Source organism: Rhipicephalus microplus, chromosome X (assembly GCF_043290135.1).
Source record: "Rhipicephalus microplus isolate Deutch F79 chromosome X, USDA_Rmic, whole genome shotgun sequence".
Classification (NCBI taxonomy): domain Eukaryota; kingdom Metazoa; phylum Arthropoda; class Arachnida; order Ixodida; family Ixodidae; genus Rhipicephalus; species Rhipicephalus microplus.
This window is the reverse complement of record NC_134710.1, coordinates 99,468,712-99,612,890: the sequence shown is the minus strand read 5'-3', so window position 1 is coordinate 99,612,890 and position 144,179 is coordinate 99,468,712. Positions and strand designations below refer to the sequence as shown.

General features: G+C 44.4%; 4 protein-coding genes, 1 long non-coding RNA gene and 1 other non-coding gene across 6 annotated transcripts; 3 read left to right on the top strand and 3 right to left on the bottom strand.

The window, feature by feature from the left end:
- Positions 1-35,727: 35,727 nt before the first annotated feature.
- LOC119176779 (carboxypeptidase B-like) lies at positions 35,728-55,909 on the bottom strand. The gene is made up of 11 exons (XM_075881243.1): positions 55,783-55,909; positions 55,042-55,117; positions 50,653-50,789; positions 49,383-49,491; positions 42,155-42,253; positions 40,379-40,477; positions 39,132-39,242; positions 38,560-38,659; positions 37,931-38,133; positions 37,080-37,164; positions 35,728-36,055 (listed from the first exon to the last, which is right to left on the bottom strand). The coding sequence occupies exons 1-11, from the start codon at positions 55,893-55,895 to the stop codon at positions 35,889-35,891; spliced, it is 1,299 nt and encodes a 432-aa protein (XP_075737358.1). The 5' UTR covers positions 55,896-55,909; the 3' UTR covers positions 35,728-35,888.
- Positions 52,150-56,062, top strand: LOC142776927 (uncharacterized). Its single transcript, XR_012887875.1, has 2 exons — positions 52,150-52,252; positions 55,711-56,062. It is a non-coding gene; the product is annotated as an uncharacterized LOC142776927 (long non-coding RNA).
- Positions 56,063-57,825: 1,763 nt separating this feature from the next.
- On the top strand, positions 57,826-61,332 carry LOC142775677 (uncharacterized). The gene is made up of 3 exons (XM_075877319.1): positions 57,826-58,057; positions 58,257-58,319; positions 60,607-61,332. Exons 2-3 carry the CDS (start codon positions 58,285-58,287, stop codon positions 61,019-61,021), a joined length of 450 nt encoding a protein of 149 aa, XP_075733434.1. The 5' UTR covers positions 57,826-58,057; positions 58,257-58,284; the 3' UTR covers positions 61,022-61,332.
- A 3,041-nt stretch (positions 61,333-64,373) lies between these two features.
- Positions 64,374-64,457, bottom strand: TRNAL-CAG (transfer RNA leucine (anticodon CAG)). The gene has a single exon. It is a non-coding gene; the product is annotated as a tRNA-Leu (tRNA).
- Positions 64,458-77,402: 12,945 nt separating this feature from the next.
- Positions 77,403-78,881, top strand: LOC142775676 (uncharacterized). Its single transcript, XM_075877318.1, has 2 exons — positions 77,403-77,673; positions 78,422-78,881. Exons 1-2 carry the CDS (start codon positions 77,581-77,583, stop codon positions 78,656-78,658), a joined length of 330 nt encoding a protein of 109 aa, XP_075733433.1. The 5' UTR covers positions 77,403-77,580; the 3' UTR covers positions 78,659-78,881.
- Positions 78,882-79,101: 220 nt separating this feature from the next.
- Positions 79,102-81,020, bottom strand: LOC119176309 (ATP synthase F(1) complex subunit alpha, mitochondrial). The gene has a single exon (XM_037427528.2). It carries the CDS (start codon positions 80,913-80,915, stop codon positions 79,254-79,256), a length of 1,662 nt encoding a protein of 553 aa, XP_037283425.1. The 5' UTR covers positions 80,916-81,020; the 3' UTR covers positions 79,102-79,253.
- Between the last annotated feature and the right edge of the window lie 63,159 nt (positions 81,021-144,179).

The following is a 144,179-nucleotide window of genomic DNA, read 5'->3' as shown; positions in this document are numbered from 1 at the left end:
GATCGCATAAAAATTTTGTTTCATAAGTCAAGATCCATAACGCGTAAATGGTGGTCTGTTAATTATCCGAAGTTAAGAAACCGTGTCAAATCGCTTGCAGAAAATTATCAAGACAGCTTCAGGGTGTACAAAATAAGAACAGACGAAGGCGAAGCATATAGGCAACAGTGTCTTAGCTCCATTAGCGTGAAACCAATGTAGGTGCGAAGCATGCAGTGTTTCGAGAAAGATTTATTTGATCAGGCACTTGCGGGTGTCAAGCCTGAAACCGAGCATGTAGGGAAGGGCATTTTCGGTAAACTATAACGCCGTCTAAAGACTGCGTCGGGCTGCAGCTTAGCCTAAGGTTCGTCTTCTTCTTCCACACATGCCCGGTTTCAGTTCTCTCCGGCATTGTGAAGATAGTGTTTCAGATGCAATAAAATAAACAGTTATTTGGTGGGGTGACTGTTGTTTTCTTAATTTTTGGTTGATCAGTCGTGAAGTGGGGTTTTTCAGATGACATAAAATGATCAGCTATTTGTTGGGGTACCTGTTGTTTTAGTCATTTTTGGTGGATCAGTCGCTAGTAGTGGGGATCATTCGTATTCTGCGGGACACACTCGTTCATGACGAACTCTGACTATATGGCCCACCGTTAAGACCCGTGACGCCGAGAAGCCGAGACCCTCATGAGTTTTCTGACCAGCATATATGGAGCAGACATACTGAATGACCACGGCAGAAATTGCAACTTCAGGAGTTCATCGTATTAGACAAGTGCTCGCAGTACTAGGTGTCAACAAACTTCGTGATGTGTTCTTCTGTTCATTTCGACACGCACCACAAAGCTTGCTGTTTATAACAGCTTTTCACGTACAGGTTACCTGAGCGAGAACTTCTTGACTCCTTATATCTCTTATATTTTGAACCTAAAGGGGCAGATGATTTTCAATAATCATACCATTACATGCCGGATATGTCTCATTGCGAAGTATGGCAAAATCATAACTCAAAAACAAAAGTTTCGAGCGTAATTTGTTTATTACAGTACGACGAAACATAAAAACACACGGATATGACAATGATAACCTTCATCACTACATGAGTAATGCTGAACTCATTGATATAGCGACGTCCCGGTATGACTGACACCATGCCTGTAGTCTGAAACAGGTCATTCTTAGTGCACAAAAACCACAAGAGAGTTTGGACGTCATTGAGCTGTGACTCTGGCACTGGCTTGGACAGTGGTGTCAGACCAAAGATGACTATTGATGGCCTGGACGCAACGTGAATGGTTGGTCCGGTCTCCATGAAAGGCTGGTGGGAAGACGGCCTTGGACTCATTATCCGGAAGTTCTTGCTCTTCCTTCTTCCCCATGCTTCGGTCTTTTAACCAATATTGGAAAATCGGCATGCTGAACATCAGGTTGGTCGAAGGCACCGCAGGCATCTTCGAAAACGAGTACTTCGCAAACACATACGCCAGTGTACGTCCACTTGCGTCAAACGACAACTGTACGATGTGGATGCTAGGCTGTAGCGTGCAAAAGTGGAAGCCGAACGATAAGCCACGGCATGAGTACCACTGTCTGCGGCAGCAGCAGGGTAGGTCCGATGTCCCGAAGGCAAGCACAGGGGTAGACAGTTCGTCTTTCCACATGTCCTCGCTGCGATGCTGTCCAAACACAGCGCCGACGAACAAGGTGTGAAAGGTTTGCCTACCGTGAGACGGAGATCCAGGCACCAAGAAACGCCAGCTCTTGCAAACGCAGTCGGCACTCCAACCAGCTCGATGCCACGCGATTGTGACAGAGAAAGAAGACGGAAGTGCGTGATACATTGACACTTCTTTTTCATTTTTAAACAAATTCGCAGTCTTGATTTGTAAAATGAAAAAAAAATCTGCCCGACAGGGCATCTTACTAGTGTCATCGGATGAGTATGTGCGCTTCATGGAATTAAAAATCTTAAAAACCGATTATTATACCACTTTTATTAAGTCAACGCTATATACAAATAGCCACGTGTTGAGCGCGATCACCTCAATGCCCTTCTTCTAAAGCGCGTCAAATGAACCATCGGCCTCGCTATCATCACTCTGAAGCAAAAAATGTCAGTGGCTTAGCTCAGCTATGCCAGGATATACGCAGCGTTAGCAAAGGTTCAGCTGATTATTCTTAGCTTTCCAGATATCATGCTTACAGCTGTTCCAGTGACACACACACGGTATACGTATTGTGTGGCACATATATATTTATTTTGCCGGGCAACTACTTCGGGATCCGATGGGTTAAGCTGCTCTGCTCTACTGCACCGTTGAGCACCATTTGCACTCTTCTTCTTCATGGCTATACCACAGTGGCAAACGCCAGTCAGTGGCGCTATCAAGCGGCTCCAGCGCAGTGTCAGATGGAAACTGCACAGGGAACGTGCGCGCCTCGGCGTCCATATGTCTACCGAGGCTATGACCGCACTCCTCTGGAAAGCGCACACCGGCGGCGGCGAGTGGCGCGTGGCCGCGGTCGAGTGCGAGGGAGGTGCCTTCTCCGGTGCGTGACAACACTAATCGTCTGCGCAGCGCATCAAATTGCGCGCACACCGGCGGCGAGCCACGCGCGGCGGCGGCGGAGTATCATTGCGCATGCGCAGACCAGTGCCACGCGAAATTGGCTCACCGAGGCCAGTGTAGCTAACGCTACATAACTCCTCGAGATTGGCGTACACAACACGCTAGAAGAGGTCGCTTGGACTGAGGAACGAGTGATCGACCACACTCAGAACCACAACGGCAGGCAGCCGCGTTCTGCGTGAGCTCGGCTTCTTCTCCTTGACTGCAGGACAAAAATATTTTTCTTTGCATTCGATTCCATTTCAATTCCAGAGAATGTTCTGTTTGTATAGGGGAGCTGATCAAAAGCTAGAATTTTGATGAGTGCACGTGAAAAAAATATTTCGGAGCCGAGAAACACTACAGATAGGGGCTGTTCCCAATGAGTGGACGAGTGTTACAGCATTCTGTTTGAATCGGGGTAATCGCTAGTGTCTCAAAGCCTTGTATTGGTCCTTTCTGCCCTGTGTGGATTGGACCAAGCGATCGATTCTGACTATCCTCTGTCTCTCTGATTTAGCACTTCTTTGCATACAGCAAACATTTTCTATCTATCTATCTATCTATCTATCTATCTATCTATCTATCTATCTATCTATCTATCTATCTATCTATCTATCTATCTATCTATCTATCTATCTATCTATCTATCTATCTATCTATCTATCTATCTATTTCAGTGGCGTATGCGCACCGAGTTTTGTTTGGACAGCAGAGGACAACAGTTAAGGTCAGTCAAACGGACTGCCCACACATCAGAGAGAAATACATGATCTTTCTGTTTCAACGTGGCAGCGGTCCTCAAAGTGCTAAAGCATGTTCAGAAAGAATCAAAAATATACTTGCATTCATTCATACATCCATATATTTGTCCATCCATCCATCCATTCATACATCCGTTCATTCATACATCCATATATTTGTCCATCCATCCATCCATCCATCCATCCATCCATCCATACATACATACATACATACATACATACATACATACATACATACATACATACATACATACACACACACACATACATACATACATACATACATACATACATACATACATACATACATACATACATACATACATACATACATACATACATACATACATACATACATACATACATACATACATACATACATACATACATACATACATACATACATACATACATACATACATACATACATACACCGGGGCCAGTGTAGCTAACGCTACATAACTCCTCGAGATTGGCGTACACAACACGCTAGAAGAGGCCGCTTGAACTGAGGAACGAGTGATCGACGAGACTCAGAACCACAACGGCGGGCCGCCGCGTTCTGCGTGAGCTCGGCTTCTTCTCCTTGACTGCAGGACAAAAATATTTTCCTTTCCATTCGATTCCATTTAAATTCCAGAGAATGTTCTGTTTGTACAGGGGAGCTGATCAAAAGCTAGAATTTTGATGAGTGCAGGTGTAAAAAATATTTCGGAGCCGAGAAACACTACAGATAGGGGCTGTTCCCAATGAGTGGACGAGTGTTACAGCATTCTTTTTGAATCGGGGTAATCGCTAGTGTCTCAAAGCGTTGTATTGGTCCTTTCTGCCCTGTGTGGATTGGACCAAGCGATCGATTCTGACTATCCTCTGTCTCCCTAATTTAGTATTTGTTTGTTTATGGCAAATACTTTCAGTCTATCTATCTATCTATCTATCTATCTATCTATCTATCTATCTATCTATCTATCTATCTATCTATCTATCTATCTATCTATCTGTCTATCTATCTACCTATCTATCAATCTATTCATCTATATATTTATCTATCTATCCATCTATCTATCTATCTGTCTCAGTGGCGTATGCGCACCAAGTTTCGTTTGGACAGCAAAGGACAATACTTATGGGCAATAAAACGAACTGCCGACGCATCAGAGAGAAATGCATCATCTTTCAGTTCCGGAGTGGCAGCGGTCCTCAACGTGCTTAAGTGCGTTCAGAAAAAACCAACAAAATCCATCCATCCATCCATCCGTCCATCCATCCATCTATTATTCCATGCAACCATGCATCAATGTGGCGATATTATTCGTTTATATAGCTCCGCCGTTATTATTATGACTGTGCGTCTGAGGGCGTCCAACGTAGTAAGTAAATGGCACGCTTTTAAAAACAGGGGTGCCTGAAAACTGGCGTGTAGCGTTACTCGTGCTTGATCGTTAGAAAAGATCGCATAAAAATTTTGTTTCATAAGTCAAGATCCATAACGCCTAAATGGTGGTCTGTTAATTATCCGAAGTTAAGAAACCGTGTCAAATCGCTTGCAGAAAATTATCAAGACACCTTCAGGGTGTACAAAATAAGAACAGATGAAGGCGAAGCATTTAGGCAACAGTGTCTTAGCTCCATTAGCGTGAAACCAATGTAGGCGCGAAGCATGCAGTGTTTCGAGAAAGATTTATATAATCCGGCACTTGCGGGTGTCAAGCCTGAAACCGAGCATGTAGGGAAGGGCATTTTCGGTAAACTATAACGCCGTCTAAAGACTGCGTCGGGCTGCAGCTTAGCCTAAGGTTCGTCTTCTTCTTCCACACATGCCCGGTTTTAGTTCTCTCCGGCATTGTGAAGATAGTGTTTCAGACGCAATAAAATAAACGTTATTTGGTGGGGTGACTGTTGTTTTCTTAATTTTTGGTTGATCAGTCGTGAAGTGGGGTTTTCCAGATGACATAAAATGATCAGCTATTTGTTGGGGAACCTGTTGTTTTAGTCATTTTTGGTGGATCAGTCGCTAGTAGTGGGGTTTATTCGTATTCTGCGGGACAAACTCGTTCATGACGAACTCTGACTATATGGCCCACCGTTAAGACCCGTGACGCCGAGAAGCCGAGACCCTCATGAGTTTACTGACCAGCATATATGGAGCAGACATACTGAATGACAACGGCAGAAATTGCAACTTCAGGAGTTCATCGTATTAGACAAGTGCTCGCAGTACTAGGTGTCAACAAACTTCGTGATGTGTTCTTCTGTTCATTTCGACACGCACCACAAAGCTTGCTGTTTATAACAGCTTTTCACGTACAGGTTACCTGAGCGAGAACTTCTTGACTCCTTATATCTCTCATATTTTGAACCTAAAGGGGCAGATGATTTTCAATAATCATACCTGTACATGCCGGATATGTCTCATTGCGAAGTATAGCAAAAGCATGATAACTCAAAAACAAAAGTTTCGAGCGTAATTTGTTTATTACAGTACGACGAAACATAAAAACACGCGGATATGACACTGATAACCTTCATCACTACATGAGTAATGCTGAACTCATGGATATAGCGACGTCCCGGTATGACTGACACCATGCCTGTTGTCTGAAACAGGTCATCCATAGTACACAAACACCACAAGAGAGTTTGGACGTCATTGAGCTGTGACTCTGGCACTGGCTTGGACAGTGGTGTCAGACCAAAGATGACTATTCATGGCCTGGACGCAACGTGAATGGTTGGTCCGGTCTCCATGAAAGGCTGGTGGGAAGACGGCCTTGGACTCGTTATCCGGAAGTTCTTGCTCTTCCTTCTTGCCCATGCTTCGGTCTTTTAACCAATATTGGAAAATCGGCATGCTGAACATCAGGTTGGTCGAAGGCACCGCAGGCATCTTCGAAAACGAGTACTTCGCAAACACATACGCCAGTGTACGTCCACTTGCGTCAAACGACAACTGTACGATGTGGACGCTAGGCTGTAGCGTGCAAAAGTGGAAGCCGCACGATAAGCCATGGCATGAGTACCACTGTCTGCGGCAGCAGCAGGGTAGGTCCGATGTCCCGAAGGCAAGCACAGGGGTAGACAGTTCGTCTTTCTACATGTCCTCGCTGCGATGCTGTCCAAACACAGCGCCGACGAACAAGGTGTGAAAGGTTTGCCTACCGTGAGACGGAGATCCAGGCACCAAGAAACGCCAGCTCTTGCAAACGCAGTCGGCACTCCAACCAGCTCGATGCCACGCAATTATGTGACAGAGAAAGAAGACGGAAGTGCGTGATATATTGACACTTCTTTTTAATTTTTAACAAATTCGCAGCCTTTATTTGTAAAATGAAAAAAAAAATCTGCCCGACAGGGCATCTTACTAGGGTCATCGGATAAGTATGTGCGCTGCATGGAATTAAAAATCTTAAAAACCGATTATTATACCACTTTTATTAAGTCAACGCTATATACAAATAGCCACGTGTTGAGCGCGATCACCTCAATGCCCTTCTTCTAAAGCGCGTCAAATGAACCATCGGCCTCGCTATCATCACTCCGAAGCAAAAAATGTCAGTGGCTTAGCTCAGCTATGCCAGGATATACGCAGCGTTAGCAAAGGTTCAGCTGATTATTCTTAGCTTTCCAGATATCATGCTTACAGCTGTTCCAGTGACACACACATGGTATACGTATTGCGTGGCACATATATATTTATTTTGCCGGGCAACTACTTCGGGATCCGATGGGTTAAGCTTCTCTGCTCTACTGCACCGTTGAGCACCATTTGCACTCTTCTTCTTCATGGCTATACCACAGTGGCAAACGCCAGTCAGTGGCGCTATCAAGCGGCTCCAGCGCAGTGTCAGATGGAAACTGCACAGGGAACGTGCGCGCCTCGGCGTCCATATGTCTACCGAGGCTATGACCGCACTCCTCTGGAAAGCGCACACCGGCGGCGGCGAGTGGCGCGTGGCCGCGGTCGAGTGCGAGGGAGGTGCCTTCTCCGGTGCGTGACAACACTAATCGTCTGCGCAGCGCATCAAATTGCGCGCACACCGGCGGCGAGCCACGCGCGGCGGCGGCGGAGTATCATTGCGCATGCGCAGACCAGTGCCACGCGAAATTGGCTCACCGAGGCCAGTGTAGCTAACGCTACATAACTCCTCGAGATTGGCGTACACAACACGCTAGAAGAGGTCGCTTGGACTGAGGAACGAGTGATCGACCACACTCAGAACCACAACGGCAGGCAGCCGCGTTCTGCGTGAGCTCGGCTTCTTCTCCTTGACTGCAGGACAAAAATATTTTTCTTTGCATTCGATTCCATTTCAATTCTAGAGAATGTTCTGTTTGTATAGGGGAGCTGATCAAAAGCTAGAATTTTGATGAGTGCACGTGAAAAAAATATTTCGGAGCCGAGAAACACTACAGATAGGGGCTGTTCCCAATGAGTGGACGAGTGTTACAGCATTCTTTTTGAATCGGGGTAATCGCTAGTGTCTCAAAGCCTTGTATTGGTCCTTTCTGCCCTGTGTGGATTGGACCAAGCGATCGATTCTGACTATCCTCTGTCTCTCTGATTTAGCACTTCTTTGCATACGGCAAACATTTTCTATCTATCTATCTATCTATCTATCTATCTATCTATCTATCTATCTATCTATCTATCTATCTATCTATCTATCTATCTATCTATCTATCTATCTATCTATCTATCTATCTATTTCAGTGGCGTATGCGCGCCGAGTTTTGTTTGGACAGCAGAGGACAACAGTTAAGGTCAGTCAAACGGACTGCCCACACATCAGAGAGAAATACATGATCTTTCTGTTTCAACGTGGCAGCGGTCCTCAAAGTGCTAAAGCATGTTCAGAAAGAATCAAAAATATACTTGCATTCATTCATACATCCATATATTTGTCCATCCATCCATCCATCCATACATCCGTTCATTCATACATCCATATATTGGTCCATCCGTCCGCCCATCCATCTATCCATCCATCCATCCATCCATCCATCCATCCATACATACATACATACATACATACATACATACATACATACATACATACATACATACATACATACATACTTACATACATACATACATACATACATACATACATACATACATACATACATACATACATACATACATACATACATACATACATACATACATACATACATACATACATACATACATACATACATACATACATACATACATACGTGCACCGGGGCCAGTGTAGTTAACGCTACAAAACTCCTCGAGATTGGCGTACACAACACGCTAGAAGAGGCCGCTTGAACTGAGGAACGAGTGATCGACGAGACTCAGAACCACAACGGCGGGCCGCCGCGTTCTGCGTGAGCTCGGCTTCTTCTCCTTGACTGCAGGACAAAAATATTTTCCTTTCCATTCGATTCCATTTCAATTCCAGAGAATGTTCTGTTTGTACAGGGGAGCTGATCAAAAGCTAGAGTTTTGATGAGTGCACGTATAAAAACAATTTCGGAGCCGAGAAACACTACATATAGGGGCTGCTCCCAATGAGTGGACGAGTGTTACAGCATTCTTTTTGAATCGGGGTAATCGCTAGTGTCACAAAGCCTTGTTTTGGTCCTTTCTGCCCTGTGTGGATTGGACCAAGCGATCGATTCTTACTATCCTCTGTCTCGCTAATTTAGTATTTGTTTGTTTATGGCAAATACTTTCAGTCTATTTGTCTATCTATCTATCTATCTATCTATCTATCTATCTATCTATCTATCTATCTATCTATCTATCAATCTATTCATCTATATATTTATCTATCTATCCATCTATCTATCTATCTCAGTGGCGTATGCGCCCCAAGTTTCGTTTGGTCAGAAAGGAGAATACTTATGGGCATTAAAACGAACTGCCGACGCATCAGGGAGAAATGCATCATCTTTCTATTCCGGAGTGGCAGCGGTCCTCAACGTACTAAAGTGCGTTCAGAAAAAACCAACAAAATCCATCCATCCATCCATCCGTCCATCCATCCATCTATTATTCCATGCAACCATGCATCAATGTGGCAATATTATTTGTTTAGATAGCTCCGCCGTTATTATTATGACTGTGCGTCTGAGGGCGTCCAACGTAGTAAGTAAATGGCACGTTTTAAAAACAGGGGTGCCTGAAAACTGACGTGTAGCATTACTCGTGCTTGATCGTTACAAAAGATCGCATAAAAATTTTGTTTCATAAGTCAAGATCCATAACGCGTAAATGGTGGTCTGTTAATTATCCGAAGTTAAGAAACCGTGTCAAATCGCTTGCAGAAAATTATCAAGACAGCTTCAGGGTGTACAAAATAAGAACAGACGAAGGCGAAGCATATAGGCAACAGTGTCTTAGCTCCATTAGCGTGAAACCAATGTAGGCGCGAAGCATGCAGTGTTTCGAGAAAGATTTATTTGATCAGGCACTTGCGGGTGTCAAGCCTGAAACCGAGCATGTAGGGAAGGGCATTTTCGGTAAACTATAACGCCGTCTAAAGACTGCGTCGGGCTGCAGCTTAGCCTAAGGTTCGTCTTCTTCTTCCACACATGCCCGGTTTCAGTTCTCTCCGGCATTGTGAAGATAGTGTTTCAGATGCAATAAAATAAACAGTTATTTGGTGGGGTGACTGTTGTTTTCTTAATTTTTGGTTGATCAGTCGTGAAGTGGGGTTTTTCAGATGACATAAAATGATCAGCTATTTGTTGGGGTACCTGTTGTTTTAGTCATTTTTGGTGGATCAGTCGCTAGTAGTGGGGATCATTCGTATTCTGCGGGACACACTCGTTCATGACGAACTCTGACTATATGGCCCACCGTTAAGACCCGTGACGCCGAGAAGCCGAGACCCTCATGAGTTTACTGACCAGCATATATGGAGCAGACATACTGAATGACCACGGCAGAAATTGCAACTTCAGGAGTTCATCGTATTAGACAAGTGCTCGCAGTACTAGGTGTCAACAAACTTCGTGATGTGTTCTTCTGTTCATTTCGACACGCACCACAAAGCTTGCTGTTTATAACAGCTTTTCACGTACAGGTTACCTGAGCGAGAACTTCTTGACTCCTTATATCTCTTATATTTTGAACCTAAAGGGGCAGATGATTTTCAATAATCATACCATTACATGCCGGATATGTCTCATTGCGAAGTATGGCAAAAGCATAACTCAAAAACAAAAGTTTCGAGCGTAATTTGTTTATTACAGTACGACGAAACATAAAAACACACGGATATGACAATGATAACCTTCATCACTACATGAGTAATGCTGAACTCATTGATATAGCGACGTCCCGGTATGACTGACACCATGCCTGTAGTCTGAAACAGGTCATCCATAGTGCACAAAAACCACAAGAGAGTTTGGACGTCATTGAGCTGTGACTCTGGCACTGGCTTGGACAGTGGTGTCAGACCAAAGATGACTATTGATGGCCTGGACGCAACGTGAATGGTTGGTCCGGTCTCCATGAAAGGCTGGTGGGAAGACGGCCTTGGACTCGTTATCCGGAAGTTCTTGCTCTTCCTTCTTCCCCATGCTTCGGTCTTTTAACCAATATTGGAAAATCGGCATGCTGAACATCAGGTTGGTCGAAGGCACCGCAGGCATCTTCGAAAACGAGTACTTCGCAAACACATACGCCAGTGTACGTCCACTTGCGTCAAACGACAACTGTACGATGTGGATGCTAGGCTGTAGCGTGCAAAAGTGGAAGCCGAACGATAAGCCACGGCATGAGTACCACTGTCTGCGGCAGCAGCAGGGTAGGTCCGATGTCCCGAAGGCAAGCACAGGGGTAGACAGTTCGTCTTTCCACATGTCCTCGCTGCGATGCTGTCCAAACACAGCGCCGACGAACAAGGTGTGAAAGGTTTGCCTACCGTGAGACGGAGATCCAGGCACCAAGAAACGCCAGCTCTTGCAAACGCAGTCGGCACTCCAACCAGCTCGATGCCACGCGATTGTGACAGAGAAAGAAGACGGAAGTGCGTGATACATTGACACTTCTTTTTCATTTTTAAACAAATTCGCAGTCTTGATTTGTAAAATGAAAAAAAAATCTGCCCGACAGGGCATCTTACTAGTGTCATCGGATGAGTATGTGCGCTTCATGGAATTAAAAATCTTAAAAACCGATTATTATACCACTTTTATTAAGTCAACGCTATATACAAATAGCCACGTGTTGAGCGCGATCACCTCAATGCCCTTCTTCTAAAGCGCGTCAAATGAACCATCGGGCTCGCTATCATCACTCTGAAGCAAAAAATGTCAGTGGCTTAGCTCAGCTATGCCAGGATATACGCAGCGTTAGCAAAGGTTCAGCTGATTATTCTTAGCTTTCCAGATATCATGCTTACAGCTGTTCCAGTGACACACACACGGTATACGTATTGTGTGGCACATATATATTTATTTTGCCGGGCAACTACTTCGGGATCCGATGGGTTAAGCTTCTCTGCTCTACTGCACCGTTGAGCACCATTTGCACTCTTCTTCTTCATGGCTATACCACAGTGGCAAACGCCAGTCAGTGGCGCTATCAAGCGGCTCCAGCGCAGTGTCAGATGGAAACTGCACAGGGAACGTGCGCGCCTCGGCGTCCATATGTCTACCGAGGCTATGACCGCACTCCTCTGGAAAGCGCACACCGGCGGCGGCGAGTGGCGCGTGGCCGCGGTCGAGTGCGAGGGAGGTGCCTTCTCCGGTGCGTGACAACACTAATCGTCTGCGCAGCGCATCAAATTGCGCGCACACCGGCGGCGAGCCACGTGCGGCGGCGGCGGAGTATCATTGCGCATGCGCAGACCAGGGCCACGCGAAATTGGCTCACCGAGGCCAGTGTAGCTAACGCTACATAACTCCTCGAGATTGGCGTACACAACACGCTAGAAGAGGTCGCTTGGACTGAGGAACGAGTGATCGACCACACTCAGAACCACAACGGCAGGCAGCCGCGTTCTGCGTGAGCTCGGCTTCTTCTCCTTGACTGCAGGACAAAAATATTTTTCTTTGCATTCGATTCCATTTCAATTCCAGAGAATGTTCTGTTTGTATAGGGGAGCTGATCAAAAGCTAGAATTTTGATGAGTGCACGTGAAAAAAATATTTCGGAGCCGAGAAACACTACAGATAGAGGCTGTTCCCAATGAGTGGACGAGTGTTACAGCATTCTTTTTGAATCGGGGTAATCGCTAGTGTCTCAAAGCCTTGTATTGGTCCTTTCTGCCCTGTGTGGATTGGACCAAGCGATCGATTCTGACTATCCTCTGTCTCTCTGATTTAGCACTTCTTTGCATACGGCAAACATTTTCTATCTATCTATCTATCTATCTATCTATCTATCTATCTATCTATCTATCTATCTATCTATCTATCTATCTATCTATCTATCTATCTATCTATTTCAGTGGCGTATGCGCGCCGAGTTTTGTTTGGACAGCAGAGGACAACAGTTAAGGTCAGTCAAACGGACTGCCCACACATCAGAGAGAAATACATGATCTTTCTGTTTCAACGTGGCAGCGGTCCTCAAAGTGCTAAAGCATGTTCAGAAAGAATCAAAAATATACTTGCATTCATTCATACATCCATATATTTGTCCATCCATCCATCCATTCATACATCCGTTCATTCATACATCCATATATTTGTCCATCCGTCCGCCCATCCATCTATCCATCCATCCATCCATCCATCCATCCATCCATCCATCCATCCATCCATACATACATACATACATACATACATACATACATACATACATACATACATACATACATACATACATACATACATACATACATACATACATACATACATACATACATACATACATACATACATACGTACACCGGGGCCAGTGTAGTTAACGCTACAAAACTCCTCGAGATTGGCGTACACAACATGCTAGAAGAGGCCGCTTGAACTGAGGAACGAGTGATCGACGAGACTCAGAACCACAACGGCGGGCCGCCGCGTTCTGCGTGAGCTCGGCTTCTTCTCCTTGACTGCAGGACAAAAATATTTTCCTTTCCATTCGATTCCATTTCAATTCCAGAGAATGTTCTGTTTGTACAGGGGAGCTGATCAAAAGCTAGAGTTTTGATGAGTGCACGTATAAAAACAATTTCGGAGCCGAGAAACACTACATATAGGGGCTGCTCCCAATGAGTGGACGAGTGTTACAGCATTCTTTTTGAATCGGGGTAATCGCTAGTGTCACAAAGCCTTGTTTTGGTCCTTTCTGCCCTGTGTGGATTGGACCAAGCGATCGATTCTTACTATCCTCTGTCTCCCTAATTTAGTATTTGTTTGTTTATGGCAAATACTTTCAGTCTATCTGTCTATCTATCTATCTATCTATCTATCTATCTATCTATCAATCTATTCATCTATATATTTATCTATCTATCCATCTATCTATCTATCTATCTATCTCAGTGGCGTATGCGCCCCAAGTTTCGTTTGGTCAGAAAGGACAATACTTATGGGCATTAAAACGAACTGCCGACGCATCAGAGAGAAATGCATCATCTTTCTATTCCGGAGTGGCAGCGGTCCTCAACGTGCTAAAATGCGTTCAGAAAAAACCAACAAAATCCATCCATCCATCCATCCGTCCTTCCATCCATCTATTATTCCATGCAACCATGCATCAATGTGGCAATATTATTTGTTTAGATAGCTCCGCCGTTATTATTATGACTGTGCGTCTGAGGGCGTCCAACGTAGTAAGTAAATGGCACGTTTTAAAAACAGGGGTGCCTGAAAACTTACGTGTAGCATTACTCGTGCTTGATCGTTACAAAAGATCGCATAAAAATTTTGTTTCATAAGTCAAGATCCATAACGCGTAAATGGTGGTCTGTTAATTATCCGAAGTTAAGAAACCGTGTCAAATCGCTTGCAGAAAATTATCAAGACAGCTTCAGGGTGTACAAAATAAGAACAGACGAAGGCGAAGCATATAGGCAACAGTGTCTTAGCTCCATTAGCGTGAAACCAATGTAGGCGCGAAGCATGCAGTGTTTCGAGAAAGATTTATTTGATCAGGCACTTGCGGGTGTCAAGCCTGAAACCGAGCATGTAGGGAAGGGCATTTTCGGTAAACTATAACGCCGTCTAAAGACTGCGTCGGGCTGCAGCTTAGCCTAAGGTTCGTCTTCTTCTTCCACACATGCCCGGTTTCAGTTCTCTCCGGCATTGTGAAGATAGTGTTTCAGATGCAATAAAATAAACAGTTATTTGGTGGGGTGACTGTTGTTTTCTTAATTTTTGGTTGATCAGTCGTGAAGTGGGGTTTTTCAGATGACATAAAATGATCAGCTATTTGTTGGGGTACCTGTTGTTTTAGTCATTTTTGGTGGATCAGTCGCTAGTAGTGGGGATCATTCGTATTCTGCGGGACACACTCGTTCATGACGAACTCTGACTATATGGCACACCGTTAAGACCCGTGACGCCGAGAAGCCGAGACCCTCATGAGTTTACTGACCAGCATATATGGAGCAGACATACTGAATGACCACGGCAGAAATTGCAACTTCAGGAGTTCATCGTATTAGACAAGTGCTCGCAGTACTAGGTGTCAACAAACTTCGTGATGTGTTCTTCTGTTCATTTCGACACACACCACAAAGCTTGCTGTTTATAACAGCTTTTCACGTACAGGTTACCTGAGCGAGAACTTCTTGACTCCTTATATCTCTTATATTTTGAACCTAAAGGTGCAGATGATTTTCAATAATCATACCTGTACATGCCGGATATGTCTCATTGCGAAGTATGGCAAAAGCATGATAACTCAAAAACAAAAGTTTCGAGCGTAATTTGTTTATTACAGAACGACGAAACATAAAAACACGCGGATATGACAATCATAACATTCATCACTACATGAGTAATGCTGAACTCATTGATATAGCGACGTCCCGCTATGACTGACACCATGCCTGTAGTTTGAAACAGGTCATCCATAGTGCACAAAAACCACAAGAGAGTTTGGACGTCATTGAGCTGTGACTCTGGCGCTGGCTTGGACAGTGGTGTCAGACCAAAGATGACTATTCATGGCCTGGACGCAACGTGAATAGTTGGTCCGGTCTCCATGAAAGGCTGGTGGGAAGACGGCCTTGGACTCGTTATCCGGAAGTTCTTGCTCTTCCTTCTTGCCCATGCTTCGGTCTTTTAACCAATATTTGAAAATCGGCATGTTGAACATCAGGTTGGTCGAAGGCACCGCAGGCATCTTTGAAAACGAGTACTTCACAAACACATACGCCAGTGTACGTCCACTTGCGTCAAACGACAACTGTACGATGTGGATGCTAGGCTGTAGCGTGCAAAAGTGGAATCCGCACGATAAGCCACGGCATGAGTACCACTGTCTGCGGCCGCAGCAGGGTAGGTCCGATGTCCCGAAGGCAAGCACAGGGGTAGACAGTTCGTCTTTCCCCATGTCCTCGCTGCGATGCTGTCCAAACACAGCGCCGACGAACAAGGTGTGAAAAGTTTGCCTACCGTGAGACGGAGATCCAGGCACCAAGAAACGCCAGCTCTTGCAAACGCAGTCGGCACTCCAACCAGCTCGATGCCACGCGATTGTGACAGAGAAAGAAGACGGAAGTGCGTGATACATTGACACTTCTTTTTCATTTTTAAACAAATTCGCAGTCTTGATTTGTAAAATGAAAAAAAAAAATCTGCCCGACATGGCATCTTACTAGTGTCATCGGATGAGTATGTGCGCTTCATGGAATTAAAAATCTTAAAAACCGATTATTATACCACTTTTATTAAGTCAACGCTATATACAAATAGCCACGTGTTGAGCGCGATCACCTCAATGCCCTTCTTCTAAAGCGCGTCAAATGAACCATCGGCCTCGCTATCATCACTCCGAAGCAAAAAATGGCAGTGGCTTAGCTCAGCTATGCCAGGATATACGCAGCGTTAGCAAAGGTTCAGCTGATTATTCTTAGCTTTCCAGATATCATGCTTACAGCTGTTCCAGTGACACACACACGGTATACGTATTGTGTGGCACATATATATTTATTTTGCCGGGCAACTACTTCGGGATCCGATGGGTTAAGCTTCTCTGCTCTACTGCACCGTTGAGCACCATTTGCACTCTTCTTCTTCATGGCTATACCACAGTGGGAAACGCCAGTCAGAGGCGCTATCAAGCGGCTCCAGCGCAGTGTCAGATGGAAACTGCACAGGGAACGTGCGCGCCTCGGCGTCCATATGTCTACCAAGGCTATGACGGCACTCCTCTGGAAAGCGCACACCGGCGGCGGCGAGTGGCGCGTGGCCGCGGCCGAGTGCGAGGGAGGTGCCTTCTCCGGTGCGTGACAGCACTAATCGTCTGTGCAGCGCATCAAATTGCGCGTACACCGGCGGCGAGCCGCGCGCGGCGGCGGCGGAGTATCATTGCGCATGCGCAGACCAGTGCCACGCGAAATTGGCTAACCGAGGCCAGTGTAGCTAACGCTTCATAACTCCTCGAGATTGGCGTACACAACACGCTAGAAGAGGTCGCTTGGACTGAGGAACGAGTGATCGACCAGACTCAGAACCACAACGGCGGGCAGCCGCGTTCTGCGTGAGCTCGGCTTCTTCTCATTGACTGCAGGACAAAATTTTTTTTTCCATTCGATTCCATTTCAATTCCAGAGAATGTTCTGTTTGTATAGGGGAGTTGATCAAAAGCTAGAATTTTGATGAGTGCACGTGTAAAAACAATTTCAGAGCCGAGAAACACTACATATAGGGGCTGTTCCCAATGAGTGGACGAGTGTTACAGCATTCTTTTTGAATCGGGGTAATCGCTAGTGTCACAAAGCCTTGTTTTGGTCCTTTCTGCCCTGTGTGGATTGGACCAAGTGATCGATTCTTGCTATCCTCTGTCTCCCTAATTTAGTATTTCTTTGCGTATGGCAAATACTTTCAGTCTATCTATCTATCTATCTATCTATATATCTATCCATCTATCAATCTATTCATCTATATATTTATCTATCTATCTATCTATCTATCTATCTATCTATCTATCTATCTATCTATCTATCTATCTATCTATCTATCTATCTATCTATCTCAGTGGCGTATGCGCACCAAGTTTCGTTTGGACAGCAAAGGACAATACTTATGGGCATTAAAACGAACTGCCGACGCATCAGAGAGAAATGCATCATCTTTCTGTTCCGGAGTGGCAGCGGTCCTCAACGTGCTAAAGTGCATTCAGAAAAAACCAACAAAATCCATCCATCCATCCATCCGTCCATCCATCCATCTATTATTCCATGCAACCATGCATCAATGTGGCGATATTATTTCTTTAAATAGCTCCGCCGTTATTATTATGACTGTGCGTCTGAGGGCGTCCAACGTAGTAAGTAATTGGCACGCTTTTAAAAACAGGGGTGCCTGAAAACTGACCTGTAGCGTTACTCGTGCTTGATCGTTACAAAAGATCGCATAAAAATTTTGTTTCATATGTCAAGATCCATAACGCCTAAATGGTGGTCTGTTAATTATCCGAAGTTAACAAACCGTGTCAAATCGCTTGCAGAAAATTATCAAGACAGCTTCAAGGTGTACAAAATAAGAACAGACGAAGGCGAAGCATATAGGCAACAGTGTCTTAGCTCCATTAGCGTGAAACCAATGTAGGCGCGAGGCATGCAGTGTTTCGAGAAAAATTTATTTGATCAGGCACTTGCGGGTGTCAAGCCTGAAACCGAGCATGTAGGGAAGGGCATTTTCGGTAAACTATAACGCCGTCTAAAGACTGCATCGGGCTGCAGCTTAGCCTTAGGTTCGTCTTTTTCTTCCACACATGCCCGGTTTCAGTTCTCTCCGGCATTGTGAAGACAGTGTTTCGATGCAATAAAATAAACAGTTATTTGGTGGGGTAACTGTATTTTTCTTAATTTTTGGTTGATCAGTCGTGAAGTGGGGTTTTTCAGATGACATAAAATGATCAGGTATTTGTTGGGGTACCTGTTGTTTTAGTCATTTTTGGTGGATCAGTCGCTAGTAGTGAGTTCATTCGTATTCTGCGGGACAAACTCGTTCATGACGAACTCTGACTATATGGCACACCGTTAAGACCCGTGACGCCGAGAAGCCGAGACCCTCATGAGTTTACTGACTAGCATATATGAAGCAGTCATACTGAATGACCACGGCAGAAATTGCAACTTCAGGAGTTCATCGTATTAGACAAGTGCTCGCAGTACTAGGTGTCAACAAACTTCGTGATGTGTTCTTCTGTTCATTTCGACACGCACCACAAAGCTTGCTGTTTATAACAGCTTTTCACGTACAGGTTATCTGAGCGAGAACTTCTTGACTCCTTATATCTCTTATATTTTGAACCTAAAGGGGCAGATGATTTTCAATAATCATACCTGTACATGCCGGATGTGTCTCATTGCAAAGTATGGCAAAAGCATGATAACTCAAAGACAAAAGTTTCGAGCGTACTTTCTTTATTGCAGTACGACGAAACATAAAAACACGCGGATATGACAATGATAACATTCATCACTACATGAGTAATGCTGAACTCATTGATATAGCACCGTCCCGGTATGACTGACACCATGCCTGTAGTCTGAAACAGGTCATCCATAGTGCACAAAAACCACAAGAGAGTTTGGACGTCATTGAGCTGTGACTCTGGCGCTGGCTTGGACAGTGGTGTCAGACCAAAGATGACTATTGATGGCCTGGAAGCAACGTGAATGGTTGGTCCAGTCTCCATGAAAGGCTGGTGGGAAGACGGCCTTGGACTCGTTATCCGGAAGTTCTTGCTCTTCCTTCTTGCCCATGCTTCGGTCTTTTAACCAATATTTGAAAATCGGCATGTTGAACATCAGGTTGGTCGAAGGCACCGCAGGCATCTTTGAAAACGAGTACTTGGCAAACACATACGCCAGTGTACGTCCACTTGCGTCAAACGACAACTGTACGATGTGGATGCTAGGCTGTAGCGTGCAAAAGTGGAAGCCGCACGATAAGCCACGGCATGAGTACCACTGTCTGCGGCAGCAGCAGGGTAGGTCCGATGTCCCGAAGGCAAGCACAGGGGTAGACAGATCGTCTTTCCACATGTCCTCGCTGCGATGCTGTCCAAACACAGCGCCGACGAACAAGGTGTGAAAGGTTTGCCTACCGTGAGACGGAGATCCAGGCACCAAGAAACGCCAGCTCTTGCAAACGGAGTCGGCACTCCAACCAGCACGATGCCACGCGATTATGTGACAGAGAAAGAAGTCGGAAGTGCGTGATACATTGACACATCTTTTTCATTTTTGAACAAATTCGCAGCCTTTATTTGTAAAAAGAAAAAAAAATCTGCCCGACAGGCCATCTTACTACTGTAATCGGATTAGTATGTGTGCTGCATGGAAATAAAATCTTAAAAACCGATTATTATACCACTTTTATTAAGTCAACGCTATATACAAATTGCCACGTGTTCAGCGCGATCACCTCAATGCCCTTCTTCTAAAGCTCGTCAAATGAACCATCGGCCTCGCTATCATCACTCCGAAGCACAAAATGGCAGTGGCTTAGCTCAGCTATGACAGGATATACGCAGCGTTAGCAAAGGTTCAGCTGATTATTCTTAGCTTTCCAGATATCATGCTTACAGCTGTTCCAGTGACACACACACGGTATACGTATTATGTGGCACATATATATTTATTTTGCCGGGCAACAACTTCGGGATCCGATGGCTTAAGCTTCTCCGCTCTACTGCACCGTTGAGCACCATTTGCACTCTCCTTCTTCATGGCTATACCACAGTGGGAAACGCCAGTCAGAGGCGCTATCAAGCGGCTCCAGCGCAGTGTCAGATGGAAACTGCACAGGGAACGTGCGCGCCTCGGCGTCCATATGTCTACCAAGGCTATGACGGCACTCCTCTGGAAAGCGCACACCGGCGGCGGCGAGTGGCGCGTGGCCGCGGCCGAGTGCGAGGGAGGTGCCTTCTCCGGTGCGTGACAACACTAATCGTCTGCGCAGCGCATGAAATTGCGCGCACACCGGCGGCGGAGTATCATTGCGCATGCGCAGACCAGTGCCACGCGAAATTGGCTCACCGAGGCCAGTGTAGCTAACGCTACATAACTCCTCGAGATTGGCGTACACAACACGCTAGAAGAGGTCGCTTGGACTGAGGAACGAGTGATCGACCAGACTCAGAACCACAACAGCGGGCAGCCGCGTTCTGCGTGAGCTCGGCTTCTTCTCCTTGACTGCAGGACAAAAATAATTTTCTTTCCATTCGATTCCATTTCAATTCCAGAGAATGTTCTGTTAGTATAGGGGAGCTGATCAAAAGCTAGAATTTTGATGAGTGCACGTGTAAAAACAATTTCGGAGCCGAGAAACACTACAGATAGGGGCTGTTCCCAATGAGTGGACGAGTGTTACAGCCTTCTTTTTGAATCGGGGTAATCGCTAGTGTCACAAAGCCTTGTTTTGGTCCTTTCTGCCTTGTGTGGATTTGACCAAGCGATCGATTCTTACTATCCTCTGTCTCCCTAATTTAGTATTTCTTTGCGTATGGCAAATACCTTCAGTCTATCTATCTATCTATCTATCTATCTATCTATCTATCTATCTATCTATCTATCTATCTATCTATCTATCTATCTATCTATCTATCTATCTATCAATCTATTCATCTATATATTTATCTATCTATCCATCTATCTATCTATCTATCTCAGTGGCGTATGCGCACCAAGTTTCGTTTGGACAGCAAAGGACAATACTTTAGGGCATTAAAACGAACTGCCGACGCATCAGAGAGAAATGCATCATCTTTCTGTTCCGGAGTGGCAGCGGTCCTCAACGTGCTAAAGTGCGTTCAGAACAAACCAACAAAATCCATCCATCCATCCATCCGTCCATCCATCCATCTATTATTCCATACAACCATGCATCAATGTGGCGATATTATTTGTTTAAATAGCTCCGCCGTTATTATTATGACTGTGCGTCTGAGGGCGTCCAACGTAGTATGTAAATGGCACGCTTTTAAAAACAGGGGTGCCTGAAAACTGACGTGTAGCGTTACTCGTGCTTGATCGTTACAAAAGATCGCATAAAAATTTTGTTTCATAAGTCAAGATCCATAACGCCTAAATGGTGGTCTGTTAATTATCCGAAGTTAAGAAACCGTGTCAAATCGCTTGCAGAAAATTATCAAGACCGCTTCAGGGTGTACAAAATAAGAACAGACGAAGGCGAAGCATATAGGCAACAGTGTCTTATCTCCATTAGCCTGAAACCAATGTAGGCGCGAAGCATGCAGTGTTTCGAGAAAGATTTATTTGATCAGGCACTTGCGGGTGTCAAGCCTGAAACCGGGCATGTAGGGAAGGGCGTTTCCGGTAAACTATAACGCCGTCTAAAGTTTGTTTGTTTGTTTGTCCCTTTTTTATCCTGGCGCAACCCACCATGGGGGATCGGCCATGAAACGATCGGTGTATGGCTATTTAAAAAGAAGTATTCATAATTTTAAATCTTAATTTTTAATGAATATGCTTGATTTTGGTATTTTTTAACAATGAACTTAGCATTCTATTCTTCTCGTCTCCCGAAGGAAATCGCAGCTTCGCAAACACTCCTGTGGCTAAAACCCAGCACGGACACCCCAAAGGAAAGGAGAAGCGGAAGGGATAAATTTAATCTCAACCTTTGAAGAGGTTCGTCCAGAAGTCGTTTCCTCTGATCGGTGAATAATCTGCACGTTAGAAAGAAATTATCAAGAGATCCACACTCATTGCAATGGGGGCATAAATGTGACTGTACCAGACAAAACCTGTGTAGGAAAACATTCAGTAGGGGGACTCGGCTTCGTATTTTGGTAACTGCGATCTCGGTCCTTCTGGAGGGACACCATCGATTCTTCCAACAATAATTGAGGTGAGGGAACTCAGAAACTGGCAACGCAGACTTTGCGAAGTTGTCCGATACGGCAAATTTTTGAAAACGTGCCGCAGTAACAAACGCCAACGTTGGCAAAATTGACATTATCGGACCATTACATGATAAAAGTGCGAGTGCATCTACTTGTTCATTTAGAGGAATAGCTTTGTGTCCAGGTACCCATACCAAGCGAATAACACGCATATGTCTTGGAATTAGGGAATGGAATATTTCTAAATAATTTGAAAATTTTATGCAGTTAAAGAGGAACAGGCGGATCGGCTGTTTGTCAGAATGACGGCTTCTGATAGTGATAGGGGTAATTTTCGTAGAGCTAATATAATGGCAAGTAATTCCGCATAGTTAATAGGAGTAAATCCGGTAATCGAAGTGAAAAAGATCAATCTAAATATAATGATGCAATTCTCACCCCTGCCTTATCTTCACAAACTGAAGCGTCAGTTGCTATCACTACAGCCGTTTCTAATCTAGATAAATGGTCCTCCAAAATGCAATTTAAGTATCTACTGGGTAAATGTTTGCAATTCTTTGGAAATATGTCATCAAATTCTATTCAACTTGTTTGTACAGATGTGCTTATGATTAGCATCTCACGGAGCTGCACTTTTAATGTTTCCAATTGTGTCTGTGCAAAAATGACTTGGGGAAACTGTAACCTTGGCCACTGATGGCCGAAAAATTCCACCGGATGTTCAAGAAAGATATATTGCGATCTCCTCAATAGCGATGCATAGATCTTTAGAAATGTACGAATGGTTAGGATGTTAAACCGAGTACGAAGAGAAGGCAGGCGTGCTTCTTTGTACAAAATAGTATCTGATACAAATTTAGAAGTCCAAGACATAATTGTAATGATTCGCATTCTAAAAGAACCAGTGGTCGTAGTTTGTATGCAGGTGCACCAGAAAACAAGGCGCAGCCGAATTCTAATATCGGGCGAATATGCATGCAGTAAATCATAATGAGAACATCATGGCGTAAAGCTGCACGTTTGCTGCTGAGTCTACGAAGCATCCCCAGCTCACGAGTTCCTTTGGCAGCCAGGTTTTCTATTTGTGTACTCCAATTAAGTTCTTTAGTATAAGTGATCCCTAAATACTTAACGGATTCTACACTCGGGATAACGTCTTGCCGGTAATGCAAAGCTATATGGACTGGAACACTCAGAGGAAAAACTACCATCGCACTTTTTTTTTTGACATTCAGTGATAAATTTATTTTTTCTAACCGCGTTTCTAGAGCGTTCATATACGTCTGCAGACTTAGATAAAGTGAATGTATACCTGCAGCTGTAGCAAAAACCGCGATATCGTCGGCATATACATACACTTGCACGTCCACATGTACAGGAATAGGGCATAGTAAAATAATAAATAACAGTGGCGATAACACTGATCCTTGTGGGAGACCTCTCGTTTGTTTGTGCCTTAGAGACGACAAACAAGATTGAGAACAGTAAAATTCCCTGTCGTTTAAGAAGGAATCTACCCATGCTACAATGTATTGTGGTAGACCTGCGTTTTTAAGTGAATTTATTCGTTTTGAATGTTCCCCGCTGTCATAAGCTTTTGTGATGTCTAATGTTACTAAGGCGGCATATTGTTTCCTATAACGAGCAAGCTGTATTCTACTTTCTAAATCGACATGGGCACACAAAATTGAGCAACCACGCCTGAAGACCATTTGGCATGGGCTCAAGACCATGTTTTCATTCAACCAATTATCTATCTTAATGCGTAAGATCCTTTCAATTAGTTTTGCCAGATTAGATGTAAGTGCTATAGGCCTGATGTTATCTATCGCAAACCCAGCACCTTGTTTTTTTAATAAAGGAATTATCTTAGCAATTTTCCAAACAGGCGGAATCCATGAGTTTCTGATATAGTGGTTAACCAATGTCAGGAGTTCCTGGGGTAAAACCTTATGAATGCTTTTTATTGTCGAAGTAGTTATGCCGTCAGGACCTGGCACAGTATTGGGCAAGTTTCTTACTACTTGTTTTAACTCAAAAGCAGTGATCTTCTCAAAACTGTCACTTTTCTCGGAAGATCGCGAATGGTTTGAGAAGCAGACGTAAAGCGACTTATAAGTCCTTTTGCAATATCTTCGAGAAAACTAGACAGTTCACTTGGAGTAGAAACCACTGATTCAATGTTGTTGGATGAAGGTATAAGTTTTTTGGTTCTGAGGAAATTAAAGAGGGATTTCCTGTTGCTAGGTTTTGACAGAAACTCAGAGCGCTGACTATCATAGCTGTCTTTCGCAGCAGCAACTGTTGTCTTAAAAATGGCAGCCGCATATTTGTAGTCACTCCAATTTCTAGGGCTTTGGTTGTAAAGTAGTTTACGCCACGCAGCTCTTCTTAGTCTGTAATCGCGTGTACAAGTTGAATTCCGCCAAAGATTAGAAGGACCTTTGATAGTTCCCTTTACGTTTACGTTGAATTTCGATTTATTTAACGATTATTTTATCACGTTACTTAAATTCATGGCCGTTTGCTCTTCACTTTCAACTATTCGGTGTGACCAGGTGGCCCGTAGTAATTTTTCAAATGTACTAAAATTTATGTGAGTTATTGAGTGGCTCATTACTGAGGTCACTGGACATACAATCTCAAAATATATGGGCAAGTGGTCACTACTTGTACCCAAGTTCAGTGTATACCATGAAGAGATAGTGAGGTTAGGACTGTAGAAACTGAGGTCAATCGTGGATCGAGACCGACTACTAACAAAAGTGGGTGTTTGTGGGTTAATGCATGTTAGGTTATACTGTGAAACCAGATCCCACAAACGCTTCCCACTCATATCGGTTCTGAAACCCCACAATGTATGGTCAGAATTTAAGTCACCCGCAAATACTATTTGCTTTGTACATGACGAAACTACAGAATTAAGCACAGAAATATCTTGAACACCCGCTGGAAAATAAGCATTCACCAACGAAAAAGGGGGGCATCCCGCAAAAGAGATATCTAACGCTAAAATTTCATTGTCTGAATCCATTACTTGACCTTTTCTTGTGAAAGCTACGTTTCTTCCAAAAGAATTACACCAGGAACATATTGATTGAAAAGCTGGTATAAATCCGTTGTTGCAGAAAAAATTGATCGGCAGTTTCACTGTACAAATTTAAATCCACCTATTTTGACGAGATACCAGCAATATGCACTGCCTTCTTCACGATGCTATCTTTCCAAAGGTCCTTTTTCGAAGCGCTTTTCTTCTGATATTTTTTGCTCTTGATCTTGTGATTCACTGAAGGACCCTGAGTTATAGGCGACGCACGCCGTTTCATGTTTCTAAAGACTGTGTCGGGCTGCAGCTTACCCTAAGGTTCGTCTTCTTCTTCCATACATGCCCGGTTTCAGTTCTCTCCGGCATTGTGGAGAGGTGTGTTTAAGATACAATAAAATGATCAGTTATTTGGTGGGGTAACTGTTGTTTTCTTCATTTTTGGTGTATCAGTCGTGGGTTGTGGGGTTTATCCGATTTCTGCGGGGCTTACTAGTTTATGATGATCTCTGACTATATGGCACAGCGTGAAGAACCGTGACGCCGACAAGCCGAGACCCTCGGGAGTTTACTGACCTGCATATATGGAGCAGACACACTGAATGACCACGGCAGAAATTGCAACTTCAGGAGTTCATCGTATTAGACAAGTGCTCGCTGTACTAGGTGTCAACAAACTTCGTGATGTGTTCTTCTGTTCACTTCGACACGCACCACAAAGCTTGCTGTTTATAACAGCTTTTCACGTACAGGTTACCTGAGCGAGAAACTGTTGACTCCCTATATCTGTTATATTACAGCCTAAAGGGGCAGATGATTTTCGATAATCATACCTGTACATGTCTGGTATGTTTCCCTGCGAAGTATGGCAAAAGCAAGGTAACTTGAAACAAAAGTTTCAAGCGTAATTAGTTTATTACAATCAAAAGAGACATAAAACAACGACAAAATGACATCTATAACATTCATCACTATATAAATAATTAAGGCTGTACTAACAACGTCGAGGTATGATTGTCAGCATTCCTGTTCTCTGAAAGAGGTCCTTCAGTGTCCACGACAACAGGGTGTGGGTCTGAGCGTCATTGGGTTCTAACTTGGGCACTGGCCTGAACATAGGGGTCGAACCAGCGATGACTGGTGACGGCCTGGGTGCGCCGTGAATGGTTGGTCCACTCTCTCTGCATGGCTGGTGGGTGGACGGCATTAGACTCGTGATCTTGAAGTTCCCGCTGTTCCTGTTTGTTGTCCACACTGCGATTTTTGACCCAATTTGAAATACCAGTATGTGTAACTGCAGGTTGGTCGAAGGCAACGGAAGCATCTTCGAGAAGGGGTACTTCCCAGACAGATACGCCATTGCGGGTCCACTTGCGTAAAGCGACGGCTGCATGAAGTGGATGCTGGTCTATAGCGCGCGAGGATGAAAGCCGCACGATAAGCCACGCCATGGGTACCACTGTCCGTGGCTGCAGCGTCGTATTCGCGATGTCCCGAAGGAAAGCAGGTGGGTAGAAAGTTTTTTGTTCCACATGTCCTCGCTGCGATGCTTTCCTCCGGTATTACGGTTGAAAACGCGCGCGGCCGACGACAACAGGAACAAAAGTTCGCCTACCGTAAAAAGTGCCAAGCTTTCTGTCTGTATGTCCGTCTGTTCGGCCGTTTATCTATCTATCTATCTATCTATCTATCTATCTATCTATCTATCTATCTATCTATCTATCTATCTATCTATCTATCTATCTATCTATCTATCTATCTATCTATCTATCTATCTATCTATCTATCTATCTATCTAGCCACCTACGTCTGCGTGCTGTCGTGATCGCCTCTTTAGTGTATAACAAATTGGTAGGAGATGACAAAAGGGTTAGACCAATATGACAGAGAGTCTGGTCATGACATGAACGTGAGAACTCGTTCGCGCACGTCGTCAAATCCTTTACTGGAGCTCAGACACGTGTGGCTCATACCCGTATACCACGGGCCGCGGCATGCAGGTATGCGCCACAGGTGATCGTCAATTTATATCTACCCACGAACGGCGAGAACTGACATTGTAAATTGAATGTGAAAGCTTTAAAAAAAATGGCACCAACCCGACAGCGTTCACCCAACGAATGCACGGAATAAAATGAGGATCTCAGGAGGAATCGAAACGAAGCATTCTGCGTGGCGGTCACGTATTTTACCACAGAGCAATGTCATGTCTAAAAACTGCTTTGGAAAAAAACATTATTTGTAGGCGTAATGTCAGTGCAAGGTCTAGTATGGCTGTGCTGGCAATCTAATTTTATAACAAAGCAATAAACACTACATATGTACTAATATGATCAGGGGCGGATGAAACCACCACTTATGACCATAATTCTAACAAACGGAGCATTTCCTATAGGTGAGGAAGTGTTTCCGGCACATGCAGCTATCATACGCTTAGACCTGTTGTTATCTAAACACAATACCTATATAGGCTCGAAAAGGAAACTATTTTGGTTAAAGGCTCACCTTGCCACCTATCACTTTCAATAGAACTGGTGAGAGACCCTTTATACCACGCCCTTATATATATATATATATATATATATATATATATATATATATATATATGATGTATATTCCTGATGAAGGCCAGACTCTAGGCCGAAACGTCGAAATAAACCACGTTGTGACCGCTCACGGAGGATCTACTAGACTATATATATATATATATATATATATATATATATATATATATATATATATATATATATATATATATATATATATATATATATATATATATATATATATATATATGAGATCTAACAGACAGTAATGCCAAGGAATGTACAGGGGAAGTTATTAGAACCAATGGAATGTAAATAAGAAGAAAGAAGTAAGAAAAGTGGATGAAAAAATAACCAGCCATGAGCAGGAATCGAACCTACGACCTTCGAATAACGCGTTCGATGCTCTAACCACAGCATCGAACGCGTTATTCGAAGGTCGTAGGTTCGATTCCTGCTCGCGGCTGGTTATTTTTTCATCCACTTTTCTTACTTCTTTCTTCTTATTTACATTCCATTGGTTCTAATAACTTCCCCTGTACATTCCTTGGCATTACTGTCTGTTAGATCTCATTAGTATTGTGTTAAAACACGGAAAAACGAACCCTTAGGTATACACTTCTTTCCCTTATATATATATATATATATATATATATATATATATATATATATATATATATATATATATATATATATATATATATATATATATATATATATATTCATTTATATATATATATATATATATATATATATATATATATATATATATATATAAAGGAATATTTTGATAGAAGAAAAAGAGGCCTCAAGCTTCCTGAGTGAGTGTAAGCGTACAGTTTCATACAATAACCTAGATAGGACTCTGTCGCTGCGGTCGTTGTACCATCATGGGAATATTTTAGCGAGCGAACTATCCAAGGATCTTTTCTACAGTTTTAGTTTCGATATTCGCGCAGCGTGGGTATATAGTGTTCACGTTTTTTTATTCTTATCGCGCCCTGCCGGAACTCGTTCAAATCGACTGCAATACGACGGCGAAGCTAAGTAGTCACATTGTCACGCTAAGCTAACTCGTCTTCACAACAAAATAAAGATGCGCTAGGGGCAGGCCACTTATGACATACCTGGCATCGCAGCACACGATACATTAAAAGTTTCTCATTCACTGTTACTTTCATAAATACATATTACGTGCTTAAATTTCCCGGGAAAGGCAAGCGTGTTTGTTTTCACGTGTTGTAAAGCAAATAATTCATTACAATGTGATGCCAAATATGGAAAACAATTGCAATGCAATGCGTATTCTGGTGGTTTGATTTATCCAGGCTTCACTTTCATCTCACGGCCACGGAAACGTTTCGCAATAAGTTTAGCGTACAGAAGGATGAAGATATTTATTGAAAATAACTTCATATCACTTTGTTTTATACTTAGAAGACAAGCGTCACGAGTCTCGAAAATGAAATTTATCTGCAGCACATCAAAAGCCTGTATACTTGCCATCATTGAGGAACGCGGCTGAAGGCATGAAAAATTTTCCTCCATGGCCGAAAGAGCCCGCATACACACTAGCTCCAGTTCCCCCCCCCCCCTTATAGGTATTGTAGTATGTATGAAACAGTATATGGTTCGATCCATACATATAGGCCATCACGATCATCATCCCGATCCTCCATCGTGATTATTTGCCACGTAATCACGAGAGATCCAGGTGGTGTGCTTGGTGCACCATAGCAAGCGCCGACATTCCTTAGTGTCTGCATGCGCAAGGCTTCAGCAGACCGTGAAGGATTCTTGCTCTTCATGGTCACCACCGTATCTTAATCAGAGATACCAGGGGACGGCATTACAGCAGACACATGTGAAACGGCACGCTTTGTTCTCTGCTGCTTCCTACCAGGCTATCGGGCCCACCACGCTGTTGCCACCGGTCATGATACCCACGCCATGACCTACTGTGCGGCTCTGACCCTTGTGTGCTACAGCCTAGCCTTCTCTTCACGCAAGTGCCGCAGGATGCAAGTAAGCCCACACTGGCGTACGATCCTGGGAAGTACCCGCGCTTGAAAAATGCTTCCGGAGACTTCGACCAACCTGATTTTGAACATGCCCATCTTCCGAGAGGGGGTCAAAGACAGCATGGACGGGCAGAAACAACTCCAACTCCCGGATTACGAGTCCCAGTCCATCCAGCCACAGGTCGTGCGACAATCCAATCTGTACTGTGCCCTGGCCGTCCCCTGCACTCACTGCTCCCACCCGGTTTCTCAGGCCAGCGTCGAGGTCAGCCGGCCACACGGCAGACAGATGCAAACCTGGCCTTGCGGGACCACCGAGACCGGTGCCAGCCAGCCCCATAGGGCTGCCTACCATCCAGGCAGTCCATGCGCATTCCACCCACTCCCGTGGCGCTCACACGTAGGACAATGAGCCCCGCGGCATCTAGCCGGCCAGACCATCAACGTTTATACTACTGGCCAGATCAAGACCGAACAAGTAAACATTACTCATCCTGCATGAAACGGGGAGCAGTGCATCTTCGCCCATGCACAAAGGAGAAATGGGCCCAGAGGTGCTCGAATGTGGTCCAGGTGTAATTGAGTTCTGCAAAAGCGGGCGTTATAATTTTTGTTTCTTTGTTAATCAGATCGATATGAGGTAAATGGGCAGTGGGCTGCTATAACTCAATCTATCTGTATACACGAATGCTGTGAATCATATCTCGCAGCTGCTTACAACGCTTTTTGCACCGGTTTGATGATTAATGTTGTCGGTTATATCTAGTCGCTGTTTAATACCCGTGCCACACGGGCATAGAAAATGACATTTGGTGGCGACGGCCTTCAGTTCCCGAATGACATTCGTTTCGCCAGCGCTGCTACACGTCCAAAGCGAATGACATTTGACTTGATGATGTCGATCACAGCACCTTCCAAGTGAGCATTGAGTGAATAGCAATAAAAAAATTAAGAAGCACTTACAAGCTTCAAACACATCAGATAATCATCAAATGTAGAAATAAGCGTATTACGCTGTCCTAAGTTTTAGTTTCTTGCTTTGTTTTACAACGTTGCAGCCGACCGTAGCAACCTAAGCCAACACTAGTCAGATCCACAGCGTAAATAGACACTAAAATTGACAAGCGTTTCATTATCAATACTTTATTTTCTTTGTATAACGTTCAAAGCACCTTTTTAAGACTTTAGTGCAAATAAAAGACGGGAAATTTCATTTTTAGCTCAATATGATTTCTTTTATATACTTTCAGGTAAATCGCACTTCGCGAGCTGTGTCGTCGAGAGTAGGCATTTCTCAGTCAACTGAGTTCTGGCGAAGGCAGTTGGTGGCGAATGGCATTCTAATGGCATTCGGATGAATGCCATTTTGTTCGCCCGTGTGGCACCGCGCGAATGGCAATAAATCTGAAGGCATTCGGGGGTAAATGCCATTTTTTCTGCCCGTGTGGCACGGGTATAACACGTTTATCTAATGCTTCCAATAAACTAGTTATACTTGAAATTTTCGTTTTTCTGCTATGCGGCTCTATTCTTTCTCCTCAGTGAATGCAGTTGTATATTTGAAATTAAAAGCGATTTTGGTAGGATGCTCGTGAAAGATCTGCTTTTTTCACCAATAAGATCAAAACGGATATAAGGTGTCAACAAGGTCTTCCTTAGATTAGTGTATGTCAAACGCTGTTGGAAACCGCAAGCGTTGCCGTGCGATGGAAATTTACAGATAAACACACATAAGGAAGCTTGTTGACGCCTGTTTTCTGTGAACAAATCAGTAACGATAAGTGCTAAAGTTACGCTCTCTGCGCTGATCAGGCAATTTATTAGCTTTATTTGCTGGTTAGTAGGCAAGAACTGTCTCGTCAAATTTTAAAACTTCTGTAGCACGGTCTCACCATTTTTTATTCTTTTTAAAGGGACCCTGAAGATGTCTTGATTTTCCACAAGCCCGTTGAGCCGGTCGCTTACGGCCAGACCAATAGCAGGCCGATTCAGGCGCTCATCAATAAGCTTGGAGCAATCTACAGAGTTTTAAATATGCGCACCGCTATAGGTCACACTGACGCCGCTAACCAAGTTTTCGGCAACCTCCGTATGTTACAGGCCAGGAAATGGAGGTATTCGACGCGTCAGCTTGTACGCAGAGCAAGATTTTCAAAAGCGGTGCTCTTTGTATACGCTTTCAATTGCGGAGCGTTTGTTATAGCCAACCCAAGGCACTTTGAGCGCTTCTATCTACATACTACCAATCTAGACACCTATAAGTGTGGGTCCTCTCGCGATCACCTCCTTAACTTGCTGTAAACCAAATTGGCATGGAAGAGTAAGAGCATTTGACGAATATTACCGTCTGTTCATGACGTGAATAACGTGAAAAACCTGTCAAGCACGTCGTAAATTCATTTTTTTTTTTCAGAAACGGGTGGCACATACAGCAGTTCACCACTGGCCGCAGTGTCTGGGCATGCGCCACAGCTGATAGAAAGTTTACTAAGGCGACAGCCTTTAATGTGTCATGCTCACGTCCGTTCATCCATCCGTTCGTGCGTGCCCAAGCATGGTGCCAGGTGGCCGCCGGGCGCGCTGGTTGCGCCTCGCGTCGGCGTCGGACTCTACAGCGCTCGCACTTTGCTAGCGTATAGCTTCGCTGTGTCCAGCGTGTCCAATCATACAGGAAGGGAGACGCGCTTCGCGTTCCATTCTGACCAACCCCGTATCAAAGGACACAGGTACATTGCACAGGCCAAAAGTGCGACAGCCTCGATTAAGAAGTAGCGACATCGACAGTGTTGACCAGTCGAATGCGCAGTATAAAATTACAACAGGAATCGAACCCAAGCATTATGTGTGGTAGTCAAGTATTCTACTACAGAGCCACGTCAGGTCTATAGAAACTGCTTCATGAAAACACCATATGCACGCGCAATGTTGGTACAACGTCAATTGTGGTTGTGATGCCAGCTGCGTAATTTTATAACAAAGCAACAGACCTTGCATGTGTACACTTATGATAGAGGCGTTATGTCATGTAAACGTCAGTGCTTCCAGTGTTGGCTGCGCTTTTATAGCGGTAAAATAGGCATTACATTTGTATTCCTATGATTTGGCAAGCTTTATATTCAAGCCTTGCTCGACCCCTAAGAACACGATAATGCAAGTATATAATGAAGAAAGGAAGACGTTGATATCACGGGCTGAACTATAATCATCACGAGACGAAGGCACGAGATTGGTGTTCGCGCACAATCATCTCTGCGTACTTTTAGAGCTATCACCCACTTGTTCGGCACGCTCAATAAGTCACTTTACACTTGATGGAAGTGCTGCATGGGTGCAAAGCGCGATTCACATTCACATAATCTAATCGTAAGCGCACTTCCTTTCGATAATAATAATGATGCATGTGCCCCAACATGAGTGCTGATACTACGTCAGAATATAAGTTACCATGTAAATATCCGTGCAGTCGGCGTGGCTGGTAAGCCCATGATGTGCACACAACTCTTCCATCACAAACACGTCGATCCACGTAGTAACGCTCGGAAAGTTAAAAAAAAACACAACATAGAACTACTGCCTGACTGATTCGCGTGGAACCGATGGGAGTCGCTCGCTGGATTTCGTGCCGACCGGTTGTGCGCCCGCGCGCTCCGCGCGCTCGCGACCTTCGGCGTCATCGTAGCTCTGGCCGACTGGGCTCGCCCTACGTCACCTCCTGTCGCCGACGACCTTCGACGACAGTGCAGCTCTGACCTACTGGACCTGCTCTATGCCATCTACAGACGCCGACACCATCTCTCGCAAGTGTACCCCGTCCTCGGACTCCAGTGACCGTGCTTCCATCTTTCCTGTCTCTCCTATCCCCTCAGTTTGTTGTTGCTTCTTCTTCCTCTTTTCTATACCTTTACTTCTACCCTTTTTATCCCTTCTCACCCCCATCCCTTGTGAGCCCTGTGGCGGTGTCGCTCACTGAAGCAGACAATAACGGGGCTCACTTTTCTCTTCCTTTCTCTTTCTCAAGAACCACTACGCGTGGAACCGATTCCGACAAGGTGTAATCTCAGCATTTTTTTTTCTTCCAACTCTACGTATTGCACCTACCGCGCACCCCTCTGAAAGTTCCCTGTAACGAATGTGGTTTTGCAATGCATTCAGGAGTAGAGGTGCAAAATAGGCATTCTGCTCGTTACTTTGTTTTTGTTTTTTGGCACTGCCTCCGGAAGAGCATGGCCAGGGAACACCTATGCGCGGCACACCTCTGACCAAGCAATGCTGTCGTACGATGTCACCATGATGTCATGAAATCATGAATTCTGGCCACTGATCTTCTGGCGCCCTGTGACGTCAGGGTGACGTCATATCTATTATCATGTCGTGATTTTTTTGCATTCCTCGCACTGACACCGCTGACATGGAGGGGGGGGGGGGCGACGCGGGACGCCGTGAATTCGCTCGTTTGATGAGGCATCCAAGGGATTCGCCTTAATGTCGCCACAAGAGGTGCACGCTTCGGGGCTAACAAACAGACTGCCTCGACCTGCGTCCCCAGGCGACCATCCCTTCGTTTTTCCACACTGGAGTCGAAGGTCTATATTACGTTAACAAGTTCTACCTCCTATTTTTTTCTCTTTCTTTTTTTTCTTTTTTTTGCTATGTGGCGCGTTTTCCCTGGCGGGCAGCATTAGGATAGGTTACGCGTCGCAACGGGCAGCGGCGCCAACCAGTAATGGAGTGCGACTCATTTCGCGGAAGTGAACGCTTGTCCCATACAACTCTATATTCACAAGTGCTAGGAATGCTCTGCTGCACAGAGTAGGCTTACTTTCTCTCACGGAGTTCTGGTACTCCGGCTGAACGATGTGAACAAGCTCTGTAGCCACAATGAAGTGGTGCGTCTGGAATGAAGTACACATACACTCCTGCAAGAGTTAAAAAGCGCACTTCCAGCTGTTGTTATACTACTTCCTCAGAGTTTTACGATAACTGAGTGCATGAATTTCTGCGAAGAGTTGAAGTACTTTTTTTTCCTAGAATTAAAGAAAAAGAAGTAAAAGGTGGCGAAGCTTGCATTAAGTGGCGTAAGCTACAGCAAAAACTGGAAGGTTATGAAGACTCATCAGGTTGCTTGGAGGTCGTTTCTAGGCCTTAGCTATGGGTGTTGGGGGCTGTTTGTAGACCGTTGCTAGGATTCATGAAGGTGATGCTAGAAATTGTTTCTACGGTGATTCTAGGCGCAGAGATGTTCGATCTGAACCACACACAATCACACACACGACACGGACGTCCAAGCCCTTTAGAGACCGGAACTCGGGCTGTAACAATGCTTTCACACCACAAATACACTTCGACACAAAATAGATGTGACAAACTCGCGCTCAAACCAAGCGTGTGTACCTCTCGTAGATCTATGGTAACATCGTCGTTGGTGCAGGCCTTCCATTGCTTCTTTGTTCGCGACCGCCGTTGCCTCCCGCTGTTCGGCGAACTGCGGCCTTCTTTTTTAGTGGACCAGTGGGGAGTAACCGGAGTAGTGGAACTTCACCCAATTTTTTTCTTGAATTCACCCGCTTATGAATCATGATACGACGAACACAGTATGCATCACAATCAGCTTCGCTGTTGAAAATAAAATTGCCGAGAGTTTTCAAAAATGTAACAGTGAGTATGTCGGCTCAGCAAGACTGCACACCTCGCGTGTACAAAACGGATATCCGCACAACATGCACAACACACCAACATTCAAAACACTGATGACTGCTGGTCAACAGCTGGTCACATATACGCCATACCTTTTCTTAGCAACTTTTTATTTCTGCTGATCATTGCGTCTTGCATTTACAGTGTTTATCAGCAGGGTAGTTGTCCTCATGACCCATCGGCGCAGTATATCGTAATAAGGTACAGTATGCGCTTTTCGCAGGCACACAAATTACTCGGAATTTCTTTTATTGCTATTGAATGGTAGCTACCACGCCAACCCACGCTTGCTTCGGGACGTCGATGACGTTGCTTTGGTTAAGGAAAAATCCATTCTTCTCCGAAGAAATCTCAATGGTGAAGCTCATTCGGACACCCTTTTTGACGTACATCCAGTCGACCGCAGTGCCCGGAGCGATGTCTGCGTACGTGTGAAACTGTTCATAAATTTTCTGCGACACCTATATATATACAGCGGTTAAAGAACCCCAGGTGGTCTAAATTTCCGGAGCCCTCCACTACGGCGTCTCTCATAATCATATAGTGGTTTTGGGACGTTAAACCCCACATATCTATCTATCTATATATATACAGCGAAGTTGGAGACGCGGCGTCAAACAAACGCTCGTTTTCAAGGCCTATGATAGTTTGCCGAGGGCCTTTCAAATTAACTAAAGAACAGGCACACTGGTTGTTACGCCACCAGGAAAGTGTAGCATGAAAAAAAAATGAAACGTTTTGTACTTGGATTGTATCAGCGCGGTATATATGAGAAGAAAAGACGACAAAGACGTAAAGAAATGTAGGCGCTAATCGTCTGTGTCACCTTTCTTTATATAAGTACCGCGCCAATACAAGCTAAGTTCATGGATGACCAACTCAGCCGAGACACAACACTTCTGAAGCATTTCGTACCTTACATGTCTTTGGGAAGCTTGGAGTGTAAAGTGTGTAAAGTGGTGGTGGCGGTTATGATGATAATGATGCATTAGTAGTAAATTTCATGCAAGAATGCACACACGAGCCACCTCGACTCGGGTAAGGCCAATATGTATAGTTGAATAAACGTGAACGGCTTTGCAACTGTATGCAACTCTCTGTCGAAATACATTTTTATTTTCTTCCATCAGAACTCGGATAACACACTCACTTTGATATTAATAAAACCACTTATGCACAATTTAGTTACCTCTTGAAAAGTGTTTTTCATAACGTTCGACTGAGTCCTAATAAGAAAAACTGTGGTGGGAAACACCTGTACAACTTAAACATCTGTATGTAGCCATGCACAAATGCGATGTTGGCAGCCATGTTTTAATCTAGGCAGACTTTATTGGTCCTTAGCGGCTTCTAATGATAATCTGTACTTTTCATAGTAATCTCCACGATGCGCTAGGTAAGCTCAGCAAGGTTCAGTAATGCATGATATACGACCGTATACTCACAAAGTAAGGAAGATATGGATCCAGTTTTGTAGCGGGTGCCGCTAACCTCTTGTATTGCCGAGACTGCTCGATTTGCCCTCGCCATCTGGAAAGACACGATGGCAAGTATAGCTGAAGTGGGACCGTTGTGTCGTGTTTCGAGAGATCATAAAAAAAATGACATGAAACGTGGCTCTAAAAAAAAAACAGAAAACCAAGTGGTAGATAAACTCGAGGCTTTAACACTGACTCAAGGCAATAAAAATTATTTGTATATGAGCTCCACGAATAAATACCATGACAAATATTGCCTAAATAGTACACACCGATTATAATGAAGTCTAACACAGCAACGTTATTAAAGTAGTGAGCAAGTGATTTGTAAGCCTAACGTTTGAAAACAAGAAATAGCACATTTTGATAGAACTTGTCAGTTTTTTTTTTTCCGTATCAAGTCAAAATAACGGCATGGCCCGAAATATTTATGTGAATATGTAAGACAGAAGACAAGCACCTCAACCTGCTTCCCTTGTATCTGAGTGTTGATTTCATGTCGTTTCACGTCAATTTCTATCCACCCGATCAATCGACCCACACTGACCGTCGCACAACTAGAACCTGTTATGGACACTTCAAATATAAAGTAATTGGGCGAGCCATAAGCTGTTGCATTGGTATAGTGGTTAGGAAACTGCGTCAATTGGATATGCACACGTGATTACTAACAGCGTGCTCTGGTCGGCTGTAAATGAAAACAATTAGCGGGCACGGCGTCTTTTTAGCTCGGCGCATTCGTGCCACGACGCGGGGCGGCTCTGAGGGCATGCCGGCAACAAAGCCAGCAAGGACAGGTGCGCGGTCAGTACGCTTACCAGTTCGTCGTAGTCCGGCGGCCTCTCGGAGCGGAAGCTGTACGGGATAAGCCAGAGGTCTCCGAAAGCGTGGAAGCTGAAGTAGAAGGCTATCCTGTTCCGGAATTCAGACACGTATTCCCGGAAGGCGTGCGACTCCGGCTCCGAGAAGGGCGCCTTTCCACAGAAGGTCTCCTTGCAGGGATCCGCCTCCTCGGGCGTGCCTGCGCGACGTGTACGCATAATACTGCGACGAGAACTGCATGCGTGATATACACTCACCTCAGCTTTATTGTGGCCAACGGGAGAGTGTTTCCTCGCAAAGTAGTAGAAGACAATCACGAGAGACATCGTTATGATAATCTGGGAATTCGACAGGCCGAAACCGCGATGCCACTATGAGGCACGCCGTAGTGAAGGGCTCCAAAAATTTCAACCACCTGGGGTTCTTCAAAAAGTACACCTATAGACCTATAAGTACACAAGCCTCAAGCCATTTCATGCCACATACCACCTATAGAAAAAGAAGCAGGCTAGCGTTCAAGAAACTTCATTGTTTTTCACGTATCCCACATGTTTTACACTTGAGCATAGCAACAAAAAATAAGAAAAAGCAAGCGCAGAAGAAAAAAAACGTCTTGAAGACTTACTGCAGAACGACACGTCGAAGTTACGGTTGATGTCAGTGCCGTAACACTTCGTGCCGTTGGACGAGTATTGAACGGAGCGATTCTTTCTCCACATCCTGTTCTGCATGACAGAAGCAAATAAGCCAGCAACGCATACTTCGCATTATTTCTCTATTCAACGTGACACTCAATTACCGTAACTGTATAGCAGCTTTAGGAGCTGTGGCTGAGAACTTCATCACATGAAATTTTGCTCCACCGAGTTATAACATACTCTACATACCGTAGAACCTTGCTTGCGCATCATAGCCTTGTTTTTTAGCGCCATTAAATCTAACGTAACTAATCCTACTGTAGTAAGCTTCGTACGCTGTAAGTAATTCATTGTACTCGATCGGGGTAATTCCGTTTTCGCGTACAAACTCGAACGAAGATTAGAGGCACGCGCAATGACATTTGCAAGACAAGGCTCAGTTACGTGAGCGAAAATGTATAAGATGTCACGCCCGTTTATTGCACTCACTGGAAGAATTAGAGATATGTAATACTGCCTTATTTTTACGGCACGTCTACGTTCGGCAAAGTGTACGCACCGATTTCCTCGAGAACTCGTACCCGTCAGGATTGAGGCAGGGGATCACTCGCCACTCGTAGTTGAATATCTCAGAGACGTCTGTGGTTCGCTCCTGATGGCGACTGACAAGCTGCAACGAAAAGGAATTTCTTCACTGGTGACATATTTACAGAGCATTTTTTGTAAGAAAATGATTTGCTGCGTTCAAAGATCAATCGATAACAAGGGTTGTCTTCCATTCTGTGGTTCGAAATGCTGCAGGTATTGCTTAACTTGGCGTCTTCTGGTTTAAATGACGCGAAACGTGCGAATGAAAGGACGCGCGACGCGTACCCCTTGCACTGGCCGAAGTGAACCCCGCATGCTACGGTATGGCGTCGTCGGTGAACTCTGCCAATGAAGAGAACAATTGCGAACGGGTACACTGGCCCCTATCCGCTTGTAGGGAAGCGATACAAGGAAATCCATACGGATTTCTCAGCAAGTGAAATTTGTCCTGGTACTGGGATGGGACCCGGACCAATCCACTTCAGCCGCTCTACCCATCGAGATAACGAAGAGGCTAGCAATCGGCAGCACGAGAGAAAATCGATCTACAACTCGAAGCACATGCACGCTGATTATGATAAATACGTCCTGCGGAATCCCTGGGTTATGGAGACATTTCTCTAACTGTATTTTCCTTTCCGACAGACTAATAAGTTTTGTATATATACAACCAACGGTATTATTCAACGAATAGCTATTTTTCTCATCTTTGTCGCTCACACAGATTTGTACTGGACTGCAGTTGCGCACGGTGCTCTCGGCGAATCACGAGTGGTATCGCTATACCCAAAGCAATAAGTTACCGTTAGTTTTCGGATGAGTGGTTTTTACTTGGGAAAAGCGATCTTTAGGAGTATATTTATGAGTTTTACACTGGCTCCAACGAAGTCCAACGCCTCCTATAGTGGGAGAATCCAGACAGTGCATTCGCCTCTGCAAGAGGGTGTTCAGAGAGAGAGAAAAAAAAAAGAAAGGAAAGGTGCGCACTCCGACTGTTACGACACCTGGTAAACCAAAGCTGAAGCCCTCGCTACAAGAACACGTTATGAAAAAAGAGATGGTCACAATAAACGTTGCCCACATCCTCCATTGAAATGCATTGAGCGTCTATCTTCACCCGTGACGCCACGGCTCAAATACCTCGGTTGCGGTGGGGACGCCGCGCCACTCCACGCAAGAAAACAAACAGATCTGGCCACCAGAGTGCAGCGCACTCACCTCGTTGATGATGTACATGCAAGCGGAGATGGTGATCCACTCCCTGGCATGAACACCGCAGTCGATGAGAACAATGGGAAGGTCACCTTCACTGGCTACCTTTACACAGAAAAAAAAAATGAAAACTAAATGAGCGTTTTGCCCTCCTATATTACAGGACGGGACAAGAAAACATGATACGCTTCAAAGAGCGCACAACACCGGGCATCTATGTTCCGCATATTTTTCGTAAAAAAAAAAGTTCTGTCAAAAAAATACAGAAAATTGCTCAAAAACATGAAAAAAAAACGCCACGCCTATGCGGAACGCGCAGCAATGTTACAGCGAAAACTCTAAGAGAGGCCTTTCATAGCCTCTTCTTAACACTCTTTGAGTAACTGCTGCAAGCACAGTTGCTACCCATTACACCATAAATAGTCATATTTTTTGTGTAGTAAGCTGTGCTATCCTTCGTAATTCTTCGGATAAGCGTGGTATCCGCTACACACTTGCTAGGAATACTGTGCAATATTTTTATGCAGTGGCTGACGACGACGAAGAATTAAGTAGGTATGCGCCACAGTTAATAAGTGAACAAAAACATTCTTTTGTGATGGGTAAGATGATTGGACAACCCAGTCTACGCAATTCACATTGCGTAACACCTGGTTGTTCCATTGGTGTTCTAAAACGCTTTATTACTGATATTAGCACGATTTCTTTCCCCACATCAAAGCTGTCTAAGGCAAGTTTTGGTATATATATATGCGTATGAAGCGCCGGTATGGCTCAGTGGTAGAATATTGGGCTGGCACACAGCGGACTCCTGTTTGAATCTTATTGTGTCATTATTATTATCGTATGTTTTTTTTTTTACTTGCTGAGTTTTTTTGTCTTATTTCTTGCGATATTGGTTACGGAAACCAGCGGTGGCGGCGGACAACTACGGCGACGCACATGACCTGTGTTCTGATCTCATAATAGCTTTCGATGTAATAAAAATTGCTGTCATCATCACAAAAGAACCGAGGTTACATGTCTATAGTAGCTTTTTTTTTATGATAAAACAGCTAAGAAAACGAAGATTGACTTTCGAAATAACACGCGGCACTTTGTGGTGTCCGTTCCTTTGCCTATGTGTCCTAAGTTTCCTGCACTGAGTTGCGGTTCCTATTCGCATATAAGTTTTTCCGAGGAATCGACAGTTAGAATGTTCAAAGTACACTTATTCTATTTAACACGCGAGAGAGAAGTCAATATCGAACTAATGTTTTACACACTGCCAAGAAAACGTCACGAATACGAAGTGAAGAAAGTTGTGTTTTTGGTAGATAAGGTATCAAGGTAAATCCCATATAATATCTATACTGAGGATCATGTACGCATAGCATTACCAATAGTCGTCAGCAAGCGATGACACTGCGCAACAGCAAAATAGCATTGTAGAATTCTTTCCACGCAGTTAAACTCTCAGTTGATAGTCAGCGCAGCATCATGTGACCTCTTGTTCTGCGTGCCGTGTTCAGAGCTTTTTTACTCTGTCACACATTCAAAATTCAAAGTCCTAACCGGACTACCACATTTTCGACGCGCAATTATGTTTTAAGTGGCGATATTCAAAATATACAGAAGCACTTTCATATACAAACAAAACACTGACAGGAGTTCATGCTACATAAAACCGGCGTTTCGGCTAGATAGGGAAATGTCCATGCATGGCCATTATATATTGCATTCATATTTACAAACTTCTCTTGACAGAGTAAACAACAATGACATCGCATTAGAAAAGCATACCTTTACGGCGATGATGTCGTTGTCATCGTGAGTTTGCCCAATCACTTGTGTTTGAAAAAAGCTGTGGACTTTCGCAAATCCCAGCAACGCCTTCGTTACCTGCAAAGAAACAATATAAGCAATTATAAAAGTAAGATTGCATATATATGACAAACCAAACTGCGAACCAACATCTGAAGCAAACATGTAGCTACGTTTTACAAGTTAACTACTAAACCAGAAAAACGTCTACTTGCATTGCACCGCGTGACACGCCGCATCATTGGTCGTGCATAGTTTAATAATAATAATAATAATAATAATAATAATAATAATAATAATAATAATAATAATAATAATAATAATAATAATAATAATAATAATAATAATAATAACCATATCTTTATGGTAGATAGAGGGCCACCGTAAATTTCGACCACCTGGTGTTTTTTAACGTGCACCTAAATCTAAGCACACGTGCCTCAAGCATTTTCGCCTCCATCGGAAATGCAGCCGCCGCAGCCGGGATTCGATCCCACAACCTGCGGGTCAGCAACCGAGTGCCGTAGCCTCTATAGAACACCGTATGTGTTGTGCACCATTCAGATGCTGTATGAGAAAGATGCTTTCTTGAAGTTGCGCTCGTTCGCTTACTTCATCCTATTCTAAGACCAGTCAATATGTATAATTAATAAAACAAATATGTCTGGTCCTCTAAAGCTCACTTAATATGGTGTAATGCTGTAAGATAGAGATAGGTCCACGTTGCACCGGTGAACCGCTATTGCATATATGCACTTTTCAGATAGTGAATTTAAAGTCGTACTGGTGTAAATATTGGTTTCGTCGAACGAAAACAATTGCGACACAATGGTTCGTGCTCCATGCTTCCAGCTACGAAGTAAGCAACGCGCATACAAGTTCTATTTTGAGTAGAATAACGGAGCTAAAGGTTCGACACAGTTGTGTTGCGTTAAACATGGCGACATACGTGCGCCGCGCCGGCTGTGGTAATGTTCACTATGCGGGCAAACAAAAAAACATGACTGTACCTACTGCACACTGCACAGCTGCGCCAAAATCTCAAATGCGAACCGTATTTTCGTACGAAGGGTCCAAAGTTCCTTTATATAGCCCTTTTTGCGGAGAACATGATTTCCTTCTTTCTTGCACGAGAGTACAAAAACCGACGTCACAGCCTCGGCAGTGCATTGGGGGGGGGGGGGGGGGGGGGAGTCACGCGCACTATCAGCAGTCCAGAGAGGATTATGGCGGCGCCCGGGAAGCCTCGAGTGAAAAGGTCATCACAGGACTATTCATTCGTGTACTTGCATATCAGAAAAAAAAAAGATGTGATCATCGTACCACTAGCTCTTCCAGCTATTGGCACACGTGCAAGTGCTCAATGCATGCGGTATAACGCAAATTCATATCGTAGATGACCGGATGATCTCGCCACACAAGCATTTGTGTTCGTGCAGGACGTGGACATGTGGCTCATGTGTGGGACGTTGATGCGTAGATGCACGTATGACTCAGCATATACAGCGGATTGCACGAAACCTCTTTCTTCAACCATATAGCTCTCACTATGTCCATTTAACGTGAGCTCTAGTCTACACGATGTAGCAACCTGGGATGAGTGACTGCGCTGCTTGGACCTTACCTATTAACTCCAGGACATCCAGAGAGCTCGTGTCGTCGCCGAGAGTAATCTTTTCCCGGTTCTGACATGGGAAGAACTACCGACTTGACTGGGGAGGTCTCGCGGCCTCTTTTAGTCGTGTCCATCCGGGCACGAATAAAGTTCTTTATATTGTGAGGAACCAGTTCATTCAGCCAAGCTCGAGCTAAATCACACTGGTGATGATATTTTCAGATGATGAAGATGTACAGGTGATGATGATATCTAAAGAGAATGAAGAGTCATTCACTTGTCGCGCTCACCTTAGTTCCCCCGCGCGGTGAAAGCGGCCGCCTGCCTGGTCGCTTGACAGTATTATGAAATGCGTCGCGCATAAGGCTTTAAACGAGATACGTGCACTATCTCTGTTCCTCGGCGACAATGATCAGGATTAGCGCTAAGAGGAGAAACGCGGTAATTGACAGGAGATGTCTGTTCGACCACCGTGTACGGCCCAATGAAGCGACTGATGAATTGGTCGCATAAGCCGGGGACGCGTAGTGGAGTCCATAGAAGAACTTCGTCACCAGGGGAAAAACTCACAACACGGCGAGACGAGTCGTAGCGAGATTTTCGAGTGTCTTGAGAGAGGCCGGTGTTAATACGGGCCTGGTGACGGCAGTGTGCGAGACGAGATAAAAATTCTTCAGATGAAGGAGCCGTTGAGGGTGCAGGGGCCGAAAGAAAAGAGACATCCAGAGCGAAACTCGGCGAGCGACCATACGCGAACAAATGGAGAAAAGCCGGTAGTGCGTTGAGCAGCCGTATTATAGGCGAATGGCACGAAGGGTAGAATCGCATCCCAGTTCGTGTGGTTGGGGTGAATGTACATGGCAATCACGCCCGATAGGGTCCAATGAAACTGTTCAGTCAATTCGTTGGTCTGCGGGTGGTAGCTAGAAGTGGTCTTGTGAGCAGTGTTCGAGGCACGCAAAACTTGCTCGACAATGGAAGAAAGACTTTGCCACGATCACTCAGGAGAATGCGTGGAGCTCCATGATGCAAAAAGATGTGGTGAAGAAAGAAATGGGCGACCTCAGTGGCAGTCCCAGATGGTATAGAAGCTGTTTCTGCGTAGCGGGTAAGGTGGTCGACGGCGGTGACAATCCAGCGATTCCCATTAGATTATATAAAAAGAGGGCCATACAAGTCGATTCCAACGACTTCAAAAGGCAAGGCGGGACAAGGAAGAGGTTGCATTAAGCGAGCCGGAGCAGTTGTCGGTCATTTTCGCCATTAATTGGCAATGGACACATGAGGCAACGTACTTAGCGACGACTGAAGAGAGGCCTGGGCAAAAACAACGACTTCGGCTTTTGTCGTAAGTCTTGCGATAGCCTAGATGAGCGGCGGTTGAATTATCATGAAAGGCTTCCAGAACTTCACGTTGCAGAGAACGTGGGATGACTGGTACCCACTTGTTGCCATCGATGAGGTAAATGTAGCGGTATAAAGCACCACCGACAAGCTTAAGTTGTTTAAGTTGTCGACGGAGTATGGCGTTTAGAGAAGTTGTAGAGCCGGTCAACCAGTCAACAATGGTGCGGCAGTATGGGTCGACACGTTGTTGTGAAACAAGGACGGATAGGGTAGCAGGTGATGAACTTAGCGCTGCGATTGGAGAGGTGCTGTTGTTTTAGAGTATCGATAGTGAGTGGCTTCCGCTGGGCAAAGGACAGCGCGATAGATCATCAGCATCTTGATGCTTCTTCCCAGATCTGTAGGCGACATCGAAATCAATCTGCTGCAAGCGAAGCGCCCAGCGACCGAGGGGACCCGATAAGTATTTCAGCAATGAAAGCCAGCATAGGGCGTTATGGTCGATAACGACGGTAAAATGACGGCCGTGAAGATATGGTCGGAATCTTTGCACTGCCTGAACAACAGCAAGGCACTCCTGCTCGGTGATAATGCAGTTCTTTTCTGGAGTGGTAAGAGCGCGACTTGCGTAAGCAATGACGCGTTCGCGTGAGTTTTTCTCACGCTGCTAGAGTACCGCACCTAGACCATGACTACTTGCGTCGGTGTGAAGGATGGTGGGTGCAGTGGAATCAAAGTGGCACAGTACCGGATCCGACGTGAGGGCTTGCTTCAATGTCGTGAAAGCGCTTTCGCAGTCTTCGGACCAAATGAAGGGGACGTTCCTTGCGAGGAGTTGATGGAGCGGAGACGCAAGTTCCGCGAAACCACGTATGAAGCGCCGGAAGTAAGAAGATAACCCAAGAAAGCTGCGCAGGTCCTTTTGACGTAGTGGACGAGGAAAATCGAGGACAGCGGCAAGCTCCTCGGGGTTGGGCCGAATTCCTTCTTTGCTGACAAGGTGGCCGAGAACCTTGATTGTCTTGCTAGCAAAGGTACATTTCTTGGTGTTAAGCTGTAGACCGGCTTTTGCAAGGCATGTGAGGACTTCGTCAAGACGTTGCAGATGTTGCGAGAACGTGGATGAAAACACTACTATGTCATCGAGATAGCACAGACATGTTTTCCATTTCAAACCACGCAATACGCCATCTATCATGCGTTCGAAGGTGGCGGGCGCATTACAGAGTCCAAAAGGCATCACATTGAACTCGTACAACCCATCTGGCGTTGAAAAGGCGGTCTTCTCTTTATCAGACTCCGACATTGGTGTCTGCCAGTAGCCTGACCTAAGGTCGAGGCTAGAAAAATACTCTGCGCCCTGTAATGAATCCAGTGCGTCGTCGATCCGAGGCAGAGGATAAATATCCTTGCGCGTTATTTTGTTTAGCGCATGGTAATCGACGCACGCACTGTCCCATCTTTCGTTTGAACGAGAACAACTGGGGATGACCAGGGACTCGAGGAAGGACGTATGATGTTGCGTCGTAGCATGTCTGAGACGTTTTCCTCGGTGATCTTGCGTTCTGCCTGAGACACGCGATATGGACGCCGGTGTACAATATGAGAGCTGTCAGTGTGGATTCTGTGAGTAGCGGTGGTAGTCATGCTGAGGGCGGGCGAGTTCACGTCAAATAGAGATCGGTGTCTATTCAACAGGGCGAGCAAATCTTCAGTTTGATGAAGTGTTAAGCCAGTGTTTACGGTTGCCGACACAGGTGTGGAACAGGCATTGAATGGCAGTGATTGTGACTTTGGGACATCGTTGTGGTTGTTGTTCGGAAGAGTAACAATCACAACAGGCTCACTGTCGACTACGCAAGCTACTGTTGAGCCACAGGGGAGCAGTACACACTCGTGCGTTTGATTTATGGTGGTTAGGTACGCAGAGCCATCGAAGAATCGAATAAGCCCTGGTGTGATCACAATGCCCCTACGTAGGGTATGGCCGTAAGGGAGATTAGTACGTCGTCATCCACAATGTCGGTGCAATTAACACTTATAATTTCTTCGATGTAAGGCCGAAGTACATAATCTGACGTGGTGACAAGGCGGATGCGTCCATCGTGTTCAAGCGGGGAAGAGTCAGTGGCATTTAGATGCAGGAGGCGCTGATGACAAGATATGAAGGCAGACGCAGAAGACAAGAAATCCCACCCCAGAATGAGAGCGTGGGTGCACTCACGAAATAGCGCGAAAACGATGTGATGACGAATGCCTTCGATGCAGACACGAACGGTACACTGTGCAAGTGGACGAATGAGAGCGTTGGTCGCCGCACAGAGAGGAGGGCCGCCATATAAGTCGTGGTGACTTTTCGAAGGCGGGAACAAAAATCAGCACGAATAATCGAAACGGCAGCGCCAGTGTCTACAAGAGCCTCAACGCGTACACCTTCTACAAACACTACTATCAAATTCGATGGACGCTCTGGAGGAATTGTTAGCTGTCCGGTGGATGCAGTTTCTCCTCCTAAAACTTCATTGGGGAGTTTTCCGCGTGGGCGTTCGTGGAATGGGAGGCGGGCCACAGAGGCGACACTGAACGGCGACCTGGCGAAGGCGACCTGCGGTGAGACGTACGGGAATTCCCAGGCATGTCAGTATGGTAGGTAGGAGACGGTGAACGGTAATACGACGATCGGGAGGGTGGCCGTAGGTAGTTCATGGCCGGACGGAAGCTTCGATGTTCGTCAGGAGCGTAGCCGCGTTACTCATCTTGTCGGCGCCTTCAACAAAACCGAGCGATATGTCCTCGATAGCTGCAGTAGTAACAGATTGGTCGAGGTGGGCGCTGAGGTACGTAGTAAGGCGGTGCACGCACTGGCGGTGACAACGAAGCCACAGGCGTATGGTCTGCTGGTGTAGGCACAGAAACGGTGGGTGCGGCAGAGAGCGCGGCAACTTAGGGCGTACGTGCGCATCTGGCGCACGCAGGGACCGTTGGAACACGTCGAACGCGATGCGGACGCGATCTCTTGTTTAATCAGGTCTCGCAAGCTATCTTTTTCAGGAGGGAGAGTAACTTGCGCAGCGCAGGAAGAGCAGCGCCCGTGCAGCTCTTCACAAACGATGTCGCGAATAAGCGCACGCAAGTCGAGGGGTGCAGGCAAACGGACGTCGGTGGCATCGTAGCAGGGGTGAAGAGACTGAAGCTCGTCAAGTCGCTGACAGATGGTTATCACGTCCTGGGTGGTGGCAGGATTTTGCGTGGCGAGGGCGTTAAAGGCGACGGTGTTAATGCTTTTAATAATGTGGCGTATTTGGTTGTTCTGAGCCATGCCGGTGTTAACGCGCTTGCACAGTGCAAGGACATTCTCAATATAAGAGGTGTTACATTCACCCGGCAGCTGCGTGCGTTCAGCGAGCTTCTTCTTTGCTGCCTCAGTGCGAACTGTAGGGGCACCAAATATTCGACAAATTTGCTGCTCGAAAGTGTCCCAGTCGGGAAGATCTGAGTGGTGGTTCCAGAACCAAGTTTTCGCAACATCACGCAAGTAAAATGGGAACGCTGCGCAACATCTGTGGATTGTCCCACCTGTTAAAATCGCTGACGAGGTCGTAGTTCTTGATGCAGTCTTCGACATCATCGCCTCGGAGACCGGAAAACACAAGCTGCAGGTGGATCACGCAGGCGAATGTTGTTGGGCGGAGCGGGTGGCGGTGGCTGCAGTAAGACGGCGACGTTGGATGGGCCAGGGTTTTCTTGGGACGCCATGGCAGGGGGTTGTATGCGAGGACCCGAACGAAACTCCAGCGAGAACGGGCGAGAGGACTTGAGGGAACGAAAAGCACCTCCACCACTTGTGAGGAACCAATTTATTCAGCCAGGCTCGAGCTAAATCACAATGGCGATGATATTTTCAGATAATGAAGATGTAGAGGTGGTGATGATATCTAAAGAGAATGAAGAGTCATTCGCTTGTCGAGCTCACAATATGTATGCTCAGTCCGTCAGGCTATATAGTTCATTTTTGAATGCGTCGCAACACCAGCGATGCATAGATCAACGAGGTTGAGCTGTTGAGCGCCAGGTCACGAACAATGCGAAATGATGCCAGCGATGTCTGCGGTGTCTTTTTCGCTCGCGTTTCGAATAAAAAGAAAACGAAAATGCCGACTATCCTTCGGTACGGAAATTATACGCATTCGTAAGCGGCGCCAACCACCCGCAAAATGCACTGCTTCCCGACCGTTGCCGACTTACCGAATTATAGCTGTAATAGCGCGAGTAGTCCAGGAGGTCAGACGCCGTTTCTCCCTTAGTGGCGCTCGCGTCATCGGGGGCAATGAGGCGCTTCTCTTCGTTCACCAAGCTGCAAAAGTAATATGGTTCTTTAATCAGGGAACCTGCCTAAAAGTGAATGGCACAGTAGCGAGTTACTGGCAAGAGAGAGCGAAGAACTTACTGCAACTGCGTGTATGCAGTTACGAATGATGTACAGACCGGTCGTTTTCGTCCGTTGTAAAAGCCTTTATCGGGGGCCAGCAAAAGCTTAACGAAAGTTAACGTTAAAGCAGGTGTACCAGGAAACGATCGGCACACGTTTACGAGGCCAAAGTCGTACCGAGCGAGCGGCGACTCCGGTGCATGTGACTTGCATGGTCTGCTTTTTTTTTTTTTTTTTTTGCAAAAATTGACGGTGTGCGGACACTGCTTCTCTGTTGTCACAAAAAATCCGCATTACCCCTTAGTTCACGGGCTAGGTCTTGATAAGACGTCTAGTAGTATGCAAAAGTATGAACATTTCGCACGAATAGCGATATCAAGTATACCGAAAGAGGGGACAGGTAGAGGGAGGACCTCGAAACATTACGTCTATGGGTTTATAACATTCATCTACACTAGAGTGATCCAATGACTTGAACGCGATGCTTTTTCGTTGTTTTCAAACTTATTACTTGTAGCACATGCTCTTCGAAGTTTCAAGCATGGATAACTGTAATATAGAGCACTATGGTAGGGGAAATTGGGTGGTATTTTCATATAATGTGCTTTTTGTGCCAAAACTATAACATTCTATAATGTCAGAAGTCATCAATAATAACGACTACAGTGTTACACAAATAACCACAAAGCAGGATGTGGCAAACAGCAGACATAACTGTCCACGCGAGCTCCCACAGATTGAGGAAAAAAACGCAATGCGTGCCTGCGGCTCCTTTATGCACTTAAAAGTTATGCGCTGAAAACTTGGCCATCAAAACTATCAACAGTAATTGACGACACGTACTGAACCTGTTCCCTTAATTTTGAGCGACACCACAAACGACCTTTTGCCTTTTTTTTTTTTTGATTGAGAGTTACAAAACTCTGTGAACCGTTCGCTTTTCATGTCGCGAACTCTAGGAGAATAATACAGCAAAATGGATGCGGATGAGCAATTTTTGAAACAAATGCAAACTTTAAAGAGACCTAGAGGTACAAAAAATTTTAAAAAACGGTAAAAACGATAGTAAACAATGACTTCACGAACCTTTGCAAGTTGTCCGAGTTGACGTGGTATTGTATGCCGGCAGACTCCATAACGTCCACGATTTCACTCAAGCTCTCCGGGGGCACCCTCACCAGTCCAGTGTGACCCTCTCTAATGGCGTGGCTCCAAAAGTCTAGCTGTTTTGCGAGGAAGATGACATTACTGACACACTATAAGCAGTGATAATCAAGAAGAACGCAGTCTACGCAACGTTCGCAGTCAAACTTTTTGTGCTTCAACACACTGTTTCTTCGCTATCAAGACCCGCAGCGACACGATGCTTGCGTTGCGCTAGCACTCGAACGAATGCGAAACCTTCCGAGCGAATCTGTAAAAGCCAGACGATGCGCTGAAAAAACGTTATAAAAAAGTTTTTTTTTTTTTTGTGAGGAAGGGGGGAAGAGGGAGGGGGAGACGGTACAAGGCTTTCGCGTACGTAAGTTGAAGCGTGCAGCTTAGTTATGGGATTAATTACCAAACATCAGTCCTTATTCATGCTAAGATGTGCTTTACGAAACAGAAATGCGTTACTGGTGTCCCTAACTGAACGAAGCAGCAGTTTTATATATTTAGCGAAAGAAAGCTCGAAAAGTGTAGATTAATCATAAACTTGAAAACGTTATTGAAATCTTCATTTTCTTACTCATTCAAGTCATAATATGAAACGTGTACCCAGCGTTTCCCGTTATCTTGGGAGCCCTTACACAGAATCAAGATTCAATGTGCCTTTAGATTATAGGCAAGAGGGGAGGGGGATGTCATTGTTCATGAACGAATAGAGTGTTAACACAAGATTACCTATAAAATGAGTTTCGGTGGTGTAGGGGGAAAAAAGAATTTTAAACTGCGTTTTGCGAAGACGTAGGTATATCTAGAGTTGATTGGATGTTCAGAAAGATCTCATGTAAGGAGAAATTCTTGCTGAAACTTCAGTGTTTCTGGGATAAATGATTATTCATACAATTGCTGAATACTCGCACACGCTTGAAATTCTCAGGTGGTATACGACATATACTAAAGGAAAAAGGTGTACTACATTTAAGGAATCGCTTTTTTTTTGTTAGTCACAATATTAATGAGATCTAACACACAATCATGCCAAGGAAAGTATAGGGGACGGTACTAGAAGTAATTGTAATGTAAATGCAAAGAAAGAAAACTTGACGGAAAGATAACTAGCCGTGGGCTGTCACCGAACCTGTGACCTTGAATAACGTGCCCGATGCTCTACCAACTTAGCTGCCATGATGGCTATCGCCCCATTCCCTTTATGGGGTATATTTTGTTATGACCGTCATCAGTATTGAAGTTCTTTTCGCGGCTGCGGACCCGAAGAAAAGTTTTGAAGCATTCCAAGCAAGCATGTGGCGTCGAGACGGGCTGATTTCCTCTCTGTCAAGCGTCACCAAGGGCGTCCCAGAACCGGTTCAGCGCTAAAAAAAGAACGAACTAGCAAGGAAAGGACGTCGTGAACTCGGCTTCATACAAGGCTTTCCAGGCAAACAAGGAGACAACTGGGCCATTTCCGAGGCCGGGCTTTTCGAACATCACCCTCTTGCCGCGAGAGTTCTTAGAAACCCAGATCAACTAGGATTATCAGGTATGCGCTAAATCTTGACGTGGGCAAAACGTTGGCGCAGTTTGTTCGTTACCATATTTTGGGCGTCCTTTAGACTGTGCCCTGTCCATGTGCATCAAGTGGTGTCTCTACCCGCCTTCGTGGGTGGAGCACCTAGACCATCGAGCGCCATATTGGCTGAAGCTTCGGACAATGCACCCATGGTTGACAACGCGGCTTTACATACGCGGAAGACGTTTTATATATTTGCAGTTCTCCAGTTCAGTTCTGCAGTTCGCAGTTCTCCAAGATAGTGACGGGACAGACGTACGAATGATGATGGGTTGATGAGTTACGCGAGATTCTGGGACAATCTGCTTCCTGGCACCTGACAACGGCACGAACTCATGTTCACTTGATCCCCTCCTTTCGACTTCTCAATTACAACCATGTAAATAAATCTTTGCCGTTCTTACGAGCGTCTCATCTGACATGTTGACTTGTTGGACACCACCAAAATGAGACCCGCTAGACCCGGCGTAGCAACGATATGTGCACGTATATATAGCTTTCATTATCTTTCCTCGTTGTACACTCAAGTTGAGGGTGATAGATACATTTAGGGGGAAAATGAAGGCACGTAATATCGAATGTTCGCGAGAAATTTTAATCTGTCGCGATTACTCATGTCGCTACTCATGAGTTATACGCTCATTTCGGCGGTACCCTGGGACAAGCCTAGTTCAACTTAGCACGATATAAAGCCCCGCCACGGTGGTCTAGTGGCTAAGGTACTCGGCTGCTGACACGCAGGTCGCGGGATCGAATCCCGGCTGCGGCGGCTGCATTTCCGATGGAGGCCGAAATGTTGTAGGCCCGTGTGCTCAGATTTGGGCGCACGTTAAAGAACCCCAGGTGGTCGAAATTTCCGGAGCCCTTCACTACGGCGTCTCTCATAATCATGTGGTGGTTTTGGGACGTTAAACCCCACAAATCAATCAGTCATCAAGCACAATATAACGTCTAATAATTTGTAATACTTAGTGCAAATGCTGTTTAGTGCTGTATACCAAAAAGAAAAGGAAAAAACATGATCGCCTCGAAGATATTCTCTATTTTCATGCTTTAAAAAAAATTTATTTACAGAGCCATTGGGCTATGTTTTTTGAAAGGACAAGCAAGTCTACTGCGCTGTGATGATCTTACGTCTTTGTAAATGGTCAAACCCCGATTCAGGTTGAAAACCTATACAGACTCAGGTTTCGTCACAATCACCATTTAGGAATAAAATAACTTGAAAGTGAGCCTTGGGGCACGCCGCCATGTATTTTCTCCGTGAAGCTGTCCTGCACGTCTTTCCACTCTCAGACTGCTTCGTTCCCGCTGTGTTCTAATCGACGTGCTAGTTTCGGCGCTTTGCCAAGTACTCTTTGTACGTTCTCCATCAATATTATTGCAACACTTCAGCCGTTTGCAGCAAAGCGTATACATTTATCATTTTTGCTGAAACGTGCGAGTGCAGTAACCCCACGTTGCCGAAGCAATCGTTGGTCTTTCCGGCCGAAAGTGCACGGCAGACCACAGCGTAGTCACGAGATGGGCTAAATACTCTGGGCTGTGTTACGCTAGCTCCATCCTAGTTCTCACTTTATGAAAGTAGTAAACTCCAAGATCGGAAACTCGTAAAAGTGGCACTGCAATTCTATTAATCATTCTCGCTCCTATAGGCCGAGTGATCCCCAAGCCTGCGTTTTCAGAAGCAACTGCCGGCCCATAGCAGTGAATTGAGACGCACGAAAAAGAGCCATAGTGAAAAGAATCACTACATTAGAGGGAGCCCCGTTACAATATCTATTTGCATCGTCCCCCCCCCCCCCAAAAAAAGAGAGAAAAAACATGTTTTATCCCTTTATCATAGAAATCGGTAAACCACGAAAGTAAAACGTGTCCTTACAAAAGTAGTTCAATGGTTACTGTGAATTCATATAAGAGAACTTGTGCAACACCTATTGGTGTGTGCCAACTATATATTGACGCTTAATCATCCATGTAGACGCTTAGTCTTACATATATTCCGAGCACTAACGCTCATCAACATTGACTAAACAAACCCTTGTGGTCATAGGTGAGAGCCGAACCAGCGAAATCGATGTGACAGCCAGAAGAACGTGATTAATTGGACGCCCTACTTGAGCTAAGGTCACCTACTCGCAGCATGTTGGAGTTAATGAACGGCCACCCAGAGGGAAACGCAGCGTGCGTCGTGTGCTTGCTTTCGCCAGCCGCTATACTGTTCGCGGGGCGAACGTAAGTGGGAAACACAGAGTTAAATCCAAACGAAGCTGGAGGTTGTCACAAATCTATGTTTGATATGGTGGATGCTATCAGCGACACCGATGCTTGTGGTAAGATCACCACCTGGAGGTGTGTTTGGCGTTGACAAAATTGTACATACTCCTACAAGAAACGCGCCGAATGAGACGGACGCTCAAAAACGACGCGCTGAAGGAACTATTAGTGGATGCCGCGGTCCTGCACTTTACCAAGAACGCTAAGACCACTGTGGTAGATATAAAAGGCGTATTTTTTAAGGCTACAAAGTATCTGACCGTGGCGCAGTGTATACCGTGTCCGGCATTGTTGCCATGGGCCCAGAGGTCACGGGTTCGATGACGGAACTGTCTTCTGATCATGGGTATTTCTTGACGCCACCTCCATGACGGAAAAACGTCATTAAAGTCTTGGCGGGCCCCGGCATAAAACACTTTTGTGTTAAAAAGAAAGTGCCTAATCTCTATAACAGCAGTGTTGAGCAATGACACAGTCCTTACGTCGAGGTTATCTTTCACGTCGAGTAGCGTCTTCAGGTCTGCCTTGCTCTGAATTCTCACCGAAAGAAGGTGGTGCCTGCATCCAAAGTAGCCCAGTCAGCATCGCCGTGAAAATGAATTATGTTGCATGGAGAGAAAAAAAAGGAACAGAAAGAATTGAAGCATTACGCAGCATAGTGAGAATAATCAATATTCCGCGTAGAATAGAGTACATGTGTTTGAAAACCGAAACATAAGCGACTAATTGAAAAATTATTTTAAAAGGTATTCGTTGCTTATTCAGCTATAAGAGCAAGCAAGGCTACAATTGCGACTGTTCCTCACAAAAACATGTCGACGCCTCAAGAAAGGCTTATAATCCACTCTCTCCTGTAACTGTTATCCAAAATTCGCAAAACACGCACTTTGATTGTGTAGTTTCCTTTACAGACATTCCAACACTATCAGTGTATCCGTAGCTATAGCTGCTATACAATATTCAAGCTACATATACAGCTGCAATCTTGCGTCCCTCAGGGCGGCACCTATAGGACGCACCACCGTGTTATACACGATTACGATCGCGAGAAGGCAGTCGTTAGCCAGAACAGCTTTCTTCTTAGTCATGGCAAACGACAAGAAGTGGTTACACCCCTAAAAAATAAAACGCTTCTCAAAATTTTTCTGCAGCTAATCGCGGAACGTTGACTCGGTGGGACTACAATTTGAAGATGGCCCAGGCGGTATTCGACAAGTGCTCACCCGTTGAAGGTGGTGTCGATGGCGGCATCCACTGCGCCCCGCAGACGCCCGCATGACTGGGCGCAGAAGAGCGCCAGCAGCAAGGCGGCCTTCGTGGACACGGCCGCAGCCATGAGACAAGCCGCAAGCCGTCCCGAAACCGCACTGCTGCTTGATCCCGCCAGCGACCACTACTCCGGACGAGAAGCGACGACGCGGCGCTGCAACAAGACACCAGCACGTGCCACTACATTCATCCGCTTCGCCTCTGCCTGAACAAAGCTATAAAGCCTTGCAATAGGTTCTGGGCGTCTTCACTTCAAGCGACTCCCACCACGCACGCACTCTCCGAACGGATCCCCATATTCGGTTATCCGTCTATCTCGTGAGTAAGTTAGTCGAAATATTGAAATACGACGGTACGAGCAACAATTATCACTGCGAATAGTAGAGTTTAACGACTGCACATATATAACCGTGCACCAATAGATGGCGCCGTGCCTGTAGGACCTTACCGTTCAGGGTGGTGGCGAATAAGGTAAGTCATGAGAACGATTCGTTCTCGCATCAAGCATCGTGCTTCCGAAGCTCTGTATATGCGTTAAGACTTATCATTTTCATAGAAAATCATCATTTTCACCATGAAATCGATGTACACCAAGCGGTCAACAGTTCTTTCTTTTCCTTATATTCTCACGAGGCTCACTGGCGAAGGGCCCTTTTATGTTTCAGTATCACTAACGCACTTACCCGACAACCCTAATATCGCAGTCGATATTCGAGACGCATGCAAGGAAAAAGAAAACCGAAGAACCGTTACGTCATTTTCCTCGCGTCGTTCGTACCTCGTATGACGCTACAGGCTTTCCTTCAGTAGGACTAACCATTTCGTACAACTTCCAAATAGGTTTGTACAGCGCGGTGTAATTCTGTTTGTCGTTACTGCTGGATGGATGAACGACGCTCCCGTTATATATACGGTATACTCTGCAATGCAATAATACCGCCAGCTGACAAAATGAGATAACACATACAATTTCTCAGCAGACTGCTTATAGCACGTGAATATGTGTTAGTACCACGACAACTACAGAAATCAGAGTTGGGACGCATTTTTCATTCTCTGGGACTTGCAGTCTGCCTTCGTTTCTAATTAGCTGACGCGGCAAACAGTCTTCACTGCAGTGCATGGCGCCGGTGGGACAGATTAAACGTGTAGCGCATTGCATGCATTTTTTCACGATGTCAAAACGAGCACACAGGTATACAGCCGTAGATAACGAGAGGTACTTACGAAGTCTATAGCGCTCGCTGCATGGCCATAACTGGTGTCTGCCGCCTATAGACCTGTTGTCTACACAAAATGAACGGATGCCAACGGACAGTCCACTTCTCTTCAGGCGTCTTCTCAGACTTGTTGCGTCGTGGCTTGCGCCACCACCTCTCGGCAACTTCGAATCATCTCTTCTATGGTGATGATCATGATTATGACGATGATACCGTTAATGACTGTGGCGCATACCCACTTAATGGGATCGGCATGGAATCGGGCGGCTAGAGAAGAGCTTTTATTTTAGTGAAAATTGTAAGAACTGGGAGAAAAAGTAAGATAATAGTAGTCGTACACGAAATGCAAGACCGCCCGTGTACTTACATATAAGTGCACGTTAAAGAATCCCAGCTATGGTCAAAATTATTCCGGTTTTCCCTATAGCACGATGTGCCCCATAATCCCATATCGTGGTGTCGAAACCTAAAATCCAAAAATCTATCTATATATAGTTAAACGGCAGGACGTGTTTATGACATTTCATTGACAAATTTGAATGGCTGGTCTCGGGAACATTCATTGCCAGCTACCTCATTGCTCTTTCGCACTCCCTTTTCAGCAACAGGCCTCCTCCTGTTCCCACTCGATCAAGACAGCTGGAACTCTGAACGAGCTCTCTTCGGGGTATTCGTGACACCAATTTTTGTTATCACTTCGTAGTTTATATCTTTATCGCAAAAAAAAAAAGATCTACGGCTATCAGGTACGTAGCCGCCTTTCTGTGGCGACTGCTTCAAAGTAATATCACAGAGACGATCACACCTAATAATAAATTCGGACAGCATAATATAACGCACTACACCCCGAATTGTGGTAGAAAATGCATCCTGATGTATAAGAGATGACATACGAAGTGTAAGCCAACTGCTTAAGTTTGCCCATACTGATTAATTCTCGCGAAAGACGAGGAAGAGAGTAACGGCGGCTACGGTCAACAACAACAACGACGGCAAAGGATGGATGTGTGTAAGAAACTCATATTTTACCAGCCCCACTCTCAACAGCGCTCCGCCGCTAATGTTCCACGTCGTACTTATCCTTAATCACTGTAGCAGTGCGTCCTTCCTAAACAGAGTGTGTCCGTATACAATGGATGTCGCGAACGCTGCTTATACGCCCAAGTTCGTGTACCAAAATATAAACACCATTCGAATGTTACTCGCAGGCGACGGTTACGGTCAACGCATACACACATGGCCGGGCTGAAATCGGAAACTGTTCAGCTCAGGTAAGCCAGAAAATCATACCCGGTTACCCAGATGAAAGCGGAGCGGCACTCTCTGTTTGAATGCAACACAGTAAGACTATTGATATTTTCTTCTTTTTTTTTCAACCATGTCGGGGCCAGCCCACATAGGCGTGCACAGTGTACTCCGCTAAAGGAAAGAGGGAGTCAAGTCTTACCGTATTCCTCCAGAAAAGTCCGAAAGGACGCGAGCTCCACGATGGATGCGAAAATGAAAATAAAGCGTACACACACAGCGTGCGCATATCGGCGCGCCCCCACAGACCCCTGCCACGCTCCACGCGCACGCCTATACCTGCACATGCACTGTTTTGTAATTCAAGTGCGAGCCATGTAATTTATTGTTGTAAGTAGTCCATAAATATGGCGAGTTCGACGTGTGAACGCTTCTATTTTGCGCGTTCTAATTCTTCTCTACACACGCTTCCGCAGATCAAAGAGGCGGGTGAAGGGTAAAAAGGAAAAGTTTTGCCATGTTCATCTGCGCTCTTTTGTAAACTGATGACTTCTCGAGAGATCTAGAACTTTAGCATTCTTAAAACACTGTGTGCTATGTTCAATTTGTCCTCACGCTTCTTCTTTGATCTGTCATCGTCTTAGCAGCACTCTGCCGAACTCATGTGAAAAGGCCGCGCCCAATCAGTATGGTTAATTCGGTTAGCGCGGCCTCTTTCCCGCCATTTCGTTTCTTTGACGATCAAGAGAAGCAAAAAAAAAGAGAGAGAGAGAGAAAAGGTTGACTTGATTCGATTATTTGATGAGCCCACGCAGCGGAAAGTGGGCGGCTGAACTCACGTAGTCCTTAAGTTGTCTAAAAGCATAAGCCGCTTAGAAATAGACGTTGAGACAGTTTTATCGAGCGACCGCAACCGCCAGCACTAACATAACGGAGACTCAAGTGTACGCCGGGGCGTCGGGAACTTGAGCCAACCAAAAGGCGTGTGATAGGTGGGTCAAAAAACCCTCTACTATAGTATATTGCATGTATAATCCTCTCAGGAACAACAACACGAGTTATGTATCGATATGTAGGCCCCTTAACAGATATGAGAATTGTATAAGAATAACACATATAGTTTGGGCAATCTCTGCTTGCCCAAACTATATGTGACTTGAGAGTTCTACCTCGGCTTCTCTTTTAATTTTTTTTTTTCTCGAAGGCCGCGACGGCCCTGATACAGCATGTCGGATGTATCGGTTCGCATGATTTGGGTGCAATAGAAATGAAAAAAAAACGCTTATACATTGATTTATGAGCACGTTAAATATTGTCGTGTGGTCAATATATATATATATATATATATATATATATATATATATATATATATATATATATATATATATATATATATATATACATTTGTGTGTGTGTGTGTGTGTGTGTGTGTGTCTGTAAGTTCTCAACTGCGGCATGGGCCTCGTAATCAAGTGCTCGACCGTTATGGCAAGTAAAATCCTATAATTAAACGTGATACTACGCCATGCACGAGCAACAGTATTTTACGTATATGAACACCGAACAGTACCTAGGCGGGAAGGAGTGGGGGGGGGGGGAGGCTAGAAGACGTCTTTTTCCCTAAAGTTCGGATGTAGGGGGTGTTTTACCGAAGATGAATAATAAAAAAAGCTGTTTTTCAATGCCTTTAACGAGTGCCTCCCCCTCCTTCCAAAAGAATTCCTGACTACGAGCCTGACCCGAGAACACACATTCCAGAGCGAACCTGGTCTGACAGTGTCTCAGATGCGGTGATTATAGACCAAACGAGATCGCCCACATATGAAAAAAAAATGTTCGTTATGGACAGCACTTTCCTAAATGAGCGAGTTTTATATAGTACAGCGTGCGTAGCGTCCCTACGTTAGAACGCTGCGTTTCGCACAGAACGCGTGCGCAGAAGTTCTCTTCATGCGCACTAGGAGAAACGCAGTGTTCTTACGTACGCAGAACTCGTCTACTCAATGCACGTGCGCACTTCACTGCGCAGTCGTCTAGCAAAGCCATGCATGTCGGTGGTAAGGGCCTCTTTGCAAGGCGGTGAGAGTCAAATTCGCTCAGCACTGATGGAATGGAACGCCTGGAGAGGCAGCCCGCACGTTTCGCTTGCTCTGGATGTAGGCACGATCCGCCCACAGGACACCTACGTCGCCCGCTCGGCCTTTGTATAACTGCATGCTGCTGAGAGGAGCCTGTCGCCCTAGTTCATCGCCCCTTCTCGCCCCACCCTCGGCGACCTCCGAAAGAGTTACACAAGAGAGCTCTTCAACGCAGGTGCGGCCTCGAGCGAAAGTCGTCACCGAGAGCCGCTCGCTCGAGTGCCCATCGGCCGACGGGATGGCGACTGAACGAGGGCTCTCTTGGCGTGGGTGAGGCGATCGCAGAGAAGCTCGTCAGGCGGCTGTCCTCGTATGCGGCGAGCTCGCTACGCTCGGTGCCCTTGCCCCTGCTGGAAACTTCGGAAGCCGAATTGCGGGATGTCATATTGCTGGGCCTCGACCGCTTTCGGCTGCGGCCGGACGACCCAGCCAGACTCCTGCACACGGAGAAGCATCTGCTCGTCCACATCCCGCTGCAGGCAAGCAGTTCAGTCCCGCATAAAGGACATGCCGCGGAGGCAAAGATCAAGCCTCCTGACCACCGGTCTGGAGACGGTGCTCACGCGTTAGTGAATATCATCAGAGGCTAATCGTACACGCCACGCATATTTATATACGGTTCTCAACATTCTGTTGGGTGTAATCTCAGTAGGACGTAATAATGCAAAACGCAAGGGTATTATGCCCCGACCCAGACAGCCGATAAATATGCAAGTTTTAGCTTGACTTAAGTACAGTGTTGTGGATGAACTGAGCTAACAGAACTCCACCGACTACAACGAATCAAGGCCACTTCTGTCTCGGAATTACCATATCATCGCTTGGGATACACGGTGCTCACTCCCTGCTGGTTTCGTTTTCTTGCATTGCCCGCGAATAAACAGGAAGCGCTTGTTTGATAGACAGCGCGGGGAGGTGCTTCACTACGTTACCCTGGACAACATCGCACCAGATGGATGTCTCACGTCATTAAATTCCGCCCCCGCCACATATTGGTCCATTTGAGATCTCCAAGGGATACATACTCCTTGACCGCTCAGACTGACGTTGCCATATGAACCATAAATGCCGCAATGAAGAAATTATTTCAGGAGTGAAACCTTTCATAAAACGCAACAATAATCATGGCTTTTAGTTAATAACAGGAGACAGCTGATAACAGTCAAGTGGCCTCACCTTCTTCCGCATTCAGCATGGGCAGTTTCATAACTAGGGGAGAATTGAGGGAATTCTGACACGTTCCAAATTTTTTTTCATACTGTAACGTTTCGGTTGATACCAAAGTAGTTACACGGCCAAAAGAAGCCGTTCGACCCCCCCCCCCCCCCCCCATGACAAAATTATCTGAGTACAGCCATATGTGTTAATCAAATAACACGTGCAAACCTGGCTCAAATCACAAGCAGCAGAAAAATAAGTGACGCACACCTAATTCTGCACACAATTAAGACGCTGTTTAGTTCATGCGAATTAAAAACGTTTGATTTCGCCCACTTTGAGGGGATTGAAGTCTTTGGAGATCCCAATATGGCCACGTTTCAGGTATTCCATTTTATTAGGACTTCTTCTTGTCAGAAAAGTGTTATTAAAAATACAGAGCGAAACGTGATTTTATTTTATGAACACATTCATACTCTCAATAGCTTCATGTAGTTCGGTTAACACTTCCGGTAGCTGTACTAAACTTCAGGTGCACGCAGACGCACATACATATACACATGCATTATAATGCATATTCTCTGCACCAGCAAGCGCACAGCTTTCGAACCCAGTGACATCCGAAATTACGGTATTTGAGGCCGTATACACAAAAAGATTGTTTTCTGGAGTTTGGCGGAGTTAGTGGCGGCCATTTCGAAATATTTATGCCACCTTCCCATCTTCACGGGTGAATTAATTACACAGTGCTGACATATAACAGTATAAGCTCATATTATATTCATAGATATACGTAATGTAACAGCATGCAATACAGAAGCTGTATTGACGAGTATAAATCAGCCGTGAGAACTTCAAGATTAGTATATCAGATCATTGGGGTAGCCATGGAAGGGGCCAGGGGAATTCAAAACCCCGATGTTTATTTTTTTAATTTTTCATTTGTACATATACACGCAAACATTCCAACAGACGCACGAAAACACAAAATTATACGTTTACCTCTCTCCCTCCACATCGAAGAAAAATTCTGGTTATGCCCCAGTAGCAAATCCCCCTGTAGCAAATCCCCCTCTCCCCCCCCCCCCCTGGTTGTGCAGAGAATGACGGCAGTGGAACACGCGGAGTAGCCAAAAAACGCATAGCCCCCCCCCCCCCCATGCAAAAATAATAAAGAAAAATTGGTCCTAAGCTCGATTACTTTAATTGGCAGAGAGTACTTGTTTTCTGACATCTTTTTTTCTCTTTCCGTGTTTCTTTGCTATCTGTAAAGGAGCACGCCATTCCTTAGTTGACCTTTGCTTGCCTGTACTTTTCCCGCGCTCTTAACCCGTCTGTGCTGAGAAGACTGCAACCACTACGTGTTCATTATAACAATCTTGAAGGAATATATCTAGCTTATATTGTTTGTGTGTCTTTACTGAAATCTTACATGAGGTCACGCCTGTCGTGGGCAGCTTTCTGGGGGGATTTCAAGTTCGGGGAAGGGCCACGTGCCTAGCGCATACGGCCCACCGATCCGTGGCCTTGGACCATCGAAATCGCACTTGACTCAACGGCTACTGTTATTGCCTCCGAAGTGCGCCATTAAAACGAGGGACGCGTCCACCAGTGTCAGTGGTTGTTTTTGTGTGGGTTTACATCTGTGTGGTGTAAAGAGGAGAGCTCACAGGAACCCAAGGACATCACTGACCAGTCGCCAGCGAACCATTTGAGCTGCACGAAGTTTCCTTTTCTTGGTGTCATTAAATAAGTTAGTTTTGTTTCAATCACCGGCGTTGTTTCACCCTTCGATATTTCGCAACCTCAGGCGTCGAGTCGCAGTGACACAACAACGCCTTTCGCACAGTTTTTTTTTCTCTCCCACATAGCTCATATAGTGTCGCCGTTATCATATCTAGCAGTGGGTGAAACATGCATTACTCGTATATACTGCACTAATAACAAGCTTCTATAAAAAAATGTTGCGTATCTGTAATTGTACACTAGGGTTTCATGATGTAGGGCAGCCCGGGCAGCACTGAATAATATTCATGCGTGATGTTGTATGAGTATCCATGGAGCTTTTTTTAAGGCGAAACAGAATTGTTTTTTAGCGGTCGTAATTTAGCTGAGAAACGTCATAAATGCATTGTGTGAGTCAAATTTACTCCTAGTGGCGGACGTTTTGCATGAAAAGTCAGTGACGTTTTAAGTTATGACCTTCAAAGTAACTATATTCCTTAATATACATACTGCAACTGATGAACTGTTAAGCGCGAAACGCACAAGCGGGACTTGTTAGTAGCAGAAATTTTGCACACGCAAAAATGAAAGAGAGAGAAAAGAGTAGAAAAAGCGCTAGTCGAATTCGATCGTAATGTAAGCTGCACCATTATGTAAGCTACTTGAGCTACCTAGCTAACCCAATCTGTGCGCCTCTAACATTGCCAACTACGGACCGAACAGACCAATATATGGAAAGGGGGATCGCCATTCGACCAAAGGAGTTCAATACCACTAGGCTACAACAGCTTCGCACAGTGAGAGAATGGGGACTTTTAGCAGTCACAGATTACTGTAAATACCAGTCCCCATCATGGTCTGCATGTAAATAGTTTAACCTGCAATAAATGTGTTTCCACGCTCATCATCTCGTCACGTAAATACCACACGCATAAACTGGCGGAATTAAAACATTTGAATGCCGTAGCGCGAGTGTTAAAACACTCTCACCTACGCTTCTAAAAAAAATACAAGCAGTAAACGCTCAAACACAAATTGATGCAAAATAAACAAAAAGTATGTCAGAAGTGGGATTCGAACCCACGCCCGGAAGACCGGACTGCGACCTGAACGCAGCGCCTTGGACCGCTCGGCCATCCTGACACAGTGTACAGCCGTAAGATATAATTCTAAATAGGTATACAAATAACCTAATACAACTTGAAGCTACAAAAAATTACATAGTTGTACGATTTCATGCTACAACACTTTCTTTTTCTTCTTCCTCTACGCGCTCTAAAAAAAAAAAAAAACATCTATGTACCGAAACTGACATCTATCGATCATGTTTCGCTCGACGCACCCTCGCCGATCGACATATCACGACCCTTTTTCTTGGTCCTTTTATAAGCCAACATGTACGAATAAAATATAGAACATACATTGTATGTGTCACCCTCTTTACTCAAAGCGATTGGGGAAAATAAAATAATAGTTTAGACACAATCTGCACGGTGAAATGGTAAAAGTAGGCATTGCAGGCGTTCAAATTGCGCATAAGCATTCCACATTCTATGCAAATAGGTGTAAATAAAGACGGCTAAGCTTTGAATGCACTGCGTAACTTCATCGAAAAAAAAAAACAGTGCATGAAATCGAGAGTGAAGTTGCAGATCTGGAGATTTTGAGCCAAATCTCACAATTCACAGCTTCTGAACGGGTATGTGCTGTCATCTGACGCCGAACAATTGAACTAGCAACCAATGAATAATGCAGCGCAAAAAATCAAATTTGCAAAACGGCGCCAAATCTGTGATAGCAACACGGTGCCAATGGCGCAGGGGACAAAACTTGGGGATGGAGGTCGTTAAAGCTTTCGCAAAATCACATGTTTGTTCTTGGACAAGACTAGGCAATGTCATAAGGTATACATAAAGCTTTTCACAATATACATTTAACAAATATCAGGTGATAAAAATGAATCTAGAGCAGCACGTAACATCTACTCACACACACAAAAAAATTCCGGTTATATCAATGAGCACTGAATTCAAACAAACTGTTAGGTATCGCTTGCATTGCATGGAAAGTGTAGGGAGGGAGAGGTATTGATGGTGTCGGAATAATTTTTTTGTGCATTTGTGAGAAGACGAATATAACTATACTATAACAAGAAACCACATCTCTATATCATACAGTTGACAGTAGAGTCTGTCTCTGCACCCTCTTCTGTCTATATGATTATGTCCTTTCGTCTGCATTAATTCCCCATGTCGGTAAAAGTGCAGCGGAAAAATCTGCTCCCCTATATTCCTCATAAAGTAGCGATACTTGAAACATGGTTTTCCCCAGCTACCTCAGATCATGAATTTATCCCTCCATCTTATTGCATCATTTGAAAAGACAAACCGTAATGTGGTAGCAGTGTGGAACTGTAGATAAAAAAAAAATATCTTTCATTTGTACCATTAATAGCAGATACAGTCGAGCCCCTTTATAAGAAACACTGGTGTAAGAGACAAATAGGCATAACAGACACCAGTACGCCTGCACTGAAACAGGCGTCAATAAGAAAATCCATTTGTGGTACCCCTCCTAAAGACAAGAATCACTCCCCGGTTCATGTCTCTTATAAAGGGGTTCATCTTTATAAGGAAAGCTGAGGCTGTGTGCTGCAGAGTAATCTGCAATGACACTCTCATAATTACAGGATGTTTTTATTAAAATGCTGCCTTGAGCGAAAAGTGTATCCGGACCATACAAGTATTTCTGCAGAGTGATGCCCATAGCCTAAGAATTATCCTCATGGGAGGCTTTAACTGACCAGACATTCATCACATGCTTTCGAAGTACCACTTGATCTAATACAAAATTTTAACCTACAAAATTCAGATCCGATAACACGCTTACAAGGCACTGCAAGTAACAAATCTGACCTAATACACCTCTGCGGTCGCTTTCTAATAAGCAAAATACAAGCTAGCATTCTTGAAGGCATATCTGACCACAATACTATATGAATATGTCACCTGCCTCTGTCTGTCATAAAACAAAAATGGCCTTCAAAAACGCAGTAGCACGTATCATTGGGCTAGTTGGTATTGGTTCATTTTTTTAACTGAATAAGAGCGGGTACACAGACAAGGACACTAGGACAACAAATTGCACAGGCCAAGAACGCCTACTTGCAACTACAGTTTATACGAAAAAAAAAAGGTAGGCATATATATATATATCACTTCTGTCACATGACCTGGCACGTGAAACAGCAAAAACACAAAATGGGGCTATAAAACGCGCACCTCAGATCAGATCCTCAGAGTGCTGCTGAGGTATGAAAATTCTTTTTATGTTAACATGATGGAGGGTGTGCTTACACATTTCTTCCCACTTCTCTTAATGTGAAACACCTCTATCAGCTCTCTGGTGGTCCGATCTGGGTGTTTTGATAAAACAATAGCATCACAAAAAAAGGGGTTGCAACCCCACAAGCTGCAATGTTTGGGCAAGTGTGAAATGTGTCCAACGATCTTCTGTATTTTTGTAACCTGGTGTTGATGCATCTTTCCGTTTGGCCTATGTAGATGTGACCACAAGACAATGGTACCAAATATACAACACCTGTTAACATATGACTGCCTATGATTCACGTCCCATTCTCTTCGTTTTTAACCCTGAGCCTTTTGCGCTAGTTTTCTACCTATTCTGTTACATAGCTTGTTTAAGTTGTTTGGGGCTGAAAAATCACCCCAATATCATATTGATTTGCAATGTTCTTTATACCATGTGACAGCTTGTGCATGTAAGGGATGACAGAGGGCTTTTTAAAGGAACCAGTTAAAAACTGGTTCTTTTATTTTATCTCCTAATGTTTCACATTAGGAGAAGTGGGAAGAAATGCTTAAGTGCACCCTCCATCAAAAAGAATTTTCATACGTTGTCATCAATCCGAAGATCTGATCTGAGGCACGTGTTTCACTGCCCATTTTGTGTTTTTGCTGTTTCAACTGCCAGGCTATGTGACAGAAGTGATAAATACGTACCTACCTTTCCTTTGAATAAACTGTAGTTGCAAGTAGGCACTCTTGGTCTGTGCAAATTCCTTTTCTAGAGTCTTTGCCTGTGTACGTGCCCTTATTAAGTTAAAAGATGCACGATCATTGATATTGAGAAATCAGATGATGCTGATGTCTTGACATACTTAGAGCATGCATTCATAGAATTTTCAGAATATGCGAGCGATCCATCAGCAGATGCAAATGCCCTCTGGATCAAGTTGTACAACACATTATCAAAGCCTTACCAAGTTTATATCCTAAAATATTCAGAAAACAGCAGAGATATGACGCATCAGTATTACACAAGGTAATTCCCACCAAACAAAGAGTTTAAGGTCAGGTTTGTCTTTAAAGAAGAGCAAGAACCAGTCAGTCCAAAATTTTAAGCTAAGACAATCCAGAAAACAATACTTTATAATTATCCTACCCGATTTCCTAAAAAATAACCCACACAGACTTTGGAACCCCTCTTATGCACACAATATTTTGATCCACAGTGATCACATGATTAAAATTCCACTCAAGCTAATGCATAGTATTTCTAATCAATATTCACAATAGATAGTGAGTTTTTTCTTCTCCCAATTGTTTGTACGGGTGTCAGAAGCACTTGTTCCATTTACACAATAGTTCAGTTGAACATATTTTCGTTTACTGAGAGTCTACTGTCTATATGTATATAGCCAAAAGAATAAACTTTAATTTTCTTGATGCATTTGGATACATCCCGCACTTATTTTACACAGAAGCCATGCAAATGCCGCAATTTTCGTCAGCCTGCACTTTGTTGTCAATGCGACCATGGCGCCAGACTCCCTACTTGTCACTGCCACATAATCCGAATTTTAAAAGCCTAAAAGCAAAAGGCACGGGCATAAACAGTCTCCTAGCTGTGAAATAGCTGCAAGGCAGGATGGCAAACAGTGTATTGGCAATAGATAGAAGCACATGCTAAGCTCTTTAAAAATATCCAAGGCAAGTGCCAGACAGGAGGGGCTCTGGCCCCCCATGAAGCAGCCCGGAGGGGGCCCGAGACCACCAGCCTACCCCTCCCCCGTACTTTCCGCCCATGGACACATAACACTAACCAGCACATCATGCAAGACCCTAGAGCACATACTTTTATAACATCAGGCAGTACCTAATATGTATGAGTGATTTTAATGCCCCCAATACAAACTGGACATTGCTGTCTCCTGTGGGTCATGCTTTCGGACTGGACAGAGAAACATTGCACTTTTCACTGACTTCCGGCCTAAAGCAAATAGTTCACGGCGCCACAAGAGGCACAGCAGTTTCAGATCTTGTCTTGTTAAGGCCTAGATTCTGTGAGTATAGTTATGAGTGCACTGTTGTAGAGGGCATATCAGATCATGAAGCCATTTTTGCATCTATTTCTTGTCTTGTACGTAACATTTATTCTACTTTCCACAATATGAGCCATGCTGATAACACTGGTATTATTCACACACTTAGCAGTTCATTCAGCCAGTTTGAAGTGCAGTTAGTATTTCTGAGGGTGTTGACACTTTGCAATTTTCAGTGATCTCATCACAATGCGCATCATGCAATTTTCGTTGAAAGCAAAAAAGACGAATTCAGAGCTGCCTTAGATCACACAAGAAATTTTGCGCCTTTCGCGATGACTTGGGCGCTAGTGATGTACTAAACTCACTGGTGATGCTGCTGTTGCTGTGAAATTCATTGCTTTAAATGAAGAACTTCAAAGCAAAAATAATGCTGCTCATGATTTTTGTTTTCAAGTTTCACTCCCAGGCTTACTCAGAAATAATCCACGTAAATTTTGGAAGTCAGTCCTAGCAATGGAATCTACCACTAATACATTTGAAATAAATGACAGTGACAAGTGATATTGTTCTGATTGCAAACGCATTTATAGATTACTTTTAATCTGTTTCTACTCTTGATAACTCTGTTGTTCCTCCTTTTACAGGCCAGATTAGTAGCTCTACTGGTGACATTGTTGTTTTAAACCACGGAGTGGTGAATGTTGTTTTAAAACTCGGTCCAAAGAAGAAGGGTAGTCCTGATAATATTTACCATGACTTCCTCATACTCCTTATGGAATTTTCTATATCTAACCATTATCTTTCAGAAATATCTCTCGACACCTGTAGCTCCAACAGCATGGAAAATGGCTAGAATTCCTCCATTATTCAAATCTGGAAGCAAGCTAACTTTATTGAACTACTGCCCCATCTCTATCACATATCATTCTTGTAAAATACTCGAGCACGTAATTTTCAAACATATCATAGAATGTTTTTTACTGCCATAACGTTAATCTGATGCCCAGCATGGTTTTTAAAGTGGGTTTAGTACCATAACACAGCTCAGTAAAATCACTAGTGACATCATCTGTACCCTTGATGCAGGTGCTCAAATTGACACAATGTTCATTCGTTTTCCTAAACCTTTCAACACTGCGTCACATTATAAACTGCTAGAAAAGCTCACCTTTGTTCTTAAAAATAAAGCATCAATATACTGGATTTCTTCCTTCTTATCCAATAGGTCTCAGTAGGTACCCTTCAGGTCTTCTTATTCCTCCACTTGCACTGTATGTCTGGTGTCCCCCAAGGTTCAATATGAGGCCCACTTCATTATTAATCTTCCAAGTAACATTCCTGTTTAAATGTGCATGTATACTGATGAATGTGTTTTATATCATACAATTAAGATTTCTCATGATCAGATCATCCTTAAGTATTCATTTGCATCATTTCGATCATGGTGTGACACTTGTCAAATGCAGTCAACTTTTGGAAAACAGTATCCATGTCGTTTACCAAGCGTTCTTCCCCTTCTCTGCTTACCCATTCACTAAATGATTGCCCTCTTGGAAAAGTTTTGCAATATAAATATGTAGGTTTCCTTTTTACGTAGGATTTTTTGGTCTCATAACACTGAACTCATGTGCAACCACGCACTTAGAAAGTTCGGCTACCTGCAATGCACATTCTGTTCAGCCCCCCTCAGCATACGACTCCTTACTTATAAAATTTTGGTTCGTCAAATATTGGAATATGGGTGTGTTGTGTGGGCCTGAAAAAAAACTTCAGATATCAACAAAATATAATCTGTTCAAAAGAGAGCTGTACGCTTTATTTATTGACACTTTGACAAATATATTTTACTTAGTTCCCATCTTCATATTCTACAGCTTACCTATCTCGCTGCTCGTTGTCATGTTGAATGTTTGAAGTTTCCTTATACCTTAAAAGCCAGTAAACAGGCTGCTTTTTTAAACTCTCCAAATAAGCTTGCCACTTCGTATAATAGACAGCGGTGATCACATTTTTCAAATATTACTACACCGGGCGCCACACGTACCTTCTATTTTGAAAAACAATTCCTCCATCTCACCAATCTCCCTTGTACACGCAGTGACGCATACATGCCCATGGGCAACTTCTTGTACCACTGAGCTCATTGATTGATCCTTTGCCCTATGAACCAGCAGATGCAGTTTCGGCCACACAGTCTACATTTTCATTTTCCTGTGCATGTCCACTGCCGTTTTGTAGAGCCCAAAACTACCGGAAGAAATAGAATCAGCAAAATGAGAGTCTTCAAAATAAAGAAGCATCTCTCTACTTTCCACTAGGGAAAAGGTGCTCCTCGTACTGCGCCTCCTCCACATTCTGCTATTATACGTGCTCATGGGAGAGAAATCCTCCTTGGTCATTGGGTGCACGCTGATAGTGTATCGGTGATGTCATGTCACGTTGCCGAAGCAGGCGGAGTCACTATGACTGGTTACGTATGCCTTCCTCTCTCTGTGGCAGGGAAGGGCAGTAGTAAAGCCCTGCGAAAATTTGCAACACCCCCGCCGCGGTGGTCTAGTAGCTAAGGTACTCGGCTGCTGACACACAGGTCACGGGATCGAATACTGGCTGCGGCAGCTGCATTTTCGATGGAGGCGAAAATGCTGTAGGCCCATGTGCTCAAATTTGGGTGTACATTAAAGAACCCCAACTGGTCGAAATTTCCAAAGTCCTCCACTACGGTGTCTCTTAAAATCATAAGGTGATTTTGGGGCGTTGAACCCCACATATCACAATCGAAATTCGAAACCAGCTGAAATGGATGCTTTCACCCCTGTAACTTCCTTATTATAGAACATACAGTAGACTCCCTTTAAGATGAACTCGAAGGGACCATGATCTTCTGTACATCTTATCAGGAGTTCGTCTTATTATAAGTACCTCTCAATACCAAATGCTAATGTGCTAAGTAAGCTCAAATATTTTGCTTTAAAACACTGAATGAAGTATACCTATATTGGAGAAGAAAGGAACAAGAAAAAGCATTTACTTGGCTCAGCTTGATAAAAACTAAGCTTTCAAGTAGAGTATTTAGACAAACATAACGAGCACTCGATTTGGAAAATTCATAATAAGTATGCTCATAAATTGCTACCACATTTTAACAAGAAAACTAATCCATGACCTTACCTTGATGATTAGAAAACGATAAAAAGGAGAGACAAGCAGAATTTTTCTTCAAAGAATAGAAAACTTATTCTTCTCACTGTTCACTTTCTGAGAGGCTGCTTACTGGCTTTGTTACAGTTAAATCCCTTTATAAAAGGCATGCTCTGGGCAGCAGTTCTTGTCTTCTATATGAGATGTCTCTTATAAGCAGGGTGCCTTGTATGCATTTTCTTGTCAACCTGTATTTTACTGTAAACCCACTAATGTCTCTTATACCCATTTGTCTCATATATAAGTGTCTCTTATAAAGAGGTTCGGCTGTATCACTTTTGGATACACCTCCACTGCATACCGCTACCTTGAGAAAGCCAATATATGCCAAGTTGCTTATGAAAGCTCGCGAGCTTTTTTTGGGGGGGGGGGGGGGTCGGATATTTACTTGTATTCAGTCCAACGTAATTTTTCCTGAACAACATGCAGCTGACGATTTACGTTTATGCTACTCACTATCACAAGCCTTGGGCACACAAAAAGACACGACGCAGCTATATTCACAGTACAAAATGACATTCCTTTGTCATTCACTTTCATAATGAAAACGGTGCATCAAAATTTGCTGCATTTCATTGGGAACATATACAATGGGCACAGGCCCTATGCAAAACAATGCGAAGAAACCACAGCATGTGCTCAGGCAACATTGTGTGACGGCGATGACAGTGCATCTGACTCCTCTGATGAAAGTGCTAGTGTCGCTTATATGGTTTCCATTTCATGTGATTATAATGTACAATCTTTGTTCTCGTTTTCACTTTCATTTGGCTTTTTTTCGCTCCCCTTCTCTTGCTTTTTCCCTTCAAGCCAAGCTCTTGTGCTCTTCTGTTCTTCATTTTACTCCTGTTGGGGAACTGAAGAATGCGAGGAGAATATGAATGACAAATGCTTTTTGTTGCTTTCTTTGCTGATAAAGCCAGCCCTTTCTCCACCTACAGGCTAGGGGTGAAGGAAATACCAGCTTTAAGCGCTGACCTTTCTTTTCCACTTAGCTCGCTTTCATGTTTTTGATTTTTATTCTTTGAGTCTTTGCGCCAGGAAGTTCCTTTTTTTTTTTCATTTTACTTTCTCTTGTTCGCTTGAATGCCCTCCCCCCCCCCATTGAGACTATAATGTTTGTTGCGCAGAATCCCCTTTGTTGTTGATCACTGCAAGAGTTTGCATTCAGAGAAGAGGCCTGTTACACGGTTTGCCTTAAGCAGATTTGTTTAGCATTGAGTCTATGGGAAACCAAAGAAACAGCCCTGTGTTGCTCGTCTTAAGCAAGAATTCGTCTTAACAGAGTTCGTATTCAAGGGAGTTTACTGTATTTGGGAAATTCTTATGGCAGCATGTTCACATAGAAAAATGTGCATATTTCCCTTCATTACAATTTTTGAACTTTGGGGTTGTTTACTGGCCATTTGATTAAGTCCCCACGATTCGCCCTACTCAGGAATTCGGAATGAACTATGTTCGCTCCAAATTTTTTATTTATTTTTGTAATAAGCATGTGTGTGAGCTACACAGGCATGACTGCTCTAAAGCAGTGTTTCTTAAGGTCACCAAGCTTTGAAGTGTAAATGTGAAACAAAAACATTATCTCAGAATCGGTCTCCATATTTTACTGATTTTGGAGATTGGTATCGACATGTTGTTCAATGGAATGTTGGTCCTGAATCTTCTTTAAAAATAACACATATATGAGCTATGGGAAAAGTTTTTTTTTTTTTTCAGCAGAAAGTTTGCTGACAATGAGTACGAAATAACGCCCCTTGCACACACTGCTTTCGCCTTCTTCCCTGAGCCGGCCCTTACGGGACTAAATTCTGTAACTGCGGCCCACTGACTGAAATCTGCTTGAAAACACTGGTGTAAGTAATTGGCTGCACTATTCTAGACAGCATGTAGCATGAAATGCTTCCACAGTTAATTCAACGACAGGACACACGTTTTTTTATCTATAAATAGAAACAAACAATGTCTGCAACTAAAGTCATGTTTGACTAAAATGTTATAAAAACATTACTGCGTTTCACCCAAAAAATTTGTTTGAGCGGCAAACCGTGGCCAACTGTTAGGTGCGCTGTGAGTAGAATAAAGCATTTTGCTTCAGTACTGTTTTATCGCGAACAGTCACCGAAGTACCATATTGGAAAAATATTTAGATTTTTTAGTGGTGATTATTAGAGTATTATACTGAATCAATTAGCAGAATACTTCATTAATTTGGGAATGTCTAGTCTTCCAACATTCCACACTGATCGTGTGAAAGTAGTCAAACAGACAAATTATTTTAAGTCTTCACTCCAAGAGAAGTACTTTCAGTTTTAGATTGTAGCACAAATTTAACTACTACCAGCATGAGCAGGGGGAAATTTTTCTGCTTTGCATTTTAAGGGCCCCATAAAAGGCACTAGAATTTTCTATTAATTTATAAGAGTTTACAATAGAGAAAATAAGGTATTTATAAATCATTGTATTTTCATCTATTATGTGCAGGCAATCTTATCAGTAAGAGGTTGACAATGTTTAATGAAACACACCGTTTGGTTAGTTGGTTCATGCTGAAGAAAGGATGCAACTTAAGTAGACTAAAGAAGAAAGGGACCGGATAGAGTGTTACTTGCAACTGGCAATGACAACTTACAGTATTTGCTTTCTAGATTTGACAGGTATATTGTGCCAGCTCGGCTTCCTGTATAGGGCTTTGCTGGGCACACAAATAGATGCCACTCTGCCAATACACATAATGCTCTTACACTGTTAGCTTTTGCAGGTCTCCAGTAGTGTAATGAGTACTAATAGTAGTATTCAGTTTCTAACAGCATACTTTGCAGTCAAAATTTCTTCATTGTGGAAAAAAATGCTTCCTGCCTAGAAGAATAAAGAGCCAACCACGGCAATTGACTTTTCCCTTTCTCTCTTCTCGAAATTCAGCTGCTCTCATTCTCTAGTACCCTTCCACAAAACGTCCTCAAAATGCATGCCAATATATTAGGATACACTGGCACAATGAAAGTATTTGTGAACCCCTTCGTTACCCATATATATTGCTGATGCACCAAAAAGATAAGGCCTTGGCACATGGAGAATAGAGATTTGCTCACAATGTGGACTTTAATTAGTAATAACTACAAAGGTCTAACGTCCCAAAACAACAATAAGATTTTGAGCGACGTCACTGCAGAGGACTCGGGTAATCTTGACAACCAAGGTTTTTTTTACTTCGACCCAATTATAAGCACACATGCCTCTAGCATCCCGTATCCAACAGGAAAAGGCGGCCATCTAATTGCAAAATGGCTAGAGTGCATATATAGGTGCCAATGCTGAAAATATGCAACCACAGGCACTATATAAATATTATACACACAGGCACACACACACACAGACATATATATATATACATATATAGAAAAAGAGTATCCAAAAAACTTCCCAAAAAAACCTTGTACTAACTTACTTTTCATCAATGCCACGAGTCAGCAACACACTTTCCTGCTATTTCAACATAATCAGGCAAAGCAAACAACTAACTTCAATTTTCGCAGAGCGCCCTCACGTGGCGTACCACAGGGATAAAAACCTGAAGGACATTCTTGTGAGAACAAAAACAAACCCCCCTAAATTCAATCAGGGTGCCATCGCTGCGAAAAATTTCACTGCAAGGTATGCCCACAGATGGTCACAACACATGAATCAAAAGCGCACTTCTCGGATTTCGAATTCTGCATAACTGAAAGCCTTAGTTGTGACTCCAGTAACGTAATATACACGCTACATTGCAATATCTGCGGGCAAGAATATATCAGCCAAACAGACACGCCATTTCGGCTGCGGTTCAATAATCACCGGTACCACGCCACTTCACTGCTGAAGCTACCTTTATCAAGACATCTGCACCTGCCAAACCACAGTTTTGAAATTATCAGCATAACATAACTCTTTTATAGTCCGGTTTCTCAAACGGGCGCAAGCGCGAACAGAGCGAGGCATATTTTATTTTCAAATTTAGACCATTAGTAGCCGGCATCAACAAGGACCCCAGAAGACTCTCCTGCCTCTGAGAAGTAAGTCAGGAAGAAATTGGCGACAAAGATTAATAACTGTAGACCATGCTTGTTTTCTGACTGACTCGTACGTGTAAAGTGTCTTTTCTTGTTTTTTTTCCTCACGTGTACATACGAAGTGTTTACGCTCGCCTACCACTTGACGGCTATATTAGGGGAAACGGGCGAAGATGAAAGGTAAAGAGCCGACCGACCCATTAAGAGGAAACTCTTCCCTTATGTGCGCCGTCGCGGGACCCTTCCGCCACCGTGGCGAAAATCTCGGGTGGCCGGACACACGTCAATAACTGCCCAGCACGGTATGAGAACCAGATGTGGACTTACACCGACATTTGGATGTGCAGAGTCTGGTTTTGTGCTCAACGTTCACAGTGTTTCATTTCTTTTTTGTTTGTTTCTTTAGTTCTCTCTCACTCTCGCAAACATCTTTCAAGGCCAGAGGGACGCGGCAGCAACGAAGTTTGAACATCTATGTTAGTCCAACACATTCCCTGACGAAGAGAGATTCCCTCTCGAAACTGTTGAGAAATATATTTATCCTTGTTGACAACGCTCAACTTTGCAGTTGCCTTAATCTTATTTCTAACGGTTTTGACTGGTGGACCGGTCTTCGTCAGGGTTTCCGAACAAGTCACAAGGTACTATAAAAAAAGAGTAGAGTCCAATAATCCTACATTCATGCTCACATACCAGAAATATTTCATATGAACACAGTGAAAAAAGGCCTTTGCCTAAAATCCAACCTTTACAAGTTGATGTTTGTAGACTATACTTACTACACATTACACATGAAAGCTGCACCTGCAAAGGTCCACTGTGCTGTTGTAGCCACATGGTCATCTGTAAAGTAGCCACTGGCTACATGGGTACAGGAGACCACAGTAGAGCTTGGTCAAAGCACGTTATTTAGTTGCAGTCCTCTCTATGTTAAATGCCTAGTTTTTGCATGTTATCTCGTTGCTTGTGCAATGAAATTGCGTCGTGCCCCTTTCCTTCTGCCCATTCCATGGTTATTAGAATGAAGTCACCCAGAAGAAAGCCATACTATATACTTTTTCCTCATTAATCATACCAAGGAAATGTGCTGACAAATGGCAGCTGATGCCAACATTTTAAAGGGACCGACTGGCCAGCACATGCTATTAGATCCCTGTGGGAATGGAAAGATTATGAATCACAGCGACAGATTCAAGCATTTTCATGATTTAAGTAGGATGACACTTTTTTAAATTTGACATTTTCATTATATTCTTAATTTATAGACACCAAAACCCGGTATGCCGTGTAGCGTAGAGAAAGAGCCTTGATGCTGCAGTCTGGAGTCGTCCCATTTGCCATACATAGTCTGATGCTTTTATGCAAGCCATAATTAGTGCTCAAAATTTGAGTACACATGTTATTATCCACCTCTCCCTCCTCAGTGGTACTACTTACAAGGTTGATACTGTGTAGTGGCACTGCCTATTTGGGAACTAGTAGAGCATGTCATGTCACAGTGCATGAGCAGAAAGCTGCAGCGCACAAATGATATATATATGCGTAACGTAAGCCAAATACTGAAGAACACCATTTGTGAAAAAAATCATTGTGATATACACCATGTCTTACACAGGTGCAAGACCTAAACATTACTGGCAAATACACTGCACTGCGACCCCATGCAATCATGAAGGGCCAGTTCAAGGCACGTCTGCAAAGCCTCGACATCTACACAGAGATCGCCATCCGCAGCAGTCGTCCGAAACTGGAGACTCTTGAGGTTAGTTCATTTTCAAATACTAGTAAGTACGGACTCTGGATAACATAGTAGTGTAGAGGAAAAGTAAATGAAAGATAAAAAAAAGAGCACAGGCATCATCTTAAGTTCCTCTTTGATCATGCTTTTTGTCAATTTTCGCACTACCATATTAAGATATTCAGTAGACACAACATCGTTTACATGTTTTCAGCATGTGCTCTACAGCTCTTATCCATTAGGCATAATGTTATGTTCAATACTCATCAGAACACCCACTTCCCATTTAAGAGGCCAGAAAGGCTTTGTTGAAATAGGCTGACTGCCCCATGGCAAAGCTATAGATTTTGCACTCAAATGCAAGTTAGGTTAGTTCTCACAATCACAAAATCAATTAAATTCTACAGTTTTATGTGCTAAACCAACAATTGTTATGAGGCATGCTGTAGTAGTGTCCTTTGCAATGTGTACCAAAATACAAATTCGCAAGGGTTCTTGCATTTTGTCTCAATCAAAATGGGCCCACTAGAGCTGGGCTAGACCCTGCAACTTTCAAGCTCAGAAGTACTGCACCATAAAATCTCAGATATCATGACAGGTTGTATTCAGCTCATAATTGTTGCTTAAAAACAAACTCAGTTTTCTCTCATAATGCTCATAACTTGTACAGTCTCAGAAAGCTCATTCCACATCACTGTATTCCTCTCATAACAGTTTGGGAGTGACAAAACTTGTCAGCAAGAATGTTGACATTCAAATTATTACCTTTCAGATAATGAAAATGGAAGGACTCAGCCTCATGTCTGCAAAAGGCATGACTGTATTCTTGAACTGGATGCTGCTCACCGTGATTGACAACTTTGTTAACCGCAACCAGGCCCAGCTGTTCAAAATGATTCGAGAAGCCTCATGGACAGCATTCACAATGAATGTGATGAGCGTTCTGCCCTGCCTCGATGTGAAGTATATTTCGAAGACTCAGGAATGCCACCACGAAGAACGAAACTGAAGGTGTGCAGAAAGTAGCCATAGCAGCCTTTTGGTGCATTCGTTACAAATCACTGCAAAAAGCTGACAACTGCTTAAGTGAATAAAAAGATGGCATAGATGAAACTGTTTTCAGTAAGCATACTACTAGTACAAAGTGGCATCAGGTAAGTGGATTACAAACACTTCCACTTGCCTGACTTTGAAAAAACAAAAATTTTTGAGCAAGTGGGAAGGTAGTTTACACGCTATGAGGACAGAATGGCTAAACACGAAGTGATGTGCATATGAATCTAAAAGGCAGTCAAGCAACTAAATGGTACTATATTATCTCTTGGCACCTTGATGGATGGGATCCATACAGACATCTATTCAAAATTCAAACAGCTTCTGGCAACAACAGCCACATTTGCACTTAAAAAAAAATGGAGAATCTACTTTGAAAAAGCATAAACAACACAAAAGTTATCTTGTTCGCCTTCCAATTTATTGTCGTCATGACACTACAGCACATAATTTAAGCTCTTGCACAGAGATGAAGTCTAGCCTATATCTACTCATTTACATAGACTAGAGAAGTCGGCAGGGCAGTTGAAGCCATACAAGAAAAGTATAAATTATGCTGTGAAGTTAGCCATGAATGAAGTGACAATATTTTTCAGTTTCGCATCTGTGGCTTCGCTGATGTGGCCTTCCTGCGCAATCGTAGCTAGGACGTCCTTGTGGTGGCTTCGAATGTGCTGAAGGAACTCCTTCTCAAAGTCGTTGATCTTGGCAGGGTCGAGTTTGTCGAGGTACCCACGGACACCAGTGTAGATGACTGCAACTTGGTCTTCAATTGCCATCGGTGTGTATTGGCCTTGCTTCAGCAGTTCTGTGAGTCGGACACCCCTGTTTAATAGTTGTTGGGTGGCTGCATCAAGGTCGGAGCCAAACTGTGCGAAAGCAGCAACTTCACGGTATTGGGCAAGTTCCAGCTTCATGGACCCTGCCACTTGCTTCATGGCTTTCGTCTGGGCAGCTGAGCCGACACGACTCACAGACAACCCAACGTTGATGGCAGGTCGAATACCCTTGTAAAAAAGTTCAGTTTCGAGGAAAATCTGTCCATCAGTGATAGAGATGACATTGGTGGGAATGTAGGCCGACACATCACCGGCCTGCGTCTCAATCACGGGCAATGCGGTCAGGGAGCCGCCGCCGAAGGTGTCGTTCATTTTGGCTGCTCGCTCGAGGAGACGGGAGTGAAGGTAGAAGACGTCGCCAGGGTATGCCTCGCGACCTGGGGGCCGTCGCAGCAACAGAGACATTTGACGGTACGCGACGGCCTGCTTGGACAAATCGTCGTAGATGATGAGGGCGTGCATGCCGTTGTCGCGGAAATACTCGCCCATGGCACATCCCGAATAGGGTGCGAGGTACTGAAGCGGGGCAGCATCCGACGCGGTGGCACTGACGATGATTGTGTACTTCATGGCATCGCTCTGGGTCAAGCGTTTTACGATCTGCGCGACTGTGCTTCTCTTCTGTCCAATGGCAACGTAAATACAGTACAGCTTTTTCTTTTCGTCGGAACCATCATTGAAACGCTTTTGGTTGATAATTCCGTCAATTGCGATTGCAGTTTTGCCGGTCTGCCTATCTCCAATAATGAGTTCGCGCTGGCCACGACCAATTGGCACTAAGCTGTCGACTGCTTTGATTCCTGTAAGCATAGGCTCCTTTACTGAGATACGCGGGATAATACCTGGCGCCTTTATACCGACACGGGCCCTCGACTTGCAAGCGACGGGTCCTTTGCCATCTATGGGATTGCCAAGGGCATCCACAACGCGACCAAGAAGCTCGGGACCTACCGGTACGTCCACGATGGCTCCTGTACGCTTCACAATGTCGCCTTCCTTAATAAGCTTGTCGTTGCCGAACACGACGATACCCACGTTGTCCGGCTCCAGGTTAAGGGCCATACCTTTCAACCCGCTGGAAAACTCCACCATCTCTTCGGCTTGAATGTTCTTGAGGCCATAGACGCGGGCGATACCGTCTCCAATGCTGAGTACGCGGCCAGTTTCTTCGAGGTTAGTCGTAGAGGTCTGGCCCAGAATGCGCTCCTCGAGGATGCTGGAAACCTCGGCTGAACCGGCGGCTGCATAGGAGCATGGCGTGGTCGAAAGCTTTCGTAGTGTGAGCGCAGTTATCGCTTCGTGAGTAACTTTCGGAGTTTGCTTCGGGAAATGCCTGGCCAAGGTACAGGCCAATCTGCGAGAGACGAAAGCCATTCTCGCTGCAAGCTCGAGCTAAAATGCCTCACAGCCAAACGCCCGGCAGATCACCTTCCCCTGCACGGAAGAGAGGACGTGACCTTCCCTGCCGGCGCGGTTGCCAGACGGGATCGAACGGGCGGCTTCATGCAGCGCGCGCGCCACCGCCCGCATCTGCTTGTCGCGTCCGGTGTTAGCATTGCTGTAAAACTACAATCAATGAAAGCTCAGAAACTCGTGAAGAACAAAAAGAAATGAACGAAATTATGACAGTAAATTTTGTTGCTTTACGTGATGGTTACAGGCCATGTGCAAAATAAAATGTAAGTGTAAAACCGGCAAGACGCAACAAAACTCCTGCACGTAGCTTTCACAGATAACGAAATTTCATTGAGCTTGATAAATACCAGCAGTTTCAGAAACATTGCGTCATCGAGGAGTACGTGAAACATTTGTGAATAGCTAAGCCAACATGTATGTATGAGAGTACTTCACAAGCAGCAACGAAACAAGTTTTCGCATTGCCACACACAAATAATAATAAAACAGCGCGCTATTCAAACACCTTGCTTGAAAAAAATGTGTGTACGTTATCATAGGATGGAAAGGCAGCAACGCATTGTTTTTCGCAAGAAACATACAACGCGCAATGCCGTGCATTAGAAACTCGTACATGGGGAAAAAAGTGAGTGACACTGTGCTGATTTGTTTAAAACAGTTATCACGGCGAGGAGATCACTGATTTTTGTGTGTGTGTGTGTGTGTGTGTGTGTGTGTGTGTGTGTGTGTGTGTGTGTGTGTGTGTGTGTGTGTGTGTGTGTGTGTGTGTGTGTGTGTGTGTGTGTGTGTGTGTGTGTGTGTGTGTGTGTGTGTGTGTGTGTGTGTGTGTGTGTGTGTGTGTGTGTGTGTGTGTGTGTGTGTGTGTGTGTGTGTGTGTGTGTGTGTGTGTGTGTGTGTGTGTGTGTGTGTGTGTGTGTGTGTGTGTGTGTGTGTGTGTGTGTGTGTGTGTGTGTGTGTGTGTGTGTGTGTGTGTGTGTGTGTGTGTGTCAATATAGCGTCGCCGAGCGGAGAGGATTGGGGGAATTCAACCCTTCCCCATTTTTCTATTTTGCTTCTGGATATATACACGCATCGTACCTTGCCAACCACATCGTGCAGGATGTGGAAGTGGTTGGCAAGGTACGATGCAGTGACCATAGAATGGTACGGTCTCGAATTCGCCTAGACTTGAAGAAGGAACGACAGAAACTGATACGCAAGAAGCCAATCAATGAGCTAGCACTGAGAGGGAAAGTACAGGAATTCAGAGTATCGCTGCAGAACAGGTACTCGGCTCTTAGTGAAGAAACCAACCTTAGCGTAGATACAATGAATGATAATCTGACGAGTATCATTACGGAGTGTGCAGTGGAAGTTGGAGGCAGGGTAGTTAGACAGGACACTGGCAAGCTTTCCCAGGAAACGAAGAACCTAATTAAAAAGCGTCAAATCATGAAAGTGTCAAGTACAACAGACAAAATAGAACTGGCAGAGCTTTCGAAGTTGATTAATAGACGTAAAATATGCAATGTAAGAAGGTATATCATAAAGAGAATTGAACACGCTCTGAAAAACGGAGGAACCGTCAAAGCAGTGAAGAGGAAACTTGGGATAGGCAAAAGTAGGATGTATGCACTAAGGGACAAAGAAGGCAAAATAACTACCAATATAGATAGGATAGTTAAAATAGCGGAGGAGTTTTACAGAGATCTGTACAGTAGCCGAGACAACCACGACCTTAATACTATAAGAACTAGCAGTAACCCAGATGACACCCCACCAGTAATGATAGAAGAAGTCAGAAAAACTTTGGAGAGCATGCAAAGAGGCAAAGCTGCTGGTGAGGATCAGGTAACATCAGATCTGCTGAAAGATGGAGGACAGATTGTGTTAGAAAAACTAGCCACCCTGTTTACGAGGTGTCTCCTGACGGGAAGGGTACCAGAGTCTTGGAAGAACGCTAACATCATCTTAATACATAAGAAAGGAGATGACAAGGACTTGAAGAATTACAGGCCGATCAGCTTGCTCTCTGTAGTATACAAGCTATTTACAAAGGTAATTGCTAACAGAGTAAAGAAAACATTAGAATTCAATCAACCAAAGGAACAAGCAGGATTTCGAACAGGCTACTCAACAATTGACCACATTCATACTATCAATCAGGTAATAGAGAAATGCTCAGAGTATAACCAACCGCTATACATAGCCTTCATAGATTACGAGAAGGCGTTTGATTCAGTAGAAATATCAGCCGTCATGCAGACACTGCGGAATCAGGGCGTAGATGAAGTATATATAAACATTCTGGAAGAAATCTACAGGGGATCAACTGCTACCATAGTGCTTCATAAAGAAAGCAACAGAATACCAATCAAGAAGGGTGTAAGGCAGGGGGACACAACCTCCCCATGCTATTTACCGCATGCTTACAGGAGGTTTTCAGAAGCCTAGAATGGGAACAGTTAGGGATAAGAGTTAATGGAGAATACCTTAGTAACCTGCGCTTCGCCGATGACATTGCATTGCTGAGTAACTCAGGGGACGAATTGCAACTCATGATTACGGAGTTAGACAAGGAGAGCAGAAAGGTGGGTCTTAAAATTAATCTGCAGAAAACGAAAGTAATGTACAACAACCTCGGAAAGGAGCAGCTCTTCGAGATAGGTAATAGTGCACTTGAAGTTGTAAAAGACTATGTCTACTTAGGGCAGGTAACAACCGCTGAGCCTAACCACGAGATTGAAGTAACTAGAAGAATAAGAATGGGGTGGAGCACATTCGGCAAGCACTCTCAAATTATGACAGGTAGATTGCCACTGTCCCTCAAGAGGAAGGTATATAACAGCTGTATCTTGCCGGTAGTTAGCTACGGAGCAGAAACCTGGAGACTTACAAAGAGGGTTCAGCTTAAATTGAGGACGACACAGCGAGCAATGGAAAGAAAAATGGTAGGTGTAACCTTAAGAGACAAGAAGAGAGCAGAGTGGATTAGAGGACAAACGGGGGTTAAGGATATCATAGTTGAAATAAAGAAGAGGAAATGGACATGGGCCGGGCATGTAGCGCGTAGACAGGATAACCGCTGGTCATTAAGGGTAACTAACTGGATTCCCAAAGAAGGGAAGCGGGTTAGGGGGAGACAGAAGGTTAGGTTGGCAGATGAGATTAAGAAGTTTGCGGGTATAAATTGGCAGCAGCAAGCACAGGACCGGGTTAACTGGCGGAACATGGGAGAGGCCTTTGTCCTGCAGTGGACGTAGTCAGGCTGATGATGATGATGATGATATATACGCACACATTCCAAACGCACGCACAAGCATACATAAAGTATGGCTGGTTGAACCCTCCCCTCCCCCTCCGAAAAAAACTTCTGGCTACGCCCCTGGTGCGTGTGTGTTATCATGAGGTATTCCTCGAAATGCGGAATGTGCTTCATCTTCACCACATTTAGGCCACGTTATAACGTTTTCCACACCACCCTCAGAGTTCTCGGCAATCAAATTAAGCGACGAAATGCGCCCCCTTCACTACATCTCGCGTGGTGTTGCATTGCCTTCGGGATCGGTATACTGCTGACCAATCGACATTGTGAATTGAAGACATCATCGTGTGACGTCTCGATGTACGGCATGACTCGCGGCAAAATTCAGCGTTCCTACGCTATTGGGCCCTCGTAACGTCGTTGCCCGCTCGGAGGAGGTAGCGCGAGTTTAATTCTTCCTGTACGTGGACGGACGCCGCAAAATCAGAGGTGCGCCATTCACAGCTCCGCCGTAAAACGTAGCTGTAAAACATTTTCCGAAACATCTACTGCGTATATCAGCGACTTGCTTTCATCATCAGCCGGACTACGTCCACTGCAAGACAAAGGCCTCTACCATATTCCACCAGTCAACTCGGTCCTGTGCTTGCTGCTGTTAATTTATACCTGCAAACTTCTTTCCGCTAACATCAGTTGGTGATAATTCATGTTTTTGCGAGGTAACCCCCATCATATATACAAGTACTAGCCTATTCGATAAGCGCTAATTGTCGGTATCACTCGCTGTATTTTGTTATTTTTGTTTCTTCTTATCCAAACCCCTTTGAGCGTAAATAAATATAAATAAACCACAATTTTAATAATCCATTCGCAACTTGACTTGCAGCTCGAAGACCAAGCGGAGAGATTTCTGTAATTTTTCGAGGAAAATGTTTCCTGCAATTAACCCAGAATTGATGTGTAAAGCCTGTAAAAAAGAAGCGGCCTCCCTAAGCCACATGCTATGGGGGTGTCCCAAGAAGCCAGCAGACTCCCAGAACCTCTCCGGGAGCCGCTGGCGTACAACACTGCTCAGCTTCAACTTGGAAGACCAAACCCGGGCTATCCAGCAGACCAGGCAGGCTATTGGGAGACAGTGTCTTCCATCCTCCATGTGAGCGGTCTGACCCGGACCTGCAACTAGCCGGATCTCACAATAAAGTTGTTTCATTCATTCATTCATTCATTAAAACCAGCCACCGATTACAAAAGGCACACAGATTACTGCGCGGATTCGCTAAAGACCGCGTAGTTGGCTCAAAGCAAGTTCGAAAAGATTTCACGCGCATAATTGCTCGTGGTTTAAAGCATGCTGCCCATTACAAAGAATACAGCCATATCATATGCGAAAGCTTCACGGACACACGCAATTTTCAACTTGATCATTTACCCACAATTTAAAATTCTCTAGTAACATCACAGAATAAAAAGTATGCATTAAGTGGTTGAAGTACGCACTACGGACAGGGTATAGCTATCATGTTCCACTTAAGCCCCCACCCTTTTTTTTTTTTCGAAGAGCGGCCGTGATTTTAGACACAAAATATTATGCCTTTAGGGCAACTCTAAGTCATAAAACAAGAACAGCAGTGTCTTAGCTCGGCTATGCCAGGATATACGTCACGTGAGCTATAAGGTCCAGCTGATTATACTTAGCTTTTCTGATTGTCTAGGGTTAGCTAGATTATCATACATACATACATACATACATACATACATACATACATACATACATACATACATACATACATACATACATACATACATACATACATACATACATACATGAATACATACATACATACATACATACATACATACATACATACATACATACATACATACATACATACATACATACATACATACATACATACATACATAGACAGACAGACAGACAGACAGACAGACAGACAGACAGACAGACAGACAGACAGACTAGCGAGTGAGCTCACGCAAGTCAAGCGCTAGCTCACTACAGTGACAGGGGCTTCCAGGCTTCAGGGCAGCCTATCCAACCCTTCTCTTGCGCGCCAGCTGTGTATCGTGAGACGTCACGGCTCCCTCGCGCATACACAGCCCTGCTCAACGTAAGCCACGCGAAACGGCTCAACCTCTAGCTCATGCTACGAAAAAAAAAAGAAAACCTTGGAATGCTTCCGATTTTGGAAGCATTGCAAAACTATATTTGTTGCAGGAAGCACTCGGAGTGTGGGGGGGTGTTCAATGCATCGACTTGGAAGAAAAACGAGAAGATGGCTTTGGCCGTCGAGACCGTTGAGGCGGATGAATAAGGGGACCCGTAAGGTTTTTTCTCTCTCTCTCTTGGTAAATGAATCTGCATTGGACCGCAATCCAGAGAAGACTAAAATACTGGTATCGGAAAACTAAAACACACGAAATGAAAGATTCTACGCTATAGGAAAAGACGAATGAGGAAGGTGAGAACTGACAACTTCTGTGGTATGTAACGTTGTGCATACAATCGGACGAACACGGGAAGTAAAGAAGCGTAAATGGGTATTACCAACATGTGTTCCTGTGTTCGTCCGATACCCCAAACACGCACAAACTCGCCCAACAAGAAGTTGTTCTTGAACAACTGACAATTTGTTGGTACAAACACAACCAGACAACAAAGGCACGCTAGGCTTCCGTCTTACAGCATTCGCGATAGAATTCAATGCAATGATAGCGTTTCTCCGCAGTTAGAACCCCTGCTCAACGAGAGGAGCGCACCAACCCAACCCTAGTTATAGGAGTGTTTGCTTGCAGACATGTGGTCTGCTAATTGCTTACAGCGAAAGCTGTTATGAGACCACAACACGCGTCGCGTGCGCGCCGTAGTTTTCCGCCGCTGGTGTCCGTAATAACCTAACTATCACACGAAATAAGCAAAACAAATAACTCTGTACATAAAAAACACCAAGGACACAATGTGATTCAAACCCGGGTCCCCTGGGCACCAGCCCAGAGTTATATCACTGAACCAAGCATGCGCTTGAAACGCTATTCAAAACTTACCCTGACAGGCTTGATGTCGGCAAAAAAATCTAATATAAGTAATAAAGCGCTTCAGAACAACCGAGGAGCAACCATGCATCACATGATGCGAATCGCGTAACGAGTGTTTCGTCAAATGCTCCAACGCAGTACTAAAGCTTCAGACGCAATTCTTTATCACCGTCAGCCACAGCATAAAAAAAAAATTACAGCATACCTCGGAGTGAATGATGATGAGTGGGGCGAAGCGTCCGTAAGCTCGTCCGTGCGTCCGTTCATCCGTTCGTTCTTGCTTCCGTTCTTCCACGCGACCATCCACGCGTCCATCTATGCGTCCGTCCGTCTGTCCATGCGTCCATACGTCCGCGCGTCTGTCCATCTGTCTTCTAGCCTGTCTGTCCGTCCGTCCATGCGTCCATCTAGTGAACACTCCTAGTACCGCCATCTCGCATATTCTATGGCACATACCTGCTCCACGCGTCCATACATCCGTCCGTCCGTCCATACCCGCTCTAGAGCGGGTATGTGCCACTGGTGGCTACGTACGACAATGGAGGATGGACAGACCCACGCCTTAAGGAGCTTCGCCCCTAAAAATTGCAAAAAGATTATTTGCAAGTGTGCGGTGGGTACCACGCTTCTCCGAAGAATGACGAAGGACGGCATATTTTGAAGAAGAAGAATGCTTTATTTTCAATGAAATTGCTTACAAACATTTGTGCGAAAACATGCGGATCCGTAGCCGACATGGCTAGTTAAAGATCCGTTATAGACAAGGTATTTTGTTTAATTAGCGAATAAAATCTTTACACAGAGAATTCAATCACAGATTACAAAGTCACATGCACACATGTAGGCCTACTACAGTGTAAATAATTGATGGCGTAATGAGCCCCCTGCAAGTGTGCTTGCAGCAGCTACCCAAAAAGTGTTAAAAAAAAAAGCTCTGAAAGATTGCTCTTCTAGCTTTCGCTGTGACAGTGCAGCGCATTACGCGTAGGACGGGCGCCTTTTTAAAGACAATGTTTTTTGGGATACTTCAACGCAGAAATTTTGGTCTGTCTGTCTGTCTGTCCGTCCGTCCGTCCGTCCGTCCGTCCGTCTGTCTGTCTGTCTGTCTGTCTGTCTGTCTGTCTGTGAGTAAACGCCAAGCCATCTTAATCTGGTGGTTGCGTTCATACTTTTTTTTAAGTGAAGTGCTTCATTTTTCCTGACACAAACACGCATATACAATTATTTGGACCGATAGAAGGCTAGTTTCCGGTCCAGCAGTAAAAATCAAACACTGGTGAGCTGTAGAGTTTTAACAGAACGGTATTCATTGTCGATCATTGTTAACATTGTCGATCAAAACGCAAATATTACACATATCCGAGGCCCAACATCAATACGTAAATATAAGATGGTGTGTTTCTTCAATAGAAAAAGTATAAATACGTAATTAAAGACTGCAGTGTTTCTTACGCTACGATGACAATGCGGCGCTATGAACGAAAAAGCCGGTGTTTTCTACGCTTCGCTAAGACGACACGGTGCTGCCGCCTACCAGTAGCTCTTGTTCTACACAAGTTTCAATTTTCCGACTTTCCTGCCAGATGGCACCCATATCTCACGCAGCGCCTACCTGAGGGTCTGGAAAGCAGACGAGCACAAAATAGACAGAGTCATACGTGTGACTCTCAAGAAGGCTCTGAACCTTCCCCCGTGGATCCTCACGGAACGTCTACTTCAAATGGGGCTCCACAATACCATGTCAGAATTATTCCATATATATATATATATATATATATATATATATATATATATATATATATATATATATATATATATATATATATATATATATATATATGGCACAACGGGAGCGTTGTCAACAAGGATAAATATATTGATTTCCCAACAGTTTCGGGAGGGGACCTCCCTTCATCAGGGGATGAGTTATAACTCATCCCCTGATGAAGGGAGGTCCCCTCCCGAAACTGTTGGGAAATAAATATATTTATCCTTGTTGACAACGCTCCCGTTGTGCCATATCCCATACCTTCACGAAGACTAACTGGCCCATTGAATTATTACTCCCACTATATATATCTATATATATATATATATATATATATATATATTGATTGATTGATTTGTGGGGTTTAACGTCCCAAAACCACGATATGATTATGAGAGACGCCGTAGTGGAGGGCTCCGGAAATTTTGACCACCTGGGGTTCTTTAACGTGCACCCAAATCTGAGCACACGGGCCTACAACATTTCCTTGGGTTTTAGCAGCGCGAAAAATGCACAAAAGACAAGAAAGGGACGAGACAAGCACTGACTTCCAACTAAAATTTTATTGACGGGAAGACCGTTAATATGCAATGGAGCACAAAGAGTAAAAAAATGACGTATTTTAAGATACAAATTATCAACTAACGCCATGCCTGCTGCGCCTACCCTCGCATCTCAAGAAACATATCTCTTTATCTGAAAGGGCAACTGAAGGCTTGCTTACACATGCGCTGCTTTCAAGCTCCATTTGAGCAGCCTCATAAATTATACGCACGTTTTCCTCTTTAATCTTGCATAGAACTGTTGTTTTTTCAAACAGCGGAATGCACCCACACGTGCTCACGTGTTGCGCTAAGAAGCCATCTTTTCCGCCACGAACATTATTGGCATGTTCCCGTAAGCGATCGTTAAGGCATCTGCCCGTCTGGCCCACATAACATGCACCGCAAGAAAAAGGGGTCCTGTAAACGACGCCTAACGCGCAGTCCACAAACTGCGTTCTGTGCCTCACCATACACCGTTTTCTCATACTCTTTACGGGGCAGGTCCTGTTTGTCAACTGGGACAACTTATCAGGGGCACTGAAGACCACTTTCACATTGAGGCGCTGTCCTATTTTCTTTAGGCGGTGTGACACAGAATGCATGTACGGAATAACCGCTACCTTTTCCCTCTTCTCCGCTGTGGTGCCATCACTGTTGCAAACAGTGCCCAATCGTTTCCTTTTTCTGTGTATTGCCTCCGCCACGGAAATGAGCAAAGTGCGAGGGTACCCTTCTCTTTCTAGGCGCTCCGACTGTGCCAAGAGACTAGCTTCTAAGACGTGGTGACACGACCTCTCTAAAGCATTGTGAAAACATGATTGAACAATGCCTCTCTTTACTAATTTGCTATGCGCAGACGAGAACGGAAGAACAGGCTTCTGCGAGCGAGGCTCGTAACACCAGCACGTGTGGTTCTCCGAAAAAGAAATCTTTAGGTCAAGAAAAGGAGAAGAGGGAAAAGGTAGCGGTTATTCCGTACATGCATTCTGTGTCACACCGCCTAAAGAAAATAGGACAGCGCCTCAATGTGAAAGTGGTCTTCAGTGCCCCTGATAAGTTGTCCCAGTTGACAAACAGGACCTGCCCCGTAAAGAGTATGAGAAAACGGTGTATGGTGAGGCACAGAACGCAGTTTGTGGACTGCGCGTTAGGCGTCGTTTACAGGACCCCTTTTTCTTGCGGTGCATGTTATGTGGGCCAGACGGGCAGATGCCTTAACGATCGCTTACGGGAACATGCCAATAATGTTCGTGGCGGAAAAGATGGCTTCTTAGCGCAACACGTGAGCACGTGTGGGTGCATTCCGCTGTTTGAAAAAACAACAGTTCTATGCAAGATTAAAGAGGAAAACGTGCGTATAATTTATGAGGCTGCTCAAATGGAGCTTGAAAGCAGCGCATGTGTAAGCAAGCCTTCAGTTGCCCTTTCAGATAAAGAGATATGTTTCTTGAGATGCGAGGGTAGGCGCAGCAGGCATGGCGTTAGTTGATAATTTGTATCTTAAAATACGTCATTTTTTTACTCTTTGTGCTCCATTGCATATTAACGGTCTTCCCGTCAATAAAATTTTAGTTGGAAGTCAGTGCTTGTCTCGTCCCTTTCTTGTCTTTTGTGCATTTTTCGCGCTGCTAAAACCCAAGTATGCCATACCAACTAGCCCAGTCAACCGCTCTATTACAACATTTCCGCCTCCATCGGAAATGCAGCCGCCGCAGCCGGGATTCGAACCCGCGCCCTGCGGGTCAGCAGCCGAGTACCTTAGCCACTAGACCACCGCGGCGGGGCGCATATATATATATATATATATATATATATATATATATATATATATATATATATATGGACGATACGGTGAGTGAAGGCGACGCCGGCGGAAATATCCAGTCGAGGGTGTCCATATAATTGCTATCGCAATAAGACATTCCAAAATTGAGGGGGAATCTTTAGCGCTCCACGCGCCTGTCGCGCCTTCCATGTGACGGCATGCAAATCTCATCAGCAGTCCTTATGCGGCCCAGATGTACTCGGGTCAACGAGCCACCAATCACCCCCCCCCCCCCCAAAAAAAAAAGGTAATTGGATGTGTCTATCTAAAACATCTAATCGCCACATCATAAAAGTGGACGCTAAATTGACTTTTGTGGCGCGGGTGCACTCTTAATTATGCACCTGTCCCTACTACAGCATTAGTCGAATGCTGGCCGCCGTGTGGAGAGGATAAAGAGAGAGTGGGTCCCAACATTGTTTTTTATTTCGGCGCACCGAAGAGCATCAGCGCTTCCAGTAATGTCGAAACCATGTAAATACTTTTACACAAAGTATTTTTTCCCCTCAACATGTCATGGTAATTGCTCCGAGCACGATGAGCGTCGTGTACGCACCGGCCACGCAACCCCTGACCCCATGGCACGTTACCAGTAAAAATCGTTGCAGAACAAAACTCTGCAACAATGCTCTTACGTCAGCCCACCGCGCAGGCACAATTGTAGCCGTGATACCTCGTGCACAAGCTTTCACACAACTTGAAAAAGGGACCCAGCGGTACGACGTCAGATTCGTATTATCAGCACGAAATAGGCTGTCTAAGCTTTGCAGAATGATTGATCCGGAAGTATAGACACTGCAGGTGTGTGGCACAAAGCACAGGCATCCCTGTTCTTTGTGATTGCGCAGAAGGAGTGGTTAACGAAATTCTTTTTTAAAGTGCGAAAAAGCGTACGTTGGCTAAAATGAGAGATGAGTAAACGATAGGCTATAGGAGCATGCAAACAATGTAAGAAACGCGCGTCATGAAAGGGATTTCAAAGTTTTCTATTTATATATAGCTAGTAAATGTGTAAGCTACCCGACGCATTGCATACCTGGAAGAGGGTTGTATAAGCATGCTTTCCATAGAACTTATACTGATAATGAGAAGGCATATCTACGCATGTGCAGTAGAAGAATTCCGCACCGAACAGTATCAATATTATGTGCAATTTTCTAATAAAGGCTGATGAAAGTTCAGTGCTCGTCTTGGTCGTAATTTGTGTTCGTCCCGTCTGTTGTGTATTTTTGCGTTGTAGTATGCCATAAACATGTACCAACAAACCCAACTCACCAAGATGAATCTGTATTTGTCCTCATTGTATAAGTTCCGTTAACATACACATCGGCATCTAAATTTTTCGTGCAAGCAAAAGTGCTTACCTAAATGCAGGCCTATATTTATGTAGAAGGAGAACGTTCGCCACGGAAAAAAAATTTAATGAAGTGTATCTTGTCGTTCTTAATAAGCGCCCCGCCGCGGTGGTCTAGTGCCTAAGTTACTCGGCTGCTGACACGCAGGTCGTGGAATCCAATCCCGGCTGCGGCTGCTGCATTTTCGATGGAGGCGAAAATGCTGTAGGCCCGTGTGCTAAGATTTGGGTGCACGTTAAAGAACCCCAGGTGGTCGAAATTTCTGGAGCCCTTCACTAAGGCGTCTCTCAAAATCATATGGTTGTTTTGGGACGTTACACCCCACATATCAACCAATATAAATCAATCGTTCTTAATGTTCACATGTGAGCGAGAATATTATGCTTGAAATCGTGAAGGCCATCTTTATAAAAAAAGGCCATCTTTATAAAAAAAATAAACAGGTTTAGTGAATGTTATTCTCAATGCAGTAAATGACGTCTTTATTATAGTGACGCTAGAAATACACTAGAAATGCACGCTGAATTTACATAGTAATAAAAAAAAACATGGCTGCTCCATCTGTCTAGGTATCGGCATAACACAAGAGTGAAACGTGTCTTCGCAGAGGCAGTTGAGCATCTATTGTGTACTGTTTCGCTGCAAGGGCGAAGGAATGAATGCTACAGCGATAAACTGTAGCGCAATGCGAAAAACGGCAAGCAGCTCAAAACTTGCAGCGGCCCCTCAAGCAGAAAACACTCTGGAAATGAGCACACACAGAACGAGCGCGGACCAATAAATGTCCTAGCTCGACACATGATTAAAGCGTGTTGCTCAAACGCAAAGACACACGAAACGAACGCACAAGTATACTCAGGTCAAGCGCGAACTGTCACAATTCTTACTTCATTGAGTGTGAGCAGCGCGTTTTTTGTTCTTTTTTTTTTGTAAACGCGGCCGCTATAAACTGAAGTTCGTGCAATTTTTAGGCACTCTAACTTCAAAGAAAGCTTGCGCTGAAAGCACAAGGCGCACACAGCGCTCGAAATACGATATAAGCGGCGTGTATAGCAACGCGTTGGCCGAATCTTTCGAGCGCGCCCTTCGCGCCACCTCGTTACTGAAGACCAAGCAGTATATGGTGTATGTAAATAACTCGCCGTACGGACAACGTACACCGAGATATCGTAGGTTCGACACCCAGCGACGGATCTTTTTTTTTCTTTTTATTCTTTTTAGCTAACTGTTAGTATATATATTATACAATGTCATATGCGTGGCGGAAATACGTCAATGAAGCCTGGATGGACGCCAGCAAAAAAACACTTTCGTGTTAAAAATAAATCGTAGGTAATGGTCAACGAAACAGCAAGCAGGTAAGTTGCAGATATGCATATATTTTATTGTACAGTCTTAGTAAAACTATAGAGACAAACCTTCGCATCGCGACCTACACCGTATAGACAAACATCAGGAATGTTTGTAGTTATTTTGTTGCTACGGATATGCACAATGGATAAAGATGTTTTATTTATTCAGGAAATGCAAATTACTCTGAGCCATCAAAATCTTATTTGAAAAAGTTAGAACACAAATAAACATGGTGATGGTTGAGATGCCCATCCTAAGTTGAAAAATCTTCTCCATAAACTTGAACGCTAACTAAAAAAAACAAGCGAGCGTACTTCGCATGCGTGCACATTACGACATGGCTCTAAACGTTATACTGATGCTGGAGATCGAGGCACAGCGGGTATCTCGAGCCACCCCTGCCGCGAAAGACTGAAGGAGATGCTTCTGACATGCGTCCATATATTTAGAACTACCATGTAGTATTTTGGGGTCCGAAAATGTTTCCGGCATAGGACATGCAGCCATCATAAACGTATCTTTCGAGATCTGTTGCTTTATCCCAAAATAATCTTCCCTTGAAAAAGTCAACTAGTTCGGTTAGAGCTTTGCTCAGTTTGCATCCGATCATCTACAATATTATTTGGTGAGCGACACTTTAGACGACGCCCCTTTTTTGCATTGACAAAAGGAATTATTTTCAAAGAAGAAAAAGAAGTGCCAAAATGTCCCAAGTGGTGTCAACCATCATCATCATAATTATCTCGAGCCTCGGTCATCATTCTTTGCTAAGTAATCACGAGGCATCAAGTCCGCCATAGAAGGAGCTGACACATCTTAGTGTCTGAATTCAAAAGGCTTCAGCCGGCCGCGACCACTTTGTGCTTTTTGTAGTCGCCACCGCGTTTCTAACAGCGATACCAGAAGACGGCATCGCAGCGCAGGCATGCGGAACGACGTCCTCTGTTCCCTGCTGCTTCCTACCTGGCCATCAAGCCCACCACATTGCTGCCACAGACCGTGGTACCCATGCCGTGGCCCACTGTGCTGCTTCGACCCTTGTGCGCTACAGTTCAAGCTTCCCTTCACCCAAGCGTCGCCTGGTGCAAGTGAACCCACACTGGGTTACGTTACTGGGAAGTACCCGCGCTTGAATATGCATGCCGAAACTTCGACCAACCTGACGTTGGATATCAAAGATAGCAGCATGGACGGGCAGAAACTGGAACTACCAGATCACGAGACCAAGGCCGTCCAACCACAGGCCATGCAGACAATCTTTGAAGGACAACAATAACCCCTGAAGGGGAACCCTGCGCACGCCTATACCCTAGGTCTTGGCCGTGGCAGGCACTCACAGGTCCATCCCGGTTTTCCGGGCCAGCGCCGAGGTCAGCCGGCCCCACGGCATTCACATCCAGACCTGGCCGTGTAGGACCATCGAGATGTACGGCAGCCATACCCAATGGGCTGCGAACCATTAAGGCAGCCCATGCACATTCCATCCACTCCCATGGCGCACAAACCAACGCTGGCCAGCCCCGCGGTACCCAAACCTGCAACCGCCATTTTTATGAATATTGTCAAATTTTTCGTTGCTGCTAATAGCTCTTTTTGTTAGACTGGTTTATTAATGTTTTATATCATATCTTGTTGCTGTTTATGACGCTTATGTAACTCTTCAAATAAACTTTTGATGCTTGAAAACTTTCCCTTTCCTGGTATCCGGTTTTATTGTTTCTTCGAAGTGGATGCTAATGTATATCTCAAATGAATTATGATATAACGGGTAAAAGCTGTCAGAAAGCTATTCCATAGGTTACATGTTGCTCTTAGTAAAGGCAAGCGTTGGTGTGCATTGTGCACTTTACCGATGAATACACAAAAATTTAGTTGACACCAGTTTTCTGCGAGCAGTTTAATAACTATTAAGTCCTGAAGTTTCCCTGTCTACACTGACCATACAACATATCAGCTTTAGGCACTGGTTAGTAGTCAACAACTATTTTATTCTGTTAAGACGCATCATCATTTTTTGTCCTTTTTCAAAGGGACCCTGAACCTGTCTTGAAGAGCCAGTTTCTTACGTCTAAATCAATAGTAGGTCTATTTAGGTACTCATGCAAAATGCTTGGTGTCATAAGATATTTAAATTCAGCATTACTACAGTTCACAATGACGCTGCCAACCGAGTTTTAAGCAACTTTCGTATGTGACAAGCCAAGAATTGGAGACGTTCGATGCGTCAGCTCGTACGCAGAGGAAGATTTTTAAAAGCGGAGCTCTTAATGCTTTTAAACGAAAATCATTTCTTCGTTAAACCAAGGCACCTACGTGTGTATGCTGTCGTCATCGCTTTCAAACAAACCCCACGCTTCAACCTCCCAAGTTTGTGGAGAAGGTTCCCTGATAAGCTGTGCTTGGAGACAGCTTTGTAGCTGCTGTACCAGTAGTAATGTGTTTATAGTGGGCAGCGACAATCTTTAGACTGGGCGGAGCCTACACGTCATTGAGTCACTACAAGCACGACAGTAAGTCAACGGCGCTTACCACTGTTTACGAATGTGGAATAGGTCTATACCATACTACCCTCCTTTCTGGGCTTTGCGTGCCTCAGCACAGCTCGCTAACATGCCTCCGCTTGATTTAACCAGTTAATGTAACGACAATGAAGCTTTGCCTAGCTTGAATATGTCCGCTGTTAAAAAGTGTAATGGCAATTTTGGGGGAGGCTCCCTGCTCTTTAAGGTCATATAAGGTGTCTGAAAACACGAAGCTACAGAATGAAATTCGCTAACGAGGATGATTTATGCTTAACATGCATGAAACAATAAAAAAAACATTGCGCATATTGTCGCATATGCATATGCATGTACACATATGTCACGGCATTCATCCAACAACCAAGGAAGGAGCAAATCTGCCCGATATACAGCAGACTCAGTAAACGGAAATCTTTTAAACGGAACTGCTGCTTTAATGTAACCGCAGCCTATGGTATTATCAGTGTTTTGCTTGTATTTTGCACCCTTGTTCGTCACTCGATCAGTAAACAGTGCTTCTGTTCAATGGAACAAATTTTCACGATCCTTACTGCTTCAGTTTGATGAGCGTCTACTGTATTATATTCTATTTCGTACATCCGATGCTACACTGTGGAAGCTAAGCAAGAAGTTCGATCATCGAATTGTGGAATTTTGCGCATCTCCCGGACATCACAGTGAACGTGGCTTCTGCGATTAGCTTTCCCTTCATTACACCAGAAATAAGTGCAGAGGTCACAATATATCTAATAAACAGATCATGAGAATTGACAACCTATATGACTACCATACAAATGAGGAGTGTTGTTATTTCGAAGACACAAAGCATTTCAATTCATTGCTCAGTCCGAATCCGAAAAAAAGAGAACATACTAGGAGTGGTAGCACTTAGTCGAAGATGTTTCTAATATGCATACATCTATTTGTAACTGCCATGCGTAGTATTTTTGGGCTTCGAAACAATTTCCAACACATGCAAACATTTTAAGCAAAGCCTCCGAGATCTGTTCTACAATCAGTTTCAGCTTATCGGTCAACATATACGCCAGTTACAGGATACTGGTGTACAGATGAGGGTCCCAGAGTATAAATACAGAGAATAGAGCCCTCAGTGAAATATGCAGAAAAATTCAACTGAAATTAAAAAACTCTACCATTTCTCCGAAGGGAACCCTGATGGGATGCGAAAGAGCAGCGGTGCGCACGGCGTTGAATCGGGAGAGTCTATTTACAGCTCAACAACTCGGAGTCGCGTGACCCAAGATTAAACGTCACATGTGACGTCATGAGAAAAGAAATCGGCTTCAACTGGCTATGCCTTAGTGACCAAAAAAAAAAAAAAAAAGCGGGGTAAGGAGACTTCTCCATGGGAGAGACGAAAGCAGGCGGGGAAGGCACGTTTTGTGGCCACGCCGCGTGCCCTGTCGGATTAAAGAGCCCGGTAAAGGAAGCCTGCGTAATCGAAGTCACTCCTCTGTGACCCTCATGGACGTGTCATGTGCTGTTGTGTAGGTATGAGAGTACTGAGATTTGTCGAGGGGTGTGCAGAGCATGTTGTGTATGGGGATCCTACATGGACCGCCGGTCATGCAGGCGCCCTGTTGTGTGTCGGCTAACAGTGGCGTACCGATTCTTTCGCGAGTGGAGGGGGGGGGGGGCGGGCAAAGCTATCAGTCTCTCTCTCTCTCTCTCTCTCTATATATATATATATATATATATATATATATATATATATATATATATAAAGTGTATACTTAAGGGCTCACTTTTTTGTTTCGAACACTATTATTAAGTTGTAACGTACATACCGAGTTGTAATGTAAATGTGAAGAAAGAAAAAAAAGAAAAGTGGGTGAAAAGAAAACTTGCCGTATATATATATATATATATATATATATATATATATATATATATATATATATATATATATATATATATATATATATATATATATATATATATATATGCATGTACATTACACAAAACGCTTTTTATGCATCACGGTTATCTCACAACTTTCAGAATGAATGCATTTAAGTCGATAACGGCCTGCTCAACAGTAAATAGTTTATCAATAAATGAAATCTTTATATGACTAGATACAGCTCACAAAAAATTCAATTTTTAATAGTGAATCAATCCTTGAGGAATTAAAGGTAAATTGAGCATTTTTATCTACTTAGCTATCCACTGAGCTCGAGTCCACTGCTTTATTCGTCATCACTTTGCAAGCATGCCTCCGTCGCTTCAAGTTGGCATGAGCAAAGCTGATCAGATTTATCGAAAATTAAAGTGGAAACCTTCATTGGCGCTTCTAGCACGAGAAAACTAAAATATTTAGAAATATTAGTCACAATTGTGTGTTCACAACAGCTTCGACAGAGCGTTGGTGATGGTAATAGTTTTCGATGGGGAAAAAATGATTTTCGTGAAGCAGTTAATGCTTTGACCGGTGCATAAAAAGTTTTTTTCGTTCCCATCTATAACTGCATCGGCCAGCCGCAGCATAATCAAAACATGAACGAGTGATGTAATATTACAGGACCCCTGTTCAGTGCTAGCCTGCTCTGCAGTGCTGCAGCACAGGATGGAAAGCGCCGCAAAGAGCCTTCAAAAAAATCGTCACAGCTGAAATGTCGGAAAACTGTCACTATATTGCAACTTTTACTGGTAATATTTTCTTTTCCTCGTAACAAAATAATTGAGTGATTACAGTGGTGAACAAAAATTCCGCCTTAGTTGTATTTCCCAGCGTGCAGCCGACAGTGACCACTGTCGAAAGTCCCCCCCCCCCCCCCCGGCTGATACCCCTTTGTCGGCAAACAGACTTAAGAACATGTTTGTCGGCATTTGTTGATACGGCTGTTAGGGCCATACACATTGCATCAAACGAATTTACTGAAGTCTACTGGTGACAGCCTGGAGTCTTTCCAATGGCCATTCGGTCTGGCGGAATGTTGACTAGCCCACACTTAAGCATTTAACCTTGGCGGCTTTGTATACGCCATAAGTTTGGCTCTTTCATAAAGGTATTCAGGAAACGTCGTAAGTGCAGTCCGGAGAGTGCCTTTTCAGTGGTCTAGACAAATGTGCTGACTTGTGAGCTGCACTGTACTACGTTACGCACGGCAACACACCACTTGCCAGTGATACGAGCACTCGCTCTGGTCCCATGCCTAGGTGATCTGAAGGTCGCGGTCCAAAATCCATGGCGGTAGCGTTTTCGATTGAGGCAAATATGTTTGAGACTCGGATGCTGAGATTCAGGTGCACAATAAAGAAGCCCAGGTTGTCGAAATTACCGCAGCTCTCCAATACGGCATGTTTTCTAATCTGACCTGGTTTTGCGATTTTGAACTCTGAAAAATATCATTACTCTTAGGCCGAAACACAGAAAAAAAAAAACCGGCTACCGCGGCGCAATGGAGTAAAATCTAACTCAAGTCACCAAGTGAAATAATTACGCAGCGTGGATGACGACCACAAGAATGGAAGATAATTATAAATAGTGGAAGCGAACCATAATTTAAACAAAACAAAGTTTTTGTCACGTGACATCAAACATCGCTTGAAGAGACGTAGCCAGTTCAGTGTCATTTGAAGGCGATCGCTTTTCATTGACGTCATATGTCACGTTTACCTTCAAATAGACTCTCCCGCTTAAATCGGGCGTCGACGCGTGTGCTGGAAGAACGGTTTGAAGCGAAACTCGCTGTAGCGTTTACTCGGGAAAACGTTTGTTTGAAACGTAAAGACACGGGATGCGGGACGCGTTGAAGACGCTTGCACACGGCTTCCTTGGCTCACGTCTCATCAGTGTTACCCGCGCGCCATGTGTATTCTCGAACGCGATCGGTGTCCTTGACTCGCACCTCGTCGGTGTCGCCGCTGGGCTTCCACTGTCGACGCTTGCGTTCGGCTTGCCTGGCTCACGCCTCGTCAGTGTTGACGTCGCCATTCGCGAACGCGATCGGCTTCACTAACCCTCGCAACGCCGGCGATAACCGGGAAAATTATGCGCACACTATAGCGGGAAACATGCCGCGACGGCGTCCCGCCCGCCGGCGCGATCGCACGGCAAGCAGCGGCGCGCTGTCCATTGTCGGCGCCGCGAGATTCTGCGATTCTCGAGGCGCGCGCACCCGCCGACAGATGAAGATAGGTGGCCCGGGTGAGATGATGCCCACGTGAAGAGTGGGCTCGAGCGTTGAGCGAGAGAGAGCTGGCACGCCGCGGGCGCGCGGCAGGCGAGGGAGGGAAATGTCACAGTGCATGTCACAGCGCACTGCTAAGACAGTGAGCTACTTGGCACCGCTCCAACACCTGCGGAAGAGGAGCAGTGCGTTAAGGCCAAACCACGGTACGGCCGCACGCCAGGTTCCGCTCCGTTTTTTCTGTGCGGGCCCGGTTTTCAACCAGTCCAGATGCGGCGACAGCTTTTCGGCTGCGGCTGGACATGAGGAGCCCGCAAGCGCTCTAGGTTGCTGATTGTATAAAAACAACCCGTGGCCCATGACGTGATCACGCAAGCCGGTCCCTCGTCGTGAAAGATGGCGCTCAGCTGAAGCGAGTGGCAAGGCATAGTCGGCAGCCGCGTAAAAGAAGCTGATTTGGACGTTAATGCAATTACCAGTTAAGTTAATGAGCATCCGCGAATATATTCATCAAAAGGCAGCAAGCCGACACAACCCTCCTGCTCTCTTCACTGGCTGCGATCGCCGAGGGAACCTGACGGAGAGTTGTGTTTACGTGCGGTTTGGAGACCGCCGATTTCGTGTGTTTCGTGCCATCGTTCGCTTTGCTTTCAGAAATGAAATTTCAGCAACAGTTGGTGTAATCTGCACATGACATATGATCATCGTACCGAAGCGTCAAAAGTGTTCGATCATCGCAAGCAGTGTATGCGATTTGTATGTCTGCCGTATTTTCTCCAGTGAAAAGCCTCTGGTGCTTTCAGTGAACGGGAGTTGCTGTGTGAAGTACGGAATGATGTTAGTCTGCGGAGATAAGCTTTGTTGCTGTTATTCGGCATGTTCTGCTGCGTGTGCTTTGCTTTGCCGAAGGCAATGTGCTGTCGTGAATGCGTCGTGTCCGAAATGCTCGATCATGTCCTCAGTTGTAGCTTGCCCACGAGATACCAGTCGGGGTATGAGCGTGCGATGTTCTGCAGCCGTGCTAGACGCAACATTGTTATTTGCGGTGTGTGTGTGCCTTCTAAAGTAAACCGTACATGGGTGCTGTCGGGAGTTTTTTTTTTTTTGGTATGAGGCATTTCTATGCAGAACCACCATCAAACTTGAATTTAGTGTTTAGCTAGCGTGTGGTTTCTTTCAACTTTTCCAGCGCTTTCATCGTTCTGCTTTCACACTGCTGTGAATTACCTATGCCCGAGAACGCTTGAGTCATTAATGACAAGTTCGGGTAACCTTCATGTCTATCGTGTGGAAATCATTTTGTCAAGACGTATTCTAGTGGCTGATAAAGCACTGGGCTTTTGTTAATTGGGACTAACTGAGAGTAATAATTGTTGAGGTACAAAGATCGGTGTGGCAATATGAAGGTAGGAATATAGAGGGAAGAGTTCAAAGGCGGAGGACCAGATGCAACTTAATACTTCAGCTCAGGCAGAGTCTTTAGAGGAGGAAGACAAAAACAAAGGAGAGAAGCGGAGAATTCCGAAGGAGTGTGTGGCTTGCATAATACACAGCACGAGATGGTTGCACCGACCTGGGATCCTTGTAAGATCCTTTCACTTTTTGAGTCGATCTTTCAACCTATGGTGAAATCCTCCAGTCTCTTTGGAAGCTGTATGGCTCTTCCGGGCCTGCGAGAAGTTTTATTCTACTTCAGTTTGTCAGAAGCTCTAGTTAGCTGATTGACTTCAATGTGCTGTACTGGAGAAACGCTTGCCCTCATGAATGTGCTGCAGCTTATTGGGACGCTGTATTTTGTCTGAAGTTCGCACGACCTGTTGTCGATTCTCTTGATTGTTGTGCCTTTGACCCATGCTCCACTTTTCATTGGTTGAACTGTGACAGTTCGACTTCTGAGGCTCAGTAAACTCTTTGCTTGTCTGCAGTGGTTGTGCGTGATTTTTCGCTTCTTGTGTTTTCCTCTTTCGCTCACATCGACTGTTTGGGGTTGTGGTAGCTCTAAAGCTGTTTGTACATTCGTTATAGTGCGGTGACGCATTAGCAGGTGCACTTACTAGCATTGAGTTCTTTCGATGTAAGCGATAGTGCTTGAGGCCCACATGCCTAGATTTAGGTGAACAGTAAAAAAACCCCAGCGCTTAAAATTTCTAGAGCCTCCCACTACAGTGTCTCGAATATTCATATGGTGGTTTTGGGACGTTAAACCCCAATGGTTATTATTATTAGCATTCAGTACTTGCAGTGGCGTGTTTCTGTAATCAAGAAATGCCATTTGTCGGTCTGAGTACCTTGAATTTGCTTTTTGAGGAGCGCTTACGCCGTCTTGACGGTTTATTCAGCCATTTCATTGGAACACTGATAATCTTGGCTAGATGTTTTGCGTTCAGAATTCCAGCTCTTTGTGAAGTTTGAGAATTCTTTGCTGGTTATTTGCAGTCTGTTGTCACTTATAAGAATCCTCAATATCCCATACCTTGCATAGTAGGCTTTAGTTTCAGTATTATGTAGTTTGATGTCATCCCTTTGGGTCAGTCTTCACTGCAGTTGCTGTAATAATCGACTGTAACCATAAACTTTTTTCCTTAAATTTGAAAATGTTGCATTCGACCCGTTGTTGTCAATAGCTTGGTTCTGGATGAAGTGATAATTCCTTTTTGCTCTGTGTGTACGTGCTTTGGGCATATCTTATACATCATGATGAAGTGTTTCAATTCTGAATTGATTCCTGGTTTGAAGACGCATTCACAAGCGTGTCATGGACAGCTGTCAATTCGAAGATGCAATGAGTGAAATTTCAATTCAATTTTCTCTCGCAGAGACATTGAATGATTATGCATAAATCATTAAAGAATGGGTCGTCTTCAAAGGTGAGCTCATCTCTGAACGTGAAGAGTATGCACATATCTTTGAGAAGTTCATGTTTGTCTTGTGGCCAGCCTGACAGAATGATTTGCTCAGGTCTTTGCAGTCAGTCATCACTCTCAATCGATGCTCTCATCATCCCCAACGTTTCATTTCTCAAATAGACGTAATTTATGACATTGATGTTCTCAAGTGCCTGTTCATTACATTTGCTGGAAAGTAAAGCATAAGGTATTGTGTCAGCCATAACTAGTTCGTTGCCTGGTTTGTGCTCGACTCTCATGCTGTATTTTTGTCTCTTAAAGATCATGCCTTGCAATTGTCTTGGACCAGTGTCTTGGAAAACGCTCTGGTGTCATGCACTTTCTTGTGTTTTTTGTCCTTTTTTGTGCACTGCTCGTAATGAGTATGTTTCAACTCGCCCACTTTTCTCTTTTACTTTAATTTTCTCAGAACTTGATCCAATCGTTTCTTCAGGATTGCTTGCAGTGACTTATGATTGCTGATTATACTCGTTTGTTTTCCAAATGTGTACTGACGAAACTTCTTTAAAGCAAAGACCATGGCCAACATTTCTTTTTCCAAATGTGTGACGAAGTTCTGTTGGTGTCAGTACACTGCTGATAAAGGCGACTGGCTGTCCATCTTGAAGAGGAGCTGCTGCATGTCCAAGACTGCTCGCAGCACACTGGATCTCTAGCTGCTTTCGTGAATCGTAGTAGGCTAGAACTGGAGCTTTTGTCACCGACTATTTTGCCTTTTCAAATGCTTCTTTTTGAAGCTTCCCTAAGTGCTATGCTCAATCTTTGACTGTGAATTTTATCAAAGGCTTCAGTACATACAAAATTTTGAGCAGAAGTCAAGAGAGGTAGTTCATTATACTGTAAAAGCACTGCACTTCTTGGACATTGTATGGCTTTGGCATCAGTCGAATTGCCTTGATCCCTTTTGGATCAACCCTGAGTCCTTCATTGGTCAGTATGTGTGCTAGGAAGATGACTGATGCAACCCAAGGTTGTCTTTTATCCTTGTTGAGAGGAATTCCAATATGTCGGTATCTCTGAAGTAGGTTCTCCAATTTCGTGTCTTGATCCACCTGAGCCCCCTTTATTCTCGCTCACTTCAAAGACAAGAATGTCATCGGCGATGCAGAGAACCGTGAGAATTCTTTCACGTTCCTTCAAAGGCCACTTAAAGTTTCTTTGTGGAATATTTTGCTACTAACATTAAGTCCAAATGGCACTTCGAGCCATCAGTAACGGCCTTTAAAAATTATGAAATTTGTCAGCAAGCTTTATTTGTCATCAAGATAACATTGCCAGTACTCCTTTTGCAATTCCAGTTTTGAGAAAATGTCAGCTTTAGCAAGGTCAAGTATAACATCATAAAGAATTGGCGATGTGTGTCCTTCTTGCTCGAGAGCCTTGTTGAACACTTGGAGATTGATTCATATTCGCATTCGTCTGTTTTTATTGGTTGCGACAACAATCCTGCTGACCCATTTTGTCGGCTCTATTATGCACACCTGTTTTCTCCAAGTGACGGGTGCAGCGAGAGACACAGTTTATGCAGGTGTCGGGGATTCTCGAATGTGTCGGTCTGCAGACGCCTCAGATCAGACGCCTGAGACCTTTCTAGCTGCATGTGGGGTGGTGGGTAACATCGTCGCTTTTTTTCTTTAATGGTTCAGGATCTCGTGGAAGGGAACCATGATGTCCTTACAGTCCTGTAAGGCCTCGGGGTCTGTTATCGTCGTCGTAGAGGTATTATGTCCTCCGACCTCAGGTGCCTCGCAATCGTCAATGTGTCGCACATCGGCGGCCCTTTTGTCTGCGTAGTGGCAGGTTAGTAGTCTCGCGATGAAGTGGGCGCGCTCATTGTGGTTCGACGTGAGGTCAGATCTTTGGTCGCTGCAGAGCTCTTCCACGTGCATGGGGAAGCACTTGAGAGACTTGGCAGCAATCGAACCAGACTTGAAATCTTCGGCTCTGGCATTCAGCATGTGCGCCACCGCGATACCCATCCCTTCGCACAGTTTTGGACTCTGTTTATATGCTTTCACTTGAACTCGAGATGCTTCATGGGCTCAGCACACCTTCTCAACCTCCAGCAGCATTAGATCTTCTAACTTGAGAATGTGTGCAGAACCCTTTTCATCATAGATGCACAGATGATCTAGTTGAGGATAATTTTTTTTTTTTGTTTCTGAATCGACAGTCACACGCTCTGCATTTTCAATAAGTTACAAAGCGTCTTCCTTGATTGTATATAGCATGGTTTAAGGTTGTAATACGAATAAATGTGGTTTGTATTCAAGCATTGGGGATTTTTATGTACATGTGTTTGTGCATTAAAGCCATCTAGATATTTAAAATACACTCAGTGTGTTCACATGCTTTATTGTTAGATCATTGAATTGAAGATTTTGGAGTCTTCAGCATAATAATAATAATATGGTAGGTTTCCATTTATCATCAGGTTAGTGAGGAAGACGGGAAGAAAAAGCTGAGGAGCAGCTTGACTAGCTCTGGCCCCTCAAAAGTACACTTTCCCTAGCTTACAGCAGTTAAGAACAACAGCCTTATTAACAGGATTAATGAGCTGGAAGGTAGAAAAATGAAAAGGTGGAGAAACAGGATTATCAGCAACTATGCAATATATTTTCACCAAAAATAAAATTACCGGCACATATTGCAACCACTTATTACTCAATGTTACACTGCATTTCGAGGAAATGTAGATTGACAATGAATTAACTTAAACATCAAATTTTCTTGAGAAGCATAAACTGCAAAAAATTTTCTGCAAATTAAAAAAAGTGAACTCTGAAAACACAGAGCCCTAATTTTAACTCATACTGCTAACGGGTACTGCGGATTAATTCCCTGGGGTTCTTTACCATTCATCAAAACCTAAGCACTATTGCGAGCACAATGACAAGAAACACATAAGCACGTGGCCAGTAGCCTGGAACCCAATGTTAGGCACTTCGCGATGGACATAATGTAAGGCAGGGGGATACAATCTCCCTAATGCTATTTACCACGTGCTTACATGAGGTTTTCAGAGGCCTAGAATGGTAACAGTTAGGAATGAGAGTTAATGGAGAGTACCTTAATAACCTAGTGCACTTCGCTGATGACTTTGCATTGCTGAGTAATTCAGGGGACGAATTGCAACTCATGATTACGGAGTTAGACAAGGAGAGCAGAAAGGTGGGTCTTAAAATTAATCTGCAGAAAACAAAAGTAATGTACAACAACCTCAAAAAAAAAGCGGCACTTCGAGTGAGGCAGTAGTGCACTTCAAGTTGTAAAAGACTATGTCTACTTAGGGCAGGTAATAACTGTGGAGCCGAACAACAAGATTGAAGTAACTAGAAAAATAAGAATGGGGTGGAGCACATTTGGCAAGCACTCAAATTGCGGCAGGTAGATTGCCACTATCCTTCAAGAGGAAAGTATATAACAGCTGTCTCTTGGTGGTACTTAGCTATGAAGCAGAAACTTGGAGACTTACAAAGAGGGTTCAGCTTAAATTGAGGACAACGCAGTGAGCAATGGAAAGAAAAATGGTAGGTATAACCTTGAGAGACAAGAAAAGAGCAGAGTGGATTAGGGAACAAACGGGGTTTAAGAATATCATAGTTGAAATCAAGAAGAGGAAATGGATATGGGCCGGGCGTTTAGCGCATAGAAAGGATAACCGGTGGTCATTACGGGTAAGTAACTGGATTTTCAGAGAAGGCGAGCGGGTTAGGGGGAGACAGAAGGTTAGGTGGGCAGATGAGTTTAAGAAGTTTGCGGGTATAAATTGGCTGCAGCAAGCGCAGGACCGAGTTAACTGGCGGAACATGGGAGAGGCCTTGGACTTGCAGTGGACGTAGTCAGGCTGATGATGATAATGATGATGACTGTAACTCTGGGAGAACAAATGTTTGATATACGAGTTTACGTGTAATTATGGGAGTTCCATGGAGATTTCATTTAAGATAACCTAATGTGCAAGATGGTTTAGCTGTTACTTTCTGTATATGACTGAACCACCAGACATTATTCAAAAAATGAACACCGAGGTAGTAGTAGGCATAGGCAGGGGACACCATAAGGTGCTATTCAGTGAATAATTGAAGGAGGAGTTGGCCTTTTTGTGGCTGAATGAGATTAACTTGCACTTATCTGTGGTAAGTGACATTGGCCATAGTTTGCACCAAGCGGTTACTTTGTCTAGATCCCTTTGAAATTCGAGGTGATCTGCGGTTGTGCGGATTTCGCAGTAGATGATGCAGTCACCTGCGAACAGTCTAATGTTTGATGAAATGTCAGATTGAAGGTCATTAATGTAAATGAGGAACAACAAGGGGCCAAGGACGCTCTTTTGTGGTACAACAAATAATACATCGCTCAATGGAGATAAGAGATCGTTAGCAACTGTGAATTGCTTGCAACATTACAAAAAATTTATTAACCATGATGTACTAGTAAACGTGAATGAGCTACTTGGTCAAATGTGCCTTTGAACATGTCTGAATGTTTTCTTCAGCAGTTCGTTAGTAAATTCTAGTAATTGTGTTTCGCACAAGAAACCTTTCTCAAAACCATGCTGGTTAGTGAAAGAGAACTCATTAGTGTTGAGATGCTGCGCAATGTTCAACGCAACTATGTGTTCGAGGTTCTTGCATGGCACTGATGTCAATGATATAGGTCCATAGTTGCATGGGTTAGTTTTGTCGCCCGATTCGAAAATGGGGATAACTTTGCAAATCTTCGAGTCTGCTGGAATTTCTCCTGTTGTGAGTGATTGACGTGAAATGTGAAAAAGAATGGGGCTTGAATGACTAACAGTGTTCTTTAGAATTTTCGTATTTATATTATCTACACTAGAGCTTGATGATATTTTAAGGTTGTTTATGCATGCAGCAATACCGGTTGCCCTAATTTCTATGGGACTCACGTATGAGTAGATGGCATATGCTAATGTTGGTATAGTGGAATGGTCTTCTCGTGTGAACACCGAAGAAAATAAGTTATTGAGATAAGTAGGTATTCTTTTCCATTTTTTGAAGCATCGGTGTTATCTAACAAGGATATTTGTGTGCTGGCGGGTCAGTGGGCGATATAGCTTTCCGGAATTTTTTCAGGTAGTTCATAACAAGCGATTAAAGGTCATGAGAATAGTACTTATACTTGGCTTTACGAATGCCTTACAATATATTTTATCAGCGGTTTTGTGTTTCTGCCATAAAGCTGGTGTGCCAAAGCATTTTGCCACTTTGAAAAGTTGCTTTTTCCTGTTTTTCAGTGTGCGCAATGCCTTGTTAAATGAGGGTTTAGATGGGTTCATGTGAAATGAATGTATGTGAAATGGTTCATGTGAAATGAATGAATGAGCCAGTTGTCACTCACCAAACACAGAGAAAAAGTCCGAAGGAACGTGCTGCAAGCTGCACGATGATAATCAAAGATACATTATTTATTGTTTTTCAAGCGTGCGTGAGGGAGCAATAATCTTAAAATTAAATAACAAATAACGCATACTGCTGAATGATACAGAACCGGTTTCCCATATCGCTACAACGCGATGCGATTGTTCTGAGCCGAACAGTAAAACCGCTAGAATCCGTACCACGAGAATCAGCTGACGAGGAAGCGTGACAGCTTTTCAAGTCGGCAATATTGACTTTTGACAGTACGAATCGCTCTAGACAGTTGCTTTAGTTCAATGTCTACAGACACCAGTCATTGCTTCAACTCCCGCAAATCGCTTCGAATGCCATTTTGGCCTTATTTAATCCTTTGTATGGTTTTCAGCACTTTTGCAAGAACTAGATAGTTAGAATTAGGTCCGGGATTAGTTTCCACGTCCCCGGCAAGCATTAAAAGCAGGCCTTTAAGTAACACCCAATACTTTCGACATATTTCTATAGCAAATAACTACTGCCTCGGGCATGACATCAAAAGAAGGCAGCAATTCTTGCTTTCTAGGCAAGTGCAATGATCAAGGTAACTGACCTGGAACAGTATGAATGGTAAGCGCTCCATTGTCGACGTGGTGTCTTTCCCCAGAAGGGAATTCACGGGCAGCAGTTCATATTCCCTACGGCTGATGCTGATAGCGGTATTGGTGGTGGCAAACGACCACAGTTGCCAGCAAAAAAACTGGTTTTCACTCAATTGATTCTGTCGGTCAAGCTGATGCGTCCTATCCACGGGTTGGCCAGTATTTTGTAGAGGACAGGGGAAGACCTGGTTCGTTACCGACGAAGGGAGCGGGGAGCCAACCAGAAGGGCAACCTGAAACAGTATGAATGGTAAGCGCTTCATTGTCGACGTGGTGTCGTGCCCTAGAGGGGCGTTCATGGGCAGCAGTTTATATTCCCTACGGTCGGTGCTGATAGTGGTATCGGTGGTGCCAAATGATCGCAATTGTCAGCCGAAAAAGTGGTTTTGATTCAATTGATTTTGTTGGTGCAGCTGATGCGTCCTATCCACGGGTTGGCCAGTATTTTGTAGAAGACAGGGGAAGACCTGGTCCGTTGCCAACGAAGGGAGCGAGGAGCCAACCACAAGGGCAACATATTTGCACAGCGCAAGACTACGACTAGTTACGACGTAACTAAAGAAGAAGAGACAAGGACAAAAAGAAGGTTGCTGCACAAGGGCAACCTGGAAGGGCGCAAGGGCAACCTGGAACAGTATGAATGGTGAGCGTTCCATTGTCGACGTCGTGTCGTACCCGAGTATTCAATAAAGCATTTCGTTGGAAGTACATTTGCAGGTCAAATATTGCAGTCTTTATTCTTACTTGCCCTTCCGCTGCTGTCTTGAATTTTTATCTGCGATCGACCAACTGGGGTCATTTGTCCCGGATCTCATGGTACCGTTTTCAATAAAAAAGTGATGAGGGCGCCTTTTTTTTTAATTCACGAAATGAGCATTTCCAAACCAGCTAACCGTCGAACTCCTGTCAGCTTCATCTCCATTCTTTGCTACCCCAGCCAATACAAAATCAATTAGTAGACATCTACTGTTTGGCTAAATTGACCGAGCTAAAGAGAGGTCTTGCAGCTTTCTTAATTAAGGTATATTCTAGCCTCAGGCATCAGCAAGTTGGCTGTAAGCTTAGCTAATGCCCCCTTCATTTGTGGCTATTAGATGTCTTCACAAGCTATGTTGTACATGGTGTAGAGACATCTAGTGCCTAAGCAAGTTCTGGCTTATTATTGAATATTAAAGGGCCCCTATACCACCTAGGATATTTAAAAAATATTCAGGTAAACACACACATCGTGTTCAGATGTCATCACAAATAATGATGTTACACCTGGCAGCACTACGAACCATGGTTGCAGCACAAATTCCAAAAAAATATTGCTTCTCCTCTACAGGCCTATTCAGCTCCCCCGGTAACATTAGCAAAAAAAACTATCTTGCAACTTTGATGTTACTTTGCAACTGTGATGTTACTAACAATCAATACTGTCATAGGTTGAACAAGAACCTGCAACTTGCAGTAAGTCTGCAAGCAGCTGTTCACGCTTGCTCTGCACGGATATGTTACAGTACAACAGAGCATTGCATGGACCCGGGCTGGCCTGAAACCCTCGGCCTGGCCCACCCATGAGTGGGGCCCGGATTGGCTAAGGAGTTGTGAGTTCGGGCCCCACGTAGCTCAGAATCATGACCTTTGAGCTCAGGCTTGAGTCAAGCCCCGATCAGGTCTGGGTTTCATACATGTCGGCAGTATCAGAGGTGAACACTTGGAAGCAGTCTGTCTGGTTGAGGTACAAAACTGGAGAAATGAAACAACTCCAATGAGAATTTGTTTTAGGTCAACCCGATGTTTCGAAAGTTCGACCGGCTTCTTCTTCAAGGGTGAGAAGGCCGAAGATATGCAGCCCTTATATACGGCGGCTTGAGGTGCGCGCGAGTCTTGCCGTCACTCATCGTAAGCCCTGGCAGTAGAGGGAAGGCAATTCTCCCGTGGAGCGGTTGATGTGTCCCGCTGTCTGCTAATGTGCCAGGATTCGAGAAGAAGCCGCCAGAAAGGTAGCTTTTTTTTTTTTTTTTCAGAATCACCGCGTCGTCAGGACTGATATGGTGGTCGAACTACTCGCAATGTTCTGGTAATGCACTCCTTTCACTGTTCAGTTTATGGTGGTCATTTTTGTGCTGCCGGGTTCTTTTGTAGAAGTTGTTGATTTCCCAAATGTAGGAAGCGGCTCAGTTCGTGCATGCAATCTGGTACATGAATGCCCTGAGCTTTTCCCACAGGTGCACAATCTTTGGGTCGAGAGATGAAGCTGCCGATGGTGGCAGATGACTTGTGGGCGACGTTACCTCTGCCTTTCTAAATATACAGGCTATTGCTTCACTGGCACTGGTGATGTAGAGAATAGACACGTGGTGCCATTGCGGTGGCGCATGTGTCATATTTGCTCCGTCTTTTCTCTCGCGCAGATCTCGGCGAATAAGCACTTTTCTTATAGCCATTGGTGTCATGGTCATGGATTATTTTCTCCTTTTGCTCATTCCGCCGCTGTGGAGATAGCAACCTAATTTTGAGGAGTTTTGTGGAGTGGAGTGCTGTCATTTCTCCAAAATTGGTAGTTATGCAGGTATGCAAATGCTTGGTTACGTTGCTATATGAAGTTTAATGACATGAATTGACTCAGGTTATGTAAGATGGCATAGAGGAGGGCCCTGGATATTCATTAGTTTGCATTGAAATCGCACAGTACAAGAGTGTCTAGCATTTTCCCACCGAGGATGTTACATCACCACAACCTCCAAGCCTACAAGCAAAACTGTGAGTGAAAGCCAGCCAGACTTCATTATCCCGTTCGCACCGAGGCCTTCAGCCCACCATGACAAGGCAAGCCACTATGTCGCTTTTGGTAAGTGCAGGGGACTGTGCTTTGAACACCTGATCTGCCGGATCTGGCTTGCTTTGAGAGGTCTATAGCACTGTGGTGATGGTGACTATGGGAAAAATGATGGGGAAGAGGACCCCCTTTTTTTCAGCACTAAAATGTAGTGTAGCAGTTGCGTGCAGAGGAGATGAAACAGCAGCTTCACGGTATATAACACTGCCTAGCAAGGTGCATTCCTCAAAGAAGCACAGTTAAAGCACATTCCCTTCCCCCCCCCCTTTTCATTTCATTGTTACCATAAACAAAGTTTCCAGAACAATTTTTGCTGTTCTTACTTAACAGCCCCAGCTCGTACAAAGTATATAAACCCAATCAAACACTATAAATGCTCAGCCTTTCTTTTGCTTAATGTGGGCATTGTATTTTATTGTTCTTTTAAATGCATTACTAAGATTATTTCGTTAACATTGCGTACATGAGGCAGCCAGCTGGACCCCTGTTTATACAGTTGAACCCCTTTATAAGAGATACACACTGTGGAGCAATTTTTGTCCTTTATATGAGGTGTCTCTGATAATCAAGGTTCCATGTTCTCATTTTCCGATTATCGCTATTTCGATTTTGGGCTCAGTGGTGTCTCCAGGCCCTTTAACAGGGGAGGTGGGGGCCCTAGGCCACACCCCCATCTTAAAATTTGAATGGAGTCGTGTGTTTTACTGAGGACAATAATAAACAGGTGTTTTTGAAAGCTTCCACTAGGTGGCCCTTTCTCCTCTTTTGAAAAATCTTTCTGGATACGAACCTGGGTGTCTCTTATACCTAGCTGTCTTTACCTTATTAGCGTATATGTCATAAAGGGGTTCAACTGTATTGCTCTGCAACGTTTTGCAAATGTACACAACCATAATTAACGAAAAGATATGCAAAATATTGGTGAAAATCATGAGACAGCAAGAAGTTTCCACAACCCTCTGGAGTAAATATCTTATGTGGGGCTGGTATCGTTAAAATAATTGAGGATTAGACAGCACGTCATTTATGCTCCAGGTATATTTGATTGAAATGGGCCAGGCAAAGCCAGGCCCAAATCTCTCGGGCCCAGGCCACCTGTAATCCATATTTAAAAACACCAGGCCGGACTCGGAGCATGTCTCTTGCAGGCCAGGCCAGGCTCGAGCCAGAAAAATCAACCCATGCAGCCAAGGGCACCATCTTGATTTCGGGAGAGGCACCCCCTTAAAATGGCAATTTTTCGCTCTCTATGCCTTGGGAAAAAAAAAATTTCAGGAGGGGGTGGCACACTTACCGCGCACGTGCCCCCTCCCCCCCTCCTGAAATTTTTTTTCCCCGAGGCATAGAGAGCGAAAATTGCCATTTTAAGGGGGTGCCTCTCCCGAAATCAAGATGGTGCCCCCCCCGAAAGAAATTTCTGGCTACACGCCTGCATGCAGTGCCCTACCATACGGCTCAATGGTATTGGCAAACCTTTGAATGCGTGCGACAAAAGGGTCACACTGGCACAATTCCAGGGAGCACAGGCCAGCATGGTAACAACAGTGGTTAGCCGAGAAGCACCGAGTTGAAGGAGTTGCGGCAACCCGAAGTGGACACTTTTTCGAAGAGAGCGTTTGCAATGATGTACATCGTGAAAGATTGGGAGGGGCACTCATCAAGAAGGGCAAAAGCAGCTTTAGGAGAGGAGACCTGCCGATGAATGGAGGATTATGAAGGAAAAAGCAAAACAAGTGATCACTACATTTTAATCAAGTACATGTAACTCTATTATCTCGACACTGTTTTGCAAAGTTTTCCTGGCTATGTAGTTTGTTGCAGACCCATGCACAACTGCCACACCACAATTAAATTTAAAACTCCAGATCACTTAGGATTCGTTCAAGGCATATAATCAGACATAAACAACAAAAGGTAATGACATCAGCGCTCACAAGCAATTGAAAGCTTCATTACGTCCGAAAGTACAAAAATATTAAATCACAGCATGTGTACCCGCCACGCATGTGTGCCATTTGTAAGTGCAAACAGAGTCCAATGCCGAACACTGCTTGTTTTACATACCCTCTTTTGTCAAGTGATGCTTATTCACCCAAAATTTAATAATGAGTGACTAATAACTCTCAGTCCCTTTATCACAGATGCCTCTTTCCTTAAGGAAGGAGGCAACGTGTAAAATGTGGTGTGAGGTACTGGCACACGTCAAGTCAAGGCCCATGGTTGCTTTTATGAAAGGTGTACATAAGGTGCAAATACAGGTGTTTGAACATATATGCTGTTTCTGACATAATGAAGCCATCATTTGATTATATGTGCTTGTGCAGTTCTCCTTTCTGCTATGTGTCTTCGTTTGTGCTACAATGTTTGATGATTCAAAGTGAAACTGCATGCCCTCCATTGCCTCTTTAACATAATTCTTGACATAATGGGCTTGGGAATAGTCTCCAGTAGAAGATGTATCATAATAATGTGTGGCTGCTGGAAATGTTTAGCTACAGACCTGACAACAACACACCTGATAGCTATGGCATGGCACTTGCACAGTCTGATAAAATCACAGACATATTGCTTGAATTGAAATGTTGCGTGCACTGCGTGTACCTCTATATATATGCACAGTTGAACCCACTTATAACGATACCAGTTTCAACAATGTATCAGTTATAACAATGAGTAGCTGGTGCGCACCATGAACTTTCATATGTCTGCTATAGTGAACTAACCCCCTTACAGCAATGCCGGCATGCCGTATTATCGAATATAATAATGATTTCCGGCTGTTGGGTGCTGTAGTGAAAAGTAATGAAATGCAAAATCCTTGAAAAGGAAAAAGAAAACGAGAAGTTCAAAGTGCTGAATCCCTGCCCACAACTCTAATGAGCATGCCTTTAAATTGTAATATCCTTCTCTACACAATGATACGGTATTGCGGCAAAGCTTACTTTTGAATCCTCAACGTGGGAGTGGCAGCCGCTTCTGTTTATGCATTTTGGTGCATGCAATTTGAGTAAATTGAATTTGAGACTTGGAAGAGTTTTAGCATCTGAAACTTTACACGTTGTCATACATTGGCTCTATCTGGCTTGTGGTGGTCCTGTGAAAGCATCCGAATTTCCCACCATGTCCGAAAAATCGGCAGCTTAATCATGTTTATCAGTGATATATGTTGGCATATTTCATCCAACATCACTTTTTCACAAGAACCTGCCACCCCTTTTTCTTTTCGCACAGACCATTTACAGCAGTTATCTGTTGTAAAAATAAAATTTTCATGGAACCTGGGTCTTGTTATATGTGGGTTATACTGTATATGGCCAAATTCAAATATGTATGTGCAATATCTCGTGAATTAAAATAATCAAGAACAAACGACGACTGTCAATACCCATGCATGTACATGTGTGAGCACCCACACACTCACCCATCCACACAAGAACACATGCACGACATTTTTCTCCAAATGGTCAAGTAAATTTTTATGAGCAGCAATAGTCAAATGCAAAAGGAAATGGTAATAGGAAATACGAAGCGAATTGTGAAACTTCTGAAGCATGCAGTCTTTGAAATCAGACTACCTCTCGTAAGATACGTGAACAGTTTATTATAAAAAAAAATGCAGTTAGTTTTGCATTTCATACGGAGCCTAATTTAAGAACATGAACACTTTGGCGAAGTTGCTTTTGACTCTGAAAACATACAGAATGAGACCATCACCAGTCAAAATACTTGCTGCACTTGTCTCCTTATCCTGTGTCAAAGAGTAAAACAGCACACCCAATAGCACATGCCTCAGCTTCTCGAGACTCTGCACCAGTACAAAATGCATAAGTTTAGTATGAAGTATGATATGATCATGAAAAGCAAAAGATGTAGGTAGTGTTTCTTTCGAAATATATTGCCTTAGCCTAAGAGTGAATTCACAGGGCATGCACTGAAGAGCAACAGGAAACACACGGTTTAGCAAACAAAAGTCTATCCATATATTACTTATAGAAAATGACCCCAGCACATCCACTGGCCAGCTGCCGAGCTCTATTCTCCTGCCACTGTTCTTCGACATATTTTCCTCACTTGAAGCCTCCATCTTTGACTAAACTTTACAGTGATGTTGACGATAATAATTATGAGTTCTTATGCCACAAGGACCACATTTGACCAAAAAAAGCCATGCCATATCTATGTGGCGTTTCCAGAGAGCAATCTGACAGTTGTGTAGCCAGGACTGAGCCCCAACTCCCCTCCTGAGTTCTTTTTTTTACTATGGCATACCAAACACAATATGACATTCAACCACATCTGCCTGCTTGGGCTCGACTTAAAATCAAGAGCGCTCTACACCCCACCTTAAGAAAAAGTTTCTGCCTATGTCCCTGACCTGAAAGGATGTAACACTCCTCTAAAGTGGTCTAAAAATATGTGCAGTATGAAAGCGTAAAAGATTAGCAGATATATATATTACACAATAATAGCAGTGAGAGGTGTAGTGATCTATGGGTGAGAAATAGAAGACACTGCAGGAGGTGATGATTTATTTCCACAAGCAAAGAAGGGTAAATGGCACTAATGCCTGCTTAAGGCCTTTGAGCTTGATCGCCCAGAAGGCTCGGGATTTCTTTATTACAACTGCAGCAGCAGCAGCAGCAACCTTTGTTTAGAGGACAGTCTATGGATTGCATGCAAAACATAATGATAAATATCTATGCACATGTATGTAAATCTTTTAGAAATCCGAAATGTTACTCATATAAAAACGGGTTCTCTGATAATAAACATAGCATGATAAAGTGCAATTTGATACCTGAATGATAACAGAAAATGCTTTCTTCCATCAACTAGTTCCCCATTCATGCATAGCACCAGGATGTTAGAGACAATAAGAGGCTCACCACATTTATTACACAAGAGTGAATCCCCACTGGACAAAATGTAACTGTGTGTACTGAGTGTGTCCTATTCTGAATCTTTAAAGTGCTACTTCTATGCGACGTATCTTTGATAGTGGAAGCAAACTACCAAGGTATGGCTTGATAGGATGTAGTTTGTTTTGGGTTTCCCAATATATAAACACAGCCAATAAGCCCCGAGCTTTCATTTTTGAATGTTCTTGAGCTGTAGTGCAGGGACCACTATGGATCTGTCAGTAGCATTTCGGTAAATAAGTGCAACTAGCTAGTCTGCCAACACATTTCGCATAATCTCACAGTGCCCTGAAAGGACACGGGGCAGAACACCACTAAAAACTGATTTATTTGCAGAAATATATGTACATATATATTCTTCCCAACGAGTGTACAGAAAACTTGTACGCATAATGGCCGTCAGATTATACAAGATCGATAAACTTTTTCACCGATTTATACAATACTACGTAAGTGTCACTTTGCACGTTGCCTTTTTTGTCAATACAAAATGCTTTTATCAATACTCTGGTTCTTTTATTTGTGATTTTGGCAATAATCAGCACGTTAAAAAAGCGTGGCCCAAAAGAGCTTGAAGGGCAATTTAAGTATGCTTAGAAAATTTACACCCTCCTAGTTTTCATCAATATTTTTTTCATGCTTTCTGATACACTAATTCAGACATAGACTGGTTTGTCCTATCAAAGAACAGCTGCATGTGAGAAAAATCTCATGAATTACCCCTTGAGCACATCTTGTGTATGATAGCCTGTGCTAAGTTGCACATCCTCTTATATTCCTCATTTCCTTCCCTTAATCCACATGAAAGCAAAGCCTTTCGAGCTTCCTAGAAGCTGCAAACATGAGTGGATTGCGATGACTGCTCACGACCATCTTCAAGTTATGGGCCAGCTAGTGCACACACAGCACGGCCACCAGTCTGACCTCTTCACAAGGGACTTCAACTACAGCCCTAGAAGCCCTTTTCTCCATTTCTTCAAAGAGGCTTCAGCGACAATCAAACCAGGAAACCCAGATGAACCCAGTCTGACGATTGGTTGCCAAAACTGGACTGCATATCTGATGGATACATGGCTCCTTACTTGAGGACAGGTTAAAAAAAGTGACACAACAGACAAGGAGCAGTCTAGTTTCATAGACAAGGGGTAGTCATTAAGATCCCTCTCACATGTCGCTGTTCTCACATATAGGACAAATGAGCGGATGTTTAAATGGGCATATCATGGACCACGAGTGAAATAGTTAAACAAATTAAAGAGAGTGGAAATTTGCCTAAGTATCTTAGGAATTGCCACAAGCAAACGTAAAACAATCAAAGATGTGATGGTGTGTTCGCCGTGGTGGAGAAGTAGTTAAGGTGCTCAGCTGGTGACTCGAAGGTAGTGGGTTCACTCCCAGTTGTAACCGTCGCATTTCAACTAAGAGGAAATGATAGAGGCCGTGTGCTGTGCGACGTCGGCGCACGTTAGCGAACACGAGATGGTCAAAATTTCCGGAGTTCTCCACTACTGCGTCTCTCATAATCATATTGTGGTTTTGGGATGTAAAACCAGCGGATATTACTATTATAAGAAGTCATGGTGTATCGGCAAAAAAGGTGACATGTGCATTAGTAACACTTCTGTAGTACTGTAAAAATCTGAAAAGAAGTTTAGCGAGCATCTGTTACCTGGCCATCATTGCGCGAACATATTTTCTGTACATGTGCTGGGAAGAATTCATGTGTACATATATTTCTTCAAATAAATTGATTGTTATAGAGGTGCTCTGCCCCGTATCCTTTCTTGTGATCGTGTTCTTTCACACCTTAACCGCAATTGTGAACATACACCAACTCGCCCAACAAAGCGTTGTCTTAAATCACTTATTTCTGACTATCTAGTCAGCAAGCAATGTAGTTACCGTATTTGCACGTCTATGAGGCGCATCGTGAACAATATGCACCACCTACTTGAGGATTATTTGACAGCTGTCAGATTTACGTAAAGGAAAAAATGCGCTAAACATTGCACTGGCGTAGTGAATCTACGCACAGCTTGTTAATTTACGGACGTAGTCGGAGACAGCGATGAATTGCACGCCCTACTAACACATAGTCAACTTACTGTCCATTAAGGAGCGCTGGCGTATTCAACCGCCCGAAAATAAAACTGCTAAATTACCTGAAAAATAACGTAAGACGTAGCAAGGATTACAAATCGGCGAACTGCCACCACTCACATTACAGCGAGATCTGACGGCGTGCATTTCATTTTCACTGTTCAAACCCAATACCATGTTAAATTCGAAATTCCCAACGAAACTCTTGAATCGGCACATGTATATCAACATGAAACAAATCGCTTCGTCGATTACAACCAGACGCTTATCAATGAAAAAGAAACTTTCGCTGAGCAGCATTCTTACGCGCGTTAACTGAATAACAAAGTTTTTACTTAAAAGCAACTTTTGCGACTGCGAAACCTACACAAATCACTTACTAAAGCTGATGTTCACTCCATCCTACGATGCGCAAAAGGCTGTCGGTGCGTACAAGAAAACTTGGTCCAGAGAAGGCATGCGAGGCCGGCAGGCATGACACACCGCAAAAATTTTGGACGCTTTGAAGGGCGCGCGTGATTCGCCGAGTGACGGCAACCAACGTTACTAACGGCACTAAACAAATTCCTAATAAGAAGAAATTTCAAGGTAAAATAACACAATAAAACTGATGTATAAAAACTATTATAAATGCGTTTTATATTTCAAAAAATTTAGTTTGGCTTTTTATAGTACTGTTGCCAGACTTTAGTGTCGTGGTTGCCAAATTTGGCAACAATTTGGCGACCAACTTGCCCCTGTAGTTGCGGCTTTTCCGTAACAGTTTGGTGTCGTCCGTGTTGCATTTAGCGAGTGCGTGAGCTACTTTGGCCTTACGATAGTTATAGCGTCAGAACAGAGCGACAACACATAGCCAAGAAGGACACAAATGACACGAGCGCTCGTGTCCTTCGTGTCCTTCTTGTCTGTGTGTCATCGTTCTGTTCTCGCGCTATAACTATCGTCATGTCATAAATTGAGTTTGTCCTCGTGTTTTTTTTTTTTCTGACTAGCCCAAGCTGCCACACTAGGCTGGCCGTTTTATTTAACGGAATGATCGTAAAACGACCGTTTCAGAAGTCGATGGGTGTTTTCTTGCTGTGTGCGCTGCTGTGCAATTAAGAGATTGTGTCTCAGAATTAGGGAATTAACGACAAGTCGTTCACCGTCCATTTCGCGAGTGCGCGTGCGATGAACTTGTTCGCGATTGTGTGTGCGACGTAATTAGTGCGGAATGAACCGCGCGTTGCAGAAGTCGGGGCACGTTTTCTTGCTGTGAGTGCAGCTGTGCAATCAAGAGATGGCGTCTCAGTAATATAGGGACGACGGGGAAACTGAATAGAGTCGCAGCAGGCGGTGTGCTGCCCCTCCCCCTTCTTTTTTTTCACAGCTGATCATGTTGCGTCGACCACGTGCCACGACGGGGACGCTACGCTTCCCCTATAGCTGTGTCAGCACAAGACATATCGTTTGGACTCGTGTACATATGAAGAATACATGTGCCAAGGCTGTATAATTTGGGTACGTCAGATATGCTACAGATATATATACGCCTGTAAAGCTGTTTTATCGTCGCAGTTGAAGCGAATTATGTGCGACTCGCGCGTACCTGTAAATGAGACCCCACACGATGAGCCACCGTCGCCTGCAGGGCCCCACAGCCCCACATGCACGGCGAACGACGCGTCGTTGATTCCCTAGCTCTGAGACACGATCTCTTGATCGCCCAGCAGCGCACACAGCAAGAGAACGTTCCCAGACTTCAGCAACACTCGTTTTACGCGCATTTCGTTAATTGAAACGGTCAACGTAGCTCACGCCCTCGCAAAATGCACCACGGACGACACCAAACCCTCACGGAGAAGCCACAACTACAAAAGCAAATTTTTTCGTCAAATTTGGTGGCAGGTTGGCTCCAGTCACACTAAAGTCTGGCAACTAAAGTATAAGACGCCAAACAGAACTTTGCTTTATATTAACCATAATTTGTTATTTTGTGTTAAATTGTTGGGAATAAATTGTTCAATGCTGACGCACCCGCCGCACCAAGGCCTCTTTCTTTTTGCTAATTTGGCGCCATGTTCAAAACTATGAATCTGTTCATTTTAAGGCCTCAGCTTGCAGAAGCTTGGCCCAGTCGTCGCCGTTTCCATATGTCCATCTACATGAGAAATCAGAGCAACATCTTCAATGTCTTATGAAAATAGCGTGCGCTTCTGCGGGTACTCTTGTTCAAAAAGGTTTGAAAAATTCTTTTTTTAAGTGATCACAATCAAATATTTTTGAACGAGGTGTCTGTACTGGAACCGATGTTTTGGCAAGAGAATTTTTATTCAAAGCTGCAACTGTTGCAGCCTTGAAAAAGACAAGGCTGTTTTTCCAAGCGTCGGTCTCAGCACATGCCCCCTGGTTACGAATTTTTCGTCAAATGTGGAGAGAGCGTTTCGTCACGTTGGCGGTTGCCGCTTCTCTTTTGGTAAGTCATAAAACAGTTTTTGAAACCGCCTATAGTTACACAGTAATGCCGAAAGATGACATTTTGAACTTCCCTGACATAAGGATGTTTTACGGGGAACAACATTAAGTGTAGCTGTACGAAGCAAGGGCTAATAAGCAATACCTGCCGTTTTCGAAACCACTCTGAACTTGGTTAAGCAGGCTATCACGAAATTTGCTCCGAAGAAAGCGCTTCGCTTCTTTTATCCCCACAAGTGTTTTTCCAGCTTCTTGGCTCAAGCTTATCGCCTCAAAAAACAAAAAAAAAAAATCCGCAGCATATTGCCACAGGTAGAGCACTGTATGGGCCTAGGACGTCTGAACCGTTTTCCGGAGGAAGGGGGGGGGGTGGCAACCAACCCAAATAAGCACTTCAGTTTTCCGGCGGGCCCGGGCCGTGCTTGAAAGTGCGGGCCTGGCTGGGCCGGGCTTGAGGCTGCGGACTATGCAGGACTCGGGCCCGATCATTAAAAGACCTTAGCCGAGCCTGCTCTAGTACACGCGAACGTTATCCATGGTCTAAAGTATTTTGTGCTAACTGAAGTGACACGTGCAAAGAGCTGGCTCTTCGTAAAGCTTAAGAAAGGAAATAAAAAAAAACAGCCGAAGTTCTTTTTCTTTTCACAAAAAAACGAGCATGACTTCCACAGTGAAAAAAATGAATTATACAAGAAAAAACTGCTCAAGGATCAATTTCCCCTTTTCAATTTCCGCCATTACACTCGATAGTCCTGCATTACTATAACATTATGCAAAGGGCTCTTGATGATAACTACTAGGGCGTTTTGTGAACGATTTCTATTTTATCTGTATTTGGTGGTTGTTCATCATATACATGGTGACCCAGATATCTTTAGCCAGATTTTTAAAATGATCCGACATGACGGCACGATAAAATGCATGTTGCTGACTGTTGCCCTCAGTAAGTCAGACTATTCTTTGTGTTCTGATTATTTGCCTAATTAGGTTACATTTACGAACTAACTTTTTAAGCAACAAATGGGCCCTGACATTCCAATAATAAAGTTGTTCGTCAGTTTGCAAAGCGTCCGATTAGACATTTTCGAGCTTTATACCTGTTAATTTTTATGTGTTTGGCAACTTACTTCAAATGCCTGAAATGCAAAAAAAAAAAATACCACGTGACAAACCCGCTCGCGAAAGACTGAAGGAGATGCTTCTGACATGCGTTTACATATGTAGAAATACCATGTCGTATATTGGGGTCCGAAAATGTTTCCCGCATAGCACATGCAGCCATTATAAGCGTAGCCTTCGAGATCTGTTGCTTTATCCCAAAATAACCTTGCCTTGAAAAAGTCAACTACTTCGGTTAGAGCTTTGCTCAGTTTGCGTCCGATCATCTACAATATTATTTGGTGAGCGACACTTTAGACGACGCCCCTTTTTTGCATTGACAAAAGGAATTATTTTCAAAGAAGAAAAAGAAGTGCCAAAATGTCCCAAGTGGTGTCAACCATCATCATCATAATTATCTCGAGCCTCGGTCATCACTCTTTGCTAAGTAATCACGAGGAATCGAATCCGCCATAGAAGGAGCTGACACATCTTAGTGTCTGAATTCGAAAGGCTTCAGCCGGCCGCGACCACTTTGTGCTTTTTATAGTCGCCACCGCGTTTCCAACAGCGATACCAGAAGACGGCATCGCAGCCCAGGCATGTGGAACGACGTCCTCTGTTCCCTGCTGCTTCCTACCTGGCCATCAAGCCCACCACGTTGCTGCCACGGACCGTGGTACCCATGCCGTGGCCCTCCCTGCTGCTTCGACCCTTGTGCGCTAAAGTTCAGCCTTAACTTCACCCAAGCGTCGCCTGGTGCAAGTGGACCCACACTGGTGTACGTTCCTGGAAAGTACCCGCGCTTGAATATGCATGCCGAGACTTCGACCAACCTGACGTTGTATATCAAAGATAGCATGGACGGGCAGAAACTGGAACTCCCAGATCACGAGCCCAAGGCCGTCCAACCACAGGCCATGCAGACAATCTATGGAGATCAACGATCACCCCTGAAGGGAACACTGCGCACGCCTACACACGAGGCCCTGCCAGTGGCCAGCACTGACGGGTCCCACCTGGTTTTCCGGGCCACCGCCGAGGTCAGCCGGTCCCACGGTACTCAGATACAAACCTGGACGTGTAGGACCATCGAGATATATGCCAGCCATACCCATTGGCCTGATAATCATCCAGGCAGCCCATGCACACTCCATCCACTCCCATGGCGCACACACCAAGGCTGGCCAGCCCCGTGGCACCCAGACCTCCAAGCACCAATTTATGAATATTGTCAAATATCTCGTTGCTGCTAATAGGGCTTTTTGTTAGATTGGTTTATTAATAATTTAGATCATATCTTGTTGCCGTTTATGACGTTTATGTAACTCTTTTAATAAACTCTTGATGCTTGAAATCTTTCGCTTTCTTTTCCTGGTATCTTTCCTGGTATGCGATTTTATTGTTTCTTAGAAGTGGATGCTAATGTATATCTGAAATGAATTATGATATAACGGGTAAAAGCTGTCACAAAGCTATTCCATAGGTTACATTTCGCTCTTAGTAACGGCAAGCGTTGGTGTGCATTGTGGAATTTACCGATGAATACACAGGAAGTTAGTTGACAGCAGTTTTCTACGAGCAGTTTAATAACTAACAAGTCCTGGGGTTTCGCTGCCTACACTGACCATACCACATATCAGCTTTATGCGCTGGTTAGTAGTCAACAACTATCTATTTTATTCTGTTAAGATGCATCACCATTTTTTGTTCTTCTTCAAAGGGACCCTGAACCTGTCTTGGTTACCTATAAGCCATGAAGAGCCAGTTTCTTACGTCTAAACCAATAGCGGGCCTATATAGGCACTCATAAAAAAAAGGCTAGGTGTCATAAGATATTCAATTTCAGCATTACAAGAGGTCGCAATGACGCTGCCAACCGAGTTTTTGGCAACTTTCGTATGTGACAAGCCAAGAATTGGAGACGTTCGATGCGTCAGCTCGTACGCAGAGGAAAATTTTTAAAAGAGGAGCTCTTAATGCTTTTAAACGAAAATCATTTCTTCGTTAAACCAAGGCACCTACGTGTGTATGCTGTCGTCATCGCTTTCAAACAAACCCCACGCTTCAACCTCCCAAGTTTGTGGAGAAGGTTCCCTGATAAGCTGTGCTTGGAAACAGCTTTGTAGCCGCTGTACCAGTAGTCATGTGATTATAGTGGGCAGTGGAGAGCTTTAGGCCGGGCAGAGCCAACACGTCACTAAGTCACTACAAGAACGACAGTATGTCGACGGCTCCTACCACAGTTTACAAGTGTGGAATAGGTCTATACCATACTATGCTCCTTTCTTGGCTTTGCGTGCCTCAGCACAACTCTCTAACATGCCTCCGCTTCATTTAACCAGTTAATGTAACGACAATAAACCTTTGCCTACCTTGAAAATGTCCGCTGTTAAAAAGTGTTATGGCAATTTTTGGGGAGGTTCCCTGCTTTTTAAGGTCATATAGGGTGTCTGAAAACACGAAGGTACAGAATAAACTTCGCTAACGAGGATGATTTATGATTAACATGCATGCAACATTAAAAAAACATTGCGCATATTGTCGCATATGCATATGCATGTACACATATGTCACGGCATTCATCCAACAACCAAGGAAGGAGCAAATCTGCCAGATATACAGCAGACTCAGTAAACGGAAATCTTTTAAACGGAACTGCTGCTTTAATGTAACCGCAGCCTATGGTATTATCAGTGTTTTGCTTGTATTCTGCACCCTTGTTCATCACTCGATCAGTAAACAGCGCTTCTGTTCAATGGAACAAATTTTCACGATTCTTACTGCTTCAGCTTGATGAGAGTATACTGTATTATATTCTTTTTCATACATCCGATGCTACACTGTGGAAGATAAGCAAGAAGTTCGAACATAGAATTGTGGGATTCTGTGCATCTCCAGGCAATCACAGTGAACGTGGCCTCTGCGATTAGCTTCGCCTTCATGACACCAGAAATAAGTGCAGAGGTCACAATATATCTAATAAACAGATCATGAGAATTGACAACCTAATGACTACCATACAAATGAGGAGTGTTGTTATTTCGAAGACACAAAGCATTTCAATTCATTGCTCAGTCCGAATCCGAAAAAAAGAGAACATACTAAGAGTGGTAGCAGTATTGAACATTTTATTGATGCGAATGAGCCTACCACAAGTCTCGCTAGAGAAGACTGAAAGACTGGTGCTGTAAAACTGTGGAACACGAAATGAATGGCTTTACTTTATCAGGAACAACAGGGCAGAGGAAGCTCAGAGTACAGAAAAAAGCAATAAATTACTTTGTGGAACCAGCCACAAAGAGCTTTATTCCACTTAGTCGAGGATGTTTCCAATATGCATACATCTATTTAGAACTACCATACGTAGTGTTTTTGAGCTTCGAAACGATTTCCAACGCATGCAAACATTTTAAGCAAAGCCTCCGAGATTTGTTCTACAATCAATTTCAGCTTATCGGTCAACATATACGCCAGTTACAGGATACTGGTGTACAGATGAGGGTCCCAGAGTATAAATACAGAGAATAGAGCCCTCAGTGAAATATGCAGAAAAATTCAACTGAAATTAAAAAACTCTACCATTTCTCCGAAGGGAACCCTGATGGGATGCGAAAGAGCAGCGGTGCGCACGGCGTTGAATCGGGAGAGTCTATTTACAGCTCAACAACTCGGAGTCGCGTGACCCAAGATTAAACGTCACATGTGACGTCATGAGAAAAGAAATCGGCTTCAACTGGCTATGCCTTAGTGACCAAAAAAAAAAAAGCGGGGTAAGGAGATTTCTCCATGGGAGAGACGAAAGCAGGCGGGGAAGGCACGTTTTGTGGCCACGCCGCGTGCCCTGTCGGATTAAAGAGCCCGGTAAAGGAAGCCTGCGTAATCTAAGTCACTCCTCTGTGACCCTCATGGACGTGTCATGTGCTGTTGTGTAGGTATGAGAGTACTGAGATTTGTCGAGGGGTGTGCAGAGCATGTTGTGTATGGGGATCCTACATGGACCGCCGGTCATGCAGGCGCCCTGTTGTGTGTCGACAAACAGTGGTGTACCAACTCTTTCGCGAGGGGAGGGCAAAGCTATGAGTCATATATATATATATATATATATATATATATATATATATATATATATATATATATATATATATATATAAATAATGAGATCCAACAGACAGTAATGCCAAGGAATGTACAGGGGAAGTTATTAGAACCAATGGATTGTAAATAAGAAGAAAGAAGAAAGAAAAGTGGATGAAAAAATTACCAGCCGTGAGCAGTAATTTTTTCATCCACTTTTCTTTCTTCTTTCTTCTTATTTACATTCCATTGGTTCTAATAACTTCCCCTGTACATTTCTTGGCATTACTGTCTGTTAGATCTCATTAATATTGTGTTAAAACACGGAAAAACGAGCCCTTAGGTATACACTTCTTTCCCTTATTTTATATATATATATATATATTGTCACGTGCGTCGTCGTCACTAGAAGCCACAGAAGACGAGGGTGCGGCAGACAAGGTTTATTAGTATGGAGGCGTACTTGTGCCTCACGCTTAGGACACAAAAGGAAAACTAACAGGATCGGAGCGGCGTGCCTACGCACAGTTGCCGTTCCACCAAAAGAACAACCCACAGCTTATGCGCTGCCAGTTATTTAAGCGCTGAAAAGACAACACAGAACATGCGCACATCTATCATCAGATACTGCACTGTCTGATACGATGGGCCCATCGGAAGTTAATCGCAGTCCGCTCTAGCCTATCTAAATGACGCGACGGCTGTCGCTCTATAGTGGCAGCTGCGCAGAACGGCATGGCACGTGGCATTGCTCCCCCTTCAAAAAATATCGCCTCGATGTTGGAAGCAAGCAGTGAAGTCATGAGGCACTGAAGTTTTCACAAAAAAAATAGAGGAACAAGCGCACATGTCTGCTAGCGCGCATAATAGGGTTTCAAACGCACGACGTGAACAATTTCGGACCGCACACGTCGACGCTGGGAGTCTGTCACACCATCCGGGACGATTTCATAGATCAGTGGCCCTACGCGACGAACAATTTTGTAAGGGCCAAAATAACGGCGCAGAAGCTTTTCGCTGAGGCCTCCTCGGCGAACTGGTGCCCATAGCCAAACTTGTTCGCCGGGTGTGTATTCCTGATGGCGGTGTCGCAGGTTGTAGTGTCGGGCATCCGTCGCTTGCTTGGTTGCCGTTCGCAGTCGAGCCAGCTGCCTGGCCTCTTCAGCGCGTTGTTGAAATATCGCTACGTCCGGGTTCGGGTCGCCTTCGTTTAGGTGCGGCAACATTGCGTCCAGAGTCGTTGTCACTTCCCGTCCGTAAACAAGAGCGAATGGTGTCTGCCCGGTTGTCTCCTGGGTGGCCGTATTATATGCGAAGGTGACATATGGGAGCACTTCATCCCATGTTTTATGTTCGACATCGACGTACATCGACATCATGTCCGCCAGGGTCTTGTTGAGCCGTTCTGTGAGACCGTTAGTTTGCGGGTGGTATGCGGTAGTTCGGCGATGAGTGGTGTGGCTGTACCGCAAAATGGCTTGCATCAGTTCGCAACAGAAGGCTGTCCCTCTGTCAGTGATAATGACCTGAGGTGCACCGTGGCGCAGGACAATTTGGTGAACGAAGAAGCTGGCGGCTTCTTCAGCAGTGGCTCGAGCAAGGGCGCGGGTTTCTGCGTAGCGAGTCAGGTAATCTGTCGCCACAATGATCCACTTATTTCCCGCGGTAGACGTCGGGAAGGGTCCCAGAAAGTCCATTTCGATTTGTTCGAAGGGCCTTGTTGAGGGTTGAAGTGGCTGGAGTAGTCCAGCGGGTTTTGTTGGCGGTCTCTTGCGGCGTTGACACTCTCGGCACGTCCGTACGTAATGCTTGACGTCTTCTAGAATGCGCGGCCAGTAGTAACGCTCACGGATCCGCGAAAGCGTTCGTGTACACCCAAGATGCCCGGAGGTTGGTTCGTCATGTGACGCCTGCAAGATTTCCTCACGCAATGACGACGGCACGACGAGAAGGTAGGTGCTCTTCCTAGAGTCGAAGTTCTTTTTCACAAGGACACCGTCTTTTAAGCAGAATGTGTGAAGAGCACGCCTGAAAGTTTTGGGTATCTCCATACGTTTTCCTTCAAGATGTTCAATGAGACAGTTCAGTTCAGGGTCGGCCCGTTGTTGGGCGGCTAAGTCGGAAGCGGTGATCATGCCCAGAAAATTGGCATCGTCGTCTGCACACGGTGGTGGTTGCTCAACCGGGGCTCGAGACAGACAATCTGCGTCGGAATGCTTTCTTCCATTCTTGTGCACTACCGATATGTCGAACTCCTGGAGCCGCAAGCTCCACCTTGCGAGACGTCCGGATGGATCCTTTAGGTTCGCAAGCCAGCATAAAGCATGGTGGTCGGTAATGACGGTAAAAGGCCTGCCGTACAAATATGGGCGGAATTTGGAAGTTGCCCACACAATTGCCAAGCATTCCTTTTCGGTCGTGGAATAATTGTACTCTGCCTTAGACAAAGATCGACTGGCGTAGGCGATGACGTGTTCTTGTACATCCCGCCTTTGAACAAGAACGGCACCGAGGCCGACACTGCTGGCGTCGGTGTGGATTTCTGTTGCCGCGTTCTCGTCAAAGTGGGCCAAAATGGGGGGCGCTTGAAGACGTCTTTTGAGCTCCCGAAACGCTTCTTCTTGGGGTGCCTCCCACACAAACGAGCTGTCTTCTTTCGTTAGACGTGTCAGGGGCTCGGAGACCTGCGAGAAGTCTTTGACAAAGCGCCTTTAGTACGTGCAAAGTCCGAGGAAGCTTCGGAGGCTCTTCTTTTCGCGGGGCTGCGGGAAGTCTCGAACTGCAGCTGTCTTCTCTGGGTCCGGTAGAACGCCGGCAGAACTGACGACGTGACCGAGGAACTTCAGCTGCTCGTAGGCAAAACGGCATTTTTCGGGCTTTAACGTAAGTCCTGAAGCCTTAAGTGCATCAAGTACCACTTTTAACCTGCTGATGTGTTCCTCGAAAGATGGAGCGAAGACTATACTATGACGTCGTCCAAATACACCAAACACGTTTGCCATTTCAGGCCAGCCAATACGGTGTCCATTACCCTTTGGAAAGTTGCAGGAGCAGTGCAAAGTCCAAATGGCATGACTTTAAACTGGTATAGTCCATCTGGTGTAATAAACGCCGTCTTTTCGCGATCCCTTTCGTCAACTTCCACCTGCCAGTAGCCAGTCCTTAGATCCATAGATGAAAAGTATCTGGCATTGCAGAGACGATCGAGGGCGTCATCGATTCGAGGGAGCGGATAAACGTCCTTTCTCGTTACCTTATTGAGTCGGCGATAGTCGACGCAGAATCTTGGAGTGCCGTCCCGTTTTTTCACGATCACTACAGGGGAAGCCCACGGGCTTTGGGAGGGCTCAATGATGTTGTCGTGAAGCATTTCTTGTACCTGTTTCCGGATTGCCTCGCGCTCTTTCATGGACACACGGTACGGCGATTGACGACTTGGTTGCACATTTTCATCAGTTATGATGCGATGTTTTACAAGCGTTGTCTGGCGGATCTTGGGTGACGTGGCGAAACAATCCTGGTAGCTATAGAGCAGTTTCCGCAGCCTTTCATGTCTTTCCAGGGGCAACGCCGGATTCACGTTAAAGAACACGTCGTGTGTACGAGGATGGAGTGTGTCGTCGATCGTGAGTACATCGCTTATGTCCGGGATGGTCTCGAATAGTGCCACAGTGGTGCCCTTTGCAAGGTGACGATATTCCGAGCAGAAATTAGTGATTAGTACACTGACGGTTCCTTCAACGATGTGAACGATTCCTCTGGCGATAGCCAAACCTTTTTCAAAGAGCTAACTCTGGTTGGCCTCGACCAAACCTTCCGCGCAGATGCAGCAGTCAGCGCCCACGGGGATGACAGCACTCGAGCGTGGTGGCATAATGACGTGCTCGTCGAGAATCATTAGCGCCGCTGATAACGCAGGACTTGGATTTCGCGTGACGCCCGTATCTGGTGACAGGGTGATTGTTTGCGCTTGAAGATCTATGATTGCTTTGTTTGCCGAAAGGAAGTCCGCACCGAGAATGACGTTCCGAGAGCACTGGTCCAGGACGACGAAAACAGTAGGGTACGTATGCCCTTCCACATCCACACGAGCTGTGCATCTTCCTATTGGTGTTATGACGTGACCGCCTGCAGTTCGTACCTGCGGGCCTTCCCACGAAGGCAGCACCTTCTTCAACTGGTCGGCGAACACCGCACTCATGACGGAGAAGTCAGCACCGGTATCAACCAACGCAATTACGTCCCGGTTGTTGATTTTCACTGCCAGATCGGTCGATTTTACCTTGGCGTTGCAGGTCTGTCGTGGTGTACTGTTGCGGCTTGAACGGAACTTAGTGCTAGTATGTCGCTCGTGTTTCTCACATGCTGCAGGTAGTGTTGCTCCACTGGGACTTTCAGGCGGGGGAGGTTCTTCAGGGGTGCGCCGGGCAGCAACCACACCTCCATTGGTTGCCGTCTTTAGTTTCCCAAATGAGGGCTAGGGGATCTTCCCCGTGATGATCCTGTGTTGGCAGGGTGTGGCGATGGGTAACGGCAAAACGAAGGCGACGGTGACCTGCGGCGGCCCGCTGGCAAACTTTGTCGCTGCAAATAGTCTTCAATCTCAGCTGGCCTTTGACCAGGTTGCGCACGTGAAGCGCCGACGTGAAATCCACGTAATCCGAGGTTCCTATAGAAACAGTTACGATACAAGTGGCCAGGTTCACCGCAGTGGAAGCACAGCGGGCGATGGTCGTCAGTCCTCCACACGTCGGACTTTCTAGGGACGGCTCTCTCGGCAGGTGGTCGGTAGACATTTGGTTGTGGGCGTGGCGGTGGAGAGTACGTCGGTTGGGCGGGGCGCACCGGGTTGCGCGCGGCAGCGGCGTACGACATGATTTGTGGTCCTCGTGGAGCCCACTCAGGCTCCTGGCTTGGTGGAACTAATGGTCCCGTTCCCAGCGCCTGTCGAACTTCTTGTCTGACGACATCGCTCAAGGTCGCCACTTGAGGACAAGAACTCGAGAACATCTTCCGTAGTTCCTCTTGCACAACAGCCTTTATGGTGTCCCGAAGGTCGCTGACGGTTACAGCGTTAAGCTCGACTGGCGACGTACCGCTTACCGGAGCAGGGCGTCCATACTGTCTCCGCCGCACATCAAGAATCTTTTCCATGGCGGCTGCTTCCATTACAAATTGGGAGACAGTTTGCGGTGGATTGCGCATTAATCCAGCAAAAAGTTCTTCCTTCACTCCTCTGATAAGGATTCTAAGTTTTTTTTCCTCTGGCATTTCCGGATCTGCTCGACCAAACAGATGCTTCATTTCTTCGACGAAGACAGCGACGCTCTCGTTAGGCAGCTGGAAGCGTGAATGCAGCTGCCTCTCCGCCCGTTCCTTGCGAGCGACGCTTGAAAACGTCCGAAGAAGGCTGCCTTTGAAGTCCTCCCACGTCCTAAGCACGGATTCGTGGTTGATAAACCAGGTACGCGCAGACTCTTCCAGTGTGAAGTAGACCCACTGCAACTTCGCTTCGTCATCCCACTTGTTGATGGCCGCCACGCGCTCGAACTGTTCCAGCCAGTCCTCGGGGTCGTCGCACTGCGTTCCGCGGAATTTAGGGGGTTCACGGGGTTGCTGCAATACGACGGCTGTTGGCAACTGGGCTTCACTCATCTTGACAGGCCTGGCTTCTTTCGTGGCGGATAGTTTTTCTGGAAGGAGGCCGTGCTCCGGGGGAAGTCCTAGCTGTCGGCGGCTTCTTCTCTGGTCGTCTTCCTTTGCTTGGTTAGGACTGGTGTCACGGCTGCGCGAGGGGTTACTGAACATACCCAGCACCTCCACCAGATGTCACGTGCGTCGTCGTCACTAGAAGCCACAGAAGACGAGGGTGCGGCAGACAAGGTTTATTAGTAAGGAGGCGTACTTGTGCCTCACGCTTAGGACACAAAAGGAAAACTAACAGGATCGGAGCGGCGTGCCTATGCACAGTTGCCGTTCCACCAAAAGAACAACCCACAGCTTATGCGCTGCCAGTTATTTAAGCACTGAAAAGACAACACAGAACATGCGCACATCTATCATCAGATACTGCACTGTCTGATACGATGGGCCTATCGGAAGTTAATCGCAGTCCGCTCTAGCCTATCTAAATGACGCGACGGCTGTCGCTCTATAGTGGCAGCTGCGCAGAACGGCATGGCACGTGGCAATATATATATATATATATATATATATATATATATATATATATATATATATATATATATATATATATATATATATATATATATATATATATATATATATATATATATATATATATATATATATATATATATAGGCATCAAAACAGAGACAACTTCTTCGACGCGCTCGCACGTTCATGTGCTTTTTCATACAACCAGCAATCGTTCAATCGCGCAAAAAAAGAAACTAAGTTTTAAGCAGCATGTACTGGGACAACACATATATGTATATATGTTTGTCATGCATGTAATAATAATTCACGCGACGTTTTTTATGCATCACGGTTACCTCAAAACTTTCAGAATGAATGCAATTAAGTATATAGCAGCCTGTTCAACAGTAAATAGTTTATCAACAAATGAAATCTCTATATGACTAGATACAGCTCACAAAAAATTCAATTTTTAATAGTGAATCAATCCTTGAGGAATAAAAGGTAAATTGAGCATTTTATCTACTTAGCTTCCCGCTGAGCTCGAGTCCACTGCTTTATTCGTCGCCACTTTGCAAGCATGCCGCCGTCGCTTCAAGTTGGCATAAGCAAAACTGATCAGATTTATCGGAAATTAAAGTGGAAACCTTTCCTGGCGCTTCTAGCACTAGAAAACTAAAATATATAGAAATATTAGTCACAATTGTGTGTTCACAGCAGCTTCGACAGAGCAGTGGTGATGGTAAAAGTTTTCGCTGGGGAAAAATGATTTTCGTGAAGCGGCACATGCTTTGACCGGTCCATAAAGTTTTTTTCGTTCCCATCTATAACTGCATCGGCCAGCCGCAGCATAATCAAAACATGAACGAGTGATGTAATATTACAGGACCCCTGTTCAGTGCTAGCCTGCTCTGCAGTGCTGCAGCACAGGGCGGAAAGCGTCACAAAGAGCCTTCAAAGAAATCGTCACAGTTGAATTGTTGGAAAATTGTCACTATATTGCAACTTTTACTCGTAATATTTTCGTTTCCTCGTAACAATATAATTAATCATATTGGTGAAGGAAAATTTCGCCTTAGTTGTTTTTCCTAGCATGCAGCCGAAAGTGACCCCTGACGAAAGTGGGGGGGGGGGGCTCAGCCCCCAACACCCCCTTGCCCCCCCCCCTGGGCTGATACGCCTATGTCGGCCAACATACTTAAGAACATGTATGTTTGTCGGCATTTGTTGATACGGCTGCTAGCGCCATACACATTGCATCAAAGGAATTTACTGAAGTCTACTGGTGCCAGCCCGGAGTATTCCCAATGACCATTCGGTCTGGCGCCATGTTGACAGCCCATACTTAAGCATTTAACCTTGGTGGCTTTGTATACGCCAGAATTTTGGCTATTTCATAATGGCAATCAGAAAACGTCGTCAGTGCAGTCCGGAGAGTGCCTTTTCAGTGGTCTAGACAAATGTGCTGACTAGTGAGTTGTACTGTACTACGTTCTGTGATGACTAGTGAGCTGTACTACACTAGGCGTCGACGCGTGTGCTGGAAGAACGGTTTGAAGCGAAACTCGCTGTAGCGTTTACTCGAGAAAACGTTTGTTTGAAACACAAAGACATGGGAGGCGGGACGCGTTGAAGACGCTTGCACTCGGCTTCCTTGGCTCACGTCTCATCAGTGTTCCCCGCGCGCCATGTGTATTCTCGAACGCGATCGGTGTCCCTGACTCGCACCTCGTCGGTGTCGCCGCTGGGCTTCCACTGTCGACGCTTGCGTTCGGCTTCCCTGGCTCACGCCTCGTCAGTGTTGACGTCGCCATTCGCGAACGCGATCGGCTTCACTAACCCTCGCAACGCCGGCGATAACCGGGAAAATTATGCGCACACTATAGCGGGAAACATGCCGCGACGGCGTCCCGCCCGCCGGCGCGATCGCACGGCAAGCAGCGGCGCGCTGTCCATTGTCGGCGCCGCGAGATTCTGCGATTCTCGAGGCGCGCGCACCCGCCGACAGATGAAGATAGGTGGCCCGGGTGAGATGATGCCCACGTGAAGAGTGGGCTCGAGCGTTGAGCGAGAGAGAGCTGGCACGCCGCGGGCGCGCGGCAGGCGAGGGAGGGAAATGTCACAGTGCATGTCACAGCGCACTGCTAAGACAGTGAGCTACTTGGCACCGCTCCAACACCTGCGGAAGAGGAGCAGTGCGTTAAGGCCAAACCACGGTACGGCCGCACGCCAGGTTCCGCTCCGTTTTTTCTGTGCGGGCCCGGTTTTCAACCAGTCCAGATGCGGCGACAGCTTTTCGGCTGCGGCTGGACATGAGGAGCCCGCAAGCGCTCTAGGTTGCTGATTGTATAAAAACAACCCGTGGCCCATGACGTGATCACGCAAGCCGGTCCCTCGTCGTGAAAGATGGCGCTCAGCTGAAGCGAGTGGCAAGGCATAGTCGGCAGCCGCGTAAAAGAAGCTGATTTGGACGTTAATGCAATTACCAGTTAAGTTAATGAGCATCCGCGAATATATTCATCAAAAGGCAGCAAGCCGACACAACCCTCCTGCCCTCTTCACTGGCTGCGATCGCCGAGGGAACCTGACGGAGAGTTGTGTTTACATGCGGTTTGGAGACCGCCGATTTCGTGTGTTTCGTGCCATCGTTCGCTTTGCTTTCAGAAATGAAATTTCAGCAACAGTTGGTGTAATCTGCACATGACATATGATCATCGTACCGAAGCGTCAAAAGTGTTCGATCATCGCAAGCAGTGTATGCGATTTGTATGTCTGCCGTATTTTCTCCAGTGAAAAGCCTCTGGTGCTTTCAGTGAACGGGAGTTGCTGTGTGAAGTACGGAATGATGTTAGTCTGCGGAGATAAGCTTTGTTGCTGTTATTCGGCATGTTCTGCTGCGTGTGCTTTGCTTTGCCGAAGGCAATGTGCTGTCGTGAATGCGTCGTGTCCGAAATGCTCGATCATGTCCTCAGTTGTAGCTTGCCCACGAGATACCAGTCGGGGTATGAGCGTGCGATGTTCTGCAGCCGTGCTAGACGCAACATTGTTATTTGCGGTGTGTGTGTGCCTTCTAAAGTAAACCGTACATGGGTGCTGTCGGGAGTTTTTTTTTTTTTTTTGGTATGAGGCATTTCTATGCAGAACCACCATCAAACTTGAATTTAGTGTTTAGCTAGCGTGTGGTTTCTTTCAACTTTTCCAGCGCTTTCATCGTTCTGCTTTCACACTGCTGTGAATTACCTATGCCCGAGAACGCTTGAGTCATTAATGACAAGTTCGGGTAACCTTCATGTCTATCGTGTGGAAATCATTTTGTCAAGACGTATTCTAGTGGCTGATAAAGCACTGGGCTTTTGTTAATTGGGACTAACTGAGAGTAATAATTGTTGAGGTACAAAGATCGGTGTGGCAATATGAAGGTAGGAATATAGAGGGAAGAGTTCAAAGGCGGAGGACCAGATGCAACTTAATACTTCAGCTCAGGCAGAGTCTTTAGAGGAGGAAGACAAAAACAAAGGAGAGAAGCGGAGAATTCCGAAGGAGTGTGTGGCTTGCATAATACACAGCACGAGATAGTTGCGCCGACTTCGGATCCTTGTAAGATCCTTTCACTTTTTGAGTCGATCTTTCAACCTATGGTGAAATCCTCCTGCCTCTTTGGAAGCTGTATGGCTCTTCCAGGTCTGCCAGAAGTTTTATTATACTTCAGTTTGTCAGTAGCTCAAGTTAGCTGATTGACTTCAACGTGCTGTTCTGGGGAAACGCTTGCCCTGATGAATACGCTGTGCCTTCTTGGGACGCTGTATTTTTTCTGCAGTTCGCACGACCTGTTGTCAATTCTCTATATTGTTGTGCCTTTGATCCATGCTCCACTTTTCATTGGTTGAACTGTGACAGTCCGACTTCTTAGGCTCAGTAAACCCTTTGCTTGTCTGCAGTAGTTGTGCGTGATATTTCGCTTCTTCATTTGTTTTCCCCTTTCGCTCACATCGACTGTGTGGGGTTGCGGTAACTCTAAAGCTGTTTGTACATTCGTTATAGTGCGGTGACGCATTAGCAGGTGCACTAGACTAGCATTGAGCCCCGCTGCGGTGGTCTAGTGGCTAAGGCACTCGGCTGCTGACCCGCAGGTCGCGGGTTCGATCCCCGGCTGCGGCGGCTGCATTTCCGATGGAGGCGGAAATGTTGTAGGCCCGTGTACTCAGGTTTGGGTGCACGTTAAAGAACCCCAGGTGGTCAAAATTTCCGGAGCCCTCCACTACGGCGTCTCTCATAATCAAATGGTGGTTTTGGGACGTTAAACCCCACAAATCAATCAATCAATCAATCAATCAATCAGACTAGCATTGAGTTTTTTCGATGTAAGCGATAGTGCTTGAGGCCCACGTGCCTAGATTTAGGTGAACAGTAAAAAAACCCCAGCGCTTAAAATTTCTAGAGCCCCCCACTGCAGTGTCTCCCATATTCACATGGTGGCTTTTGGACGTTAAACCCCAATGGTTATTATTATTAGCATTCAGTACTTGCAGTGGCATGTTTCTGTATTCAAGAAATGCCATTTGTTGGTCTGAGTACCTTGAATTGGCTTTTTGAGGAGCGCTTTCACTGTCTTGACAGCTTATTCAGCCATTTCATTTGAACACTGATAGCAATGGCTAGATGTTTTGCGTTCAGAAATACAGCTCTTTGTGAAGTTTTAGAATTCCTTGCTGGTTATTTGCAGTCGGTTGTCACCTATAAGAAACCTCAATATCCCATACCTTGCATAGTAGGCTTTAGTTTCAGTATTACGTAGTTTGATGTCATCACTTTGGGTCTGTCTTCACTGCAGTTGCTGTAATAATCGACTGTAACCAGAAACATTTTTCCTTAAAATTGAAAATGTTGCATTCGACACGTTTTTGTCAATAGCTTGGTTCTGGATGAAGTGATAATTCCTTTTTGCTCTGTGTGTGCACGCTTTTGGCATATCTTATACATCATGATGAAGTGTTTCAATTCTGAATTGATTCCTGGCTAGAAGACGCATTCACAAGCGTGTCATGGACAGCTGTCAATTCGAAGATGCAATGAGTGAAATTTCACTTTAATTTCCCCTCGCGGAGACTTTGGGATGATTATGCATAAACCATTAAAGAACGAGTCGTCTTCAAAAGTGAGCTCATCTCTGAACGTGAAATGTATGCACATATCGTTGAGAAGTTCATATTTGTCTTGTGGCCAGCCTGACAGAATGATTTACTCAAGTCTTCAGTGAGTCATCACACTCAATCGATGCTCTCATCATGCCTAAGGCTTCATTTCTCAAATAGATGTAATTTATGACATTGATGTTCTCAAGCGCATGTTCATTACTTTCGCTGGGAAGTAAAACATAAGGTATTGTGTCAGCCATAACTAGTTCTTTGCCTGGTTTGTGCTCTACTCTCATGCTGTATTTTCGTCTCTTAAAGATCATGCCTTGCAATTATCTTGGACCAGTGTCTTGGAAACAGCGCTTGTGTCATGCACTTTCTTGTGTTTTTTGTCTTTTTTGTGCACTGATCGTAATGAGTATGTTTCAACTAGCCCAATTTTCTACTTTACTTTAATTTTCTCAGAACTTGATCCAATCGTTTCTTCAGGATTGCTTGCAGTGACTTATGATTGCTGATTATACTCGTTTGTTTTCCAAATGTGTACTGACGAAACTTCTTTAAAGCAAAGACCATGGCCAACATTTCTTTTTCCAAATGTGTGACGAAGTTCTGTTGGTGTCAGTACACTGCTGATAAAGGCGACTGGCTGTCCATCTTGAAGAGGAGCTGCTGCATGTCCAAGACTGCTCGCAGCACACTGGATCTCTAGCTGCTTTCGTGAATCGTAGTAGGCTAGAACTGGAGCTTTTGTCACCGACTATTTTGCCTTTTCAAATGCTTCTTTTTGAAGCTTCCCTAAGTGCTATGCTCAATCTTTGACTGTGAATTTTATCAAAGGCTTCAGTACATACAAAATTTTGAGCAGAAGTCAAGAGAGGTAGTTCATTATACTGTAAAAGCACTGCACTTCTTGGACATTGATTGTCTTTGGCATCAGTCGAATTGCCTTGATCCCTTTTGGATCAACCCTGAGTCCTTCATTGGTCAGTATGTGTGCTAGGAAGATGACTGATGCAACCCAAGGTTGTCTTTTATCCTTGTTGAGAGGAATTCCAATATGTCGGTATCTCTGAAGTAGGTTCTCCGATTTCGTGTCTTGATCCAACTGAGCCCCTTTTATTCTCAATCACTTCAAAGACAAGAATGTCATCGGCGATGCAGAGAACCATGAGCATTCTTTCAAATTCCTTCAAAGGCCACTTAAAGTTTCTTTGTGGAATATTTTGCTACTTACCTTAAGTCCAAGTGGCACTTCGAGCCATCAGTAACGGCCTTTAAAAAATAATAAATTTGTCAGCAAGCTTTATTTGTCATCAAGATAACATTGCCAGTACCCCTTTTCCCATTACAGTTTTGAGGAAATGTCAGGTTTAGTAAGCTCAAGTAGAACATCATAAAGAATGGGCGATGTATGCTGTTCTTGCTCGAGAGCCTTGTTGAGCACTTGTAGATTGATCCATATCCGCATTTGTCTGTTTTTCTTGGTTGCGAAAACAATTCTGCTAACCCATTGTGTTGGCTCTATTATGCACACCTGTTTTCTCCAGGTGACGGGTGCAGCGAGAGACACAGTCTATGCAGGTGTCGGGGATTCTCAAATGTGTCGGTCTGCAGACACCTCAGATCAGACGCCTGAGACCTTTCTAGCTGTATGTGGGGTGGTGGGTAACGTCGCGGCTTTTTTCTGTAATGGTTTAAAACCTCGTGGAAGGGAACCATGATTCCCTTGCAGTCCTGTAAGGCCTCGGGGTCTGTTATCGTCGTCGTAGAGGTATTATGTCCTCCGACCTCAGGTGCCTCGCAATCGTCAATGTGTCGCACATCGGCGGCCCTTTTGTCTGCATAGCGGCAGGTTAGTAGTCTCGCGACGAAGTGGGCGCGCTCATTGTGGTTCGACGGGAAGCCAGATCCTTGGTCACTGCAGAGCTCTCCCACGTGCATGGGAAGCACTTGAGAGACTTGGCAGCAATCGCACCAGACTTGAAATCTTCGGCTCTGGCGTTCAGCATGTGCACCACCTCGGTAGATACCCATCGGTTCGTAAAGTTTCGGACTCTCTAAATGCTTTCACTTGAACTCGAGATGCTTCATGGGCTCAGCACACCTTTTCAACCTCCAGCAGCATTGGATCTTTTAACTTGAGAATGTATGCAGAACCCTTTTCATCACAGATGCACAGATGATCTAGTTGCGGATAATTTTTTTGTTGTTACTGAATCCACAGTCACACGCTTTGCGTTTCCAATAAGTTACAAAGCGGCTTCCTTGATTGTATACAGCATGGTTTAAGGATGTAATACGAATAAATGTGTTTTGTATTCAAGCATTGGGGATATTTATGTACATGTGTTTGTGGATTAAAGCCATCTAGACATTTAAAATACACTCAGTGTGTTCACATGCTTTGCTGTTAGTTATCATTTCATTGAAGATTTTGGAGTCTTCAGCATAATAATAATAATATGGTAGGTTTCCATTTATCATCAGGATAGTGAGGAAGACTCGAAGAAAAAGCTGAGGAGCAGCTTGACTAGCTCTGGCCCCCTAAAAGTACACTTTCACTAGCTTATAGCAGTAAAAAACAGCAGCCTTATTAACAGGGTTAATGAGCTGGAAGGTAGAAAAATGAAAAGGTGGAGAAACAGGATTATCAGCAACTATGCAATATATTTTCACCGAAAATAAAATTAACAGGCGCACATTTCAACTACTTATTACTCAATATTACACTGCATTTCGAGGAAATGTAGACTGACAATGAATAAACTTAAACGTCAAATTTTCTAGAGAAACATTAACTGCATAAAATTTCCTGCAAATTAAAAAAAAGTGAACTCTGAAAACATGGAGCCCAAATTAAAACTTATACTGCTAACGGGTACTGTATATCAATTCCCTGGGGTTTTTCACCATTCATCTAAACCTAAGCACTATTGCAAGCACTATGACAGGAAACACATAAGCATGTGGCCAGTAGCCTGGAACCCAATGTTGGGCACTTCGCAATGGACATAATGCAAATGGTGCGGAAAATTTGGCACGGTTGCAATTAATGTCGGCACTCCCACCTTGCTAGTGCTGAAACAAAACAGCACCTGACAGCGTGTTATCTTCTCGTGATTATAAGGCAGAAAAACTAAGCAGAGTACCACAACAGCCATTTATCTGTTTATCCGCCACTTCGTTCATTGTAAGTATTCATCACAACACAACAGTTCCTTCGATTACAACGCATTAACTATTATACATTCCACCTGTTGTAAAAGTATATGCATGGTGGGAGAGACAACGATGTACGAAAAAGTATTACCCCTTCCACCTTATTTTTATTACACCTGTGAGAGAATTGATAAAACTGTGGTTGGAGGCCTTTCATCATGCACTTTCGTGTTTTCTCTTGTACAGCTTGTAATAGTACGCTGGTGCTCAAAAGCACCTGACCGCGTGTTATCTTTTCGTGATTATAAGGCAGTAAAACTAAGCAGAGTACCACAACAGCCATTTATCTGTTTATCCGCTATACGTTGTTCACATGTGTGTGTTCATCACAACACAACAGTTCCTTCGATTACAAGGCGTTAACTGTTATACATTCCACCTGTTGTAAACGCAGATGCATGGTGGGAGCGATAACGATGCACGAAAAAGTGTTACCCCTTCCACTTTATTTTGAATAGACCTGTGAGAATCGATCAAACCGTGGTTGGAGGCCGTTCACCATGCACTTTTGTGTTTTCTCTTGTACTGCTTGTAATAGTACGCTGGTGCTCTTGCTCTGTGCCCCCATCGAAATGTGGCCGCCATCACCAGGAATAAAACTCATTTACTCAAGCTCAGCAACTTGACTGTGATAATGGTTACATTATTATGGACTGGCAGCACAAACACACAGATAAAAGAAAGAACATAAAACCGTTGGTCTAGCTCACATCTATACTTTTTATTTCAAAAAGAACAATTAGAAGAGTCAAGCCATGTATGTTTCGCGCATGCAAAAACAGAAAGAGCACACTACTATTGTGTGAAAAAACTAAAATAAAACTGTCTAGATCAAAGCCAAATGACAAGTCTAAAAATTCATACTCGCAATTGTGCAACATCACCGATAGTTCATTGATACATGAACCTGATTACTTCCTTGTATAAGATGACTCATTGAGCATATTTGATATGGTAGTAATTAAACACGTCAGGTTTCAATTAGTCAGTTGCTATATGTTTCAGCGTAATTGCTGGTGCGTTCATGTATACGTCAAAATGCACTATGCTGGTTGCATAGTAATCTATTTAGAATGATGAAAACCATTCAAGAATGTTCTGATAGACAAAGGTGTGGCTATTGACCAGTACAAATATGTAGAACAGTTTATATTAGGGAAACCTTGTCACAGTGAAAATGATGAGAATAGCGCATGTTAGTACATTGGAAAAACATTGCCTTGATACTGCAGACCAAACGTGAAACAGTGAATGCATGCGGTCACATAAATTAAGAAAGGAAGTTAAAAATGATGTCTGATAGTCATTTGGCACACATAGCAGCATAGCAAGGTTTATGCTGCAATAGGTGGAGAACATTAGACCATGTGCAGTGGTACTATTATACTGCATCTCGTAATTGGGCGAGTGCCTAATAAACGAGTGCACCACAATGCTGCAGTACAGTTTGGGTTCCAAAGTATTGTTGCAGAAACTTCCCAGTTAGACCACATGAGTATTACAGCATCCAAACTCAAGTGCGGTAACCCAGTTAGTATTCCGCGTTGCACTGTCAAAAACTGAAGATCAGGAGTCAGTCCTTTGCTTGCTTTGAGATAGCCAGAACAGCTACCAAGATTCTGTGGTGCACTGCAGATATATGGCAATTTGGAGATTATTTTCATCAGTGACAATGAGAAGGATGATATCAAGGATTGTTGCCAGGTTCCTTCTGTGAAGCAGTTTAGGTTTGCATTGTTTTTACGCTGCTGTGTCACCACAGGTGACATAAAGAAGAATGCCATACCACATCTCCATACCATGTCGATCTACATTTCTAACATGTTGGCAATAGTTTTATTCAGGTGCATTGAAGGCCAGTGAGTGGTAAATTGTTTTCTTGTGGTGTCTTTTCTAGCTATATATCAAGGCGCCTTTGGTTAGCTCTACCATAAAAGTGGTACCTTGATTGAAGAAATGTGGTGCATCATGTCGGAGCCTGACATTCTTTGCAAAAATTTCGCTACCGTAGTGGCACTATTTTGGGCAGATCTTTTTCTTTGAAATCGCAGTCATGTTACTTTGTAGCAATGGTAATGTAATCCTGGTGGCTTTATCAATGGTGTTGTGTATCATGAACAGTGCTATTACGCTTAGACATAATCAGCGACATCATTATTGTGATGCAGGCTTTAAATCCCAGAGAAAGCTGCAAAAAACCGAAGTGCCCAGCAGTCACATTGTTACGCAGAGGCTACAAGCATCTCTACATAGTGCTAAAGGCACAATGAGAATTTAGTTGCATAGACTGTTAACAAGTTCTTACTTATGAGAATGTCATTTCATTAGTGAACTGAGGACATTGTACACTTTCATATTCTGACAACTCCACCAGTTTTGCCTTGTAGGTACTTTACAAGGCTTTTTAGTTTTAAATAGGTCTGGTGTTGCTCAGTGAAGTCACCTGTGCTTACAGTTGAAACAATGGTGTCGCAATCTTGATCGTTTAGGT

What these genes read in the sequence shown, in the direction of transcription:
- LOC119176779 (XM_075881243.1), bottom strand. Translation starts at nt 55,895, where the DNA reads ATGGCTGCGGCCGTGTCCACGAAGGCCGCCTTGCTGCTGGCGCTCTTC. An exon ending in AACTCGGACAACTTGCAAAG is followed by an intron (nt 49,492 to 50,652) that starts GTTCGTGAAGTC and finishes TTACTTTTGCAG; the next exon opens with CTTGGTGAACGAAGAGAAGC. An exon ending in CGCCGGACTACGACGAACTG is followed by an intron (nt 37,165 to 37,930) that starts GTAAGCGTACTG and finishes GTGTCTTTCCAG; the next exon opens with ATGGCGAGGGCAAATCGAGC.
- LOC142775677 (XM_075877319.1), top strand. Translation starts at nt 58,285, where the DNA reads ATGGCCGGGCTGAAATCGGAAACTGTTCAGCTCAG. An exon ending in TCGGAAACTGTTCAGCTCAG is followed by an intron (nt 58,320 to 60,606) that starts GTAAGCCAGAAA and finishes TCTTCAACGCAG; the next exon opens with GTGCGGCCTCGAGCGAAAGT.
- LOC142775676 (XM_075877318.1), top strand. Translation starts at nt 77,581, where the DNA reads ATGAAGGGCCAGTTCAAGGCACGTCTGCAAAGCCTCGACATCTACACA. An exon ending in CGAAACTGGAGACTCTTGAG is followed by an intron (nt 77,674 to 78,421) that starts GTTAGTTCATTT and finishes ATTACCTTTCAG; the next exon opens with ATAATGAAAATGGAAGGACT.
- LOC119176309 (XM_037427528.2), bottom strand. Translation starts at nt 80,915, where the DNA reads ATGGCTTTCGTCTCTCGCAGATTGGCCTGTACCTTGGCCAGGCATTTC.